The sequence below is a fragment of the Thunnus thynnus genome, chromosome 12 (genome assembly GCF_963924715.1).
Source record: "Thunnus thynnus chromosome 12, fThuThy2.1, whole genome shotgun sequence".
Lineage (NCBI taxonomy): Eukaryota > Metazoa > Chordata > Actinopteri > Scombriformes > Scombridae > Thunnus > Thunnus thynnus.
In genome coordinates, this window is record NC_089528.1 from 10016023 (window position 1) to 10159104 (window position 143082).

At 39.5% G+C, this 143082-nt stretch overlaps 9 protein-coding genes across 17 annotated transcripts; 3 read left to right on the forward strand and 6 right to left on the reverse strand.

Moving 5' to 3' along the window:
- The first annotated feature begins 8185 nt into the window (after positions 1-8185).
- On the forward strand, positions 8186-28903 carry sgip1b (SH3GL interacting endocytic adaptor 1b). 2 transcript variants are annotated; one of them, XM_067605270.1, is made up of 23 exons: positions 8186-8665; positions 14656-14719; positions 15229-15277; positions 15849-15905; positions 16263-16320; positions 16960-17135; positions 17290-17301; positions 17871-17882; positions 18929-18953; positions 19071-19134; positions 19323-19393; positions 19492-19566; positions 19659-19727; positions 19819-20580; positions 22064-22185; positions 22405-22555; positions 23045-23156; positions 23466-23621; positions 23807-23939; positions 24022-24224; positions 24540-24604; positions 24835-24999; positions 25157-28903. In XM_067605270.1, exons 1-23 carry the CDS (start codon positions 8656-8658, stop codon positions 25177-25179), a joined length of 2634 nt encoding a protein of 877 aa, XP_067461371.1. In that variant the 5' UTR covers positions 8186-8655; the 3' UTR covers positions 25180-28903. The 2 variants fall into 2 exon arrangements, with proteins under 2 accessions (XP_067461371.1, XP_067461370.1); XM_067605269.1 differs by lacking the exons at positions 8186-8665; positions 14656-14719; positions 15229-15277; positions 15849-15905; positions 16263-16320 and having other exon boundaries at positions 16966-17135; positions 17839-17882.
- A 584-nt stretch (positions 28904-29487) lies between these two features.
- On the forward strand, positions 29488-31312 carry dynlt5 (dynein light chain Tctex-type family member 5). 2 transcript variants are annotated; one of them, XM_067605285.1, is made up of 5 exons: positions 29488-29591; positions 29930-30086; positions 30291-30382; positions 30722-30846; positions 30947-31312. In XM_067605285.1, exons 2-5 carry the CDS (start codon positions 29974-29976, stop codon positions 31148-31150), a joined length of 534 nt encoding a protein of 177 aa, XP_067461386.1. In that variant the 5' UTR covers positions 29488-29591; positions 29930-29973; the 3' UTR covers positions 31151-31312. The 2 variants fall into 2 exon arrangements, with proteins under 2 accessions (XP_067461386.1, XP_067461387.1); XM_067605286.1 differs by having other exon boundaries at positions 29490-29591; positions 29953-30086.
- A 2923-nt stretch (positions 31313-34235) lies between these two features.
- On the forward strand, positions 34236-44349 carry mier1b (mesoderm induction early response 1b, transcriptional regulator). Of its 4 annotated transcripts, none has more exons than XM_067605273.1 (13): positions 34236-34315; positions 35100-35124; positions 36226-36374; positions 36465-36644; positions 36786-36915; positions 37063-37130; positions 38592-38664; positions 38793-38944; positions 40458-40539; positions 40687-40790; positions 41121-41248; positions 41752-41879; positions 42402-44349. In XM_067605273.1, the coding sequence occupies exons 1-13, from the start codon at positions 34307-34309 to the stop codon at positions 42716-42718; spliced, it is 1545 nt and encodes a 514-aa protein (XP_067461374.1). In that variant the 5' UTR covers positions 34236-34306; the 3' UTR covers positions 42719-44349. The 4 variants fall into 4 exon arrangements, with proteins under 4 accessions (XP_067461374.1, XP_067461376.1, XP_067461378.1 ...); XM_067605275.1 differs by having other exon boundaries at positions 40687-40781; XM_067605277.1 differs by having other exon boundaries at positions 40687-40781; positions 41202-41248.
- Positions 44350-44451: 102 nt separating this feature from the next.
- On the reverse strand, positions 44452-50023 carry LOC137193863 (nucleotide sugar transporter SLC35D2-like). The gene is made up of 13 exons (XM_067605282.1): positions 49665-50023; positions 47095-47128; positions 46907-46993; positions 46733-46800; positions 46556-46627; positions 46386-46454; positions 46196-46298; positions 46017-46109; positions 45846-45913; positions 45685-45763; positions 45515-45597; positions 44876-44928; positions 44452-44738 (listed from the first exon to the last, which is right to left on the reverse strand). Exons 1-13 carry the CDS (start codon positions 49859-49861, stop codon positions 44728-44730), a joined length of 1017 nt encoding a protein of 338 aa, XP_067461383.1. The 5' UTR covers positions 49862-50023; the 3' UTR covers positions 44452-44727.
- A 1026-nt stretch (positions 50024-51049) lies between these two features.
- serbp1b (SERPINE1 mRNA binding protein 1b) lies at positions 51050-59875 on the reverse strand. Of its 4 annotated transcripts, none has more exons than XM_067605281.1 (9): positions 59483-59875; positions 58507-58687; positions 58043-58183; positions 57421-57492; positions 56927-57001; positions 55251-55428; positions 54316-54378; positions 53867-54052; positions 51050-52880 (listed from the first exon to the last, which is right to left on the reverse strand). In XM_067605281.1, exons 1-9 carry the CDS (start codon positions 59736-59738, stop codon positions 52821-52823), a joined length of 1212 nt encoding a protein of 403 aa, XP_067461382.1. In that variant the 5' UTR covers positions 59739-59875; the 3' UTR covers positions 51050-52820. The 4 variants fall into 4 exon arrangements, with proteins under 4 accessions (XP_067461382.1, XP_067461379.1, XP_067461380.1 ...); XM_067605278.1 differs by having other exon boundaries at positions 53867-54055; positions 54295-54378; XM_067605279.1 differs by having other exon boundaries at positions 54295-54378; positions 59483-59874.
- A 4293-nt stretch (positions 59876-64168) lies between these two features.
- Positions 64169-69748, reverse strand: LOC137193864 (3-keto-steroid reductase/17-beta-hydroxysteroid dehydrogenase 7-like). The gene is made up of 9 exons (XM_067605284.1): positions 69563-69748; positions 68124-68327; positions 67948-68040; positions 67692-67806; positions 67139-67333; positions 66678-66782; positions 66501-66557; positions 66293-66391; positions 64169-66100 (listed from the first exon to the last, which is right to left on the reverse strand). The coding sequence occupies exons 1-9, from the start codon at positions 69595-69597 to the stop codon at positions 66014-66016; spliced, it is 990 nt and encodes a 329-aa protein (XP_067461385.1). The 5' UTR covers positions 69598-69748; the 3' UTR covers positions 64169-66013.
- Positions 69749-69945: 197 nt separating this feature from the next.
- LOC137193866 (discoidin domain-containing receptor 2-like) lies at positions 69946-79696 on the reverse strand. The gene is made up of 16 exons (XM_067605287.1): positions 79606-79696; positions 78275-78377; positions 77494-77731; positions 76639-76786; positions 76334-76436; positions 75994-76201; positions 75329-75569; positions 75096-75161; positions 74448-74584; positions 74042-74252; positions 73729-73952; positions 73295-73422; positions 72868-73086; positions 72540-72774; positions 70873-71022; positions 69946-70670 (listed from the first exon to the last, which is right to left on the reverse strand). The coding sequence occupies exons 1-16, from the start codon at positions 79679-79681 to the stop codon at positions 70536-70538; spliced, it is 2622 nt and encodes an 873-aa protein (XP_067461388.1). The 5' UTR covers positions 79682-79696; the 3' UTR covers positions 69946-70535.
- A 4051-nt stretch (positions 79697-83747) lies between these two features.
- LOC137193867 (carboxyl-terminal PDZ ligand of neuronal nitric oxide synthase protein-like) lies at positions 83748-103762 on the reverse strand. The gene is made up of 10 exons (XM_067605288.1): positions 103061-103762; positions 102431-102502; positions 100011-100103; positions 99840-99898; positions 99604-99712; positions 95760-95889; positions 95178-95305; positions 87564-87725; positions 86507-86675; positions 83748-86030 (listed from the first exon to the last, which is right to left on the reverse strand). The coding sequence occupies exons 1-10, from the start codon at positions 103163-103165 to the stop codon at positions 85498-85500; spliced, it is 1560 nt and encodes a 519-aa protein (XP_067461389.1). The 5' UTR covers positions 103166-103762; the 3' UTR covers positions 83748-85497.
- A 10108-nt stretch (positions 103763-113870) lies between these two features.
- On the reverse strand, positions 113871-115483 carry rgs5b (regulator of G protein signaling 5b). The gene is made up of 5 exons (XM_067605289.1): positions 115339-115483; positions 115134-115223; positions 114967-115028; positions 114700-114863; positions 113871-114590 (listed from the first exon to the last, which is right to left on the reverse strand). Exons 1-5 carry the CDS (start codon positions 115380-115382, stop codon positions 114414-114416), a joined length of 537 nt encoding a protein of 178 aa, XP_067461390.1. The 5' UTR covers positions 115383-115483; the 3' UTR covers positions 113871-114413.
- Positions 115484-143082: the final 27599 nt, after the last annotated feature.

Genomic DNA, 143082 nt, shown 5'->3' on the forward strand with positions numbered 1-143082 from the left:
CCGAGAAGCCCGGGGCAGCATTTGTGAAGCCACAATGTAACATTACCAGTTAGTGCAGCTGTATGATCAAGCTGCACAATGATTTTAAAAAAGTAAATGTGTCTTTTTGTAGAGTAAGCAAATAATCTCTTAAAGCCCTGTGACAGATGTTTAATTGTGTTTCACTTGGTGCCTGCTTGGTGCCTGTTAAATGGCCAACAAACGCCTAGCGGACTTTTTACAAGGGGAGGATAGCCTGCGTGAGTACGTCTCACTATAACAGACAGTAACATGAGATGGGGAACCACACAACCGCTAAATCAGTAAAATGGGAACCCAGAGTCACTGTAATTTGGGAGAGAGCTGGTTAACCACTCCTCATAATGGATGGTGTTTCTGTTTAGCCTAAGGCGTTGGAGCTGAGGTCATATGCAAACAAGGCAGATCCTGGGCCTCAGCTTTTATACAGTGCAAAATGTTTCGCTGCATGTATTTGATCAGGTTGATGAAATTGTAGAGACTTGAATTTTGAACACTTATCTTACATGTATTAAACACAGACCTCATAGTATATTTTCTTAACTGCCTACACAAGATTCTACAATTAAAATAATATTAATATATTAATAATATTTCACCTGTTTAAACTACTGTACTGCACCCCTAATCTACTTGATTCTTTTTTAGTGATTTGCATAATCTATTATAATACTCACTGTTTTGCCTAAGGTTCTCTTGTTTGACAACCAGTTTATATAAGCTGTGACACATACTAAACAACCCTACCTGTGTAACTACTGTTTATTCAAATTTGCCCACAGGTTCTGCTTAAAAGTCAAATATGTTTTGAAGTAAACTGCACCATAGAATTGAATGAAATTGTCTAAAATATAATCTTTACTCATGGACAAACTTTACTCTTTTATTTTATTGTCACTTTCAAGACTGGTGAAGTCCCTCATTAAACATTGCTTTTATATGCCAATAATGTTGCTTTGACGAAAATATTCATGCAAATTTTTTCAACCCTCACAGACCTTCCACAGTTGGCAGATTTGGTGGGCATTGATCCCTAGAAATACCAGAATGTGAATGAAAAATACTTTGTAAGCTTGTAAAGTTAATCCCTACCCCCCACCTCCAACTAAATATCCAGCAATATCCAGCAGTAACTGAATTTGAGACTGGATGTCTGATTGGATGATAATTCCATGACCATCTTTATTTTTCATTATATTAAGATGTTTATCAATAGCTTAAATCCTTGTCATTTCCTGCTTGCAGCTACATTTTCCTGATATTACAGATACATACATGAGCACATGTACACAATATTATAGAGCTGAAATGATTAGCCACTGACTAATTGAGTAATAATTTTAAGTCATTTATCAAGCAAAAAATCAGAATATTTTCTATATCTAGCCTTTTAAATGTGAGGATTTGCTGCTTTTCTCCATTTCACACCATTGCAGATTGAATATTTTTGTGTTTTGAACTGTTGGTCAAACAAAACATGCAATATGAAGATGTCACCTGGGGCTGTGGGGAACTGTGATGTGCACTGGTTGCACCCCTACATATGCATTTGTATGTGTTGTGATCATCTCAGCACTACTACAGCCTTCTCTCTATTGTAGCCCTATTTTATTTTTTTGTCAATGTCCCTTTAAAGGATTACATCATCCTCTTTGCTCCTTCTTTTCCCTCACCACATTTCTCTGTGTTCAGCCTTTTCTGCCCAGAGACAATTGGTTAATTCAGCGGTGTATAACACTGCCACCTCCTGATCCACAATACCATCGCCGTCTGTGAGGCCGACACACCTTTCAGCGGCATGTTTAGCTTGTTGCGATGTTTGATGGTGTCCATCACACACCACCACCGACCAGATCACAGTTGCACACACAGACAGAATGCATCAGTCTGACTGTAAGTTTCATTATCACATGACACTCTGCCAAATTTTCTTCGGTGGTAAGAAAATGTAGAACAGATGCAAGTGCTTTATGACCATCAGGAGCCTTCTCTGAGCTGTCGGAGGATACTGTTACCCTGTGCAGTCAGTGTGTTTTGTTAGTGTTGCTGTGCCATCTAGTGGCAGAATGCAAGAAAATATGTCATATTCTTACTGTCATATTTGTTACTCCATTATCTATACATATGTGACATTCTGCTCTGCCAAAATGTCAACATCTTTACTTGACTGCAAGCTTAAGCTTGTTGCAGCATATCAATTATATCACTCGGTTATTTTTATATAAGTCACAGGGGTTTTTTGGTGTTTCAGTAGTTCTTTGTGTTGCTGGTTCAGCTGACATCCACGAGTCTGTGACTTTAAGAGACGGTCATGACATCGCCGCGTACAGATTCCTCAAACACTTAATGTCTCTTTGTTATCTGCTCCATAAAACAGGTCCTCGGGGTGGGAAAATATTTCAGCACAGACAGATTTTGTTGAGCAAAATGATTTTCTTTTATAAAGACAACGAAGGAGCTGTTTGTCTGCTTTCTTTTTCCCTCACTTTCTTAATTTCTGCACATTTGTTTAGCAGTAGTTACTGAATATTTGGATCTCAAATTACCCTAAAATTTCATATACATCTATTTCACTTGATGTCTAGTCTCTTCAGGGCCAGTAAAGCAGTTAGATAGTAATAAGGGAAAGACCATTTTGTTGATATTCACAAGCAGACCTGGATCTGAGCAGCGGAAGGTGTTTCGCGACTCTGCAAACCACAATGTCCAATAATACTGACTTGTATTCCACTCAATATTTAATCCACAAAGTCTGTCACGGCGTACAAGATATTAGTGTAATAATATCCAATTCAATTCAATTCATTGAGGCTTTATTGGCATGACCATATTGAAGTACAGTATTGCCAAAGCACATTGTCCAAAGTAGTACAAACAGGGAGAAGTACAAGTTTTAGCATACCAACAGTAAAACATTATGTTAACCTTATATTTTGAAAATATATATCCATATATCCTATATGTATAACAGTTCCTCAATAACTTCAGAGGCAGAGCAGTATTAAGACAGCTTTTGTGCAATCAGTGTTTATGTCCCATATTAAAATTAATCTCCATCAGCACTTGGTGAAAAAGGGTTTCCCCTTTGGCCACCCGAAATTACTTGGAGAAGGTCAAAGAAGCAAATGTCTTTTGTAAAATTGTCCAGCAAAAAGAAAGCAACCACTGATATTAGAGGTCAATTTATATTAATGAAAATGATAATCAGACACACTTGGTCAGAAAATATCAAACTTTTCTTTCACATTTAGTGTTATCTTATTTTCAGATTCTTGGTCATTGAAAATCAATTCACAGTTAATTAAATGTCTTTATATTGAATGATACAATTGAAAGAAAGCCTTTTACCACTCAATGAAATGTCATTCAAATGGGTTTCGCTTTAGAATTGATTAATTTTCAGCTTGCATTTATCTTTTCAACATGGCCTTTTAACCTTCATGATGTAATTCACAAAGCAGCTGCTGCAGTAAATACTGACATCCTGAAACCTTACAGAAACCTCATACTCTTCCCTTTATTTGCAAAATGTTAAACATGAATACACATGACTTAGTGGCAGGATTTCCCACAGGGAAGGGCATTTCTTTTACTTTTCTACAAGATCTTAATAACATGCTGTACCATCTTGAAAGTCAGCATCTTAACCAGCCTCTTCTCAGAGTCACCAGTGTAGCTCTGGTAATTCAGACAGATGCGTCATACTCAACAAATCAAATTTCACCAGAGCTACATTTATGGCTTTCATTTCTAAATGGAACCTGTTAACTTATCACACACAATAATACAGAGTAATGTATTAGTATATTTGTCATGGTTGACCTTGCTGCTGGGTTTAAGTAGGTCAGCCAGAGTATAAGAGTATTAACGTTAGAGCTAAACGATGCTGACTTACTTTTTGCTGGTTCACCTACACAACACTACAGAGTAAAGTGAAAATATTGCACCGGATAAACTGGGTTGAGTCACATAGAAGAGTAACATAGCTAACATGATGATATTGATACTATTAATGTACGTTGTCATGGAAGTAACTGATATCTCAAACAGTGAAGTACCTTCACATACACATTATTTTACAGAGAGGTTCAATAAAGGGTCTTCAAACGTTAACATTGAGATGCAAGTAGATGAAAAGAGTTGTAGTTGTAGTTGAGTAGTTCACTATCGTGCATCAAGGCTCACTGGTCCTCCGGTGAAGAAGCTCGGGGCCGGAGACGGCGGTGGCAAGGTTATACCAGCTCACCATGGCTGACAGCACTAACATGACCTACAGTGATGCTGTCACCCTGCCGACCACAGAGGAATCATGTTGCCTTGTCACCCAGAGGATGGACAACAATGATCTCACATGGACAACAAGGACACAAACAGTCTCTGCCACGATGATACTAAACAGGCAGGGATTATCTATGAATGTGAAATCTTGTGTAATGTTGAAGTAAGATTTAGTGTGCATGCATTTGTGGTTAACTGTAATACCTTAACACTCTGACTCCAGTATCATCCTGTGCTGTAAAAAACTTTGTGAGGCTTTGTTGATTTTCTGCAGGTTGCAAAAATGTTGTCATGCTCTGAGACACAATGAGGAATTCTGCTAACATTTAAATATTTATAGTCAAAAATAATGAACACATTTAGCCTATGACCTGCATCCTGCTCACGATTAAGTTAAAATAATCAGTGCACAGTGCAAAGTTTGAATTCTGGCTATGGCATTGAGTTTCCTCCTTAATATGATAGCGATAATGATAATGAAGACAATGATTACGTCAGGATAACTTTGCTAAAAAAACCTCATGTAAACCTTTAGTAACTTCATTCAGTAGGTGGCGGTATTGAGCTACACAGCTGAAGATTTACAGTGCATCATGTCATACCATAGGTTTTATCATATTGGATTTAGTCTTTAATATAATACAACTTGATTTATATGCTAAAGAGAATCTATATAATTTAGTTCCTGTAGATACACAAACAACAAATTAGTGCTCAGACTAATTTTGCTTCACTTACTGTTTTATTTTACTCAGAGGTATTTGTTATGTTTTCACAGTTTTCATTTCTCCCTGTGTACCTGATGTACAGTGCCCAGTAGTAACAGTAATTTCTAAGTATCCCTCAGCTCACATCTCTCTCTCTCTCCTTGTGTTTTACTCTGTCCAGTTCTCCTTTGCTAATCCCAGCTGCCGTGACCTCTGACTCCTGGATGGCATCTTATGTAAGGATCCGGTTAAGAAAAGCACACGTTAGCAGCTCGTGGTCTGTTGCACTGAGTTAGGTAAGCTCATTAACAGTTACTCCAGGACGCTCAAGGTAGCAACAACAACTACAAATACACCTCCGTGGTGTAAGTAGTAAACCAAAGAAAGAAATCAAAAAACACCAGATAAAGATGCTGGGTTCTGTATCCAGTTTACTAAATATTCCTGTTTTTAGGGTTTGGTATATATTTAATCTGAAACTGATATTTAGTGTACATTAAACAAAGAGTATAAAGTTGTCCACAGGGTTTGTGTGTCTGCATCCGATTACACTCTCTTATGTTTCACCCACTTACTGATATACAACAGTCCCTCACATGGGAGTGTAGAAACAGCAGAGGAGAAGAGAAAACACACCATGTGGACGACTTATAGCCATATTTGAATCTGTGTATCTTTTTTGTTTTGTATGCTCCTTAATGACCTCCATGGCAGAAACTCTATCCCCAAACACACACACACACACACACACACACACACACATATCTGACCATGATCACTTTTGGGGACATAACAGACTAATAATCATTTCCTGGAGACTTACCATAACCCTAACCATCACCACTACTTGCCTGACCCTAACCCTAACCCTAACCACTGACCCAAAAATCTGCCTTTTCCCAATCGGGGGCATGGCTTTTGTAACCAATTGGACAAGCTGTCCTCAATTAACTGGTCCTAAGTCTGAAATTTGTCCCCAAAAGTAGCATATGACAGACCACACACACACACACACACACACACACACACACACACACACACACACACACACACACCATCCTCTAACTGCCTCTCCCCATCTGTTCTCTCCCTATCAGTGAGGATGAGTCACTCTGCTCCAATAAACGACCATTAAAGCGCCACATCTTTCACTAAAGCATCTCAGTTTTGCTGCTGAAGTGTAACACTCGCACAATAGTAGTGGGACTAGTCGTCCTTTTCTCTCTACCTTCCGGGCTCAAATGTGAGAGTTGGAGGCCCTGCCTTTCTCCCTCCTCCCATTGAGCCTGTGTTATGATTATAGCTGACAGTGTGTATTCTGCAGTGGTAGACACACAGTTGTCCTCCAGTGTGACACATTTTTAACAATAGAAACAATCTTGTAACTTGCAGCTGCGTGCAGTCAATATATATATCTTCTTTTATTTCCAGCATGCTAGAGAAAGTAGTTTTTGTCCAACTGCCTCTTGAAATAAATCTGTCTTCATAGTTTTTCCACAGAAGTAAATCCATCCTCCTAAATCTGGACAAATGATCTCGTCTTGGCCTCCTCCTGCTCTGAGGTCTAACTGCAGCCTTTGACAGTGCAGACCACATTTTTCTGATTCATTAAGGGCTAAAACACGAGTGTCTCTCCGATTCAGTTTTGGATTGAATTTCCTCATATTCATCCAATACAAACCTTCACAATTCCACTGGGAATTCGTGCTCATCCTCAGCTTCCATTTCCTGCAGGCTACCCTAGAGCTCGACTGTCAGTCCAACCCTCCCCTCCATCTATGTGCCCCAAAAACACACCATCTCTTTCCATTATTACTTTGTTTACAGTCAATTTAATCTCTCTTTAAAGCATAGTTCAAATCTCAAGTATTTCTCTTTAATGTCCCTAAATAAGATGAGGTTAATACTCAAAAACCCTGACTATGTCTAATCTATGTCGGTGTCGTTTCACCACATTTGATTGACAGTTTAAATGTTGCTAAACTGTGATTCGCCCATGGAGGTGCATGACATCACCTTTTTCCAGCTGAGTCCCACCCAATTCAAACTCCTTAGAAGATCACAGACAAAAAGACAAATACAGATGTCTCTCATGTGAAATAACTAAAATGATTTCTACCTTTGATAGAAAATGTTTTGTTCATGTAGAAAACCATAATAAGAAGCTGCCTGAGATGGTAGGTTTTCAGGACTTTTTTTGAGTCCAATAACGCAAATAGTTCATCAGATTTCAGTAACTGTCTTGAGGACATCAAATATTGCTTAGAACCTTCTCCAGCTGAATAAAACAATCAAAAGTTATTTCCTTTTAACTAAACTCAACCTCTTTTATCACTTGAAACTTGAGCACAATGTCCTGTTATTATATGTCAAACTATCTACCCAAAGAAAAGCATTTAAATTTGATGAACAAATAGATTCAGTTGTGAAAATGCAACTTTGTTGAGCTCCAAACCAGGAAGTGTTTGTCTCTTTTGACTTGTAGACTTTAACAAGATCAACAAAAGGAACCGTTTTACCCCCATTTTTTTCCTTACTCCACTCGTCCCCTTTTTAGTTGTAGAATTGCATTTAAAATCCTAATGTTTGTATACAAAGCACTGCGTGGTCTTGCTCTACCATATATAGCAGTGACTTCAGTCCCAAGGCCCTTTTATCGGCGCTTTTATCCGTCGCCCATTCAAGGACAAAATCATATGGTTCAGTAGATGCCTGAAAATGATGGTGTTCTCCTTCTCAGTCTATTAGATGTTTTTCAATCTATTCAACCAAGGACTTAAAACACGGTAACTATGCCTGACCTCTTATTTTCCTCCTATGTTTGTTCGTATGTCTGTAGGTGTGTGATGCGTGTGTCGCACGCTTTAGCTCAACAGCGTTATGTTTAGAGTACCCTAGAAAATAAGTATTTTTAAAAAGTGACATTTCTGTGGTTGTACATAAATCTCTACTAACAAATACAAATTTGAGGATTTTACAACTCATTTTTTTTAAAAAGTGAAAATTTAGGTGCACTCTATTCAAATGTAAGAAAATGTTTTGCCAAATAGTGCATTATATTATGTGAGACCTTGTATAATATGTATGCAGTTGGCTGTAGGGCAAGCCGAGAGGTGCTAAGGCATCAGGGGACAGCAGCCATGTGACCATGGTTGCAGGGATTGGTTTAGTGCAGATGTGACATCAGCGAGCCTCCCACTCCCTCCCTCCTCCCCTCTCTCTCCCAGTCTTTCTCTGCCTCACTCTGCCTCTCTCTCTCTGTACCGCTCTGTTTTTTTTTCCTCCTCTGCCTTTCCTCAGCATCCCCCCTCTCAGAGATGGCGTGTGTCGGTGCCGCTTGGGCGTCTGGGGCCTAACGCGCACAGAGAGGACCCCCTTCCCCCGATTTGCTCTGCATTTCTCGGGTCTCTCTCTCTCCCCCTTGCCTGTGTCCTCCACTGCCGCTGCCTCTCAGCTCTCCCCCGACCCCACCTCCCTGTGCGGGTGTCTGGGAGTTGGGCCCTTGGGTGGAGGGAATCAACATCGTGCTTTGCTGGGGAGCTGTGCAGAATTAGCTATGCCCTGCCCAGGCATCCTTTGACCGGCAGGATTTTTTTTTTCCATTTCTGTCCGCCTGCACACCAGGGGCAACATAGGATGAAAATCTGGAATCATGATGCAAGGTAAACCATCTGTGCTCTCCTTCTCCTCCCTTATTTCCCCTGTTTTTTCCCCCTTCGTCCTCCTCTTGCCCTCTTGTGTCCTGCTGGGCCGTTAGAGCTGGTGAATCCAGTGATGTGCTCTGTCGTGCCGTGAGGACTTCTGGGAAAACTGAGCTATATCCATGACCAGCGTGATGATGTGTCGGTTGTGTGTGTGTGTGTGTGTGTGTGTGTGTGTGTGTGTGTGTGTATGAGACGTTGTGTATGACAGATTTATAGGAAGATGTGTGAGATGAAAGCAAAGGCGTGTGAGGTGTGGATTTGTAATAGAAGAACTGGTGTAATTCTTCACTTGCTGACGTCCTGTCGTGTGTTGTGTGTTTACACATGTGCCTGTTTGCATGTGTGTGCGTGTGTGCATGTGCAGATTATACTTCTGTCCTCAGGTTTTTATACTGGTCTGTGTCCTATAAATGTGTATTAGAGGAGGAAGCTGCACTCTCTCATACCTCTGCTGCTGTTGTTACCAGTGCATCATATTATATCATGTCAATAGGACAAGTTATCCTTAAACCATACAGCAGCTGATGCCTCTGTTAAATAAATTGAAGCAAGGGTTCACAGTGTTGGAATGAGGTAAATAAAATACATTAAGCTATGGTAGTAGATCTAACCCAGCATGACAGATGCTGGGCCTTTACCATCCATTAATGCCAATGTGGTAATGGAAGGTGGCTATTATTAGCAAAAGGTCTGCAGTCAGCCTGCCATGATATTGTACTTAGTTCATGAGCTCGAGGAAATCCACACTCCACACAGATGTCACTGGTTTATCATAGCCTTTGTTAGCCACACGTGCATTGCTAATTACACCGAATAGGCTGTCAGGTGTAGTCAGTCACATTCAGAACATGTTATTTAGACTCAAATGTGGCTACAGTGCTTGTGCTGCAATAACAAGCTTCTTGTTGATGCAGCATGTATGTCTAGCAGCTCTATGATGACAAAAATAGGATACAGGGAACAGAGATTATAATCTGTGAATTCTTTCTCAGAATGAAATGAGCATGTTAATTTTTTTTTTTAAATGACATCAAACCACAGTGGTGGTTTTGTATGTTTCAACTACAAATCACATACGTTATACTTCACACTGATACTGACCATTTTCCAGAGCAGTGCATAAGATGTTAGTCTGATTTCCTTCCTTCCAGGCAGCCTCTGGTTGCAGTTCATGTCGACACTGTATGAAAAGCAACTTGCAGAAACTTGAAACTTGCTTGAGAAAGGTTATCAAAAGCAGGCAACATTTAAAAAGGTTTTACAATGCATGGTGTACAATGCATTATCCAAGAAGCTGGACATCACAGAAAAGGGTGAAATTACTGTACAAGCCAGAGTTATCAGTTATCAGAGAGATCAGTAGGTGGTGATAATGTGCTATTTGTTTGTTTACCAACTGTCAAAGAAGTTTAGTTAGCAGATGCTTTTGAGAAGCTACCATAGTCAAGTACTATCAAATAAAAAAATATAGTACAAAAGTCAAAAGATGAAGTTAAACAGGGAGTTGAAGTGTAGGGACTGCAGAGACTACTCAGTACTGACCTTGGTTGTACTGCTCTAATCTTTTTTTCTTTCAAACCGCCTCCCCATTAACCTTAACGCGTCAGATGGTTTGTTACACAGAACCATCTGAGAAGTTATCCTTGGAAACTGTTTGGAAAAGGACAGGCACTTTCAAAAAATATTTGGCAGATGATTGGATGAACCATCTGTCTATCACCGTCTTACCTTGCGAGGCAGCTGGATTCGCAAGATCACAAAATTACGCAAGAATCCTCATAGGACGCTGATTGGTCCGAAGCACCGGTGGTTCGGACACAAGCGCATAACGTGAAGCCTGACAAGATGGATTTTTGCGCGATCGCGTGATTGTGTGATCTCGTGATCTCGCAAATCCAACTGCAAGCTAACCTCTCCATCACTGGCTAAAGAGGCATGATGTTGTTAAGTAGGCTGTGTGAAAAATGAGGAGAGTAGAATTTTCACACCTATGCACAACCAACAGTTGACAACCAACACAGACAACTGACCGATTGTCTGTTGTAGGAATTTTGCAAAAATTGTGGGACACATTCATCCAATACAGAGAGAGAAGAGAGTGTTTGAAAGCTTTTCTTGCAGGTTCAGTCAGATAATTGTGGGAAGTCAAGAGGACCAAACCTGAAAGACTAACAGTAAGAAGGTTTAGAAATTGTAAAAAAAAAAGTATTTTGACAAAAACATTCTCAGCTCAAGGTCCATTTCCTAGATTTCTTTTGGAGCTTTCACTCCCGTGTGGTGGCCTTCAGGAGTGGATAGTTTTGTACTGAAAAAACTCTACAACTCTTACATTACTTGCTAGATTTCCTCTGGAAAGCCCTGACAGCTTTTCGTTCTTTGTCAAAGTAAAAAAATTGGATGTCATAATAAAGATTTCGCTATTTGGATTTATACTATTTGAAACATATATTCAATCACAGGTAGGTCCAGGTCAGGTGTGGATGTAACTCAATGAGGTCATTTTGATTTAGAAAGATGATGTTTGATGACTAGATCTCAGGTCTCAAATGTCTAAGATTCGAAATATTTGAACATTGATCAAAAAGTGAAAAAAATGCTAAAGAAAATGTTCACTTATTTACTACCTTAGTCAAGTTTAGAGTCTCAAGATGATTTTCCTACCACAATGACATGGATTGAGACTAAATGGCTACGTAGAAATTAAGGTAATACTCTCAAAATGTACACAGGAGTCAATTAAAACAACTATAACACCAACAGCTTTGCATTTTTCTAAAATAATGAGAATGTGCACTCAACACCATATGGACCCAGTGGATTAATGATGCTAAAGTTAGGTTATGCTATGCTTTGAAAAATGGCTAGCAGTCATGGTTTAAGATTTAGAGGAAACGTTCACGAGTTTCTGTAAATTAACCAAACTCAATTATATTCACAGCTAATATCATTAATTACAAAGATCTCTATGTTTAATGAGCGTCTTAGGGCTCTCCTCAGGCAAACTTTGTAAATGGGTTACAAAAACAACAGTCCTGCTCTGATGCACAATGTGATCGTGACCAAATAATACCCAACCGGACTGCTTGTGCTGCTTCAGTGTGTTTCATAGTTCAGCAGGTTGTTACATATCAATGTCAGGATTGATTCTTTACGTTTGCTCCTTATCACACAAGATGAATGCAGGTTAAGGGTGGACAGAAGGCTCACTGTACAGAGCTGTTGTCACTGATGAAGAACCACAATGCAGGAATAATCTTTGCTATTGAGCAACCCAGCTGGCTACTAATACATCACAGGCCCTGACATGCCCTTCAGTACCCAGGAGAGCTTTTTCCCAAGTGAATGGTACTGAGCACCCGTCCAGTGTGGTGATTCACCACGTCAAATGTCTCAGTATTTATTTTGATGTTGAGGAGAATTAGATTTTCAAGTAAGCTTTTTCAATTTTCTCCTACTGTCAACAGATTATCAAAACACCACAACATCAGTACAGGAGTCTATATTGAAAAGAAGTCTGTCAGGAAATAAGTGAGCTATCAACAATGCTAGATGTCTGTTTAGGGCATATGTCCCAGTTTAAAACATGCCCCGAGGAACAAAAAGAGACGGCAAACAAAGAAGAACACAAACTGAGCTGCCTCTGAGTAGTACAAAATGTTCATCCACCCAACTGTCCATCACATGTGTCCTTGTTGCTTTTCTGAGGATGTAAGAACCCACTGTGCTCACTCGTCCTCTAAAACATGGTTATGCAAACATGTCAGTTGTCTGTGGGGCTGTTTTCTTTCTAATTTTCATGACATCTGCCATTTTGCTAGTTTTACTTTAGAAGGAGTAAAGCGTTTGTGTTTTACAAACCTGGAAAACAATGTCTTTTATCAGTTATTATCATATACATTATACACATTGAGTAAAATCAAAATGCTGCCACACCTCTGACCTAAGAGAATTGTCAATGTTAATTCACTCATTAGGCCTCACTAACAACAACTCACCTGTTTGAGCCTTGACTTGTCCTTGTCTGCGTTGCATTTAGTGCATGTGTGGAGCAAGACAAACCAAAACTGAGTATCCATTCAACTCTAACAACTTGTGAGAGTTTGCTGTCTGGTCAACTTTCACAAACTCACACACACAGAGAAATCTATGATCATGTACCTATTTTCAGTAATCAAAATCATTTTCTGTTCATCAGTCATGCTCTGTTTTTAGAGGCTAGTGGCATGACTCTGTGGATGGCAAAGTCAGTCAGTTGATTGGTTGGTTGTTCCACCCCAACATTTTGGTCCACACTGAAATGTCTCAGCAACTGTTGGATGGATTTCTGTGAGATTTGGTTCAGACATTCATGTTCCCCTCAGGATGAACTGGAACAACTTCAGTGATACTCTGACTTTTCATCTAGTGACATCATCAAGTCAAAATTTTACACTACAGACATGTTTTAAGACATATGAAAATACTTCCGATCAATAATTTTTGTCTGATATGGTTTTTCAACATAAGACATCGACTCCTTCACCTCATTGAACAATGACACTTGTGTAAGTTGCATACTGGACTCATGATTGTCTTCCAAACTAGGTGTGATGTCACAAATCAGGCTCATACAAACACAACTTACACTTATATGAACATACCTCATCCAAGTGAAGTAACAACAAGCAAAACACATTTTTGAGTTGAAGGGGACCTTAAATACTTTGGTTTATGGCATTCCCATCAGACTCAGGTATGTTTAGTGCTAATTAGCAAAGGTTAGCATGCTAACACACCAAACTAAGATAGTTAACATAGTACACATTATACCTGCGAAACATCAATATGTTAGCATTGCCATTGTAAGCATGCTAATGTTAGCATTTATCTCAAATCATCACCGAGCCTTAGTACAGTCTCACAGAACTGCTAGTACGGCTGTTGTAAATAAACTTGAAATCATCACACTCATAAAGTCTATTGTGTGATTTAGCAAATGTTAAGTTTTCATGGCCAGGGCTGAAACTACCAGTTATTTTCATTATTAATTAAAGTATTTTCTATTTTTTTCAAAAAAATGATTTATCATTTAGTCTAATCCGTCTCGAATTTCTGGAGCCCCAAATTGTCTTCATACTGCATATTCTGTCTGATAATCAGTCCAAAACCCCTGATGATACCAGCTGTAACCAGTTTTGGGATTTTTACTTTAAAAATTACTGAAAAAATAATTATCAAAATAAACATTTATTTTCTGTGAGTCCATTAATACGTTAATCAACTGATTTCAGTAGTTTTCATGGGTGACGTGTTTTTAGTTTTTATTCATTGCACATTGTTTGTTTATTAGTCTTACAAACTGTCAGTGACACCACCATCCAGAAATAAAGTATTACATTAAAATTCCACCTATCAGTGCTCAGTTTTGTTGAAACCTTTAGGCTTTGAACACTTTTAATTGTGTCTTTTTGTTGGTTTTCCCAGTCGTCCTTATCCCAGCACTGAGTGGTGCCAACTGTCAGTGCTGCAGGGGTCTTGGCGTCCAGTTTGGCTGACAGGCTGCTGTAGTGGATCTCTCCCCCTCTCTCCCCCTGAATCTCACTAATGAAGTGAACACATTGATCAACCTTTGCTTGTGTTTCCATTTTATAAAGTCAGGGAGGGGACACTTAAGGGGATTGCGTCTGCACTGCTTCATTTTATGTGGCAGCTCCAGACAGCAGGATGTTTGTGTCCAGAATCGATACATTAATTTATATGAACTTATCATGGTTACTGTATTTCTTGTGTGTATTCACGAGGACATGTTCATCCCGAAGTTACTGCACATCAGCCTGTTACTCTTCTGTTATTTGCTTTTAAGTGCATTTTAATGACAAGACAGTTAACTTTATATTAGGCTCTATAACTTCAAATTAATTTTTCATGATCTTGTCCTCCCTCTCACTTTATCTTTCTCTCTGTGCTAGGACTGAAAAACCGAACCAGGAAAGCCCTGGGCTTACGAAAGAAAGACAAGGATACAGAAACAACGTGAGTTTGCTCAAACGCATACTTGTAACACAATAAACCTGCTTACTATACAGCTCTGACCACAACTGAAAAATGTATCAGTTTGTGTGCTTTGAATAGTATTTTTAATACTTTTTTCTTACTAACCAACATCTGTTGCATGTTGAATGTTTAACCGTTTTTTCTTTTTTACTTGTTTTGTGATCAGATAGTTCTTAATTTTTAACTTTAGACTTTTTTTAATTAGACAAAGTTGTTGTACAGCTGCTTCTGTTCAGGCATTTAACCATTAAGAACGTTGGCTTTCTTTTGTTAAATAAAAAAAGAGTTTTGTAGAAAAACACTTTCAAAGTAAGAATGGGTACCAAAACTCAGATATTGTATTGGCATTAAATTTCAAACGATATCCAGCCCTAGTTTTGAGAACCCCGATTGAATTAAGAAAATTATACTTAACACATACGTATATAGACTAGTGTAGACATACTGGTGATATAATCTTTTCCTTGTCCCTGTCACTTCAAACACAGGAGTTCACCTGACAAAGAAGGAACTGGAAGTGGTGGAAAGAAAGGAAGTGTACGTACATTTTATGTTTCTTCTGTTCTTCTCAGCATCTGACCACCAATCACTGGCCACCAGATCACCAAAGTATTTACTGAGATATGGGAACACTGTGACATTGTCAGACAACACAAGAAACAAGCAAACAATCATACAGGTTGTAAACAAGGCGACAGTTTAGCCAAATTATCTAAACCACTTTATTTAGAGGGTAAACTGAAAGTGAGCATATCAGAAATGTCCATTATAATCCCTCATTGTACAGAAAACTTGTGTGCACAAAACTACGGCAAGTATGGCAGGTCAACGTTGAACATGAGAGTCAGTCTGTTTGCCTTCATTAACTCTTCCGAATAAGTTTGTCTAACCCGGAAGTTTGATTAAAACCTGTTTGACTTATTTGTAGCGATTTCACCACATTCCCAGATCTAAACAATTAACCAGGCATGTACAATGTTACTATTAGTAGACTCTCCTTTAAGAAAATTCATAATTCTTCTTCTTTTCATCATTTGCTTTTGCAAATAAAGAATTTGCTCTTGCACATTCATGATGCTATTCTTTCTTGTCTCCATTTTTTTGATAGAAAAAGGCCAATGGAGCACCCAATGGTTTCTACGGGGAGATTGACTGGGACAGATATGTAAGTATCCACTGTCTACTCCTTGCTTTGCGTGTACTCTTTCTTTCTGATCAAGCAGAGACACTGCAGCTGTGGGCATAAAAGTGTACTCAGTGTGCTTTGCATATCTGTGCCATGTAACACTTGGTTTAAAATCACTGAGTAAACGGTGCGAATAGAGTGATGGCTGCATATTCTGTGAGTCAGCAGGAGCTTCAGCCAGGAAGCTGACCGTCGCAGGCAAGACATCTGTGAAATGTGATCCACATTTATATGCAGTGTGCTGCTCACAGTGATGCTAAGAGTTTAGCGGTGCCTCTGTTACAGTGTGTGATGAACTAGAAATGACATGTCAACTTTCTTCTCTCCCTTTGCCAGGCCTCTCCTGACGTGGATGAGGAGGGTTTCAGCCTCCGGCCCGGTGACGAGGGTGATGATATCCTTTTTTTTGTGGAGCAGCAACAGCAGTCTTGGGACTCTCGCCTGCAAAACTATTGACCTGTTTGGCTGAGTGACTCATTGGATGAGTGCTTCTCAGCATTAAATAGGCCAAATCGATAGTCCCTCCCTCTCCTGCCACATCACACGTGTGTGTCCCTGCAGCAGCAAAAAAAAAAAAAAGAAAGGAGCAGGAGGGCGGCTAGACAGAGCCACGTTACATTCGGACCGGCTTTCTAGTTGTCACTGAGCCACAGTTCTCATTAACCACTGACACACAGTTCACTGGTATTTTAGGTTTTTTGCTCCCGTAGGTGTCAGCAGCTATTTGTTTGAATTAGATTCATAGAGAGCTGGTACTATGGAGACTACCCTTGAGCAGGAGGATTTAGCTGAGACAGAGCAGGAGTGTCAGTTACAGCAGGTGTAATATTGTTAACTGGGACACAGCAGAGTCTCACTCTTCTGCTGCAGCATTGCTGTGCACATATATTGTGTGTGCATTTGAGAGAAAATGTACGTATTTTTAAGGACACATCTGGACCGTAGCTTTAAATACTGCAGAAGATTGAATTAGCCTCCGTGTTTTGTGTTATATATTGTACTTATTCTACTTTGTCCTTGACAAAGTGTTCACCGGCTTCCAGAGGAAAGCACTTTTTCTCCTCCAGCGATTCAGAGGATGATGAAGAGACCAAGAAAAAGTTCAAAATCAAGATCAAGCCGCTGGTGGCGGACAGCGGCAAATGTGTCCCTCCATCTATGGACGAGCTAAAAGCCTCAGTGGGAGGCCTGGCACTATCTCCGTCTCTGGTAAGCGCTGCTGATCAGCACTCTGGTTCCACTACATAACAGTGAAGAACAAACACAGAGATACTGCAGTTTTATGTATTGTAATAGCTGTTGTATTGTTTCTCACTCTCTTTGTGTTTGTTTCTTTTCTTACTTATCTGCTGTCATCTTGTAGAAGAGAAGTCCGGTAAGCCTTAAGTCATACATTTCATCACGGTGTCACCACCTACAGATATTGCATGGCATGAATTCACTTGGTAGAAATGCTTGATAAAGCATTCCTTCCTGTGATAGTTTACTTATAAATTGCCTTTATGGCTTCACTCTTTTTCTGCATGCAGTCTCTCTCTCACCTTCACTATTTGTGTCCTTCTTGGACCTTGAAAAACCTCACTTCTTTTTGTTATTTTCTGTTCAGCTACAGCTTTACTTGAACCTGTCTGGCAAAGCGTCTTTGTTACATAATGCACATAAACATAACACACATACTCTTGCTCCAAACCTATTGATTTGTGGAGCTTACATGCTGAGCAACCTGCTGCATTCAGTGCGCAGCCCTCTGTGCATGTTAGTCGTGCGTGATGCTCGTATTGTCCTCCTAATCTCAGGGGTGTTATGGCTCATGTTGCATTATTAAGGCTTTGTGGTGAAAGTAAAGAGGTGTGGTGTGTGCAGTTTTAGTTGGTGTCCATTTGACTGATTTGTCACTCACTCTCTGACCCAGGTCTGTTCTCTCTTCCTTTTTGCTGGTCTCAGAGACGCAGCCCGGTAAGTTTCTTACACCATCTGCTGGCTGTTTCAAAGCAGACAACCTGAAACACAACTTTCTAATCTCTGTTGCCTGACTTGTTTTACATTGTCTTTGGTCAGTCATTAAGCCAATCTCAAATTCTTATTTTTCTTAAAATAAGTGAAAAATGTGACAATGGGGTCACATTATTTCGAATATTTCCAATAGAAATTAATGGATAGGTTCACAATTTGTCAAGTCTGTCTTAAAACAATAGTGAGGTTTCCATGAACAGGTTTTGCTTGCTCATTCCCCCTGTTCATACTGGCCATTGAAAGATACCTTCTAAATGCACTTACATTGTAAGTGATGGGGGGACAAAATTCACATTCCTCGTTTTGTACAGAAATGTATTTAAAAGTTTATCTGAAGACAATATGAGGCTTCAGCAGACTGAGTTAGTCAAATAACGTGGATATGCCAAAGTCTTTTTAGTGAAAAATTGCTTTGTTTCCTCAGACAGTGTTTTCCTGTTGAGCTGCAGTGGAAAGATAGTTACAAAAAAGATAGAATTCGGTACTAAAAAGACAGTAAGTTTGAAAGATATTGACTTGACTAATTTGGACATGTGAATCTTCATATAAGCTTCAGATAAACGTTTTTGCGAAAAACAAGGACTGTGAATTTTGGCCCCCATCACCTACATTGTAAGTGCATTATGATGGGATCCTCTAATGGTCAGAATGAACAGTGGGAACCTGTTTCAGTGTTCATTTGGCTCCTGACTGTTGTTTTAAGACAGACTTGAAAATGTGTGAACCTCTCCTTTAACTTGTTTAATAAAATATGTTGAGTAAAGTTAAATTTTCTTGATATGAATGAAATAATCTGCCTTGTTTTAGAAAATTTACATTGAAAATGAGATGTAAACATCCACAATGTCTTAACATTGAGTAGAACAATAAATTAATTTAAGATAGACATGTCTGAGATGTATTGAAGGTCTGAGTCAAGTATACACATACTTTTATGCTGCTTATCTGTTCCCTCAATTGTTCTTTTGTTTGGGTTGTTTGTTTTTCAGGGACAGATGAAAAGGAACTTGTCCTGTAAGTATTTAGAAATTCCTTTTCATTTAATCTTAGTTTGCATTAAAGCTGTTTTTTTCTGGTATTTATCTGACATTTACTCAAATGACAGCTGACTTGTTGTTATGTTATTCCTAGATGAGGAGATCGCTCGACCCAGACGCTCCACTCCTACACCAAGTCCTGCCCCTGAGACGCCAAGGTCTGCGATTCGATTACTGGCCAATAACAAACCATATCTTCTTCATCAGTTTATATGTTGATGTCTGCAACTGTGCTACACTATGTTAGCCTTGAATAATGGTGGAGCAGGGATCAAAAATCAATCCCAACAGGCAGCACTTACTTAAAAAGTAAAAGTTTTTGATTGTTTTATGTCCCCCTCCGCAGTGACAGGCTACCACAGAGCATTCCTACCTTCTTCGGGCTGCCTTCTGAGACCAAATATGCCAGATATGATGGTACATACCTTATCAGTAGGACAGAACTTCACATAAATTTGGTAGACACAGTTTGCAGAGGTGACATTGATTGTTTCTTTGTCATGATCCAATCACAGTGGTCCCTACTGATGTGTGGGGAGAATCCAGACCAACGTCTGAATCACCTTTGAGCAGAAGTTTCCCAACAGGAGGTGAGTTGACATGAATGGACCTCACTTTATCTTTGTTGTACAAGGAATTACATTAGTGTATATATACTGACATGTTGTAATCTGTGTTGCAGCTCCTCCTCCGCTTCCTCCAAAAAACATTCCATCAAGAAGTCATCATGGCTACGCTTCAGAGTCCACTGGTAAATTTAGCTTTAATAAGTGCATTGTGTTCTATAGATAGTCAGATTCCATGAGAGATGTGATTTAAGTTCTCCATCAAATTCTTTGCAGCTGATCTACCCAATGGAAGGGCAGGTCGCAGTTCTGCCCCCATCTACCTGAACGTCCTGTCCCCCGCCTCCTACCGAGGCTCCCCGGCCCCTGACCTGGATGATGTGTTTGGCCCCATGGACAGCCCCCATGCCATTGAGGATGGAGTGTCTTCCAGATGGGTTACTTTCACAAATGACAGACCTCCACCGCCCGATGAACCTGCCCCGCCGCCGCCACCGGACTCTCCTGCTCCAGACACACCTTCATCCACGCCCTCCACCCCTTGCCTCTCACCCGGACCGCCGCCAAACGAGCCCCCGCCTTCGCCTCCACCGTTTTCTCCCGGGTCTCCTCCTCCTTTCACTCCACCAGACTCGCCCCCTTCCATCCTGCTCGGACCTCCACCTCCGGATGAACCAGCCCCTCCCCTGCCCCCTGACTTCTCTCCCTGTGTTTCGCCTCCGCTCTGCCTTGACGAGGAGGCAATTGATGAGGAGGTGCTGCAGTTTGCAGAGTACGCTTCGTCCCCTGCCCCTATCAGCCCTGTACCCCCTCTACCAGCAGAGCGGAGGTCCCCTCGAACAGGAGTCATTTCTCCCCTGGTCCTGGGTGGTACGGGGGGAAAGAGGACTCCAGAGGGTGCGTACCTGAGAGATGATATCCCAGACTTCGTGGGCTCGCCCAGAGAGCTGACACCGAGCTTTAGGGGCACGCCACCTCCTCTTCCTCCAACCACCTACAGGTCTATTATGTCTTCCCCAGGGCCATATTCAGGCAGCAGTGAGTACCGTGGTCTCTCTCTAAATGTTTACAATGTCCACATTAGAGTGTCTTGCAGTGTTTTTTTTTTCAAACTCTCCGGTGTTCTTTGGTTTGGTTTGTTTGGAAAAGTGAGAATGATGCTGCCATCAGTGCCACCTGAAAATCATGCAAATTCTTGAATTGTCTTCTTTGCAATCTGTTACATTGTAAGCTGCGCCAACAATGGGAGACAATGTTAGTTTTGATGTTTGCTGCTGGTCTTAACAGCAGTTGATCAGTAAATTATCTGCTAAAAAAAAAAATCGCATAGCAAGATAGCAAATAGCAGATAAGATAAAACAAAACAAAATATCTCTATGTGAATTAAAAGTGTTTTACATAATAGATAAGAATGGTGACACTTCTTTTGAAGTAAGAATTGCTGGTTCAAGTAACCATGCAATATAATTGGTTATATAAACAAAACAAATACAGGGAAAATTTCATTATTACCATTTTAGTTACTAGAAAGCTTTGACAGCTATACAGGGTGATAAAGGTGTTTCTTCTAAAATAAAATGTAACCTAGTAAAACTATTTTAGACATTGATCATAGCTGCATCTGTAATGTCAAAAAATGACAACAAAAGTCTTAATTATGAAGTTGTAAATTTATTTAGTCTAAAATACATGGAAAAATTTCTGTGGTCATCTTAGGAACAATTTAACAGTTCGCTGCCTGGACGTGTGGGCAGACACACAACCCAGGAAACCCCTACTTTAGTTTTGTATGTAGTCTCCTACACTTTAACTCACCTGATTCACAGACGCTGCGGCCTGGACAGTAACTCAAACTAACACAAATAGAAAAAAGTGGAAAGGTTGTAAATGTCTGTTAATTGTCTCATTTCTAGCCAGTTTTCAATAGATGGGGGGTTTACTGACATCTAGTGGTGTGATTGTGAAGTAACAGCCTCATTATTCAAAACCCTCAGCAATATTTCCTTGGTGTGTTACATGACATTTTATTGAAGGTTTACTTTTACATTATTTTCAGTGATTTTGAGTCCTTCTTGTACTGTACAGACCCAAAACATCTGAGTGTTTATGTTCAGAATCAAATAATATTCTGTTGAAGGCAGTTAATTGCAGTGCATATGGACAAGTTTACATTTTACTAAATGGTAAAGAACAAACTGCAGCTGTAGTGAAGAAGTTTGGTTGAATCAGACCCACAACACCACCAACACCAATCCTATTCTTTTTACTTACTGAGAGGTGACATTGTCTAGTTCATTGTGAAAGTGAAATATGGGAAAATATCACAGCTCTTCCAGCAGAGCATTGCTTCACTGATTGAAGTGCATGCAGATTTAACTTTGGTCAACAGTCCAAGTGATCTTGTCATCACAGTCGCTCAGTGAAAATGACATGAGTAGAAATGTTGGAGCTAATGTTATAAAAATCTCTCTCGCTGTGATCTGAAGGCAGTGCTAACCACAGACACTGGTATGTGCCGCAGGCCCCTCGTCTCCAGCTCGTCCTGCCACGCCACAGTCTCGAGGCAGCCCGGTCCCCCCTCCTCCTCCTCCTCGACCGTCCTCGCGACCAAAGCTGCCCCCAGGGAAACCAATCACAGACCTGGTACGTGTGTAGCGTCCTTTCATCTCTCTGACTCTGTCGCTCTTTCCCTTCTCTTCTTTGATGACTTTTTATTCTGATGTTTTAATAAAATATGTGTTAATTTATAATCAATTCTGCATGAAAGCATGAGTGTCCCTTTTTAAAAAAATTTTTACATTCATAACTCATTATGCTGTGTTGTGTTGTCGATATAATCAAAGTGTGTCTTTGTGTCTCTAGACTCGGCCGTTCAGTCCGCCAGTGTCTGGCAGCCCCCCGCCTTTTGCCCCACTGGCCCGGGCAGAGAGCTCTTCCTCCATCTCCTCCATTACCTCGCAGAGTGCAGCGTCCACTCCGACCTTAGGGAGGGATCTCAACTTGTCCAACACAGGTACACTATCTAGTCTCACATCTCAGTCTGTGTCCATGTTGTCTCCGGCTCATTGTTGCGTGCTCACCTCACAGCCTTGTCCCTCTCCATGATTCTCTCCTCCTCATGTCTCTGCTCACTCAGAGGCCTCACAGCCTCTGGTATGGTTTGACCACGGCAGGTTTTATTTAGCTTTTGAAGGTGAGTTGAGCCTCTGTAGTGCCCACCAGTGCATGGACTAAAAGCACCTGCCCTCTTTTTACCTGCAGTCTTTTCCATGCTTTTGTTCACTGAGTGAGAATATGGCTGCCCATCCCATCCCATGTCCTGCTCACTACAACCTCACCTGCAACCTGGATACTAGACTGTCGATTTTGATTTTGTCTGATTGCTTGTTTTTGTCTAAACTCCCTGATCCCCGGCTGAATATTTGAGCAAATAGGGAATGACCCAGGAGAACTTATTTTTTCATTTAAAGGTACCTTTTATGTGTGTGTGTGTTTAATTTAGGTTGCTCCAGAGGACCAAGCCCACTTACCATGGGACCCCAGGACACTCTGCCAGTGGCAGCTGCCTTCACAGAAACCATCAATGCCTATTTCAAAGGCGCTGACCCCAGCAAGTAGGCACATATTTTCTTCTCTGGACAGATGCCAACCAACCAATTTACACAATTTATAATTTTGTCATAAATAGAAAGTTGTATCCGGGAATAATGTTTACAGACAGTTACAGGAAAGATAACATTAAAAAAAAAGTTTAGGGGAGAGATCTATACAGTGAGTCTCTGTTTAAAGACTAATAAAGTGAACACATTCCTTTCAGCTTTGCAGAAACTTTGTACTACAAGTTTGGATACTAAAGAGATTCTGGGAGTGTATGTTTTTTTTCAGCAAGATCTCTGATTTCTTCTTCTGTCCCTCTGCCTCAGATGTGTTGTGAAGATCACAGGGGAGATGGTGCTGTCATTCCCTGCGGGCATAACCAGGCATTTTGCCAGCCACCCAACTCAACCCATCCTCACCTTTAGCATCAGCAACTACAACCGACTGGAGCAGGTCCTCCCCAATCCACAGCTGCTGTGCTGGTAGGAAAATACATACTGTATGTGAACATAAGTCTCTGAATATCTTCAAAAAGTGTCAGTTATAAAAGTCAGTTGATAAAGAATTGGAAGACCTACCGGTCTTTGTTTTTTAATATTTAATTGGACATAATATACAGTATGATTAGAGATTGTCTGAATGAAGTATTTACCTCTCATCACTTTAGTGATTCCACAACAGACAGTGTAGACACCAAGGAGTTCTGGGTAAATATGCCAAACCTGATGAGCCATCTAAGGAAAGTGGCTGAGCAGAAGCCTCAGGCGACGTACTACAATGTGGATATGATTAAATATCAGGTATCTGTCCTTCCATCCATCTATACATCCATCTATTCGTACAACCAACCATTGAACTAACCTCTATTTCTTTGTGTCTCAGGTGTCAGCAGAGGGAATCCAATCCACTCCCCTGAACCTGGCAGTGAGTTGGCGAGGTGACGCCAACAACACAGACCTTCGAATAGACTACAAATACAACACAGAGGCCATGGCCGCCCCCATGCCACTACACAACATCCACTTCCTGGTCCCTGTGAATGGAGGCATGGCCAGAGTCCAGGCCATGATCCCACCTGCCACCTGGTGAGGACTCCTTACATTCAGGCCCTCTTATAGAAGCGCTAAGACCAGTGTGGCACAATCTCCTGCGTCTTCCACCAAAATAGATGTTGAAATGCTATAAATTTGAAATTAAATCAGGAAATCTAACTGTGTGATCTCATGTTGTTGCACCAATTAGCAAAATATAGGCAAAATCTTGTAGACGCAATTGTGTAAAACTGTCCACTAGAAAAAGATAATAATTCATCTGCATTAGCGTGGACAGTTCCTTACCATCTTTTGCTTGACTTAATGCATGTCATGTCTTCTGTAATGTGGCATTGTTTTCTTATGAAGGAATCCAGAGCAGCAGACGATACTGTGGAAGATTTCCAGCCTCTCTCATAGGTCTGAAAACGGAGGCAAGTACTCATTCTTATCATGTTCATAATCTAACTGTCAAATTTACTATCATAGTCATTGCATTCTCCCTTTTTTCCACTTGACTTCAAAACTGAAACAGTGTGTTACAGTATGCAACTTTTTCCTTGAGGCCACAAGTGTGTTTTGTTAGTTTCTTTAAAAAAAAACCCATTTACATCTTATTAAACTAAGTAGCATGCTATAACAGACATGTATCTGTGTCATGCAGGAGTAGGGGCTCTCCTGGGCCGGTTCCAGATAACAGAAGGTCCCTGTAAACCTTCCCAGCTGGCAGTCCAGTTCACCAGTGAGGGGAGCACTCTGTCAGGGTGTGACATCCAGCTAGTAGGGACCGGCTACCGGCTATCGCTGGTCAAGAAGAGATTTGCTGCAGGTAAGTTTTAGTATCTGAAGTTTGTGACATCCAGGTGACTTACTTTTAAATTAAATCACTGTTTGAATTATTCCACTAAAGTAAAACACAGCCAGACACTAACCTGTTGAAAGGCTGAATGTCTCGACTCTCTGACTCGTCCTGTTTTGCTTCACAGGGAAATATTTGGCGGATAATTAGTGGACCTGTTTGTGAACGGAACCAAGAGAATCAATGGCTTTTGACTGTGAAGACTACGGATCCATCCCATGTTTAGTGCATTTGAAACTTGAGATATAACAGAATAATATAACATAACACACACAAACAAACAGATGATATTTGACTTTATAACATCATATTCAGTAGACTGACTGCTGCTGAGTTTATGCAAGTAAATACAAATCATTAGTTTTGTGCACTTGGAACACTTATGGGCTTACATGGAGTAAAATATAGGGAAACCCTGATTCTTTGTTCTTGTTTCAACATAATTGTGGATTCATACAGTGATCCAGCCTTATTCATTTCAGTTTCTTTTGTCTAACTGGTTGTCATTGCAAATGCACTGTAAAAGATAATGTGAATAGATTATATAATATTGAAACAATCTTAAACAAGGTGGAAAAGAATGGAAAATGTAAAAAAAAACAATATGTAATATAGGTTTGCTTTTCAGTTGTATTCCAATAAGTTATAGGTTACATGGTAATATCTGATTTACACTGCCACCTCAAATCAGATTTTTTTTTCAATCATGTGCGACTGATCTTTATCGTTGTCTAAGCAGAATTAATTGTTCTGTGTAGACAGCCTTGGAAATGGCAGAGCCCATTCTATCAGTCTTGTGATTAAAGGTGATTGGTCAGTTCACAGTTCAAAATGACCCGCAGCACCGGACTAACACTCTGAATCTGAAGGTGCTTTTATGTGGGATTATATTTGTGCCTCAATCCTAAATGCATGACAGAACATTTTGAGCAGAGGGAGGGATCTTTTGCAAGAACATGAGAAATTATTATCAAAAAAAATTTCTTTTGAGCAAACAAAAATCTACTCGGTGCTCAATAAATGTATTTGCGTGTTTACAATTTTCTTCATAATATCCTCTAGACCCAGTGTTGGTTTGTCCGTTCTGGGCTACTGTAGAAACATGGCAGGCTCAGTGGAAGAGGACCCATTCCCTATGTAGATATAAAGGGCTCATTCTAAGGTAACAAAAACACGATTCTTATTTTCAGGGCAAACAGACTAATTAAAACATATTTATGAATATTATGTTCCATTTCTGCCAAGTCCGTTCTGCTAGATGTCACTAAATTCTACACACTGCACCTAAATTAAAAACCTGAATTTAAATTTGAGAAAATGAGTAAACTGACTGAGAGAGGCCTGTTTGCGTTTTTCACAGCCCCTGTAGGTTCTCTTACACGCTTGGAAGGGGAGGGATTATCGGTTGGTTGCAATCTCCAACCTCACTGTTAGATGACATTAAATCCTACACATTGGTCCTTTAAGTTTAAAGCTTGTAGTGATGAACCCACAGAGAATTATCACCAGACTGCAGCTCCCTTCAAGTCTACAGGGCTTTATAGCGTCGTTTAGCTCATTGTTTCTGTTTTACAACCCGCAACTTCACTGTTTTGGCTAACTCTCACCCCTCTCATTGCTTCGATTCCAGCTGCAGCGGGCAGATATTTTTGGCAAAAAAGCTCTGATAAACTGGTTGTACACTACCTTACCAGCAACAAACAGCATAGTTAGTTAGCAACTAGCTGGTGAACATAATGAAGCATTTTGCAGCTAAAGAGCAAGAAATTTCCCTCAGGAGTTAGCAAAGACCAGAAACAGAGCTAAAAGGAGAGTAAATATTGCACTTCCATTCATCAGGTGGACAAAGACAGGACTCCAAATGAATACTAATGTTAATAACCAATAACAATAGTTAGCTTGTGCTTATCTGGCAGAAGTTAGGTAGCTACCTAGCTAAATGTAGACTAAATTACACAGAATAAAGAAAAACAATGTAATTATGTTAAAAAACTGTATTAATGTATTATTTATTATGCATGTGGCTGTGTTTCTTCCAGTGCCTCCCTATCTTTTATGTAACTGATAATTCTACTAACAATCAGATTGGAAACAAAACAGCGGATCAGAAATTACCCCAGTTTTCTGATTGGCTGAAATTGTAACAAAAAGAGCTTACTACTGTGCGCTTATATGGATAATAACAAACACACAACTAAATTTATTGAGCACAGAATAGATTTTTGTGTGCTCAAATTAAATAATTGTCTGTGTGATAATAATTTCTCTAGAAAATATAACGTATGTGCTTGTGCTCAAAATGTTCCATCCTGCAGTCAGGATTGAAGCTCACACATAATGCCATACTTTTATACATGCAGCCTTTACCACTACTTTGATGGCATTTTGCCATTAACGGGTCATGTGAACAAAAAGCTGATACTGGCAGTAAATCAGTTACAGCAGTTTGACCTGCTGGAGAACAAAACATTACCACTGTGGACACGTGCAATTCTGAGATACATCAAATTCCCCACAACCGTGGACTTTGGTGGTATTTTTGGTGGTGTGTGATTGGTCGTAAGCTGCTACTTTCAGTTGAACAATTTATTCTGTTGTGACTGAATTTATGTCTGAAAGAGCCTTAAGATGTTCGATGCATACAGAGCCAGATGTGAGTGCCATACGGTGGTGAAAAGGAGCTTTAACTTTAAGGAGGAATATTGAGGGACCAGAGCTGACGATTGTAGGAGTTGCCTTTAATGCTGCTTGGCCAATTCCTTTGACCATGATCTTTGATAGAGGTCTTGAAAACAATTATTGGGGGACATCACAGAGTGAAAAGAAATGTCTGTTAAGAAGGCAGCACTGTTCATGTCCCTGCTGTTATACTTTCTTCCTTTTCCACCATGTTGAATAAATGTTTTATCATTTTCTAATAGCAATATTTAAGTGTAAAAAGTGTACATAAAAAGCTATGTTTCAAATATTTCTCTGGGCATATGGATGTGTCTGTGATTGTCTCTTGGTTTATTGATGTCAGCACTCATAAGGCATTAGGTTATATGTGACGACACCATTTCATCAATTGTTTTACATGTGGGTTTCTTGTACAGTACAAAAAAAAAGTGTTACTGTTGATGAATAACTCCAAACGGTGCCGCATGAAATCTGCATTTGTCCATCACCAGTCTTATCAATGCAATACCACCAACTTATCCATTCCAATAAGGTCATGACGCGTGTGTTATTGTATAATCGTGCTATGAGAGGAGACTTTTTGCCTTCACTTAAACCTCCACTCTCTGTTTTGCTATTGTTGAAACCTTCAGAAACTCATTGTCAATAAATTTGGCATGTATTCATTAATATTCCCACTCCATGAATCTGCTGTAGGTGTTTCTATCTCCTGTGTTTGACTTGCACACAAAACAAACCTTAAATTTCATTCATAAAATATTTCATGGCTTCATGTCACAACATGTAAGGTTTGATATGTGTTTGAACATCACATTTTATAGAATGTTTTGATGTGTTGACTCACAGTTTGGGTGTAATATTTCATTTAGTTCTTGTTGGGCTTTAGGAATAAGAAAAAAAACACACACACATGGGTCTCTGAGTTAATTAAGAATAATACTTCGAACTTTCTGTTAACGCTTGTGTTTTTCTTTGCCTTATTTGTGAACATACACAAGTCCTCAATATCAGAGGGTTTCTGTAAGTTTATTTTTTCTACAACTTTTTGGCTGTATTTCTTTCACTGTATTAGACACAGAATATGCAAACATTTCATGTAAATTTCCCATCCAAAGATTTTGAAAGTAAATATATTAAAAAAAAATCAATATAATGTAATACCTGTTTTACTTGGTAATAAAGAAAATGAAATATGAGAAAAGTATCTCTCTCTCATTTGTTCAAAGATATTCAAGGATTCAAAGGTTTTATTTGTCACATACAGGATTGTGAAATGACATTCTGGACTGTGCAATATTAGATAATATAAGAAGAGAGAAGAAGAATTGGAAGGGAGGAGGGGGCTTAGGGGATTATAAAGAAATATAAAGAGGAAAGATTTAAAGACACATTAAACATGAAAAAACATATAAATAAGCATTAAGATATGGATAAAGAAATAATACTTACACTTAATGTATGGTATAGTTAGCAGCAAGTGAGCAAGTGAATGTGCAAAAAAGACAGCAGAATGTGCAAGAGCAGAAATACCAGTATATTTGCTACATTTAGACTATATACTATATACACTATACACCACATTTTCTACATTTATAAACAGTCCATTACTGCAGTGAGAGGAGTCTTTGTATATATAAAACTATATTTCTTACAGTTTATAGTGTGTACATATAAATCAGATTGTGAAATTGCATGTTAACTATGAATGTTTTTTTTAATTATTCATCAAGATTTATTCCAAAATTACGTCACACGCACTGACGTCACCTTTGCCCTGAAAACCCCGCCCACTGACTGATCATGGTTGTCATGACAACACCAAGCTCTCCGGGGCGAGCTAAGGTAGCAGTTTGTTCTGCTCGGTTCGAGAGGTCCTGAAATCGGTAAAAACACATGTTAAATTTCACCGACCAATATTTCCGTGTGTCTCATTTTGCCACGATATGTCCTGTAAACCTTTACTCTTATCCAGTGAGCGTTAACCCAAAGAATTATCAAATTACATCGCCAATACAACGAGGTTAACCTAAAAAGCTAAGTGAGCATAGCTTGGATCACTTAAACGTTACGGTCTAACGTTAACTCTATTCATGTATTTTCACTAAAAATGAATGTGTTCCTTTATCGAGAGTGTGTATTTGATATATCTCCAAGTGCTATTTGGAGTTAACTACCTTATGTTTTGATATTAATTGAGCTACTGACAATATATTTAATGCAGGTTTTTCATCCTGTAAACACAAGCTAAAGGAGGAGGAAGTTGTCATGTCTGATCAGGTTAAAGACAAATCCCAAAGAAGAGAGAAGAAGACAGGAAAGGCGCCCTCAGAGGGAAGCCATGGAGTCAGAGGCAAAGAAACAACTGGCAGGACCAAGGAGTGAGTTGTCCAAACATCCAGACAATATAAGCTGATATCCACCCTTTATCATTCTTTTTATTCTTTTTCAGTCATCTTTAATACCTTTAATAGCATCTTATCTTCCATTAGTTTGATATTGGAAGTCAACTCTGCAGTTATTACTTATTTGGAAATCAGACAACCTTTTCCTGTCAATTTCTTCATCCTGATCTTGTCTTTCAGTTCTATAAGCACTGTGTCATGCATAGATGAGCTAGCACACCATGACGATAATGCACGGATGGTCGTATCCATGGAAAACACCTACCAGATGGGTGAGATAATGTTCATGAGCACAACAAACACACCACAGTATCATCACCAACTACAAAACTGTGGTTTTGATCCTTTTAGGCCAGATTCAGTTCATTAAAGTATCATGAGGGATGGAGGCTAAACAAGACTAGAAACATGTCAAAGCAGCAGATATTTTGATGCAATATACATAGATTTTAATCCATCTCAGCTTTTCAAACAATGCACTTTGCTCTCCTAGTTCAAATTAATGCATCACAATGTTTTTACACCCCTGTTAAACACCAAAGCAGTCACGCAAGAAATCAAACTTATTCAGTCATGGTATTGTTGTTTTGTTTTTGTTTTTTTGACCACAGGACCTTACAAACGCTTCCCTGTTCCTGCTGTCACAGACATACTGAAAGATGTACTCACCAGTTACCTCCAAGAGGAGAAATATGAAGTAGAATGGTCTCGACAAATGACAAAAACAATATGTGAGGTAAATTAAAATTCTGTGAAAAGCTCGTTCAAGCAGCATCTTAGTAACACCTCGGGCTTTCTGCTGTATCAAGGCTGATTCTGTGGGTTGCCTCTCTTAGGTGATAAGAGCCCGTGTAAAGGACCTCATGATCCCCCGATATAAGATCGTCACCCTGGTTCACATCGGCCAGCTCACAGGACAGAGCATGCAGATGAGCAGCCGCTGTCTTTGGGATGCATCTAACGACACCTTCGCCTCTCACTCTTTCAAGAACAGCTCTCTGTTTGGTGTAGCAACTGTCTACGCCGTTTACTTTGAGTGAAGCACAGAAACTGGTGTGGATGTCAAGTACACAGGACTCATTTTAGTCATGCATTTCTCACTGTTATGAAAAGATTGCTGTTGTTGAACTTTTCTTTATCTATGTTGCACATTTTGCCACATACATAACAAGACAAGACAAAAATTTGTTACCAAAATTCAATGTTTTTTTAATTTTATTTTTCTAGCATGGAAATTGAAATCACATCACCTTAAACATGTTCTCATGGTTATATTTCAAACTAATGAATCACTGGTGACCTCCTTGGGATGTTGCCCTCTAGCAGAGCATGGAGAGATCACTTTTTTGACAGCCTAGTGTACAGCACACTGATATTAACGCCTGGTTTTGGTCCCGCCAATGACGGTCCATCGCTGGCACATCTGTTCTCTTTATGAGGTTTGGATCCCTGATGCCTGCCAAAAGATATCAGCCTTTGTTTAACAGGAGCCAAAGCTATTATTTTGATTAAAAAAGAAAAAGATGATATTAACATCAACAATTCAAGTGACTGTGTACTGACCGTATGGCAAAGCCTTCTCTTCTCCTGTCAGCCTTCTCCATCTGGATCCTCCACAAGTGAACACCACCGCCCGCAGGAGTGCCCGGCCACACAGCCGCATGGTGTTTGTGTTATTCTGTGTCTGAACATGTGCTACACACCACAGCAGCATCGCAAGCAGGAGTAGGGATCTCATGGTGCTGTCAGATAGGAGGCCAGATACTGCGCTGAGATACTTTACACACAAACACACTCTGTTGTCTTCGTAAAAACATCTGTCCTTATCGGCCCTTTTATGCAGAGTCTCCAGTGATGTCACACACTATCCGAAGTCTTCCTCAGGTAGGTCCTGAGGAAGTAGCGTGTCTTGCGTCATCATCATTTGCTTTTAACAACAGGTGTTAATCTGGCAATGCGGGACATGTGTGGGAATCTAGGCCATTAGAAGGATCACTGATTGACTACATTTTCGTAAATGTTAAAGAGAAGAAATTGCCCTTTTATGTCTAGTCTGCAGGGATTTTACTGCCGCAGATTTAGCAAAGTGTTGCCTAATGGATCGCTTGAGACGCTATGACAAACTGAGGTGATGGCTATCTACATAGCAACATAGTGGGGCGTGGGGCCACTATCACGGACATAAATCAGTGATTCCGAGAAGAGATAGCTGCATTTACCGATTTACCGGTACACTTGTTGTCAAATTGAACTGTGTCATGGAATAGAGCTGATCTCAAAATAGTCATTACCAGCCCATTTCTAAATATCAAAGATGGAGCCGGTAGGGCTAAACACAACCAAAATCCAAAATATAGTTCCTGTTATAAATTTCTTCGAGAGGAGTGTACATCGCTATACAGAACTGATGACAGTTATAATATGTTATTTTGAACTAGACTCAAGTCAGGTCCTTTGGCCTTAAAGCAGTTGATGATATGGTGTAAAATTAGCTTGTTTTTTATAGTATCTGGTAATATTTATTTCACATTGTACAGTCCTTTATCTCTTAGATTCTTGGGATTTACCCACACATTTTACATATGTGATATTCACCCCTGTGCCAAAGGACCTCTAACCACCAGGGGCTTTTCTTTTGGTCACAGCTGAGGCATTACAGTAAAGGGCCCTTGGGTATTGCTGCCACTGGCCAGGTCAGTAATCCACCTTTGAAGTAACTGTTTTCATGCAGCTGTTTTTTTTTTTTTTTTTTTAAATTAAAGCACAAATAGACCTTTTTTCAAATCATGATTTCGTCTTGTCATAAAAAATACAGGTGTTATTAATAACATTAATGATATTATGCATGACAAGTTACTGGTTGTACTTCAATGTAAGTGAGCCATCTTTAATGTCATTTGTTCCACCCGTGCTTCTCCTCTAAACACAAGTCACAATGTGTACTGTGAAAATAGTTTACCAAGGGTCCTGTTAATGTGAGACAGTTAACAGGATCTGTTTTGATCCAATACTGTAAGATATTCAGCAGTCATCACGTCAAAAATTTGTTAACCTACGACAGTAAGAAGGCAAAATGTTATTATTCTGAAAAAAACAAAACAAAACATGGCACTGTGGGAAAAGTCTGAAACTGTCAAAATACTCAAAGTGTGTATGAAATGCTAGAATTAAGTGCAAATGTACAGAGGATTTGAGTTACTACAAAACCGGAATATATTTTCCATTTCAGGCTAAGATAAGATAAGATAAGATTTTATTGATGCCCAGACGGGAAATTGGCATGTTACAGCAGTGCAGGAAACAAGGAAACAGATAAGAACTAGGAGTAATAAACACAACAAAAAAGGTCAAGTAAATGGAATTCAATCCATATACAATACATTATAAACATTACAATACTTAGGCTAAATGCATGACCTGACTTGCTGGCTTGTAAAAATAGAAAAGTTCTGTAAAATATGTGCAGAAGTAATGGGTCTGGTAGATGTAGTTATAGTTATATTTGTATATTTTATATAGGTGAAGTACCTACATACATATACTGTATATATCCACAATAGCCTACCAGTCAAAAGTCTGGACACCCCCCCAATCACTTGAATGAGAAAGTGTGTCCAAACCTGTGTCCAGAACCATACAGGGGTCAACCTTGTTTTGAAATACCATGTACATCATTTAAATCTACAGCATATATGTGTAAAGTTGGGTTTTTGTTATTTCTATAATATTATGGTGTATTCTACTCATAGTTACACATCTGTGTCTCGGCACTAGTATTAGGGCCATAATTTTTTTCAAGATCACGAGAATAAAGTCAGAATATTTCGAGGAAAAAGAAAAAAATCATAATATTAGGAGAAAAAAGTGTTAATATTAGATGTAACCACTTAGTTTATTCTCATAAAATTACTTTTTTTGTCGTAAAATCACTACTTTATTCTCGTACTATTACGACTTTATTGTTGAGATATTAAGACTTTATTCTTTAAATCTCATCATTTCTTCCTCTCAGTGTGGCCCTAATATTCTGCCCTAAGATCTACATGTATGTGTTAACTAATATTTTTGTTATTATTTGTTATATTCTAGTCATTCTAGTGAGTTTCGGGGGCATTACTCTCCATCCTGCAGGTGGGCGGGGCTCTACATCCGGGAACTGCAGCTGACCCCTGACGTGACCCTGCAGGATTGCAAACATGGCGGAGGTAAGAAAGTGAAATAAATATTCGAGAGAAAAAATATAATTTTATCATGCAAGATAGTAAGTCCAGTCGAATGTACACATTGTTTGTGTATCGTAGTTTTAATATACGACGTCTAGAATGAGACGTTTGGGTTGCTAGGTAACAGCTATTTCTTGAGACGAGCATGTTTTAGTAAACTTCGGGTTTAGCTAACGTTAGCTGTGCTAGCCCCGACGGTTAGCGGTATCACTTCGCGGTTTTGTTTAGGAACACTTGATTATACATATTCACGATTTTAATCAGAGTCAAAGCGGCAGCGTCACGGGTAGAGATGTTTTATGTGTTGTTTTCCCGTCATTATTCGCAGGCTGCTGATACCAAGCTTAGTTTAGACGCGTTAGCTAAATATATATTAATTGAATTAGCTTGTAACTTGTAATGTAAGTTAGCCAGTTGAGCAAATTAACTTAGTAAGCACTCGTCTTATGTAGGTAACAGTGGTTGAATCCAGGCGGTAAACACTGCTGTACTTATGGTTTTCACAGCACTGAAATGCTACTTAAATTTTCCCGCAGGAAGTGGTGTCAGTCTTTGTTTCTTTTCTTGTTGAACTGCTCAGTAAAGCTTTCAGGGCACAGGGTCAGGCGCGCTTTTTGTCAGCTCCCGTTTCTCTCCCCCAAGGAAGAATAACTGCAACATGTCAAGTTTATACAACGCAAAACATATGAAATTGTACATGTAATGTGATGTTTGATCTTAATGCTGTTCAGTAACTTCATTTGTGTTTGTCTTTTCCGTTTTGCAGTCCTCCCTCGGGAATTCGAGCCCAGGTACATACAGTTTGAGTCTTTCTGTTGATGTTTAGGTGCATAACATGGGTTTAAAAGTTAGTAACTCTTAACACTCAATTCAGTGTGATACTTAATATGAACAAAAATTAAATTAAAAAATGTAATTATAAAGAAATGGTTGCACCTCCACCAAAATTCAAAGCGTACGATGGGGACACGCCATTATTCCCAAATTGATTGATAGGTATTTGGATAGTTTTAACAATGGACAGCAATAAAATGTTTTGTTTTTTTAGTTCAATCATAAATAACAATAATATGAATAATTGTTGTCCAAAAGTTATGAATAGAGATTTGCTTACATCAGTCATGTTAACATGAGTAAAACATTTTTTCAATTATGATCACTTGAGAAACAAAACAAAAAAAATTCTAGGGACTACATAGTGATTGGACTAGGGCTGCAACAAGTCGTTGTTTCATTATCATTTAATCATTTTCTCGATTCATTGTTTTGTCTTGAAGGAGTCTGAAAATGCCTACTATTATTTCTCAGAGTCAAACATGACTTCTTCAGATATCTTGTTATGTCTGACCAACACTCCTAAACCCAAAGACATTCAATTTACTACCATGTATGACAGAGAAAAGCATTAATTCAACACATTTGAGCTGAAATCTGTGAATTTCTGGGGCATTTTTATTTAATGTAAAAAAAGTAAAGTAAAACTCTCTAGATTTGACCTTTTGGTTTGTTTTGTTCAAAATTTCCTCCAGGAAATTTTTCATCCAGTGCTGAAATGATCTGTAGATTTGTTGAATAGTTGATGGACAGAATCAAAGTGAATGAATTAAGTCTTTTTTTTAATTAAAAATGCAAAATGTTTGTCAGTTCCAACTTCTTAAATGTGAGTTTTTCTCAGTTTTATATCACTGTAAAATGTAAATTGAATATCTTTGGGTTTTTGACTGTTGGTTGGACAAAACAAACAATTTAAAGACTTTTTAAATTGTGATTGTGATTTGTAAACCAAGCTATCACTCAAAAAATAAACCAGATACCTAAGTATACTAAAGAATAACTCGGCTATATTTTTATTCACAAAGGCACCTAAAATGCTTGTGGTTTACTTTCTTTAGGAGGTTCAGCAGGTTCCGATGACCATGATTTCGACCCATCAGCAGACATGCTTGTCCATGACTTTGACGATGAACGCACCCTGGAGGAAGAGGAAATGTTGGAGGCAGCAGATGAGACCAACGCTAACGAGATTGAAGATCTTGCACGGGTGAGTTTCACGCTTTCACCACAATTTGGTTTTGTGGTCCCTGTGTAGCATAGCCTTAATTTAACAGCATTTTCACTTTTCTTTCATCAGGAAAGAGAGATGCCCATTCATGAGCTGCTGAGTCTGTACGGTTATGGGGGTGGTTCACCAGCAGATGAGGATGAAGAAGAGGAGGAAGAACCAGAGGAAGAAGATGAGGAAGAGGACGAGGAAGAAGACCTGGACAATGATGAAAGCAGCAGAGGCACTGGCGAGCTGAAAAGAAATGAGGTATGTTGGTGTTTCGTGAGTTTCTTTGGTTTCCAAAAACATTGAAATATTTTGTCATGTTGACTGTTCCGTGTAATTTTGGCAGCTTGTTTACGTAGTGTGTGTGTGTGTGTGTTTGTGTGTGTGTGTGTTTTTTTTCAGGGCGAGGGAGTTAAGAACGCATCAGCACAGGGGGATGAAGCCCAGGCAACATCTGAGGGCCGCACACGTTCAGTCAGGTCCCTTTGCACAGCAGAACTTATTCGTCCCCAGAAACTCAAGTACTTTGAAAGTGAGTGCCATCGTATCTCTCTGTCTTTTCTTTCTTTCTTGTTGCAACATAATTGTGTGTGGTGACGTCTGCATTTCAAAACAATGTAAATTATTTGGAATATTTGTGAGAATTGGCAGAGTAAATTGATGTTACATTGTGTCTCAGCTAATAACGATGCAGAGGAGGAGTCAGATGAAGATGAGGACTATGTTCCATCTGAAGACTGGAAAAAGGTATGTAATAGTTTTATTTGTCAGAGTGTCACACACACGTATTCAGAGTAGAGCTGGATTGATTCTACATTGCCAAAAACATTTGTCAGAACAAAAACAATATGGCTGAAAAGTAGTGCACCCGGGACAGAACCTTGTGGCACCCCATGTGGAATATCTGTTCTGTGGAGAAGCTTTAAACTGACACAAAGTTGCGATCTGATAAGTAGGACTTAAACCAACTTAGTTTTTCCAGCCTGTCAGTGAGAATGAACAACAATATTGAAGGCTGCACTGAGGCCCAGAATCACAAGAATGGAAAGTTTTTTCCTATCGCAGTTGATTCAGTTGATCATTTATAATTTTCATTAGAACAGTTTCCTTCCTCTGAAACCAGACTGGAGTTTATCAGATAAGAGTCAATTGCATGCTTGTTTTTTTTTTTTAGGATTTTGCAAAGGAACAGCTGGTTGGAAATATTGAGTGGGTACATGATTGTAGTTTTGAAAATGTTTGGGAAGTAACCAGTCTGCAAGGAATTGTTGAAAACAGAGAGCAGCCGATAGCAGCTGAAGACATTTTTAAAGAAGCTGGTTGGAATGGGTTCACCATGATTTCAGTTACTTTCTGGGCCATGACGGTGACTTTTACACTTGGCAGGCAGCACATTTTTACGTCTTTGCTCTTTACATCCCTTCTAATTTCATCTCCTACAATAAGGGTTTTTGGCTCCAGAGCCTGTTGGACTCAAATAGACATATTTCTTCTATTATGATGTTCTTGATTCTGAGTCAAAGTTCTTTTTGAGGAAGAAATAGTGATTATATAGCATTACCTTTGTTGCTGACCAGCACGTCAGAATTTTGTGATATCAACAGCGGCAGTAAAGAGCTGATGCTTGTTGTTTCCAGCTCTTTTTTTAGAGGAAATTGCAGGTGAAAGTCTTTGCTCCTCAGGTGAGCCGGTAGTACATGTATGAGTCAGTTGAAATGTCTGTGGCACCTTGTCATCCAGATCCTCAATGTTAGGTGCTGTGTGAGGTTCAGTTGGGATGCTGTTAACAAGTAATCATGCTTTTGTCATCCTCGTGTATCTGTTACATCAGACTAAGACTCTGCCCTCAGGTTCTGCTATAGAGGTGTTAAGTGTGTTTTAAAGCTGATAATTCTGTACCAAATGTCCGGGACAGAATATTTTTCCAGTTTTCCACAGTGAAAGAACCTCATTGAAAGATAAGTCAGCTGGTATAAATCCGCAGTTGAGCCCAGAAGCAGTCTGATTGTTGAAAGTATCCAGGGTGATACATATTAATCCATTATAAACACAGGAAACGCGGAAAAAGTTTTTAAAAATGATCAGTGTATGTTTGAGTGTAAAAGCTTAGTGTGTAGTGTACGTCTGCTCTCTGTCTGTTGATTCATATTTTTGATTTAGTTTGGAACAGTTACACCTCAGTCTTAACCGTGTGTTTATTTCCAACAGGAGATTATGGTGGGATCCATGTATCAGGCAGAAACACCTGTTGGCCTCTGTAAATATAAAGATAATGAAAAAGGTAAACCAGCCCCTGAGTATTTAGGCTTTTTAACTGTATATCCTGTCTGGATCCAAATAAACCAAAGTTGACATAGTGGACAAAGGCTTATAATCTTGTTGCCCTTTTCTTTTGGATTTGCTCTGTAGTTTATGAAAATGACGACCAGCTGTTGTGGAACCCCGAGTGTCTTCCTGAAGGCAAAGTGGTGGAATTCTTGACAGAAGCATCGAGGCGAACCGGAGAGGAGAAGGGAGTAGATGCTATCCCAGAGGGATCCCATATCAAAGACAATGAACAGGTAAGAGACTGGCCATATTTTTACTTTTTCACCCATGAAACCAACTATTTATCATACTAACAAGTACTGTCTGTGTAGCTTAAGCCTGATAAAACTTATTTCTCTGTGTCATAGATCTACATTGTTGTCTGAAAACTATTGAAAACAAATCAGTGAGCCACACTGCTGCACTGAAGTTTATGTTTTGAGTCAATCACACATAGACCATCCTGCTGCTGAAAGTACTCAATGAAGCACTCAAAGTGTATTAAGCTGCAACACTTTCTATACACCACTCCCTCCTGTTTTAGAAATGTTTAGGAAATTACTTTCAAAAATGAAAGTATGTATCTGTGAACCTTTGTAGCCAAGCCAGCGGGGCTCTACAGATAGCAATATTGGTCGCCCCAGCTTTGGTCCAGACTGAAATATCTCTACAACTATTGGATGGATTGCCATAAAATTTTGTACGGACATTTAGAGCTTAAAACAATTAATCAGTCAACAGAAAATTAATTTGCAACTATTTTCATAATTGATTAGTCATTTTAAGTAACTTTTTTTCTAGCAAAAAAGCCAAACATACATGTTTCCAGCTTCTTAATTATTATTATTATTTGCTGCTTCTATTTGTCATATATGATAGTAAATTGAATATCTTTGGGTTTTAGACTGTTGGTCAGTGATATGACAACATCACCTTGGGCTTTTGGACATCGAGATGGGCATTTTTCACAATTTTCTGACATAAAATAAACCAATTGATTAATTGACAAAATCATGGACAGATTAACAGTAATGGAGATGATTGTTAGTTGCAGCCCTGGTCCCCAGAGAATGAACCCTACTGACGTTTTCTCTAGCAATATCATGAGGTTGACAATTTAGTTTTTTAGTGTGTCTGTATCATTTCATTAATTGAGTTACTAATAGATTGCCAGGAAATTTGTCACACATATAAAATGTTGAGATATTCAGTGAAATATCTACTAGATGACACAAACATTCATGTTTCCCAGAGAGATTTCTTAATGACTACGGTGATCCCTGACTTTTCATCTACCACCACCAGCACATTGACGTTTGTGGTTCAGATTGAAGTGTCTCCACAACTGTTGGAGGGTTTACTGTGCAATTTGAACATTGATTTGTGAACTTGTGTGATCCCCTGACTTTTCATCTAGTGCCATAGTCAGGTCAAACTTTCAATTTGTCTAACACCTTAGTTTATCTAACAGTTTAGGATCAATACAGCCTCACAGAGGCCCTGGTGTAGCTGTCGACTTAATGTAGTCTTGTGAAAGATTTACATCTTCAGTAGGAGTAAATAAGCTTGGAGCTGAGTGACAGAGACAGGTCAGGGAGGTTGGAAAGTACTGAGTTTGTTTTGGTATTTTCATGGGAATCGTTGACTGTAATAAAAATATAACGCCAGCCTTATCCTTTTACATAAGCGAGACAAGATCATGTATTACATGTGTACAGCTTTTCACATGGCTAATGAAAACCTGTTTGATTTTTTTTCCCCCTGTAGGCATTGTATGAACTTGTGAAATGTGACTTTGACACAGAGGAAGCTTTAAGAAGACTTAGGTTTAATGTAAAAGCAGCCAGAGGTAAGCAGAGTCTCGCTAAAATGTTCTCCCCAGTTTTCTCAGATGCAAGATGCCTGCAATAGTCCAGTGTTCTCTGCTTGTGTCATCTGAGATTTATTTCAAAAAGATCTGAAGTTTAATGTTGCATCTGACTTATCTTCTCTGCAGAGGAGCTTTCTGTCTGGACTGAAGAGGAATGTAGAAATTTTGAACAAGGACTAAAAGCCTATGGGAAAGATTTTCACTTAATACAGGCCAACAAGGTGAGAGAAGTGCGTGAAAGCCTCATGATTTAACATTTGTGATAAAGATGTCAACAATACATTCATTGCATTGAAATAATTTGATAAGCATGACATTAATTTGACATTCATGTTGATGTGTTTGTTATGTGGCTGTTGGATGCTCAGGGTTGAAATCTGCTCGATTTCAACCGTGTTGCATTTTGAGACAAATCAAATTTCTTAGTGTTTTGAGTGTCAAGTGTCTGTAGACACCCAAACCATAATTTGATTTGTCTCCTTATTTGTTTTGTACTGAATCTATCTCTTCAGACAATGGTAATAATGGCTATTTCATGTCTGCTGAATTAAATCTTTCAGGTGAGAACTAGGTCTGTAGGAGAATGTGTGGCCTTTTATTACATGTGGAAGAAGTCTGAGCGTTATGATTTCTTTGCACAGCAAACCAGACTTGGGAAAAGGAAATACAACCTTCACCCTGGTGTCACGTAAGTCTTTTTGTTAATACAGTATCAGAGTACGGACAATGTAAATGATTAAAATGAAATGCTTTGTTATCTATGTAAATTACCGTCAGTGCAGTGCTCATTAATGTTACAACTCAAATTGTTTTATTTCAGATTGATGTTGTGGTTTTTTGTTTTGATAAATTGTGATTCAAATCTCTGAAACACCTAGCCATAATAATAGCAAATACTTTGTGTTAGCTTTATTATACACACGCAAATGTTGCATCCGGTCTTATTGTGTTAATAATCATTTCTGAATATGTTTAAATACACTGGAAAGCCAATAAAATGTATTTTTTGAGTGCAAACACAAAAGCCACAAAAGTTGGTGATCTTGGTGTAGCTGCAGTTTCGTCGTTTTTTTTAAAGAAAATGAAAACTTGAGATATCGACTCAGCAACAACAGGACCGCACTTCCACAAAAACAGTTGGGAATTGTTCGCTTGTGTGTAAACGGGCTGTGTTCTGCTGTGTTTCATCAGAGACTACATGGACAGGTTGCTGGATGAGACGGAGAGCGCGACATCTAGCAGAGCAGCGTCGCCTCCTCCCACCACCTCCAGCAGCAGCGCCAGCCACTCCGAGAGGGAAGACAGCAGCAGTCAGAACGGTGAGCCGATGAATGCAACGTTCATATATACGTATACACACACAAAGGACGTGGGCGGCTGTGGTTCAGGAGGTTGAGCGGGTCGTCCACTAATAGCAGGGATGGTGGTTCCATCTCCACCTCCTACTGTCTATATGTTGAAGTGTTCTTGAGACACTGTACCTAAAGTTGCAGCTGCGTCGCCATTTGTGTGTGTGTGTGTGTCTGAGAATAGATGGATGAGGCAAAAAAACTGTAAAATGCTTTGTCCATTAAGGTAGAAAGCACTATATAAGTGCAGTCCATTTACCATTTATGTGCTGGAAGCAGTTGCCAGGCAACCAATGGAGAAGTTACTGCTCCCAGTCAAGAATTAAGCTAACCAGCTGCTGGATGTAGCTTCTACCTGATGGACAGAAAAGAGTGGTATCGATCTTGTTGTGTAACTCGACAAGAAAGTGAATAAGTGTATTTCTCGGAATGTCAAGCTATTTGTTGAAATTCTTTGTCACAAACAACTCACTTTTTCTCTTTCTTTGTCAGGTGTCACAGGCCACAATTCCAGCCACCCAGCAGAAGGCGTTCAGTTACCTCCAGCAAACCAAGTCAAACCTGAGCCAGTTCAGTCCAACGGCCCCTCTCACCCGTCAGTGGAAGCTCCTCCTCCCATTTCAGACAACAACTCCAACGGCTGCAGCCAGCCCAGTGCGCCTAACCACGACCGAAATGGTTCTCTGGAGCCTCCTATGGACCACACAGACACAGCGGTGGCACATGACAGGCCGGCCAAGAGGTGCAGGATGGAGGCAGAGCCGGTGGCTCAAAGTGAGGTGGAACCCTCCAGAACACAGGAGAACTAAAAGCCTCCTGAGCTCAGCGAAGTTGACTAATAGACACTGATTTGGGGTAGAAAACAAAAAGTTGCTTCTTCCCCGCTTATGGGTAAGGAGAGCAGGGGATGAGGAAGATGAGCCCCTCTCAGTCCTCAAGTGTAGTATCTCCTGAGAGCAAGGACTCAATGACTCACTCTCTGATAAGGTCAAAGGTCACTGAAAATCACACCTTGAAGAACACAGCCAACCAAACTGCAGCTGATCCTCCGGGGGGGGAGGGGCAGTGGCTGCCCCACACCCCCCCGTCCCTCCAACCCATCCATGTAGTGACTGCCTGCAAAGCTCATCCCAAAGTACCACAGCTCCATCATGTCCTACTAAACACCTTCTACCATCATCTTTATTCCCTTTTTGGAGACTGACAAATTTTTTGCCAAGAATCTCTTTTTTTCTATTTGTACTCAAAGAAAATAAATTCCCTGTAATATTTTTTTACACAAGAGATATTTATATTTTTTAACAAAAAAAGAAAAGTCTATGATGGGTGTTTGCTGTTCAAGCCATTTGAACATTTGCTGAAACTGGGGACATGTTTTTAACGATTATGTGCTTAAGTTGTCAAAAAGAGGCAAAGTAGGCAAACACGAGATAAGCCGGTGCTGTCGCTGGCTCACTGTAGTTGCACTTTGATTGTATGTTTCTCATCGTTATTGATAAGGAGTGGTGATGAAACCCAGCAGAATTACATTTTCACTCCTTCACCTCTGAACCCGCTCTGGCCTCTGTCACGGCTGTCTGTTTGATTCTGATAAATAAACCAATGGGTTTCTCCCCCCGCAGGTTTGTTTGTGTAAAGCAGCTGACATCAGTGATGTCCTGTATTATAACTCATCACGTAGAAGATCGCTGTATTTTTGGATTTTCATAGTCAGTGCTTTGCTCAACGCTTTGTTTTTACTAGACAGAACGTCCGTGATTTTTAATGTAAAGTTTGTATAGATTTCTTACCTTGAACAGTTGGTACATTTTTTTATAACCGTCTGTTCATCTCTGTACTTTCTGGTCTTCCTTGTAGACTGTGCTTTTTGTTGAGAAACTTTTTTCGCCTATGTTGCTCTGACATGTATGTAAAAAGTAGCCATTCCTTTTTTTTTCTCCCTCAGTTCGGCAGCACTTCCCATTCCTAATATGATCCTGCTATTTCTGAAATGTTTGTTGCAGAGAAACATCTTTTTGTGCATCATGGTTTAGTGTGCTGCTCGCCTTTGGTTGAAAAACTCTGCTTCCTCAAAGCACTTAGTTTCAACCAATATGTACTGTCTGTTCTCTAAGTGGCTTCAGAGCAGTGGATTTCCAGCAGGTAAACAGGTCAGGTTGACATGAGCGTGTGACCTGAAGACCTAAACCATTTTGGTACAGTAGCTGTTCAGCTTAAGTGTTTTACTTTGTACTCCAGCTTTGAACTTACATTCACAAATTAAGATAAGTTTGTCTCAAAAGACGTTGATCCATTTAGTCTTTTTTTTTCCCTTATTGACAATGATGTCTTGTTTTTTTTTTTCTCTGTAAATGACAACATGAATAAAAATGAAGTGTATTCCAAGACTGGCTATGGATGGAATAACATTGGCTATATTTAATAAATGTATTAATGAATATCAGTTGTCGTGTTTTGAGCTTCCAGACTGTGCAGACATGAATACAGCAGAAAACAAGGCTTTACAAAGTAATTAATTTAATAGATTTCTGTTATAAAAATGCTCATGACTTTAAATTTAGTCAGTGAAATATAATTATAAAAAATTAAGGCACTTTGTCTTGATTACAAATATAAAAGTTGACAATTGTGTCATCAGAAGAGAACTTTCTATGATTGCACTGAAAACTATGGTACGACGACAAAACAAAAATAAATGTAAAACATGTTAACTGGCTTAAACACATCCAACCATACATCCTGCATGCGTGTCCACATAAAATCAATATAAAATCTATTCTGGATATATTTCTTCAGTGTTAGGGTGGGTCTCTGTGGTTTACGCCTTTTCTGTAAAATGAAAAAATGTCAGAAACTTTTAGCACGTTGGTTCATGGATACATTACAGATTATTCCACAATAATAAAGAAAGTGGTGTTAAAATTAAAGTGAAGGTTAGGATTGACGTTACTTTTTAATTCTCTTACTTGTTTGCTCCTGTGTGAAGGTGATATAAGAGTATACCAGACTCCCAGCGATGCTGCGGGAAACAAATATGAAAAAATCTGGTCCCAAATTGGAAATAAGAGCTCATCAAATGCTCATAAAAAAGGGTCAACACAAATCGTATGTCTGTACGTCTGTAAGCTTAGCATAGCGGGAAACAGCTAGCACCTGTAAAACTCACTAACCCTAACCCTATTTTGAGTATTTAATCCATACAAAAACCAAGTGTAAAAACAACAATTTGCGGTTTTATGTGGGTTTACATGCTGGACTATTTCTTGGCAGGAGCAGTGTCTCAGCTGGTTGTTTGGAAAATGCCCAGAACCAAGAAACAGTCCTGGACATAACCTCACGTAAAACCACAACATGCTGTTTTTACACTTTGATCTTTGTAAGAATTAAATAAAGGAGATGGAACATGTTAATAATTGAGCTTTATAGATGCATTTTGTTACCTCCAGACAGAGCCAGGCTAGCTGTTTCCCCCATTTCCAGTCTTTATGCTAAGCTAGGCTAACCTACTTCATTTTGATCGAACAGACATGAGAATGGTATCAATCTTCTCTTTTAACTCTCAGCATGGAAGCAAATAAGCATATTTCCTAAAATGTCTGTCTTACCTTATGTTTAGACCTATAAAGTTAGTCCAGGTGAATATGTAGTCTCCACCAAACACCATCCCAATGTAGGTCACGAGAATATTCTGCAGGAATCACACGGGAGGTCACTGCACACATCTGCATTCATGAAAACAGCAAATAAAGGGCAGGACCAACTTTAAATGACCTACCTTGATGCAGCCCACGATGGAGGTGGTGAGTGCTGAGTTGTACTGCGTGCACAGCATGATGGAGTACATTAAAATGAAGCTGTGAGAAAGTTTGAGGAAGAATTAGACGAGAGCAGCAGATATTATCTATTAACAAATGATGGGAATAGCAGTTAGTTTACCCCATGACACAGGAGAGGACAAACTGCACAATGAACAGCTGATCAGACCATCCGTCATACTCCAAACCCTACACTCAAACACACACAGGCAATAGAGAGTCTCAGCACTAACTCCGATTGTCAAACACTAAATTATAAATTCATATTTGTCTTAAAAAAAAACTCCCTTACCATTTGCAAGTCTCCTGTGTAGTAAGCATACGCCACAGTAGGGAAAATCATGATCAAAGCATTGTAGTAGAGAAGCCCATATTTACCCAGATCCTATGAGAACAGCAGCACACAACGCTTCAAGACATCATATGCAAAAGAAGCATCACACTGAGGTCGTGATTAGCAGCTCTGCTCACCTTAGAGTCCAGTTTTTGCTTCATATAGACCCCGCTGGCCGCTGTTAGGACATTGTTCAGCATTATGAATATGTATCCTTCAAGGTCGAAAGCTAAATCAGCGCTGCAAAACACAGATCATGCCAATGAGTGAAATACATGCTTACACACACTGCCTGGGAACTGTGTAATGTGTGTGTGTCCATCTCACCTTGCAGCAATAAAGGCACCAAAGATCATGGTAAACACTGTGAACTTAATTGACGTAGAGAAAGTCTTTCTGCAGAGAAGAAATTTGATGCCAGTGATTAAAATGACTCCTTTTCAGATGCGAGCACATTCTCATTAAATAGTGCAGAGGAAATGTAAAGCTGAACCTACTTTAGCAAGAGTCCCTCAAACACCATGGTGAGAAAAATACTGAACCTCCTCAGAACTGTAAACATGGGTAAACTAGGAGAGGAGAAAGCACCGTGTAATATTCTGCTGCTTCATATTAAGGAAATTATGTTTTATATGATATAACGATATAGCAGTTAATAGATAACAAGCTCTAACTTGAGTCGTTGTGTCCCAAACAGTCCTGATATCTGATTGCCAACATAGAGGAGAGGCAGTGGGAACATCTGGAAACATAAATACAAGACATGTAGTTTTGATCTTTAATATGATGTTCTCCTCTGAATATTATCATCTATTTGAGTCCACTTCATAATCTATCTTGTAGCTCACCTTCCGTGGTATACTCAGATCCATATCCGGGAATGAGATAACACCCATCATCTTTCCGATCCTCAGAACGACAATGGTAGCCAACATCTGTAGAGTTATTGAAGCAGGGAGACACGGTACATCATGGCCTGTTTGAGTCAACAGGAAGTTATTGATGAATAAGCTTCAGACTCTTTAGAGAAACTTACTTGGCCGATTCCAACACATGTTGATGACGGAAATCTGCAATACACGTAGACGATGTTATGAATGAGGAAAATTACGGACAAAGCAAAGACTCAACTGATATTTCATTAAAACAGTAGAATACTGATGGCCTAAAATAAATCTCTACTTCATCATCATGCAAGACAGCTGCTTCTCTACTGCAGGTCAACCTCTGGTTCACTGCCCATCCAGGGCAGCAGATACCATCAAGGACAACGGTGTCGTCTGTGATATTTCTGGGAAATATCATCACATGAGGAGAAGGAGTTTACATTCTGCAATTACATACATATTACACAGCTAATTTGTATATTTTTAGACTAAATTTGATTTAAAAAAGTTAAATATGTTTAAATAATATGGATTTGGTTTTCTCCCCAGGAATTGCAAAGCTAGGAAAAGAACATTATGTAGAGACAGTGACATAAAGTCACTTAGTAAATAAATTATTGCACTTACATACAATTTTGAGGTACTTGCACTTTGCTTGAGTACTTTCATAGATACATAGATACTTTCATAGAGGGTAAATCCTGTACTCTACTGCATAACATTTAAGGTTACTAGTTACAAATTATGATCCTAGGAAACCTATAGTGAACATATATTATATAATGCAGTTATACATAAATATGCAACACTATATAAATAGTAGAATTATCTCCACTTTGACCACATATCACATTAAAATGCTGCTTACACATTAATACATCTGTAATAATAATCAAATGTATTTTTTTTTCTGACAGGGGTCTCTCTTATGTATAACAAATACATTTTTACTTTTGAAATTTCTTAAATTTTTACATTTTGGTAATAATATGTTATTTTGTAATTGACAAATTTTACATTCTACTATTGTGACTTTTACTTAAAGACATACTATGCAGGATTTGTCGGTTTTTGTTTGTAAACACAACATTCAAAGTTGGCCCCTCCTCCCAGGCTCACACCAGACAGAGAGAACAGCGGTGGTTGAGCGAGGTAGAGAGTGAATGAAGAGTGAGCGGTGTTGGTGAGGACAAAGCTGTGAATCAGAGAAATAAAACATTATTTTCTGATTGTTTCACGGCGGTTATGTTCTAAAACACAAATAAACATGCGCACACCTCTGCACCACACTGCAGGAAGGTGCTGCATTGCTGGATTTTGTGGGAATGCAGAGCTTCATCCTGTCCGCTGTGGCCTCTTTGCTCTGCATGTGTGTCGCTCAGCCCCGCCCCCAGTCTAGCAGACACACAGACCTGCAGCTCTTTATACATCCATGACACAGAGACAGAGAGCAGAGTGGCTCAGAGGAGAGACAGACACAGCGACGTAACCTTGTTGCTATGCTACGAATCTCGACCTCACACCTGCACGCAGTTATTGGCTGGAGGCTACACACCCACTGCCCAAAGGTTGACGCCTTTTGTATGAGTCAACACATGTTTTTAGGAAAATCCTGCATAGTACACCTTTAAAAGCTGCTATAATCAATATATTTGCATTAACAATGGATCAAATGACTGTGTGTACATGAAAGGAGTCGATTGTAGTGATGAACCAACAGAGAATTATCCCCCGACTCTGCAGTCACCTTCGGCACTATGAAGCGTTTTAGCATCTTTTAGCTCATTGTTTTGGTTTTACAGCCCACAAGTTTTCTGTTTTGTTTTCAAAGTTGGTGAACATAGTTTAGCAGTAATTTAGCAGCTAAAGACCCAGATATTTTTGTGTCTGCTGGGTGTGTAAATAGCTAACTGCCTGTTAGCCATATCAACTCAAAATATGATAATATGTCAATGTGTTTACAGCTGCCCCAAACCCATGGAGTTGGTCACTTTTGACCCAGCTCAAATATCCCTTTATAATTAGTCCCTGTACCAAATTTTGAACCAAAAATATTTAGCATCCCTATATATCTTATCAGTCATTAATAAATGGGTGATTAATCATTCATTAATATTTCAGAGAACAGAGAGAGTATTTTCTTTTGGTTTGACACTATTCGTTTACAGACAAAATACATTCACAATCATACTATATCATGATCCCATGTTATCTAAAACAGGAGAACATGTCAGCCAGAATTATTCTGTGATTGTGTTCTATGAATCTTTCTGAAAGTGAAGGATGCGAAAACATTTTTGAATGGTAGGTTTCATTATAACCATTAAAACCATCAATCAGATTTGGGTAATAATATGAATACTTCTTCCACCACTGTGCAGAGAACTTTTCTGTCATGCAAAAAGACATGACTGTAGAGTTAAATGAATAAATGTGACATTTTGTGATTCTTAAGGTGGGTTGGGTATACAGGGGGTCTTTGTATGTATGACGGTACATCTAAAATCCTGTATACAGCCCTGTCCTGAATGAACAAACTGCTGAAGTGTACACACTCTCTGCCTGCCCCAGACAGGCTGAGAAAAGACGATTTCCCTTTCTAAGAATGAACAGAATCTACCTAAAAGTATCAGAGTATCCTTCACACTTCATTAAACCTGTCACCACCCGTCCTTCACAGAGCAGCCTGTTAACTCCAGCTTGCACTTTGCACCTTTACCTGTAGCTGGTCAGGACACTTTTGTTGACGACAACGATGAGAAATGAACTGACTCCATAAAAACCCGCAGCCAGCAGCTTCAGAAGCACAGTGGAGCTGTCACCGGATGTGTCTCTCTTGACTCCGGGAGATGCTCCTCCAGACGACAAGTTTCTGTCGCTGAACTCACGTCGACGTTTATGGAGCTCTGCCATCATTTAGGCAAACACTGGCGTTCAAACGGAAGCGTACGAGAGCTTTTGCACATGCGTACAACAATTTCACTCAAGCGGTATGAGAACGTTTGCCGGCGAAAACGGAAACGGGAAGAAGGGAACCATCTTGATTCAATTATATGCTTTCAACTTTCGAGGAATAGTTTGCACTTTGTTAGCAAAAATTCTTAATTACCTTAATGTAACCTCATAAACTGTGACTGACCCCCGCTACTTTAAATTATTTGACATAAAAAGCAGTAAATACCTTTGAGATATTTTTGTTGTTTCTGAAAATGTTCCTCGGGGAAGCCGTATTCATCTCTGACCTAAAACGTCAACGGTAACCGTTACATCTTTGATAGAATGGTCGTGTCTGAATGGTAACCCTATATTTGTGAACCTCTCGCGAGATTTACACGCGTTTCAAGCGATCATAACCCAAATTCCAGCCCTTGTCTCAGTATTGTCCATACAGTTTCTGATATTGTCACATAATAGAACGCATGAATGCTTTTGTAATACATCCATGACAGGACATCATTAATTTCTGACAGTGATTAATTACCTTTCTGGAAAGCACGGCCTCGCGAGAGTTTCGCAAATATAGGTTTACCATCTAGACACGACCAACAAGAGTTTGGCCTAAAATCTCACCATATAACTGACGAAATATAATTTTAAGACTTGTAAAACTGAAGATAAAAATTAAATCTCTAAACATACACACAATATACATGAATGACTGAATTAATTAAACGGTGTCAGTCAATTTATGTCTCAAGGTTGCTACTTTATTAGGTACAGCTGGCTAAAACTAACGTTTAGCTATTAATAAGTTACATCAGCCCTGCAGTAAATCTTACATTCATGAAGTTTATGCCGTTTTTGTTTAAATTGTAAGTGTTGACTCAACTTCACTGCTATTTTGGAGGCTGCAGTTTGTGGTGTTTTTGTTATACTGTCCAATATATTTATTTAAATGAGGGGTAGACTAAATAATAGCAACAATTGTCAGTATCAAGCAGTACAATTTAGGTACATTAGTTTTAGCTAATTGTACCTAATAAACTGGCAACTGACTGTAACTTCATATAACACTCTGGGCTGTTTACATCCCACTCAAATCTATAGCGTAGCACTAAAATACACCACAACCTCCTTGACATTTCAATGAAGAGTCCACAGCACGTTTGTTTACACCTTTAAAATCACAGCATTGATTTTAAACAACCCAACAACCATTGGCAGAATACATGTAACACCTCTAAAGCAAATTTATTAGAACAGGGATGTTTGCAGAGAACGTTTTACCGTCATGTGGCTCAAACAGTCCTACAAGAAAACTGCTCCAGCCGTCTGTATCAGTGCATCACCAGCAAGTCTTTGCAGAGCACAGCATGTAAAGCTTTAAAATCACTCCATCATGTCTACAATACAACCCCCCCCCACCCACCCACCCGCCCCAACCCAACCCAATGTGAAATATACCCGCTTCATTAAAATAAAATGCTTACTGGAAATGCTGACACAGGTGGCTAAAAGCACCATTAGTTTACATTACATTCTGTAGCTCTTGATTGTTCCACAATGACAGCAGACATTTCTTTCAGACAAATTATGCATTGGTGCTGCTGCACTGACAAAGTAAAAATAAAAAACAGCAATTATGGTTTACAGAAGGGAAGGGAAGGGGAGGGAAGGGGAGGGGGGGTGTTCAGAGGACTGGTGCTGATAAAACCAAGTGCTTTGAGATCTGAAAGACAATACAGATACTCTAAGAGCAAGATATGTCAACGGTCTATCTATCATTCTCACCTAGATTTCAACAATCACTTCTCAAAAGACATTATGAACTACTTCAGGCGAGAACTTACAGTCTACCATTTGAGACTGGCAAGTTCATAGCAGAGGAATACTTAAATTCTAAGTAACTAGCTGTCAAAAATCACACATTCAGCTTCACACTTTGCTGCATTCATACCCTCACACGCACACACACACACTCTCTCACACACACACTTAACAAAAAAAAAAAAATACAATATTTGCTTAGTGGTCCTGAAGATACAAGTAGTACAGTCTGTATGACCTAAGAGGACCAGCCTAAAGATATACATTGGGCCCTGGGACACCCTGAAAACACAGGAAGCACATCTGGATCAGGGGATACAAAGCATTACTAACCACTGGTCCACCAAAAAAAAAAAAAGGCAAGCTATCAAAAAAGGAAAAAGAGGCATTTACTTTCACTGCACAACAAGCAGAAAAATACCAAGCTTTAGTAGGAAGTCACTTCGCCTGGTTACCCATCCTGAATTTGTGCCTCCCAAACGGGATGGGTAGTCAGGATCAGAGTAATTACACTTTAAATGCATGTTAAGCCATACTTCAGATATCTATTACAAGTTTCCTATGTAGTGTAGTGCTACCACATCAGTGTGTATTACTGGGAGGGGTGGGGGCGGGGGGGGACACTCCAGTAGAAAGTCTTTTCTAAGATGATCCCATAATACTGAGCTAAAGTCATGAGGAACGAGCACAAAAGCTTCAGGGGAAGAGATACACACACTTCAACCTAATCGCAGAAATGCATAAATTCTAGCAGCACAAAACAAAAAATAAAAATAAAAAAAGTCAATGAAGTATGCATAATCTCTGAAAAAAAGAAGAAAGTATGAAAACATCCCTGCTTTCATGTTCCTAAATACAAAACTTCAGTGTAACAAGAGGTCCTTTTTTCGCCTTTTTTTTTGTCTTTTGTTCTCCTTTAAAACAGGTAAAATTTTAGTCCTCTGGTGGTGTGAGTGGTATGGGATGACAGTCTTTTTTTTGTCATTAAAATCTTTTTTTTTTTTTCTCTGTTTTCTTATATACTTGAAGATGTGGTAAGCATGCAAGCCTCGTAGAGGGGGGGGCCCCGGAAGGGCTGATGGGTGGGCTGGTGGTGGAAAAGGAGCCTTTAGGCCAGAGCTGGGAAGGCCTCAGGATCATCCACATTGGGGACTGACACTCCACTAGCCTGGTGGGAAAAAAAAAAAAAACACACGAGAAAAAGGACATGGTTAAACAGCAGAAATTTTTGAGAAAATAAATGTCAGTTTAACTGATAATGATTAGTTTCAGCCCCTTGTTGTCTAAACATGAGCAGCTGTAAAATAACTTTGTCTACATCAAATACACAATTGTCATTTAAAATCAGTAAATGTCTAAGTAAAGAATAAGTAAATTAGGGGACAGTGACAGTTTGCAAGTCAGTTAATTGATCAACATAAAATCAATCAGTAAGTCATTTTTCAAGCATCAACCCTTGCTGCAAATATGATGATTTGCTGCATTTTTTTGTTTCATATCACTGTTAATTGAATAGTTTTTGGACAAAATAAGCAGTGTGAGGACATCAAGTTGGGTTTTAGGAAACTGTGACAGATTCACTTGGAATGGGTAATGAGGACTGGTCTGAAATTGGTACCGGCTCCCGACTGGTTAGAAACTAATACCTGTAAGCTCCAGCAACATTTGGTATGGCTATCAGTAGCTGAACTTCATTCATTCATTCATTTAATGTTCTGTATTTTTACTTTGCCTGCAGGCTTGTTTTTTTTCTGTAACAAACCACATGCAAACTACACAGCCTGTCACTGGTTTACATCTCTCTCTCTGCATTGAGCACTGGTGCACCTATTTATAAATTTTAATCCCATTAAAATGAGAAACTATCAAATCCTAACAATACCCATTCCTGTTCTCCAATATTTCACAGATAGACTTCACAGAACTAAGCACCATCACTGCAGAAAGCCTCCCCGCTGACATGAGATCAGTCTGTTGTGTTTTGCATCGTGGAGCATGTGGTTATTAGTCTGTTGTGACAGCGTCTGTGTTCCGCAGCACGTTTTCCAAGTCAGTGCTTTTAGGCTTAGGCCTTGTTCACGGTCAGTGAACTCGATCTTTTGTGAGGACACTAAAACCTTTGTTGCTAGCAGTGACAACAGCTTTTATTGTTACCTTTTCGGAACGTCCTCCCCCGCGTGCTGTCCTGCTGCCTCCCCCGCCACGGCCTCCCCTGCCTCCGCGAGCGCCCCCACGCCCGCGGCCAGGGCGGCCAAGGTCTCCAAAGTTGATCTCCAGCTGAGATGTGATGTCGTTGGCTGGTTTGCGGAAGTGGTGGTCACTGGACTCGTCAGCGGTGGCCTGCTGAAAAGAGATGATGATAACAAGTAGGTTAGAGTTTGACTGCACTCTGTATTCGTTTTTCAAAGAATACTGAAATGAGTGTTCTTTTATATTCTTTTAGTGTGTACTGCTTAGCACCGACATCAACCACCACAATTAAACATGATTATATTATTCTCCATATTTGTAGGTGCATTACATAAATCACTATACAGATTGTTAGAAGTGAAATGTTTTTATGGAGTGTGTGAATGACAGACCAAAGCGGGAACTGCAGGCACCTTGTACAGAGTTGGTGGTTCTGCTTCCGTCTCTGAGGCATCAATCAAAGCACCGACAGGCCTCTGAAACACACAGATGAGAAGGTCACAAAGACCTCCACAACAACCTACAGGCAAGCATGTGTATGCAACACCAAGTTCACACAGAAATTGCAATAAAGACACTAAAAAACACAAATGATCATTTTCTATTTACACTACATTAATTAAAAAGAAAAGCAAACAGAGTGAGGTCAGTTTTTAAAATGGTTTAAAAAGGCAACAGCACAATAACCAAAAGTCTACACAGGTAAACATTTTTAAGCAAAAATGCCAAACATTTGATGCCTCAAAGTTCTCAAACGTGAGAATTACACATTATAGTAGGTCACACAGAAACACCAACCAGGCCATTTACATTACAGTAAATGTCATATTTTTGGGTTTTAGACTGTTAGTCGGACAGAAAAAGACATGTCACCTCATGCTCTGGGGTAATGTGGTGGACATGTTGATGTTTTATAGAGCAAATGATTAATCAATAATGGAAATCATTGTCAGTTGCAGTCCTAGTGTCCACATTGGTTCCGTTTCTGTCTCACACTGATAAAATTCAAGCTGTGTACACAGAATTCAAACACACAAAGCATCAGTTATGGTATCAGTCCATAAGTCTGCATGTTTCCTGTCTACATGCTTCATGTTATCTGGGCTTTTCACTTTGTGCTAGAAAACTAAAACTCAGAAAAGGCAACACCTTGAGAGTATGTGGTTCATTATATTTGTCTGGTTAAACTGTTATTTTTTAAATTGTTGAAAATACATGTCAGTGATGTGTATGTGGACAAAGCTGGAACATGAGCCTGCACAGAGCCGGTGTTGTGTCGGTTCAAAAGGGAAAACATGTCTGTTCTGTTCAGTCGCACCACACAACAAGTCAGTCCTCCCGTACTTACATCTTCACTCTTGGACTTGTGCAGAACGTATCCTTTCTTCCACTGGCTGTCGGCTCCTTCGTTGGGCTTACGGATGTTAAACTCCACCTTGGTGCGTTCCTTGTCCTGCATGGCCTTCCACTCGTCCAGGGTCATCTCTTTGGGGCCTTCGTTTTTAACTTCTTCCACCTCATTCTCCCTGGAAAGCCAGCATACAACAATGTATGTAGGAACTTAAACCTGAAAACCGCCAATCCTCTTAGCTCTATACATGCTCTGTAATCCAGAGGCCAAGCAGGTCAGTGACAATGTTTATCCCATCCTCACTAAAGCTTTGTGACAAGGGATGAAAATTGTAAGCAATTTGTTCAAGCAATAGTCGGCTGCCTTAACAATTGATTATCAGTTAATTATTATGAAACACACTGGTCATTGACCTGGTCATCCACTGTTTGAACTACTGATGGGACCGATGCTGGACGCCAAATCAGAGACATGTGTTGGACAAATCTAACAATTAATCAAAATTGCAGCAGCCTTAAATAGTAAATAACCTGTAACGTTATCCTATAAATATAAAACTTGTTACCCCAATCTCCCCACAACAGACTTCAGTCTGACTGGTTTTATATAAAACAATACACAGATCTGATCTACATGATGGAGTGATATGTGTTCACTGTAGCTAACGTTAGTCCAGCTGTTGGAAACAGCTGCTCAGCTGCAACAGATGTACAAATACTGTCGCTCCAACCTTATCTGTCCATTTACTGTCACCGCTAAAATGCATTTATACCCAGAGCAGGGAGTGTCACTTATACAGTTCATCACTTTTGTTTTGATTCTGTTGGAAGCATGTTGCTGTCTGACACTCAGCTCTCAGCCTGCATTAACTGAGCAGCTGTTTCTGTTCAACATGCTAGTTTAACGTTAGCATGAGCCTCAGAAAGCTAAACTGGTCATCCGCCAAAAACAACTCCGTGAATTTTCACAACTTTATGCTTCAGAGTTCATCAACATGACAGTGAGCAGATCTTATTATACAACCATGGAGCAGATCGAGGCGCGCTGCAACTTTTTTCTTTCATGGATGGCAGAGAGGTGTGTTTGTTTTACAATTAGTGCAGCCCTTAAGGGTGGTCACTGAACACACCTGTAACCCAACCTTATTAAAGTCTAAGAAGCTCCACCTGGTGGTGCAACCACATACTACAACAAATCTACAGAACAGTTACACTGCACGTCCCTCGTCTTCTGCATTATTGATCGATTAATCATTGACATCCCTATTTGTGATGGAAATGCTTGTGTGTGACACAGACCAACTTGTCATTATCCAGACATTTTGCCAGTCGTCCTTTGTGTTTCAGTGCTGCTGAGTACCAGCAAAAAGGACATGTTGGTCTCTCAGAAGTCCTGTTTCAGTGACTGCAGAGTAAATGAACATGAGTGTGAAAGACGAGAAGCAGCCTCTGGTGTCTGTATACAGACTGAATCAAGGCGGAAGAGATCCTCAAATGTCTTACACAAATATGTGCCAAATGTTTTGCATTATAACCAAAAGAAAACATCACAGTGAGCTGTAATATGTAGCTGCAAACAACAGTTTACTAGAACTCTTAAACAGGTGAAATTTCTTTATGGAGCATCCAAACATCACCTGAAACCTGAGCTTTTGACAGGAAATGAATACTCACTTGTTCTCAGAACCGGCAGGTGCATGTTCCTCTCCCTCTGTGGTCGTCTCAGGAGCTGGAGCCTGTTCAGCCTCACTGGAAACACAAGACACATAGCAGCCTTGTCAACCCATTGCTTGGCTTTACACATAAACTTGAATTTTCAGACTATTTAGCATGTGCATTGTACACTTTTAATGTAAAGCTGTCATTAATCTGGTGATTTAACATAGAAAAACCAAGGAAAACTGTCACATTAAATGTAGTTTACTGGATACACATATCATGTTACCATTAGCTGTAAAATTATCTGACTACAGAGGGCAGAGCCTTTGCCAGAGTAACCAAATCTGCATTTTTCTCTTGTTGCATGTACTGTTTGAGTGTCCTGTTCCATTCAAACTGGTGCACCACTCACTGTAAGAAAAGTCTGTACAAAGATCAGATGTGTATTATTATCTCACAGACAGTATCGCTCAGATAAACAGGTTGTGTGTCTACTCTTGAACACTCACCTCACTTCATCCTTCACATTGCCCCAGTTGTGTGAGCCGCTGCCGCTGCGCTTCTCCTCACTTTTCTGATTGCTGGAACAAACAGAAAGGAAAACACACACACACACACACACACTGATGTAAGAAGTCTAAAAATAGTTACTGCCCACAATGAAGAGGAATTCTCCACCACCAACAACCCTTGACACCAAGTCTGTAGTCAACAGTAGATTAGTAATGTGGAGGGAAAAAACAGGGATCTGCTGATCCTAATCTGAGAATTGAGAAAGATTTTTTTCTTGTGATGCCATTTGGGCTGAACGTGTTTCTGGGAATTCAGGCTGTTGTTCAATGCAGCATGAAAAAGAAAAGTGAAATAAAGCTTGTTTATGTGAAACAAAAGGGGAAATTACTGCAAATTCAAATAAATAAGCAAAACCTGTGTCTAAGTTACTCAACATCCCCCTTTTATGCCAAACACAAGTGATGTTTACAGTCCAAACTGTTCCGGGCAATGTTGGATAATTTACATAGTACCAGAAAATATCTTTCAATGGTAAATAACAAAGACTGAACAAGTAAGAAGTCTTTTCTATTTATGGATTCACTGGTCTATTGAGGTCCCAGTTCAGATCTGACTCACGATTTGTCATTGCCGCTGTGTCTGTCGAAGTCGCGTTTCCCACGGGAGTCAAAGCCGTCTCCTCGGCCCATACCCCGACCTCTTCCACCACGCACACCCCGGCCGCCACCACGCCCTCTTGGGGGCCTGTCTCCAGAAGGCCTGATGGACAGAAACAGATGAACTCATTAAAAAAAAAAAAAAAAAAAATCATCAATCCAAACTCATGCGACACATGCGTATGCAATCTTAATATCAGAGGTTATAATAAAAATGTCAAAGAGAGCAGCCCAGCTCCAAAAACTAGCAGTTTACAGATGGCTGGGCTTTGACATTGAGGTTAAGTGGGCTACGATTACATCAATAGCTGCACACACTTAATCCCTGCACACACCCCCCACACTGATCGTGTGATCGCACCAGACTGCCTTGGGCTTGTTGACTATGTTTAAATACGCTCTCCATCGTTCCTCACAGCCACTCACTTGTCTGCAGAGAACTCTCCACCTCCTTCAGGCTTGTCCTCAGTGGGCTTCTCAAAGCGGCGCTCACGAGGAGGTCTCCGGTCCGGCCTCTTGTCTCCGGGTCGCCCCTCACCCTGCCCACCCTGATGCTGGGAACCAGGCTGACCCTGCTGGTCTGGCCGCCGACCCACCCGCCTGATGCCTGTCAATCAAAAGTGCATGTGTAAGATCAGTCAAAGTTTCCATAGCTCTGTTGGTGTTTGAACTATGTACTTTAATGAGTGCGTTTACATGTCAACATAACTTTTCACCACATACACGTGCAGTAAACATGTCAACAGTCATGTGAGGTGATATATTTCCACTCTTGAGGGAATGTGTCACCTCTCCTGTCTGCAGCTTTAAAAGCACAAACCACTTTCCATTACTGCAATTATTAACACTGCTGGCTAACCGCGGGCCTGTCTTTTCATTAACTCAACCCTGTTGTTATTGAATTCATTAAGGACGACTTAACACGGGGAAAAAAAATACAGCCTTTCACTCAGAGGAGTCATGATAAATTCAAATAATGAGCCGTCTGTCTAGTTTTACCAGTCCGCAGGTAAATATGTTGCGCATTTGCTTTGCACAGCCTGCAGCTGCTAACAGAGCTGCGCAGCCAGTGCACGAAGCATCAGCCAGTAACCAGTAACCAACACTGCGCCGTCCACACGGATGCTGCTAGGAACCATTTCTGCGACACAAGCTCGCCACACAAGCTTGCATTAAACCTGAGAGTCACAGTTATCCTCTGGAGCAGAGAGCTCTTCTCGACTGACCTCAGCCTGAGAGGAATTATGAGTCTGTCCTCTAATAATAACAACAACAGGACAGGGTCCATGTTGACCTCAGACCCAGCAGCAGCTAGCAGGAGCTGCACATGACAGCTGACACAAAAACACGAAAAAGAAAACATGCAGTGCACATGAGCGGGAGCGCAGGTGGAAATGTTTACCTTCTTTCTTCAGGGGGACTGGAGCCTGGCTCTCCTCCTTCTTGTCGAGCAGCGGGTTCTTCCTGTCCTTCTGTGACTCCTTCTTCGGCTGCTTGGCAGCTTGAGCCGCGGTCTTGGTGGCCCCAGCGGCGGCCCCCTCCTTCTTCTTGTTTTCTGCAGCTTTCAGGATCTCAAACGGGTCGGACTCATCGTCCAATAACTGGTCGAACCGGTTGGTCACGACGCAGCCGAAGCCTTCTTGCAGGTGTCCGGGCATGATGGCGCCCCTTCAGCGGGATTCACCTCCGATTCTACGAGGCTTGATGCGAACAATTCGCGGGATGCTGCCACAAGATGGCTGGGAGAGCTGCCCCTTCTCTTCCGGTGCGAGCATCATCCGGGACATCGTGTAGCGCGCACCAATGTGAACACGCGCTGCCTGCAATGTTTTTATTTACATTATGTAATGATGTGCTCTCATGTCCTCTTACAATAATCCGGGTTTTGATCTCTGAGAGGACGTCACATGCAAATGGAAGCGTCCAGTGTCTCTCAATAGATTTATGTGACTCCTATTGGAATAACAGCTTTTCCTACATGATGCTGTAACAAAGTCAACTACTTCACAACAATTGACAGGGAATAATGGGCATGCATGTCATTATATAAATATCCAATGTTTTGTTTACAGGAGTTCGTGACTCATTTCTAAAATTAAACACCAATATAATAAATAAGACAGATACAATTGTTGCTAAAAATTCACTGGCACTCTGTAAATGCAGCTGCTGATGCTAAGATTAAGTGGGATTTGTCAGTTTATAAAAAGCAGCAAATGGTGTGGCTTAAGGCCAATGGGGGCATGCTGAGTAACAGCTGGTGGTAACATATCTGACAAGTCGGCCCTCTGCAGAGTCAGCTCCTCAGCACAGTGAGAAAAGCTGTCACACAAACACTTCTTCAGGTAAGCTGAGGCTCGTATTGGAGTCTTGCCTTTGATTTAAAAACAAGCGCACAACTTGTCCAGAACGCATGAATGAATCATTTTCAGCTCAGTGCTTTTAGAGAAGGTCACTGCAATGCAATCACATAGTAAAGTGCAATACAAGCATCTAATAAAGTGAGCCAAGCTTGGACATTTGCCCTAATTAAGGTTTGATTACTTGGCTTTATGTTTGTGCATTTTCTCTGAGCAGTAATTTAGATGCTTTGATATCCGCTGACGAGAGAAATGGTTTTCTCATTAAATATAATAGGAAATTTCACCGTTTTATAAAATATGTACAGATAAAATACAATTTCAGACTCCACTGAGCTGAATGAGCACAGTAAGACATGATTGTATGAAATCAGATTCTGGCTAAAATTAATGTTTGTGTGGCACTGCACAAGCTCTCTGGTGTTTCAGATAGTGTGTGGCTGCACATATAGTTCTGATGTACCTTCATCTTTTGACTTTTGTTTTCTTCCTCTATCTTCATTTTACAGTGCATGGATTTATAGGTTATCTTGCGTGTAACTGACAAGAAGAAATATGTCTTTTCATACTGAAAGAGAAACTGAGGCAAATGTAATTTTACTAAAGGAAGAACTTTAATCAGATTAATACGGGATAAAAAGTTAATAAACAAACTTTAACAGAGACAAAAGACGAGCTAGGTTAAAAGTTTGATATTATTACTCAAAAATCAATTAAAAGTCTGTAATGATTCTTTATGGTCGGATGAATTGATTAAGTCCAGTTAAGTCAATAAGTCAAGTTTATGTGTAAAGCCAAAATCACAAATCTTCATGTGACTCAAAAATACAAATTTTTCTGAGAAGATCTTTTCAACATACAGCACCCTCTATCCTAAGACTCTCAATTTGGACAAAGAAGAACCCCACAAAAACCCTTTAACAGGAAGGGTTCCCTCTGCTAGGATGGACAGACATGTAGTAGGTGCCATATATAGCATAGAAGTTTCAGTAGTAGAAATACACTATTGAGGAGAAAGAATTAAATGAATAACACATAAAATTAAGTAAATATTAAGTGTAATACATCAAAGAGATGAAGACTGTGGATCAGATAAAGAAGAAGTTAAGTAACAAGTAAAATGGTTCCTGTAGTGAAAAACAGCTAAATAAAAAACCGTCCTCTGTACCATAGAAGAGGAAAGACTGTATACACACAAGAGGCAAAACTCAAGTCATCCAGTGCAGCACTGACACATTTTTAATAGTTTCTGCCACAACAGAGGTCTATGGCACAGAGGAATATGATATATCAGACTTTGGATACCCACACAATACTTGTAATGTGGATGAGTTCATTGTTGGTTTTGGCTCTGCACATGACATTTGTACAAAATAAGAAAAATATAGAAAATCACAGCTATATCCTTTAAATGGAACCTGCACAAGTTAATATGAGGCAGTGTGAGTTGGTCAAATCAAGTCTGACAGTCTTTTTAGTATAAAATTCCCTCTTTGTGTTTCTCTGTTGAGCCTCGGTGAAAGTATAGTAACAAAAAGAGGAACTTTTGCACTAAAAAGTCTTAGAAGAAGATATCCACTTGATTCAACTAATTTGGACTAATTAGCTGATTTCTACAACAACTCAACTCTCGTGGAAGAACGAGACTTCTCCTTGAGCGAGACTTGGTTAGACACAGTGACAAACAGATCGGATCGAGCGAAAGGTAAAGAAATACGTTATATTTCTCTGTATGGTCCTTACCATGATGTTGTCAGACACTTATAATAACAATCTGAGCCTGTCAGTGGCAAAAACAAGCACGTTTAGTGGACGTACATTGACGGGCACTATTGCCCCGTCGGATTACAATTCAGCCTGTTTTCTGGCTGCTGGCTGAGGTGATTTCACTCAATACTGGACCAGTTTCAAAAATTGTCCCCATTATTCACTTAGAAAAACGTTAGGAAAATAGGGTCCAAGTTGAAAAATACTGAACTTTCCCTTTAATACTGAGAATACAGTAATAAACCTCAAACTGAGGTGGCAAAAAGGCAAATAACTTGCAAATCAGTGTGGCAGCTGTTGCATGTATGTCAAGTTTAGCAAGCAAAACACTTTGCTGATGCTGTGCTGAAACAGTGTTTCCTAAGAGGATATCAGTACGATAAAGCTTGTGAATAAAGGGATTGTGAAAGAAGGAGATACTATTTTGAACATCACCTATTTAAAAACAGCATACAGACCTCAGCACATGTTTCATTTATTTAAACCAGCCAGATAACTGTGCAACATAATGTATGATTTGTAGTGAAAGCAGCCACAGATGACAGCTGGCGGTCTGTTGATGGCTGCAGAACACCAGACCATAAACAAACAGCTACTTAAAACTTGTAAGGTAAGAAGCCTGCTGTAGAGGAAACATGATACAGCTATTGGGTGAAGACAAGGCCGGCAGTGGTGTCTATATCGCAACAAGAAAGCAGCAACAGAGGAGACTGCTTCTGTTACTGAGCTCACGTGCATTTGATGACTCCAACATTATGGTTTGTAAAAATGTGAAAAATGTAGTTGTGATTCAATAATAACCATAATAAAAAGCATGAGAGAAAATTTTAAGGTAGATTTGTGAATTATTACATTAAATTATTCAATTATAGTTTTTATTTATGGCTGGCCTGGGAACTCCACTTTCTCCAGGGAATGCCAGAAAGGCAGCCCTCGCTGCAGCTGTCCTGGTTTGTTCCCTGAAGGAACAGTGTCCTTCCTCCTTTACTCATTTGACCCATTTTTTTTGGCTAATACCCCCCTTTAAAGTCTAGTTCACAATAAAACAGCAAATAATGATAAAAAGCCAGAATTTGTTGCAGAAATATGTATTTTTTTATTTTTCTTGTATTCTATCTAGCATTGTCTCATGACCCCTCAGATATATCTTGTGACCCTTGAAGGGAAGCTAAATTGAGGAGAACAGAGTTTCAGTACAAGTGAAACACGGTGCAATGCCACTCAACTCTGCCGTCTACTTCCAGACAAGAGTATTTAAACCCTTCAACAAATCCTTACTCTTACTACCTCCAAATAAGGTTATTCTTTATTCATCTATGCCTCTATTGGGTATTGAACTATAAACAAGACACTGTGCTGATTAAAGTTAACTGAAGTCACGTAGTCTGTACACAGGTCACATGCTATCCATTCTATGAGGAAACCAGTCTGACCGTCTGTACAAAACACAACATATCTCCACCCAGCCTTGGTTGCCATAGGATACACCCAGCCTTATCAAGACAGCTGCTTATCCCAGCCCGCCTCAGTAGACACAGAAATGAACCGCTCTGAAACAGACAGGTTGTGACTTACTGCTCCCAGTATAGAAAATGACCAGAGAATGACCCAGGGAACATGAATATTTCCCCTACAGAAACCATTGCTCTAAGTGCTTGTTAACATACATTTTTCCAACAACAAGAAATTTAATAATTATTTTTAAAATGCTGAAATAGAGTGAACTCGTTAATTATAATACAATCTTAATGTACTACAGATTTATACAATATGCATAGACTTTTTAGCCTAGAGACAGATGTGAAATAATATTACATAAATGTAGTAATTTGTTTCACTATCACTGAGGTTAATTAATTAATTAGGTAATCTATTTCTCATTGGGCGACCCTGCTGTTGGTGGGATCATGTCTCCCAGAATGCTGTGCAGCCAGTGTGTTGCAGAAAATGTGAGAGTGAGCCACTGTTTACTTTCTATTTATTCCACACAAATAAATGAAATCAGATTTTTTTTGATCAACTTACTTCAATCCAAAATTTCATATTTTCATATGCAACAAATGTGGGAATGTTGTACATATGGCCACACTGCACAAGTATGTCACATTTCATACAATTCTACCCACAGGGGGCGCTTTAGTAATAATATAATATGATATTTCTACAATTCTGTCCTCTATTATAAAAAGAAAGTCAGCACACAATTTCTCTATGAGAACGTGCACAACATATTGAAGCATGTCACCAATAGCCCCACCATGTGGCTATTAATAAAACACCACTATGCTACTTATTAACTGCCACAGTATCTCTTTAATGTTTTATTCCATGGTAACCAAATTAAGCAAAATTGTGCAGATGGGGATGCTGACTAAGTCTGTAGCATTTGATACAGTTTCACCTGTAGGTGGCGCTAAAAGATTTAGAAATGTGCTGCCGGAGCATCAGCTTGCAGCAGCAGCACTCTACAACAGCAGAGAGTTGGCACATGACTGCCTGGACAGTGGAGTATGATGTTTCACCAGAAAATCAATAGGTTCCTTTTTGTTTTGATTGGTAGCATAGATCAAATATTTTACATTTCCAATCCATTTGAATTGTGCTATATGTCCTTCCTTCTGTCATGATAATGATTATTCTTTGAGATCCTTTCTGACTTATTAAAGTAGAAAACAATGTCCATGAGTGATGTGAGTCGTTAGAAAAGAGGCTTTTTCTGAGATTAAAATGTTGACTTGAGATGTAGGTGGTGCGTTTAGAGCTCAAAACCAAAGCCACTGGACGTCACATTGTTCCCTTTTCAAAAAAAGGTTAATAACATGTTTTCTGCACATTAGTGCCATGCTAGGAACAAAGAAAAGCATTTATTACAAAAGTACTTAATTACAAAAAATTGCAACAATTCAACTTACAAATTCAAATCATTATCCCTTTTTCACAGCAGACATTTGACTTGACATAACAGGAAAAGCACACGTTACAGACATACATTTTATTATTTATCTGTGCTTTTCCTACTGTGACATATAAAAAATGTCTTCCATGAAAAACAGGACCCCACTTGAAAGTACCAATTAAGTTGTACGACCCAAATAAAAGAATCAGAGAGTTGTAAGCCACATAGTGCAGAGAAGAAGTTTTTATCAGCAAATTACCTAAAAACATCTGTTTGTGTTTAACAGGGGTTTGTAAGGAACTTACAAAACAAAGAGTTTTGTAGAGTTTTGTAGTAGTGTGAATATCGCAGCTCATGTATGAAGGTTGATATTCATGATACGTCTTGGATTTATTAAGAAGACAATTTGAGAATAGTGTCTCATCAATAAATGACTATGAGATTCACAAACATAAAAGTCACATAAAAAGTTCAATAGCAGCGCAATTATAATCAATTTACATATAAATACGTCTTTGAAATTAGACATGAAAAATATAAGAAGGGAATATCATATTAACATCAGTGATCACACGTGTCAATGCTGAATCTGAGGAAAATCAAAACCTCATCCCTTTTCTATTGTCCTGAAAATGTTTCATCTAGTGTTTCTCTGTAATTTGTTGCTGATTTTATTATGATTGTAGTTACCAAGTGGCTTTGTGACCAGACATGGCTGCGCAGCTCCTACAGCTAACAAGATCACTGATGACATGAAACAGATCAAAGCTGAGGTAGAAGTATGGTCGTGCAAACCCATATTTCAATAGTATAAATTGGCAAGCATGAAATAACGAAGAGCACCGTTGATGTTTCTCATTACAAATTACACATGGTCCATTTCCAAAGAGTAAACTATCTACTCTATATTTCATTCAGTCAGTTTCCTTCTGACCTCTTTCTCAAGTTCAAGAAGTTTCTCATAAAGCACCTCTGACATGCCATCATCAATGTCCATCTGAAACAAGAATATAAACACAGAAAATAGTCTTTAGCTACAGATCACACATTAATAACATTTTTCCATTTCTTCCTGCTTGGCACTCTTATGTTTTAATTACTGCAATACTAACATTTGGGCTATGAGGTTCACATAAGCACACCATGAGCAGTAAAACGCCAGCGTAAGTGATGTACTCAAGTTACTCACCTGTCGAGGCTGAGTGTAGTTAGTTCCAAGTCCTGATGTTAAACTGTGATACTTTGCCCTCGGATCCAAAGACTCTGACTTTTGAAGAAACAGCCAGTGCTGTGAAAGAAAGGCCAGAGCAGGATTTCATGTTTATGATTCATTCACAGTAGAGATACAAATCCTTAAAGACTTTTTCTTTCAGTATCAGCATGGTCTGATGACATACCAGTGCCTCTGCTCCATTGTACGGTGTGAGTGTGAATGTGTTGGTGAAGATTCTAATCTGTTCAGCACAAGAAAACAAACAAACAAACAAAAAAAACACATGAGACTGTTAATAGTTCTAGTCAAATGAAACATAGAATATGTGCATTTCACACAGATAAGTAGAACAGACACTCACCAGCCACATGATGGGCATGAGGAGAGTCCAGAAGAAGGAGGGGAGGATACCATAGGTCAGATTGGTCATCACCAGCCCAGGGCAGATCACAGAGGAGAAAAGCCCCTGATAAAAAGAAATGAGAAAGATGTATTCAATGAAGTCAATTTGTCAAGCGGCCAGAAACATGACTCCAGATGAATGCTAATGTTGCTCATGTCTGCTGGATGAATAAGTGGCAGTCAATGCCAACATGTTCATCTAAACCACTTTAGATGATGTTAAAATGTTAATGTTGTGTTTACAGCTTGTTTTTCGTTGCCCCCAAGAAAAATGTAGAAAACATTTAAGTGCATGACTGATATCATATTTCCAACTTCCACTCCTCACTGACTGGTTTGGAATAACAATTCCATCAGTTGAGTGCTTGCAGTGATAGTCATTACTGTACCAGCAGTCTGCAGAGTGTGTGACACACCAACCTGGCTGTTCTTGTGTCTGTTGAGCGCCAGGCTGAGCATGTCTGAGGCGTACTTGGAGGAGCTGTAAGGCTCCGTCCCATCTCTGTGCTGTATGTCCTCGATGCTGAAGGCAGAGCGGCGGGCGTTACTCGAGGAGGTCCACACTACCCTTGATGTGTGACTTGGTTGACACAGCAGAGGCTCCAACTCCCTAATCTAGACCAGAGAGACATGAACATCAGGCCCACAGACAGAGAACACTGTCACAGGTGAAGTTCATGAGTACCAGTGACTTGATTACAATTACAATGCAACATCAAAGCTGTGAAAAGAATATTTAATCTACACTACTGCATGTAGTTACCCAACCAGTAAAGGCATCTTACATCATAATAGCTGCCTTATTATATTCTACATACAATATACTGCTACAAGTGTTTTATAACAATTATAACCATATACTACCACAATATGTTGCTACAACATATAACAAAAAGGACTATATTATGTCAGATTATGGCATTTGTCATAATCTTTTAGATTTAAATTCATGTAGGTGTGCAGTCTGGTGTACCAGGAGAAAATGACCAAAGAGGTTGGTGGCAAAAACTTCCTGCAGGCCATCTGAGTTGAGGCGATCCTGTTGAGTTAAGAGACCCTCTGCTGTCGCAAACATGTTGATGACATTCCTGCAGAGGGGAAGGTACAATATTACATAACAGTATAGACAATCAGAAACAAGTTGCACTGATGACAGCCACAGCTTTATGCCAATATGAAAAAAATCTAATCAAAACAAAGTAAGTGATGAGCTGGCTTTGGAGGTTTACCTGGAAAACAGGCCTTTGAATAAGGCTTTGATATCCACTTGTGGATTGGGCATAATTCCCGCATTTAGATATAGAAAGTCAATTCTGCCGTATCTGTGGAAAAACATTTTAGGTGTTGAAACCACAGAGTGAAGAGAACAAGGAGCTATAGAAGCTGTGTATCTATGGTGTCTTACCTGGCCTTGACTTCCTGTGCAGCAGTGAGCACTGACTGCACAGAGCCCACATCAAGGTGCACTATGTCGACATGGGCGTCGGTGTGAGAGGTCAGGAGGGCGGAGCGGGCAGCCTGAGCTCGCTGCATGTTTCTGCAGGCCAGACAAAGCCGAAGCTGGCTGTCCACAGTGAGCAGCCTGTCACACAAGGCCAGGCCGATGCCACTGCAAACATGACAATGCACACATGTAAACAAACTTTCTCTGAGGAACCGGGTGATCATAACCCAGATTGAGTAAATCCACTGGTAAACATAGAGGACTCTCTTGGAGTAAAGGTATTGTAATAATAGATTGGAAACATTTGTTTGCAGTCTCAAGGTCTAACTGGGGATAATAGCTTTAAATTTGTATTATCTAAGTGGATCATGAGGATTTACGGTATATTACTCTTGTAAATCACATAATTTTGATCCATAGAGCCCAGATCAGTGCATTGAATAGAGGTTAGAGGGATGCAACATGATTGCTCATGGTTCATGTCCTGTTATTAAAGACTTTTGAAAGTAGTATTTTTTTTCTATTTTAAATTATTGCTAAAATAAGAAGTCAAAGTAGGTGATAGTATTTTATGTTTATCATTTATTCATTTATCAGTTGGGCTTTAGAGTTTAGAAATGTAAGGACAGAACTGTGCATCACTGTTATTTGTTACATATATACTGTATGTATTATTTATTTTACTTTTAATATTTCTGCATTTTTCTGTAGGCTATTTTTTAAACATAACATTATTTATATAGGTATTTTTTCTGAATATCAGAATCAGAATCATCTTTATTTGCCAGGTATGTTTACACATACAAACAATGTGACTCCAGTAATGACTATATACAGATGAAACTGTTTGTGTGAACTGTGAAGATATCTTGTTGCTCGCTATTTATAATATGTATCAACATGCCACAACCTGAGGGACAGTATACTGTGTGTATATAATTAATATATATCAATCTTAATGTGTTAGTATTCATATTATTGTTATTTTGTATTATCCAAATATTTGGACAAATTGTATTTTGATGCTTTGGCAACACTATTCTCGAAACTTTCATGCCAATAAAGCCCAATGAATTAAACTGAATGGAAGTGGAGAGTGCATAGAGTGCTGAGAAAAATATTAAATGGTAAAAAAGACACGTTACATTGTATATACTTTATATGTCTGACTGACGCAGATACAAAAAACATAGTGAATTGAATCAACTGGCAAACGTTACTAACTTACATCGCAGGCAGTTTATCACAGATTTACAAGCAGTTAATGTGTCAAGAGGAGGTAACTTACAGCCTGCTCTCCCACAGGACACATTCAGTCACATTTCAGAGTTTCTAAGAGAGCAAGAGGCGCCACTTCGTGACAAACTGAGTGTCTATTTATCTCTTCAGTAATACCTTACCTGTTGGCGCCAGTTACCAGGACAACTCTCTCCATGTCTGCCCGGAGTTCACAGCAGCTCTCTGTCAAAAGAAAGAAGTTTTAAGTGCCGACCAACCGGGAACAGACCGGGATAGACAGCCACATCGTCCGATTCCGGTAGAAAAAGCACCAGCCTATGCACAAGCAGGTACGTGGTGTGATTGGATGACAGCAAACAGCTGGCCAATCAGCTTCTACTACGGAGAGGTAGGAGGTCCAAAAGAGCACAACGCTTGAAAATGTCGCTACAATAATTTTTTTTAGCTTGTGTCTAAAAGGCAACTGGACAAAAAATCCAAACCAATACAAAACAAAACAAAAATAAATGTGAACAACAAACTCCAGTCAAAAACAACAAACAGAAGTGCTTATTCATTTTTCTTTATTTACAAGAATCTTTGGTTTGACAGCTATTAAATATCTTGGTTCTTTGCTACTCTTCAACAATATACAGTTCATTCATTTCTGCAAAAGGACATAAAATGTTTATAAAACATGTCAGTGAGCTGCTGCAGAGTAAAAACACATCATCACCCAGAAAACAGTTATTAACATGTCACAAGAAACGCTGAACAAAAAAGGTCACACAACTGTACTGACATTCTCTAATAAATGTGCAATAGAGTTAGATATATGTATGGAAAACATACATTACAATATTCACAATTATGTTTCAAAACCTAGACTTACCATGGAGTAGCCTACTCTATAAATAGACATAGCATAGGAAATAAAAAGAAATTAATAAATACTCAGAGCTCATTTGCATATCTACAAAGTAAGACCATGTTCAGTTGCACACCCTCTCATCATATCTTATTATTTACAGCACCATTGTGGTAAGCAAGCATAAAACAAATGGAAAACATTTGACAGGTTGATTCAGAGTAAATCCTGACCGAAGGGACCAAAGGTGACAGTGCAAGACAGAGAGAAATGATACGTTCCATCTGCTACGCCAGGCTCTCCATCAGCCGACTGTGTATTTCCTGAAAGCTTGGCCTCTGCTTGGCGTTTCTCCTCCAGCAGCTCAGCATCAGATCATTGTACACTCTATCAGGACAACAGGGAGGCTTTGGCAGGTAGACCTGCAAGTGTAAGGCAAAATAATCTCAATGTAGGGTTAGTATTAAAAGTGCAATGAGTTGCATTTTTTAAAATTAAAAATGAACAGATTTTTTAGACATTTCCTGTAAATCTGGCTCTGTGATAGCCAGTAATAGTTTATGTGATCACTATAAAGAGACTGTACTCATGAGGATTGGTTGTCTAAACCTGCTGGATGCTCACCTGCTTGCCCTGGTCCCTGAAGAACTCGCCTGTGTTTTCAATGACCTGCTCGTCAGAGAGCTGGGAGTAGGGCTGCTTCTTGCACAGAGTCAGAATCTCCCACAGAGTCACCCCAAATGCCCACACGTCACTGGCCATGGTGAACTTACCCTGGAAATGAGAAAGGAGACAAGTCAGGTGGAGCTATGGGGCTGCCTGTCTTAATGTACCAAAAGTAGTTTGCCCGACCGTAATAGGCTTTTTTCACAGGAGACATTTTGACATGTCACAGTAGGAAAAGCACAGGTGTGAATAATAAAATGAATGGAGGATGAATTCCAGTTTCAGGGTCCTGATATTGTGCATGTTGGCTCACTGTCACAATGTCTCATGACTTACTAGGACGGTAAGTCCCTCTTAAAAGCAGTATGGGAAATCTACAGCCCTTTTCTCAGTTTTCTCTGGTCATAGGGCACCAATTTCAAAAATAATTGCACATTTCTACTAAATAGGTGACCTAGTTTTAAGAAATAATCATATTCACAGTGGGGAATTTTCCCTTGAAATGGAAAAGTTAATGTTAAAATAATAAAAAAGTTTTTTATTGAACATCATGAACATACAGACTTTCAGCAGTTAAATAGAAAATATGCATTCTTGTGCAATTCAAAATGTCATTGTGCAAAACATAATTATATGTGAAGTACATGAAAATATAAGAATATAAGAAAAATAATATCAAAAAATATCAAGTAAACAGTAATGACAATGAAAAACAACATAATTAGTTAATTGAGGGACACGGAAAATAATTCTTCATAAAACAACAATGTATGTACACTTTTTTTGTTTGTCATAAGTCTTAAAGTAGCCAAAAAAACAGAAAAACATTTATGTTTAGGAAAGACTAAGAGACTCTTGCCTTGTGTATGTGGAATTTAACAATTACAAGTATAAGATTCATTGTGTAACACAGACGTTTGTTATTACATTCAGATTTAGTAACACTGTCACTATAGCCACAATTGTAAGAGTGCCCAGTCAGTTTTATTAAAGGTGTTATATATGACTATAACAAGTCAAAATGTCTGATGTGAAAAAAGATAGGAGCAATAGGAGCAAGAGGGAGAATTCAATTAATCTTTATCCATGGCTGACATTATGACTTGTCATAGCAGGAGAAGCACTGGTGAGAATGATAACATTAACGATGGCTCTCTTCTATTCAAGTGTCCAAGGAAGCCATACTGGTGAACCATAATTCACTCTACCAGGGTCATGAATTTGGAAAACCTAAATGGGATTCAGCCATCATTAATGTGATTAATTGCACCTGTGCCCTTCCTGCTTTGACATGTCAAAATGTCTGCTGTGAAAAAGGTCTGTCAGGCAGAATCTGTACACTTCCCCTCAGTCCTGAGAGGAGGTCTAATTAGGTAAGATAAGTGAAAACACCTGTGGGGGTGCACCATGGGAGTGTGGGGGCTTTAATGACTGATTATTGTGCTCTTCCTGACTTATTGACCTTAACTGAATAAAGTCTAATGTGACATTTAAACAGTAAACAGCCACTTCCTCAACATGAGCATGATTGGAACATGCTTTATGTCTTAACAAAACAAAGCTAGACTAATGTGTTATTTAAGTTTTCCTCAACAGACGTCACACATGTTCCTCAGATTACTCACCAGTAGGATGCTCTCCCACGACATCCAGCGAATGGGCAGGACGGCTCGGCCCTGGATCCGGTAGTAGTCCCCGCGGTACAGGTTGCGACTCATGCCAAAATCTGCAATCTTTATGGTGTAGTTCTTACCCACCAAGCAGTTGCGGGTGGCCAGATCACGGTGGACAAAGTTGAGAGAGGACAAGTACTTCATACCAGATGCAATCTGCACGGCCATGCCTATCAATTTACTGTAGCTAAAGAACAAAAGAAACAGAATATATATTATGTATTAATATGTATTGTATGTATTATACCCCTCATAATCATTACAATTTAGCTGATCCTACCTGACCATACTCTTCTCCTGTTTCTCCTCTTGTCCCGTCTTGTCTTCATCAGCAGCCTCTTTTAGCCTGAGATTACAGAGGAACTGGTTGAGGTCTCCGTTTTCCATGTATTCAGTGATCATACACAGAGGGTCTGTGTCCACACACACTGCCAGCAAGCGGACAATGTTGGGGTCCCTCAGACGAGACATGATTCGAATCTCCTTCAGGAAGTCGTTCCTGTGGCAGAGTGGGGACGAATAATTGTAATTCACTAACTGATTGACGACTTAATGAATAATTAGAACCATGCAGCTGGAGACAAATGTGTAGATTTTCTGCCTGTTTGATGGTAAATTATCAGGAAAATATTATATTATACACACAGTAAGAGATTATAATTTGTCTTAAAAGTGACAAACAAAAAGAAGTTACCAGTTTCTTATACCTTGCGTTCTTGTTGGCGTCTTCTCGCAGTGTTTTAACAGCAACCAGCAGAGGTGACTCATTATTTCCCTCTATAGACAAATCCTCATCCAAAAAGTCCTGCATGCCCTCTGCCTCACACAAGTGCACCTGTTTAAAAAACACTTTGTCAGTCCATCATCCACTTGGCACCACTTAAACCAATCTGTTTAGCTGTGTTTAATACCACTAAGTGTTGCCTCTTTGTCAGCATCTACTGTATAGTCACTGCATTTCACACTTCACCGCACAGCAACATCTATCACTCAGTTCATTTCAAACAAGAGCTATAAAGTTACATCAACATAATGTTGGCGTAGAGTGATCAGTCAAAATAATCTAATAATCATTTCCAAGAGTACTTCTATTATCCCAAAGCAATGCTAACAAACATCAGAGATACAAAACTGAATGTACTTCTCCAAACTGGCCCTCTCCCAGTTTCTCCTTGAAGGTGAGCTTGTGTCTGGGGAACTCTCTCATGGATGAATCGGTGCCAGCGAAGAGATTCATGTTGACAGCCGTGATGGAGTAGGTGCTGCTGTCCGAGGACTCCTGCAGGCTGATGATGTCTGCCTCTGCATAGTGGGGGGCACTGTCTGAGCCACCGGCTGCAAGGGCTCTACAGGAGGTGCTTGGTCCTGATGTGGAAGAGACACACAAAAGCTCACATGCAGGAGCTGCAGCCGCAGCCAACCTCCACTGCTTTATTATGCTTTTGTCATCTTACCCAGGTGTTCTGTGGATTGAGCAAACTCGGGCAGTTTCCTGATAAGGCGTGAGGGCTCCTGGTAGTCGGAGCAGAGGGGGAAGATTCTCTCGTAGGTGGAGTTGGTGGTGGAGCCACTTTCGCTGGACAGAGAAGAGTGGTGGAAGGAGAAGGCCTGAGTCTGGACTGCAAGACGAGCTGTGAGTTCATCATCCAGGATGCGACGGGATGCCTAAGAAGGTGAGTAGTTAAAGTCTGCTGTTAATTATTGAATTAGATGTCAGTTTTGTTGAAGGGTGGTTGGATTAGAACCATAAGTCTGAATGATAACCAAAAATACTTTTCTCAGTGATTATCAAAAATAAAGACATCAAATAATCGTACATTTTTATGAGACATCGAATACAAAAGGAAAATCTCTTCACACCTTCTCAAGCATCTTCTGCCAGACTTGCCGCCACAGGATGATGACTATGATAGCTGAGAGGATGGCAATAATAGCCACCAAGCAGCCAATCAAGATCCTGGTATTGCTGTCATCCACTTTATGAGTAGGATCATCCCCTAATTAAGATGAGATGAGAGTTGGGAGTTGAGATGGATTTAATTTAATCCATCACAACTCAAGTTCTTATCATAGCCCAAATTAATTACATTCTTATTGCCTAATCCCCTCATGTGTCATTGCAAGCACAGTAAGAGAAGCGTGACTTTTTAATGATCAGTCATTTTGAAGTGTATCAGCAGGGGGCACTGTTTAATCAGAGAACATTCGAGCTAACCCACCTTTTTGAAGTGATACTACCTGCATTTTTAGACTGAAATAAATCATCACACATACTAGATCTAAGATGTATAACACAAATTCAAGCCAGATTAAGATAAATAATAAATGAATGTTTTTAAATGTATAATTATATTTATGGTTGACTGAAGATTATATTCACCCCATGTTTTATTCAAGTGAGCGTACACTCTCCTGCCAGTCTTTTTTTGCAGTGCCTGAATTCTTTGAAATTACTGCCAATATTTAAATAAACACACACACACACACATAAGGTGCTCAGCTGCTGACCTGGTAGTATGTTTGTTGGGTGTCCATGTTTGCGAGGAGTCAGAGATGTATTGTACACTGCTGAGCCTGTGAGTGGGAGAAAGAAAGGAGGAAAGACAAAGATGAAAGATATACTGTACAGTCAGACAGGAGAGCAGCTATCCAGCATTTTCTGGAAAATAAAATGGAGAAACATTCGGTTTCTAATGAGGCAGCGACTGGGAGATGACACCCACACAAGGATCCCATTTTACCTGACTGGAAGGCCACCTCACTGAACAGCATCCAAAGGTCACTGAAGTGGAAACGGCACTTGATGGCGCTGGCTGTGCGGTCCCCGAGGGGCACGGTGACAAAACGGGCGCTTTGGCTCACACGATCGACAGTAGGCCTGAAGGACACAGGGTCTGCCTCCCATTCTGATCCTGACCGGAAGTAACAGGTGGCCTGTCTGAACATCCTCACCCCTCGACTAAACATGTTATTACAGTGAACCTGTGGGGGTGGATGCAGAATATGTAAATATATGCATGCATGATCAAAGAACTAAAAAGAAATCTTGCAATTAGTCAGAGGAGTCAGAATTAAGAGGGGAAGATTATGCAGAAGTTGGTCTAGTAAAGACTAATTTGTCTCGCTGTTGTAGCTTAAAAACATTATCTTCCATCTCTGGTCTCTGGCTGCAGCATTTACCTATGACAAATAGACTGATTATACAGAGAAAGTCATTTTCACACTGCAATGACACTTTGCACCATTTAAAAATGTTTATGCCTCAATAAAATTTGCAGCAGCTATAGAGGACGGCTGCTTGCCCAGCATGGCACAGTTCAGTATAGTGTTGGTTCAGCAATTTTAACGTTATTCCACTTTGTCACCATAAAGCTGTTCACTACTACTCCCTTCGCTGACTTCTTACCTTCATGGAAGTGAAGTTTCGGACGTGGTCAAACTCAAAGGTCATCTCTACGTAACCTTTGGGGATGCTCTTGTTGCTCCAGCCCACATAGTCGTATCCTGGCCACATACTGTACATGTGGCTGTGAAGGAAATCATCCAGACCCCAGGTACCATCTGTCAGCTGGCCGAGCCCCTTTGTGAGTCTAGTAAAGGGCTGGATGGAAGAACTGAAAATAGAAAACAACAGCATGTCAAATTTAAAGTTATGACTGATATTTCAATGCGAAGAAAAAAAAATCTCCCACTCCAGTCATAGGAAACAAGGAAATTCTTTCTATAAGTAGCAGTAAAATACAAACCTTTCAGCTGATGCACCATCATACACAGAGTCATTAAAGTAGACATCTAGGCCTCTGTAGATCATTTGGTGCCCGTCTGGGATGCTGTAAGACACCAGGCCATCTAAAAGGGACAGGTCAAAGGTTAGACATTATTGTTGATGTGCAGATTATGACAATTAAAACATTTTTTAACATGTCAAATCATAAAAAAATGACCAAGATAGAAAAAACAAATACATATATTTTGGTAATTGTTTTAAAATATGCTTCATGTTGGTAGTTTGACTAAATGAAGACATTTGTTATGGAAACGTATGACTAACCCAGCCATTCACAGCCGTAGAGCTCCACTCTCATACACACAATCATGGAGTGGTCTGTCACTGGCATAAAGCGCACAAAACGAGCTATGATGGGAGGCTCCAGATCCTTCAGCACCACATCATACGCATTCCTGTTCCCCTCGATGACCTGGCAGAGGAGATGCACATGACAAAATTCGGACTGTCTGAATGACACGTGTCAGGGATAGAAATCAAACTACATATCCTGTACATATTGATGATGGCATAAAATTAGGGGACTGACAAGAAACTGATTAAAAAAAAGTCATAATCAATACAGCAGAGGCTGAGACACGCTGCCCTCTTGTCTCTTGTTTGGGTCAAGCTTAAAAAAAACTGTATCTTACGCAACACAACTGCATAAACAGTCATCAACTGAACAATACTGTACCGCTGCTGAGAATCAAGGTTGCTTTGTGACAAAAATTTTTGCATTTTTAACATCAGTGTGAGTTTTTCAGGTTAACTATTTTGGTATTTCTGTATACAAACTGGTACTCTATATATCATGCCAGTGCTAGTGTTTCTCTATTTAAAACCATTTCCTGAACTATGCTGCTATCAGTTGCAATGAAGATGTCTTTTCCATCTAAACACCTTTGACTTTGTTACACTGATTGTGACAAATTCCTGTCATAATGACTAATTGAAGTTAAAGTGGTATATCTGGCACCTTCATACTGTTGTCAGGGTTAATTAAAGAAACAAAATGAGTCAATGACATACGTATGGTCCACTTGTCTAACTGAAATACAGATTCAATGTGGCAGTGTTTACTCTGCACACACCTGGTCATGATAACGTTTAGGCCTAAACAGAATCATATGCACTCACCTGTCTTCCCTTCCTATCGTGCCAGCCCACCCAGTTGTTGCCGTCACGGCTGTACTTGATCCTGTATCTCTGGGCGAACTCGTTACCCATGCCGTCGGCATGGCGACCTTGTGTGCCCACCAGCGTGATGAAGTGCAGTGACCGCAGATCCACCTGGAGATACTCTTTGAGGCCGTCGGGCTCTGACATGATGTCAGGGCACCAGGCACCATCCCCGTCTCCGTTGTCAAAGTCAAGTCTGAGGAGGAGAGAGAAGAATAAGAGATGAGACAGTGAAAGAAGGGAAGGGTGAAGAGTTCAGGAAGAGGGAAAGGGACAGAAAATCTTTGAGCAAGAATAAGAAGAATGTTGTGAGACATAAATGAAGAGGAAGGAGGTAGAGAAGACAAGAATACTGAGGGGAGAGGAAAAGTTAACTTATCTACTATGCGTTATCTTTTCTATGTTAATGAATTCATATTTGCATGGCAGCATCTTCGACTACTCTGTACTCCATCTGGAAATATTGTAAAACAATACTGTAATTATTCAACTTCTAGCCAGTTCCTGAAAACCTCAACATATTCTGCTTGCACCACTCTGTTTCCGGCATCTTTGTGTTAGAAACATCCTGTGTGCTTTCAAGAAGTGACAAGGTCAAAGCATATTTCCTGATTATTGAACTTAAGTATTGTTACAACCCTGCATGCTTTCTAAGGACATATTAGAGTATGTGGCCCAAAGTAAATGAAAAGAACTGAAATGAAAGAAAAAAAATATTAATAATCATGCCATGACATGCCTGCCAAATTTTGCAGCAGTTGACTCAGACCACTGACTGGAAGCAGAGATGTCCTCGTCCTGAATCTGCCCACCGGTCATACCGAGAGGATAGCGACACATTTCTACAAACACATGAAGCATCACTTATACACACGCTGCTCACGTTATGAATATGTCTTTTAGGTGTTTGTACATGTGAGTGTGAGATCTTTGACATGCCATATGAGTTTTTATCCTTTTTATATCCCTGCAGGACGTGAGGAGCTGAGTGTTAAGTGGTCAGGGTGTGTCCCTTCCCCCCAGTCCCCTTCCAGCAGCCCTGCAAGGCCTCTAAAGCCAAACAGAGGCATCACTGTGTAGGTGCCAGTCTAAGCAAAATGAGACACGAGCGGCCTCTAAGCTGCCCGGTCTTCAGCTTTCATTCCTTTTCATAATTTCTACAGCAGCCACGTGAGAGAAACTTTTGAGTTTTGAAGGATCGGCATCTGCTGGGCATTAACTGTTGTGTGGGTGCTAAAAAATACCTTTGACAACAACAGAAGCAAGATTATAGTATTAATATGATTCAGTGGCCATACGGCAGCTCACTGCATCTACCAGAGTGTCACTGTTTATTCGTACCATCTCTACCTGGCAATTAAGGGACATCTGTGTTTTATTCACCTTCCCACTGAAAAGCTTGACATGTGCTTGAGAGAGAAGCAGAACAAATAAGCCTTTTACTGCAAAAATATTCGAAGTGGGAAAGTCAAATGACTGTATGTGTGTGTGTGTATGCATGTGTGTGTATGTGTGTATTACCTACAACTACGCCTTCAAATTTTCAAACTTTTTTTTTCCCCCAAATGCCCCCCGCTTGTGAAAGGTCTGCCTGTTCTGAGGATATTTGCCGTCTGACCATTAGGTAAACCACATAGACACACATGCATGCGCGCGCGCGCGCGCACACACACACACACACACACACACACACACACACACACACACACACACACACACACACTACATTCTTGCATTTTAAGCCCACCCACCTAAAATTGCTTTCCTTCTCCATCTTGTCAACATACCTATCCCTCAGGAATATGAAAACGTTATTTTAAGCGAACATATGACAGATCCACATTGGCTGGTTCATACATTTATGCTTTAATCACACACTGTAAACTAAACTGGACTCATTCTATCATTCATTGTTCAACTGCATGTGCAGCGAGCAGGGCGGACTAGCGGTTTGAAAATGTTTGAAGTTTAATGCCCACCAAAGAGTTCAAGAAGTAAGAAACTGAACCTCTCCCTGTTCTGAGAAACAGTATCAGCTAAATGGCAGATATATAAAAGATAAATGTGTACCTGGGTTGACTTGAGATCTTACTGTAGCAGCCAGCAGGATAAAGACGAGGTGGTGCGTGATCTGCTGAACCTCCATGACCTTTGTCGCTTCTCAAGGAGCTGCACACCAATATATTTCAAGAAGGTTGTAGATCAGTGCGTGAGGTTAGTTGTAAGGCTTGTCATAATCAGCAAAGTAATCCAAAGTATGACTTTTTTTTAAGTTTCAATAATCCATGTCAACAAATTTACCACAACAATCATGGGTAAATTTAGGATGAGCATGAATATGTGGTTACATTTCAGTGATAGTAGGATGTAACAAACTGTTAAACAGAGTTAAACATCCTACAACCCTGGTGGTAAATGCACACACAGTCCTCCTTGTAATCCAGTCCTGCTCTCTCCTGCCACACTACCTGCGGTATGAGCTCTCATTTTATTCGCCTTATAAAAAGCCTTGTGAAGGTTACAGTGACTTATACCTTAAACACACACTGGCATACACTAGATCCTCAGTGTTATTCATGTGGTGCATTCACCAAAAAACGTGGGGGGACAAAGTTGTTCTGTGGCAGTGTGACGTGTAGAATGTAGTCGTATTAATAGTGCAAAATGAGCTTCTGTCTGACATGCACATAATATGAAATAAAATATACACTGAATTTAATGATGAAAACTCACATCTTTTACTAGAATTTCCATTTCTGAAGAGCTGACATGATGGTCATTGACCTTTCTGGTATAATAACTACTTTACTGCAAATTCGCTGGTACCTGATTAAAATAATAAGAAAAAAGAAATGCAAATAAAGCTACGACTCTCTGATCTGATCTGACTCTCTTGTGTATAGGCTTATTTTTAACTTGTGTCATGTATTTTCCTGCATGATGTTGCTCTCTATACTGAAGCAAGCCCGACACACACACATTAAACGTCAACGTGGACATTGGGGTTAATAGTCTCATATGAGGAAAATATGAATTAGACTTACTTTCGCAAGTTTTTCTCTCCTTATTATGAAACCATCTGTCTCAGCGAATATTCCTCATTTAGTTTGAGTTGATGCATTCAGCACTGCAAGTCGCTGACCTCTTCCTCGGAAGAACTTTCTGGGAATGGAAAAGGGAGAGAGAGAGAGAGAGAGAGAGAGAGAGAGAGAGAGAGAGAGAGAGAGAGAGAGAGAGAGAGAGCGAGAGAGAGACAGAGAGAGGGGAAATGAAGGCTGATGTAAGAGTCTTTCTGGTCTTTCTGGCTGGAGTAAAGAAACAGAGAAAATAACACGCTTTGGGATTTTGAGGGGAGGCCAAAATCCCAGAATTCCACCTGATCCACAAATGGTTTCAATTATGGCCCACAGAGGCAGCTGAGAGCAGCAGTATCTGGCAGCTTCCACCAAGAGCTACTGACAAAAACAGAGCAGAGTTCATTTTCCTGCAGAGGACAACCTGCTAATTACTGGAGGAGATGTGATGCTTTACAGAAAAACAAAAAACTATCACAGAATGCAAACAAAATGAGTCACAGCAAGGATTAAAAGTAAAATAGCCACAGTAGCTAAAGCAGAAGGAGGCAGAAGAAGTTTTGATTATCATAAATCAATATATGAATCAGAATGGTTTAGGAGCATGGACAACCACAAAATATCCTGCAATTTATGCTTATAAGTCTTCTGACTTCTCCACTTCTTTTATCAAATGTTAAATTGAGAAAAAAACGCAATACAAAGTTTCTACAACAATACCGTTATGTATTTTTTACTAAATGAAACTGGCATGAATTCATGACATGGCACTGGTCAGAATGAAAGAAGTTTTATTCTATACTCACTGCTGCTGCAGCAACACACATATCCATGAAAAGCTTCCTTAAGGATGTTATGTGCGAAACCAAAGCCTGATGTAATTTTCTAGAGGGAAGAAAATAAAAAGAGAAAGAAAAATATGGGGAAATTCTGAGGAATGTGTCGTGTTAAAACTTCAGTTGAACTGTTTATTTTATAAGTCCATGCATTTCTTTTCAACCACATTACCTCTTATTCTTTTCTTCAGTTGCAACACTTAAAAGGGTTTTCAAGACCTCTGTTATACTTCATTACAGAGCCATTTTGGAAAATATGCTTGCTTGCCTTCTTGCCAGGAGTTGAGAAAATGAATACCACTCTCAGTTAAAATGGCACCACAGCCAGGTTGCCTACAGTTGCTTAGCATAAACGCTGGAAAGAGGGGGAAACACCTAGTCCGGCACTGTCAAAGGTCAAAAATATGCCAACCAGCATCTCTAAGGCATGTTAGTGAGATTTAGTGAGATTTCAGTGAGATTTAGGTGCTGATAACAGGATTCTGGTACATTCGGACAGAGCAGGCTAGTTTTTTCCCTTTGAATCCAATCTTTATGCTAAGCTAAGCTAACTGGCCTGCTGGCTGTAGCTTCATTTAGTGTACAAACATGAGTGTTATGAATCTTCTCATCAACTCTTGGCAGGAAAAGTAATGAGCATCTTCTTCCAAATATCAATCTATTCCTTTAAAGGGTGATTTCTAAGAAATGATCATAATGTGTGACTGTCTCTCTTTAATAAAACTGATCACGATTGGTTACCAGAATATCAACTATTTTTCAGGAGGAGATTTAGAGAGAGATTCATGACTCATCATAAATGGTGCAGGTTCTCATGGATACATGACGTACGGACATACAGAGACAGCTAAGTGGTGGCTCACAGGCTGACAGGTCTACTCACATCTGTTGGAGTGCATGAATATCATCTGCACAAGTGGTAAATTTAACTGGGATAATGAGTAATAAAAACAGATGTAATGGATGTGTCATGCTAGCAACTGTACAGTGAGGCTAATGTTGACGTCAGCATGTTAATATGCTCATAATGAAACTGTTGATAACTATGGCGCCTTTGCACCATGGCGGATGGATGGGAACGATGACCATGTTAAGGCCTTGCGAGAGTTCACGGCAATAGCCCACTAATTATTAAATTCTGAGTCAGATATATCAGAGCTTTCAAAAAAATCCCATTTTCTCAGTCATAATTATGACTTGGAGGTTGATGTCAACACTGTTTACAAGTGGGAAACTGGTAATTTAGGAGGGTCATTAGTTTTGCAGGTAGCTATTTGGTCACAATTGTTGAACAAATAAAAAAAAATACTCATCAAATTTAATAGCAATCCATCCAATAGCTGTCAAGACATTTAACTCAAAACCCCAAACATCAATCTTATGGTGGTGGCAGTGGAAAAGTCAGTGAATCAGCAACATCAGGAGGATTGGGAACCATATAATAACCATAACCATACCATATAATATCTGTACAAAATGTTTTGCCAATTCATCATGCAGATGTTCAGATATTTCAATGGATAAGTAAACATTTTGACAAGCTGACTACACTTGAGGAAAAGTCAGGGGATCATTAGGATTCATCCTCTAGGCAATATGGACATCTTTACTACAGTTCTAAGGAATCCATCTAATAGTTATTGACATAGTTCACTAAAAATCAAAAACATCCAACTATGGTGCTAGAGTTAAAGTCAGGGGATCAGCAGAGTCATTAGGCTAAAAATACCAAACCAAAGGATAACACAGCATGTACACTGAAACAATGTTTTCTCAGATAATTTGACTTGATTACAATTAAAAATACTAAGATAGCTTCATGAGGGGGTGAGCAGAGTGACACTATTATAATCATGCAAAGTAAAAGCCAGCTACTGGAGGCCGCCCACTATCTGTGTCAGCAGCTGCACTAGCAGAGCTGCAGGGTGTCGTGGCTGGAGGTGGGTGAGTAATGGCTGATATTCTTCATATTTTCCAGCTTGTCTGCAGCGTTACATCAAGCGGCTGCTGTCTGCACACACAGTGAGCTTGACGGATGCTGAACATGTGCAACAACCACAGCTGGTGTATCTGTAATGATGATAGAGAGCCTCACAAAAGACCTTCTGCATGTGCATATCCCATTTTCTCAACCAGTAATAAATACTAACAAGGAAAATGCTTTGAAAGGTCAACCCAGGGAATGGTGCTGCTTATTATTAGGATATTTTTTCAGTTTGAACGGATACATCTCAGTAATTATTAACTCACACAAAATGCACTGGATATACCATGACACCAGACAGCATTTGAGAAAGGGCATTTTATTCCACGAGGAGATACATCGATGTAAGTGCACTTTCATTTTTAGTACACTTCATGTGAACAGACATAACCTTGACAGAGAAATATTGATAGATGGATACAGCAGACAGATTGTGAGTGCAAGAGAGTGAGAAAGAGGTAACGAGCTTCAGGGAACAGAGGGGAGGAAGGTGAGGGAGGGGAGAGGAAGAGGGAGAGAGGAGGGCCGGGAAGAGATTAATCGATTTTGGAAAGAGCTCAAAGACACGTCCCCAATTCAGTGATTCAAAGAGTTGGCTCGCAGTCAGCACAGTAGAACTGGTGCGACAGCTGGCCAGGAGAATATGAAGGCGTGCAGAAGTCTCAGACGCTTCCATCTATCCACGACTAGGTACTTGAGGACTTTCTTAACAGTTCCTCGTAAGGTTGGAGCAACAGTGACGCAGCAGTTTATCGCTGCTGCAGTACTGCATTAATAAATAATACTTACATTATGTGGTGGCTACATTTTTAAGCAGCACAAATAAGCTTGTAGCAGCACCTGCACACAGTGTGATGATCCCCTCTGAGACACAGCATTGCTTGACTAATCAGAAAATGTACTTCATAATAAACAGGATAAAGAACAGTATGAATAAAATCATGCCAAGTATTTTATGCCTTGCATCAAAGTTGATCAAATTATATACAATGTATTGAAAAGGGACAAAATCTATTAGGCATACATGCTCATTGTGTGTAATTACAGATCAAGTGTCAAAGCAAGCACAGCCAAGGTTTTACTTTTCACACTCCAAAAAATGTGTCAGCATATCCAGACAGACTTGGCGAGGGAGTCTTTTTCTTCATATTAGAAAAGAACAAACATGACAATGTCCATGCCAGATGTGTCACAAATCCATTAACACAGACACAACCACAGCGAAACAAGCCCAGCAGGTGGCGATGGCACCAAGGCAGGGAACCAAACGTTTGTAAGGTACATCAATTATCAACATACACATGTACGTTATTTAACACATACCAGACACAGAGAGACAGAGCCTGACAGTGTTTAAACTATCTGACTGTCTGTGACAGTCTCAATGTTTGAAAACCTTGCCAAAGTTGTATTGCGCACGTTTTTTTTTCAGCCTACATCACAAACTGGAACTGCAATAGAGCTGTGAAACAAAAATGGTGATGCTGAAGGTATGTTTTCCTAGTTACAGTATAGTACATACACTGTATGTGGTGTAGAACTCATGAAACTTCACTCACAAAAAATTTGGACTGATAACTGTGCTCTTTATATAAACTTATATGATAAAGACATGAATGATTTAATAAAAATAAGCTTGAACATCTTTATGGTTATTCAGAACTCTGTAAGCTATTATTATTACTTATATTATTTGGTGTGTGCATTTATCTTTGAACTTGCACATGTGTTAATCATGTGATGTCTAGTTTCAAGCTTGTTTTTATGAACATTTATCATTCATGTTTTATGATACAATTTTGTAAGTCACATCTTTTCAGTGCACAGGAAGTGAAAAATCTAAACCCAACTCAAAATCAAAACTTTCTTCAGAAATGTGTCAAGCGAGCACTCTTTCCAGCTGGACTCACTCTCAGCCACCTTAATTTATATCTGCAGGCAATGCAGTTTACTGTCACAATGCATGATTTCTGGGTCATGAAGTCCTTCAGATTCTGAATTTCACCTTTTTCTTATTGGGGTTTATGTGTTAAGTGTAAAATTGGCTACTGCAGATTTAAGAGCACCACTACACAGCCATCTCATCTCCTAAGCAGTCCGGTAGACCCTCTGCATTCAACACGTTCAATAGTCGAGCGGCACCCTCGCCCCCCGTTCCCTCCCCATGCCCCCAGCTGTCCCGGTCGTCGCTCTCATCTGTGTTCGATTCGTACTCTGATCCGATCCCTGATTCCCTGAACCGGAGCAGCTCCAGGGCTCCCAAGACCTGATCCCTCAGCAGCGAACTGTCATCTGGGGCTCCGTCGCTGGGAGTCTCCCCTGTTTCCTGGCCTTGCTCCTGGTTGTCCGGCGTCCGGAACGAGAAACGGAAGCACTCAAGCCGAACTCCGCTGCCGCTGAGCCCCAGAAGACTGGCGTCAGTGCCCATGGTGCCTGGAGAGCAGGGCCCAGGGAGGGGGGAGACCCAGGCACTGTCACTAATCTGGTGCTGGGACTGAGATGCTAAGGGGCCCGTAGATGAAGAGGGGGTGAGGGGTTCACGGGGCGTGCTGGGGGGCTTGGCACGGAAAGTGATTTCCAGAAGACTGTCCTGGGAGCCCACTAAGGATAAATGAAAAAAGAGATTAGAATAAAGATCAAAGTACAGAGAGAAAAAGTAGTTATCACATGTAAACAGAGAAGCAAGACATTTAAAGAGAGGTCTGAGCAAAGCAGATGAGATTATACAGAGTGGGATGACGTCTGTGCTAACAGGATTTGATAATTCATAGCTATACAGCAGAATATCCCGACTAGCTACATTCAAGGAGGCGAGAGCAGAGAGCAGCACTGAATCCACAGAGAAGGGTGCCATGGGGATAATTAATTGTCTGCCAGAAGTGGATGAGAAAAGGAGCCATGAAGACAGGAAGGAGAGGGGAGAGGCAAAAATGTGCAGAGAAAACAGGATGATTTTTGGATGGCATATAATACGGGGAGGAAATGTGATGAAAATAAAGAAACAAAATAGAAATATATACTGTATATGAAAAAGAAAGTTGAGTAGTAAGTGGAGATTAAAGCAGATTTCCACTCACTAGATGTTAAACGCCCTGCAGCTTTGAGCTCCAGTTCCTGGATCTGTTTGACCAGCAGGGAAATGTGTTGCAGCAGGTCCGTGTTCTGCTGCAGCAGCCTCTGAACTCTCGTCTGGGCTTCGGTTCGAGCACACACCTCCACCGACAACTGCTCCTGGAGCACGTGCACCTGAATACACCAACAGACAGTTAAAAAACTAACTCAGACAATATTGCACACATGACACAAAGAGAAAAGGATCAGTCTGTATAAAAAACTAAAGAGACATAGCCCAATTAGCTTTCATTATTATTTCCTAAGATTTTCTTTTAAAAATGCGATTTTATCCAAATTAGAAACATTCATTTATTACTGTTGTTAAGAGGCAATCTGCTAATGAAATTCCACACTTACTCTTCAGTTTGGGTTTTTGTTAGGTCTACAGATTCCCTCTTTGGCGCATTAATGACTTTGAGGGAATGCTTTGCTTTCATCAGAAACCGCATTAGAAGAGACAGACTGAAAGCAACACATCAGCCTTATGGATCAACTTGTGATTCAAAGTGATTCAAAAAGTCTACAGCTCAAAAACAGTTTGCTTCAAATCTTCAAGGGCCTTCAAAAGCATATTTAATTTGATGTTAGACTGTATAAAAGTTTAGAGGTATCAAAGAGATGAAAATGCAATAATAAAAACTCCTCACAACACCCTAAATAACACATCACTGATTGAAAAGGGAAATAGTGCATCATTATCGTCATCGTTCTCCACATAAGATGAGAAAGTGTGACTCCTGCGGTTTTTCACTAACTTTCCAGATTTTCGTTTTATTAATGTGGTCACTGTTACAGAAAGTTTTGTGTTACGCCAGATTAAGTTTTACTATGATTTTAATTCAAGAATTTGAATGTACATATTACTGAGGGCAAAGCTATAATTGTGCCTTTGTTAGTCAGGAAATCATCAACAAACATGCTCTTAAAATTCAGTTCATCCTCAACAAAAAAAGAGAAGTGTATATCATGGAAACTGTTCCTCTTAAAGCAAGGAAAAAAACTGTCCAGTGTTATCAGTACCTGTGCAGAAGCTGCCAGTGCCTGCTGTTCCTGCTGCTGCAGTTGTTTCTGAAGGAGGTGGACCTGGTGGTCTGCAGAGCAGGGAGCCTCTGTTGCCGACTGACCTGACACAGAGGCTCCGAGGATGGGGGAGCTCAGCAGAAGAGAGGGGTCATCGGATTCCTAAAGCAGAGATGACAGTAAATTTGGCACTGATACTTTTAATAGCATGAAAAATGTTGAAGTAAAGTCAAAGTCTTGATATTGTGATATTAAATAGTGTGATATTTTCAGTAAATGTCCAATTGATGAACGACTTCACCCGTGACAAGCTCATGAAAGACGTACATTTGATGTTCTAAACACTGAGTGTCTGAAAGGAGTTCCAGGAAAATCCTCTGCAACACCGAAGATTGATTGATACCAAATACCACAAATGTGGTTGGTTTGGAATCAACAGAAGAAGGCCTGGGTAGTTACAGTGATCATAGCCTCCATGAACAAATAGAAACAGGAGCACCACCCACAGACATTCAAGTTTCAATAAAATAAATACAGGGAAAAAGCTGCTGGAGCCCTGAAGTTGATTGCTACATCATTCCTGGACAGTGCAGTGGAAAACTTTCTTAGCAGCGGGCGCTTGGCAGCAAAGATGCTGCCATAATCTTGCATATTACCACTTTAAAACAAAGTAAACAAAGAGACAATACATCACAGCAAGAGGAATATGGCTGTGGATGAGCTGTACAGTAGATATAAGTGAAAGTACTGTAATCGGTGATGTAGTATAACCAACAAACCTAAATAATGGAGTAAAAGTGGAATGAACAAACATATGAGAGCTCGTGTGTAGAAACACATCTGAAGAAGTTGTTAAAAAACTGACAGTCAGCCCGTCAGTCTGAGGCCCTCAGGGAGAGAACAGCCAAGAGACACTGCACTGGCAGCATCGAGTCTGTCTGTTTTCATCTTGAAGGAAAAATCCATGAGTGCTTAAACTACTAGATAACATCATTAGGTGATTTTCAAGGTGTTGTGATGACACGTTAAACTGAACTGTATGTATTTTGTGTACCCCCTCTGCCTGAATTTGCACCTTTCAATTCACACTTTGGTTGGTGATTTCCATCTTTCCCCAAAATGACATAACAGCACAGAAAATAGGTTTCTTTGTGTTGCATGTGTGTGCAGGTGGACTGAGTGAGGTTTAGTGAGTTTTTATAGTTGATGAATCATGAGGGTAGAGAGAGAAAGATCTATACTTTATCTACCATGTCAAGTTGTTTAAACATTTCACACCAGAGGCAGATCAATCCAGAGTTTGCAGTTGCATTCTGCTCTATTGAGGCAGACGTTGATGGAGGATTTTGTATTGCGGTTTGATTCTGTGATAGATTTCTGCTTGAATTATAGGCAATGCAATGATGCACCGTTGAAAGAAGAATTGCTTTAAATGCTTGGTCCTGACACTAAAGCAGAAAATTTACTAAAACCTTAGAGCCTTAAATCTGTTTCTTCTGCCATTTTACAAGCTGAAGATGGAAATATCTTAAAGTTACTTCACAGCAGTCAGACACCCACAATACTTGTTTTAACAGTGTTTTAAATTTTTAATTAAATTAAGTTGAAACTGCTTTTTTGGCCATGTTGGGCAGTGGAAACAAGCTGTAAACACAAAAGTGACACATCACCCCCTTTTAATCATCCCTTAAATGATGTCTGTTCAGCCCAAGCCCTTTAACTCATAGTGTTGGTTCCAGTTCACACAGCCAAAGAGTCTGGGCTATGTTCTTGAGGCTCCACTCCCCCTACGAATGCCAGTATATCAGTACGAATAATAGGTAGAAATACTACCAGGTTATATTGTCAGCAGTACAGCCACACTACTGTTTCCAACACATGCAATCTGATCCGTATTTCATCCAATCACATGGAAACCATTTTGCATACCCCCCAGGTGGCACCTCTTGCAAAAATGGTGCTTTTAAATGTCAGATCACGTTCCAACAAGTCCTTCATTTTAAATGATTTTATTTTAACCCATAAATTTGAATTTTATTTCTCACTGAAACCTGGTAAAGACATGGTGAAATCAGCTCTTTTTCTGAGTTGTGTCCTCCAAAATATATTTTTTTAAACTCACTGTGGCTTACTGGCTGTGGTGGGGGTCTAGCTATGATTTTTAATAAACCCATGTCAACTGATGAATATACAAGTTTTGAATGACTGCTGTGTAAGATCTAACAGTCAATTCCAATACTTTGTGCATGTATATATAGATCCCCTAATTCAACAAGGTTTTTATTGATTAATTCTCTGACTTTTTGTCTTTTGTGATAACCTTTTAATTAGTGATGATTTTAACATTCCCTTTTGCTGTCCATCTAACCCACTTGTTCAGGGTTTTCTACATTTAATTGACTCTTTCAATCTTACCCAGTTAGTCATGGGTCCTACTCACGTACATGGTCATATTCTTGACCTTATCTTAATTTCTGGCATGCCAGTGCCCAATGTCCAGATAAACAAGGTCAGCTAATCTGATCATTGGCCCATTATATTTTCCACCTCACTCCTCCCCCTCCCAGACTCCTAAACACAGTATGGGAGGAAACTATTCCAGGTCTATTACCCTTCTCACTGCCAGGCAGTTCTCAGATGCCTTCTCCTCTGCTCTCATTAAAGCTCCCCCTGCTGGTCTGGGCACAGAAGAACTGGTCACACTATTCAATTGCACTTGCACCAATATTCTCGACTCAACTGCACCTTATAAAGTTAGAAAAGCAAAAATCAAAGTGGTTAGGCAGGAGGGCAGAGAGAGCGGAGCATAAATAGAAAAAAAATAAACTCCAAGTGTCTTACCAGCATCTGAGATACTGTCTTGCTAAATATCAACAGTGTATCAAAGCAGAGAGAACCAAATATTTTTCTGACATCATCTTCAAACATGTCCATAGACCCAAAGTTTTATTTAATACAATAAATGCAACCCTGCAGTCACAAACTGTCATGAAGCAACATCGGATACCTGTGAATATTTCCAAAGATTCTTTACTAGTAAACTTGACACTATACAATCTCAGATCTCACCACCGGCCTATGATCTGTCAGATTTAAGCTCATGCTCCTCAGTTCTCACCAACTTTGAACCATTTTCTCTCTCCTCTTTGACACATATTATCTCACATATGAAACCTTGTACATGTCCCTTAGACATTATTCCCCCACACCTACTTAAGGAAGTGCTGGACATTGTTGGGCCTAGCATTTTATCAATAATTAATAGCTCTCTTTGTCTATGGCTATGTCCCAGCTTGCTTTAAAGTCACCCTCTAATCAAAAAACCTAACTTAGATCGGTCTGTTCCTGATAATTATCAACCAATCTTAAAGCTCTTGTTTTTATCCAAAATTCTTAGTAGTTTTCAATCAACTCATCTCCCTCTTGGACAAACACAGCATACTGGACAAATTTCAATCAGGTTTTAGAACGCTACATAGCACAGAATCCTCTCTCCTGAGGGTGACAAATGATTTGTTCTTGTCTTTAGATTCAGGATATTACACTATTTTAATTATTTTAGATCTCTTGGCTGCCTTTGATACGGTCGATCACTCCATCCTCTTGGACTGCCTGAAGCATGTTGTTGGCATTCAGGGACAGGCCCTTCAGTGGTTTGCCTCCTTCCTCCAAGACTGATCAGCCTCTGATAGAATTGATAATGTAATAATGCACCCATCTCCTGTGGAGTACCACAAGGATCCGTATTAGGCCCCATTTTGCTTTCCCTGTATATGCTTCTTTTGGGGTGCATTTTCAGAAAATATAATATCCCCTTCCATTGTTATGCCGACAACACCCAGCTGTACTGAAACCTAATACTGAAACCTTGTGATCCATGCAGTGTTAACTCCCTCCTAAATTGCATTAAGGATGTAAATCCTGGATGGCAAAAAGCTTCCTTCAGCTAAACCAGAATAAAACCGAGGTCCTAATCTTTGGCCCTGCAGACAACTCCACAACCACATTCAATGCCCTTGGGCCTCTGCCACTGAATGTAAAGTCCCACGCAAGAAATCTTGGTGTTATTTTGATTCTGGTTTAAAATTTTGATAAACAAACCAACTCAGTCATCATCACTGGCTTCTTCCATCTTAGATCACTTGCAAAGTTAAAATCCTTCCTGTCCATTAAAGATCTGGAGACTTTAGTTCACACTTTTATTTCCTCTTGCCTCGACTACTGCAATTCTCTCTATGTAGGGATTAGTAAGTCAGCCCTATCTCGCCTGCAGCTGGTTCAAAATGCAGCAGTGAGACTCCTAACTGGTATCAAGAAGAGAGGCCATCTCTCACCTGTACTGGCCTCTCTTCACTGGCTACCAGTGAAGTACAGAATTGATTTTCTCTGAACTGCTCATCCCCTATTCCACCTCCAGACCCCTCAGATCTGCTGACCAATCACTGCTCTCCATTCCACAGACCCACTTAAAAACCAAAGGTGATAGAGCATTCTCAGTTGTTGGCCCTAAATTGTGGAATAGTTTGCCCTTCATTGATGGCTTTAAAAACCCGCCTAAAGACCCATCTCTTCTCTTTAGCCTCTCAATTGTCATCTTGAAGACATGCCTGACGACACTCTGGCTTATATTTTTTTGTACTTTATTTGTCACCTGTGCAATGCTGTTTGTGTTGTGATTTTATTTGATTTTCTGTCTTATTTATGTCTGTGTTATTATTTTGATCCTGTGTTTTTGTTTGATTGTGATCATCAAACAAATAATCCCATAATTTAATCTCTCTGTAAAGCACTTTGGTCAACTTCTGTTGTTTTTAAACGTGTCCTATGAATAAATTGACTTGACTTGACTTATGTAGCAACACTAGAATTCATTTGGAGTTGTGTTTCTGGCCCCTTGATGAATTTACAGTTAGTCCAATATTTTCTCTCCTTTTAGCTCTGTTTTGGTCTCCACAAACTCCTGAGGGAAATATCTAGTTGTTGAGTTGCTAAATGCTCCACTATATTCACCAGCTAGTTGCTGACTTTGTCTGTCTGCTGTTTGGTGCATGTACAGGTAGTATATAGCGAGTTTTTAGAGAAAGCAGCTACCTGCTGTTGATGCTAATGAGAACAGTGAGTGTGAACCAAAACACTAAGTTGCTGTAAAACCAAAACAATGGGCTAAAATATGCTAAAACGCTCTGTAATGCTGAGAGGAACTGCAGAGTCTAGTAACAATGATTTGTAGGTTCATCACTATGAGTGATCCCTTTCACATTACACGTCATGTGATCCAATGTTAATATCAAAATACTGGTTATTGCTGCTTTATATCTGCTGTAAGTGAATAAAGGTATACTGTGGAGTTTCAGACCTCTAGTAACACTATGGAGCATTTTTTCATGACTGTGTCCCTGTTTTGTTTGTCTCATGCAGGCACGAGGATGGCACAGTCCTGCCAATGGTTTCACACTACTGCCAATGATCTACAGGTGTCTGTAATGTGCCAAGACTTGCAGCAATGTGTCAGCAAGGGCAGGGAAGTGGAAGACTGCATGCTAGTAAACATGCAGGATTTAAAATACTTACAATTGGCTTTGCAATTTGAGAAATTGCAAAGCCAATTGTATAGGGCATGTATAGGCATTTTCTTTCTCAAGAAAGAAAATGCATTCAACACTTTTGTTAGGTCTCAAGTATACACATAATGTGTTTCGGAGAGTAACGCTCAATGTAAACTTAACTTTTGTTTGTTTACAAGAAAACTCCACAGGACACCTTTAAAATTTACATTTCAAACTGTTATTTTGTAATTTAAAGAGGTGGGCACTTTATCCACAAACACAAACATTATAAATGAGTCATTCTGTACATTTCATGAGCAAATGCTGGTTATAGCAAAGAGACATCTCGCCTGTATTACAAAATATAGAGTAGCATCACTCAATCTAATTGTGAAGAGAGTGTCCTAATGGGGATTTGATCAGCGGCATCTATAAATAGATCTATAGATTGACTGGACCGGCTGCCATTGGATAGTTGGACTATACAGGAATTATGACACAATTATGTTAGAGTGCTGCAGTGGGAAGAGAGACCATGAAGGACACAGCCTATCTGTCCTATCTGAGACAGGAGATCAATATGGTGGACTCTCCTGTCATTAATATTGGACTGTGAAGGACACTTGACCTTCAAATTACACATTGAAGAGGGAGAAACTGCACATGAGATCTGGACATATGAAATATTGTGGCAGAATTAAATAACGAAAATATAAAACTGATTTCCTTCTTCTCAGATGACCATGTAATTAGATCTAATATCCATTCAATTCAAACCAATTAACCAGTCGCCAGCAAAACATTAGTTTTCTCTCTCAGGTAATAAACCAACAGTTCCACAGAGACTGAGATGGAAAATAAGCTGACAAATATCAGACAGCAGATATCTGCTTGTCTGACATTGCAGGATTAGTGAAGCAGTGTGAGAAAATCTTGCTGCGTTTTCATCAATAAATCATATGATCTCATCAATATTGAGGAGCCTTGTGTAGCATTTCATCACAAACAACCCTTAGAGACACGGTTGCTCCCTATACATCCTTCAGCTGTGTTTTCTTCATACTACCCCTTATGAGACCAAACTTTCATCATACCCCTGTGTGAGCTGTGAACCTCCCAGAATGATTTATTTACAGGACATTTCTGATATTTTAAATGAAAATTTTTCAAAAATATTGGAAAAAATATGTTCTGCTAAACCACATCTTGTTTATTCTCAGATGTTTCTTGAACATGCAACTGCAAATGGGACAAAGTGAATGATCTAATAATAAAGTTTTGTGTCATGACTGGGTGGAAGAAGGAGAATAAATCAGTCCAGTTTCAGGAATTATAGGCATTAAAAGTTTTTAGGATGCTGCGTTTTAGTTGAGCTGAAACAATTGGCTGATTAATTAAGCAAAGTCAAGCAAAAGAAATAACTAATTGCAACTATTTTGATAATTGATTAATTGTTTTAAAGGGTACTTCAGCTATTTAGTTTTACATTAACATAATGTTGACTGACTAAGAAGAAACAGATTAAAGGAAGTGGTCAAGTTCCTGGTCTATATTTCCTATGATGCAACATATAGCATCTTAGCATTAGACTCTCCCTGCCTGGTAAACACCCACTTCTTTTAAACGCCACATCCCCAGTTTGTATAGCTGGCCTTCTGTTATACTGTAGAGTTATCCAAATCGAGATTTGGGCCCAAAAGAAATGCTTCTTCCAGAGCCAGAGGACATTACTGTTTTCACAAGGTGAGTAGCACTCCTCAAGATGAGTAATCTGAGGAAGTGCCCCTTTAAGTAATTTTTTAAAAACAAAAATGCTATAATGTTATTTTGGGGTTTTGGCATTTTTCACTAACACTTCAATCCAAACAATTAAACCAATGAAAAAATAATCTACAGATTCATTGATAATGATAATATTTGTTAGCTGCAGAGTGGTGCCATGAGGTGTCCATAAACTACACTCTGCAGGACACAATCTGTGCTTTAGTGTTTATATAACCTTCTATGTTTCTAAAGGAGTGAGAAAATAGTGGGACTGAAACGATCAAGGACAACTTATATCTTCTACCTTCCCGTCGTTACCGAGGGCCTCGTCCTTTTTGCTCTTCTCCAGGTCTGATGAAGAGACACACTCAATGCTCTCCTCTGTTGTGGCTTCAAGGTCGGTCTCCTCTGACAATGCAAATCTCTTCTTAGCTGTGGAGAGACCAGATAGGTATAGGAGGGGGATTTTTTAATGCTGTCTTTTTACTTTGAGCTTTATAGTGTGCAACATATCTGGAGGCAGTGACAGCAGCAGCGGGCAAAGAGCTGGCAGAGCCCCACATGAGCAAGGTCTTTGATCAATGGCCCGCACGACTCACCAAAACCAATCTGTGGCTGCAGCATGGAAAGCTGCTAAAAAACACTATTGGCAGAGGATAATGACATCTTTTCTCTGGGAGGTGTGTTTGTTTCTGCAGGCTCTCAGGTGTTTTCATTTGTGTGAGAGAGAAAGCAAGAGGGAGAGAGGAAGAGAGGTCCTGGGGAGTTTGTGTGTGTTGTTGTGTGAGGAGAAAAAAAGGAGATTGAGTTTGTTGCAGAAGGAGAACGGGGAAGGGACTGGATTTGTGGATATAATTTTGTGTGTTTGTGTGTAGGTGTGAATCACCTGGCGCTGCCTCAGACTCGTCCGCCTTCCCCTCCTCATCCTCCTGGTCGTCAGATTTCTGCTGCAGGGTCAGCTGATGACACACATCGAATGCCTGACCCACCGTCCGCACAATCCTCATGGCCTGGGACTGGGAGGGAGGACAGAGATAAAACGAGCGAGAGTGTGTATGTGTGGCAGCGTGTGTGTTGGGGTTTTGAGAGCAGGGGAGGGAGAAAGTAGCAGCAAGAGCACAGTAAGGCAGGATGCAAAAAATGAAGGAACCCAGCAGGGGAGAAAGTGAGGTGCCAGAGGAATTGTGCAGGAAGAAAGTGGATAGGTACATACATTTGTGTGCAGGTAACGAGAAAGCAGATGAAAAATACACACAGCGAATAAGGGAGAAAATGGGGAATGTTGGAGCAGAGAGGGAGATGAAAAACGAAGACAGAGGGGGGATGGAGGGAGCAAACAGGAGCAGAGATAGAGACCAAATTAAAGTTATGAACACAGAGCTTCAGCTGCTTGTCCTTGTCTATCTGCTCTGCATATATTCTGCTGTCATAGTGATGGATTGGTCCATTTCAGAGGCAAGTAGCTTTGATGGCAGAGGGAGTGAAGATAAGTTTGTTGTTATTGCAGGAGGCTCAGTAGGTGTACCTGCATCGCCAGGTCATCCATCAGAGATGGTTTCATTTGCAAAAACTGAAAAAATTAGCTTCTGGATTCTAAAGTTCTGTTACAGATGATTTACAGTATATGCAGCCTGTTCACTCAGGAGTAACATTTTCAATTTTACTTTAATCCTGTTTATATCCAAGTTATTTTTATGATGAGTCACATAAAGCCCTGATACACAACATTTGTGATGAAAAATGAGAAACTGACTTATTTACATTATGTGAAAAAGACCTAAACAAAAATACTTTAGTGATAATAAAGGAATAGTTTGACATTCCTGAAATCTGCAATATAAGAAGATTAATATCACTTCTCTATGTGTCTAGAGAAGTGATATTAACTGTCCGCTGGCTACAGCCAGCTTAGCTTAGCATACAGACTGTAAACAGGGGGACAACATCTAGTCTGGCTCTGTGTAAAAGTCCACAAGCACTACTAGAGCTAATTCAGAAGATTGAATCTTGTTTGCTTAGTCTGAACAAAGTGAAAAAACATCAAGGATTAACCTGTTATTTGTTTCCCGCCGTTTCCAGCTTTGATGTGAAGCTAAGATAAGGCACAGATATGAGAGTGGTATTGATTGAAAAAAAAACAAAACGAAACGGTAAGTGTTGTTCCCGAAATTTCCAAATATTCCTTTAAATGACATTAAAGCTATTTCTCAACACATTTCCAAAAAATATGTACTGGTTTTTGCTCACTTGAGTGTATTTTCATTATGATCTTAAATCAAGGTTTTGGCATTATTTAACTTGTGAATTGATTAGTTGATGGATCTGCAACTATTTTTATAATTGATTAATTGTTTAAGTCATTTTTCAAGCTTTTCTAAACATTACCTCGCTTCTGCTTTTCATTTGAGAGGATTCACAGTTTTCTTTGTCTTATATAAATACCTTTAGGTTGTGTTGACTGACCAAACAATCAATTTGAAGTGGTTTTGAGGAAGTGTGAGAGGTATTTTTCATTATTTTATAGACTAGCAGCAAGATGAATCAAGAAAATAATTTGATTGTTCTATTGTCTTTAAGGGCTTTTTAAAAAATCTGTAAAATATTAATACTAAATAGATTAAATATTCACTGTTGTTCTGGCTTAAATATGGGTATTGATGTGTCTTAAGCTGCACTCACAGGAAAGAAAAGTCAACATGGCCTGTGAGACGCCAGCACTTCCCTGATCTCCTGACTGATTTCAAGGTTTCTTTTTTTCCTAAAGCCCTTATATGCAGTCCAGTGGCAGCATACTAAATCCACTGGAATTAAACTTAATCCACCATATCCTTCCTCAATCTCACTAGAGGTGAGGTTTTGTGTTCTTTTTAAATTGAACAGTGGCAAAAGCAGCATCAAAATGAATTTATTATTGTCTGCCTCTGAAGGATCATCCTGCCCTAAGGCATTCAGTCAATATCTCAACTCAAGCTTGAAAGTAGTTCAAACAAGTTCAATGTGAAATAGCATAAAGAAATAACACACAGAGTAAAAAAAAAGTTATTTTGCCCCGTCAATACAAAATTTAATTTTGGTTTAAAACTGTCAAGTAAAACAGCCAGCCCTCCCAGGGCTAAACACAAAGCTCTATGCTCTATGGATGTACTGAGCTGACATGTAAGCCCTGCTGGGCCGCAGCATGCAGTGATGAAAATAAATCAAATCTCCTCTTATCAGCAGGTCCATCTCCTCCTACTCAGCCACATGCTTGGTCTGCAACACCCAGATAAAGCTCTGCAGCCCTGGGGAGGCAGTGCGGCACCGCTGGCCGTGTCCCTGACAATGAGGTGGGTGTTCGTTCAGCAGTGTTGAAAATGTCTTTAACTGAAGAATGAAAAACCCCCTCCTCTTTTCTCTTCCCACCAGGATGATTAGTATTCAGCTTCAGCTAAGTCACTGTCTGTCTGGTATCCATGGTGAAGTGATGGGAGTCAACCTCGCTGATGCTCTGTCTTTGTCATTGAGGAAAAAACTGGCTCTGCTTGATATGCAGATATGTGTATAAGAACATGCCTTTCATTTTCATGAGCATTTCACCACAACGCAGAATAACTGGCCATACATGTGAGACAACGGGCAATAAAATCATCATTTGAATAATATACAGAGCTTTCAGCTGAAAACAAAATTCAATGACAGACTGGCTGCAGTTCACATTTGTTTGCAGTCCACTTCAAGAATGAAGCTGGATATATTCTATACTTTTATTATTGTCAACAAATTTAATGAAAAGACCAAAACCAACGATGTGTTAGTCCGTCTCTCAGTACTTTGCAAATCCCCATGTCTGTCCTGTTGCTCTCAGGCCCAAGCACATTCATTCCTACCAACTACATTAAAAAAGGAAGTTTGGCATTTTGGAAAATTTTAATTCTTGGCGAGGGTTAGATGGGAACATCGATTGATACAACTCTCATGTCTTAATGTTAAATATAAAGCTACTGCCAGCAGCTGGTTAGCTAAGCTTAGCACAGCTAGAAGCAGGGGTAAACAGGTAGCCCATACAAAAACCAAAGTGTAACCTAATGGTGACAACCTAACCCCACATAATACAACAATAATGGTTAATTAGTGAACTTTAGAGGTGCTTGTAAGTGAATTTTGTTGTCTTTGGACAGAGCCAGGCTAGTTGTTTCCCTCTGTTTCTAGTCTTTATGCTAAGCTAAGCTAACCCGCTGCTGGATGTAGCTTCATATTTAGTGTACAGACATGAGAGTGGTATCAATCTATTCATCTATTCTCTAAAAGAAAGCTTAAAAAAAACGTATTTACCAAGATGTTGGACTATTCCTTTCTGAAAATGTCAACAATATATACAGTACTTTCACTAAAAAAAGGCAAAATAGTTTCCAAAAACAAACGCTGCTGACTGTGGAGTAGGGCTAATTTCAGCTGTAAATTTGGTTCTTTGGTGAGTATTTACAGACGCATGATGCCGCACATGAGATGACTCAAAATAAACAGTGCCATCCAGTGCAAAAATGTGGCTAATTGATTTTGAGTAGTTTTTTGACAACAATTTGGCTTTATGGCACAGAGGAATATGTCAGCTACACAGACAATGCTTGTTAATAGGATTAATTCATTGTTGGATTCAGCTTTTATTTATATATATTGACAATAAGAAAAATATAGAATATCACCAGACTTATCCTTTCATCATTTTCAGTTTATCAGGGAATTCAACTTACCTTCCTCTTAGATTTGAAGACATTGCAGCGGAAAATGTTGCTCTGTCCATCTCTTGCTATATAGCTGAAGATCTTTAAGTCTTGAGCATCATGTGAGACATAGAAGATCCTGTTGAGACAAGGCATTACATGGGATCAGGTTGGTTGTTTTTTTGATTAGGTTTCGTATTGAGTTGGTTAGAGCTCCCTGGTTATCGTCTCCTTGTTTTTCATTTAATATCATCAAGAGGGCCTACCTGTAGATGGGATCCTGTGTCACCAAGATTGTATTCTCGTCCCATGTCCACCCTTTTCTCTGTCACAACATTGAAAAACACAAGAATTGACAGCAAGAAATGTGTTTTTACAAGACATCAGATACAGTTCAAGGTATGTGATTAAATAAAATGGTATTTTACAGGACTGACCTTCTTCTTTTTGCGTAAAATCACTTTGACAAAATCAGTTGATACAACAATGTTGACCTTCTTTTTCTTTATTTTCTTCAGTTTGAATTCATACTGTGGAGGAAGAATGATATTCAAATTAACATTCATGGTCGGCAAAAAAGTAAGTCAAAAGTGGCGTGGCTTGTACTAAATATTACATGGTCCCACTGACAAAAGGCTCTTTACACAAGATAAATGATACATTGGAAAAGAGAGAAGGGATCATACCAACAGAAGGATACTATGTACGACTATCTTCTTCTCAGGGGAAATCTGAGATTGAGTAAACACTGAGACACTGTCAGTTTCTTTTTCTGAGAGCTGTTTAAGCTTTCAAAGGCCGACTTCCCACAGGGAGGTAGACATGTTTGGGACACTTTCATCCCTCTTCATGATTAATGCTCGAGTCTGTACCCTCTGCCTCCACTGAAGGCTCATACTCCAAATATCAGGGCCCGGAGATCTAAGAACAACCAGGATTTATGTGGAATAACACCCCTTGCTTTGAAAACAACATCAGATGATTAATTGATCACATGAAGTTCTGTGAAATCACCCATCCCTTCCTCAGTGAATGAACCGCCACCGCTCTCTGCATGATGACAGTCTTGGATATTCTCTGTCATCTTTTCTTTTTGTTTGTATAAAAATAACAACCCTACGCTGACTTTCATTTTCAGCTGGATTGGACCCGTCATCCCACTCTTTTTTTTTATTCTAAGATGTCAATCTTAGAATAAAAGAAATCTCACGGATTTATATTACAGGCATGGCAAGTAATATATGGGGACTTCAGCCCTAATGAATCTGGAGCACTTTGTCTATTAGCCTGTGACCTGTGCAGAAGAAAAGCCCCTCGCAGGAAGGTTCACTGAGCTCTTATTTCTTGTCATACGCTCTTATCCAGATCATCCATCTTATTGTTGTGTGGGAGTTTTTCTCCCCATGCAGCCAGGAATGTAGATGCTCAGGTGAAGGACACAACTCCCATAGTGTCTCATCTAGGCTAATGCTATCCATGCAGTCCCTACCTAAACTGGGGCAACAGTGTCATCCATCTCCACACACACATGTCGCTGTCAGAGGGCAATGAAGTGGAACACAGGAAGTGTTCACACCACATTTTCATGCACATTCACCTGAAACTAACTCAAGCTAACGCTGCCCACAAGCAAACAAATACTCTACAGGTTAGGTCAACTCACTGTTAGTTGTATCTCTAAAGCCACTCCAAGTACTTCAGGCTCTTTTAAGGGCATGTTAGCTTTTGAATATTCATTGTGTGTGTGTCTGCCCAGAAGCAGAGACTCCTAATTATTGTGCCATTACAGAACTCACTAACAGCCATGCTTTTTCTGACTGACTTTTATGTTATCAATTTAAATCTCGCCCACATTTAATATCATGCTGTTTATTGTATTTTCATTTACATACCTATTTGTTTCTTAATGTGTTTTCTTTTTTTCATGTTTATCCAATTTATTATTTTTGTGTTGCAACCTTGCAGAAAAGCCCATTGCAAAGTCTGCTTTTACATACATGATACACATATTCAGTTTAAAGTTTGTCTTTTTGAGAGATGAAAAATGCACAATACACACACTTTGCCAATAACGGCTTCAATCATTGTGTGGGTACATTTTTTTTCTGTTGAGCTGCTGTACAGGAGAAAATCCCTTTTATAAGAAAAATGCATTGTAAAAACAGAAAAACAAAAGGTTTATAGAGACAGATAATTGAGATTCTTGCACAATATACCAATGAGGACATTCGAACAGGCAGCATCATTAAAATCTCGGCCACTACAGGGCAAATGGCCATTATATCGCGCTGTGCAAGGGATCAGGATTAAGTCCCTCTTGGCTGTCACTGTGGATGCAGCCGACCTCCGAATGACACAATAACTTGGTTGTTAGATTAGATCTAACAGCTGACAAGCAGCTAAATCCTCTCCTCTCTGTGCTTCTGTAACACTGCAGTGATATGCAATGACAAGGCATTGCAGTGTTGTCAGTGGCCTTGTCTGGTCTGAAAGGAGGAGGCTCGAGAGATGTTGTTTTTTCCAGTATTTTAACAGTATCGCATATAAACCTGCACGCTGTATCTCTCGTCAGCTGTAACATCAGAGCTGCCCTATGAATCCTGCTGTGATTTAAAAGGCTCCTGACAGCCCACTGAATCTGCCGAGTGTGTGGTTTTACGCAGGCCGGTGATTTAAGTGTAAAGAGGATGCTGAGGAGATGTTTCTCAGCACTGTGCACATGATGAGACACAGAACACAAGAGACAGAAAAGATTAATGTGCATGCACTCCATCAACTGTTGGGTCATGACTGCTGAAGTCACATGGGTGAAGTTCATCTGCATGGTTCAGGGAAGTTACATATTTACATGTCTTACTCTGATTCTCCTCATCGCAGCGACTATCTCCATCCGGCTGCCGGGGCGACCCACCTCCAAACTGCCAATGTACTGCAAAATGTAAGAGAAAGATTGAAAGATTTGCAATTGGAGGGATTGACTGGCACTGATTGATCGGTGAGCTCTGTGCTGGCAGATTTTTTATTTCAGTTGTACTGGTTTTGAAAGCCTCCACATCATTTTTTGGAAATATTCCCATCTGCGAGATGATAAATCACTTGGCCTGTTGACTTTGCGGATATGCCAGTATTCAAAGACTCAAACTTTCATTGACAATGTGGAAACTGTCAGAGAATTGATCTACGCTCATGACAGGGTTGTCCAAAATTTTACAAGAGAAATAAATTATGTGAGTTGTCAGTTAAAGCAACAATTCATCATGCGGATAAGATCAGAAATGAATAAATCACAAAAAAAATCAAAGTAATGCAAAGCAAATTAAAGATGAAGTATAACAAGATTAATAAACACCAACAACAACATTGCAAAAACATTGATTTTTAGTAGCAGTTACATGAATACAGCCCTCAGGATTTGACACATTATGATCCTCATGCCTGAAATCTCTCCTGCCACCTAGAAAGTATCTGTTGCAAAGAGGGTCCTTACCTTTGCCTCGAAGCAGACCCCATGCTGAAACACCTCCTCGTTGTGCATGGGGATCCTCAAATCATGCACGTCATCCACTAAATTATACTTGGTTACCCCTGGCATCGCTTAAATGATAGCTGACTTGTACCCGACACTTGTTTTACGACAGCGCTAGAGACCTGCAGATATGCGCATCTCCTCCGGGCGCTGCTGCCTCCGCACTCTCCTCACTCTCTGGAGGTCATCCGGGTTGAGTCGCGCCGGTCGCAACGGATTGATTGGTTGATGGATTCAGTTAACGCGCTGATCGGTGATCGATGTGTGCACTCTCCGGTCTGAGGAGGCACGACGGAGTAGCAGTACGCGCCGCCGCCGGGGTCCAGATGACGCACGGATGTCAACACATGATTGCTTTTTTTCCCCTCGAAGCACCGCGGCATCAATCTAGGCACTAATTTATCAAAGTGAGTGATCAATATTCAGAAGCAGCGGGCGTTTATTAGCCATTAAACTGGTTAAGATCTAATAAATGAAGACAGACTCTCCTTGTACACTGTATTAGCAGCTACAGCTGGTGTTTGGTTGTATGACATCTAGTGGCATCGCAGGGAACAAACAATTCCCCAAATCACGGTCTCCCAGTGGATTCCAGGAGCCCCAGGGGTCCTTGTACGGCACTTGGTTTCCTCCGAGGATTAATGTAGCCTATAATCTCAGAGAAAGCATGCACATATACAGTAGAGGTAGAATATAAAAACAAAGAGAGACAATAAAAATTTCTCCGACAAAACAATTCATTAAATGAACATCAATGGTCTTGTAGCCTAATTAACTGACACCATAACATGCTCTTAACTCGGTGAAGCTCCTCTACATAAAGGCCAGGAGGTGTTAGTGGATTTTTCTCACAGCGCTGACACACTGACAGATTTGACCTTTACTCTGATGCTCAGCTTCATTATAAGGGGGCGAGATGATCAAGAAGCAGAGCTTGAACAATGCAGCAACTCATTTTATGTCAAATATGAAAACAGCCCTCAGGTAATTAGGAATATAGATAAAGTTAAGGTATAACTTGCTGAATGTGCACAGATTTTTTTTTAACCTATAGTGCTCCTGTACTGTATTTTTTACTTTGCAGTTTTAGGAGCAGATATAGGTTTTGACAAAGCAATTTTGTGACTGGCATTTATCACAAGAAAAAAAAGTCCTTCCTCTATTGGAATTCTTTATGCTGGTGACAGATAAGACCGTCGTGTTTCATATTCTAATTAATGTTTGTCCTGCAGATTTGAATTTAAGCCTGCGGTAACCAATTTTTTGGCCACTTGGGGACAGCAGAAACAAGCTGTGAACACAACCTTTTGAGTTGATACAAATGAATACTTACTGTTGTGTTGTATCTGATCACAGAATATTGTGGGAAAATAAAATTATAACAACAAAGAGAAGAAGTTAGCGATGGTTACTTTATTAGGAGGCAGGTAAACATATGTCTGCTACCTCAGCAGCTCCTTCTATACACTGAGCACCCCAATTCACCTTAGCATCACCCTCAGGCGATAACAGATAACAGTGCATTCTTCTCATTGCTAATCGTTTTTACTTACTTTTCTTTTATACATCACACTTACATCCAGGAAGCTACATTAGCATTCAAACTAAATATTCACTCTTCTTTTCACTCTCCACCAAATCCATATCTGGCTCTTGAGCAGTTAAATGCTCCACTGTGTTCATCAGGGAGTTGCTAATTGTGTTGTCAGCTATCTGGTGCTGAGCAGGTAGTGTGCAGTGGGTTTGTCAGAGCTTTTTAGCTGAAAATTGATGAGAGTGATGACAATGCAACAAAACTGTAAAGTTGCAGGCTGGAAAACCAAAACAATGAACCGAAAGAAACTAAATGGTTCATAGAGCTGAGGGTAACTGCAGAGTCGGGTGATAATTCTTGGATGGTTCATCACTATGACAAACCCTTACATATGCTTGTAGTGATTTGATCCAATAGTAACATGAAAATATTGATTATAGCAGCTTTAAAGGTGCAGTGTGTAGGATTTAGTGGCATCTAGTGGTGAGGTTGCAGATTGCAACCAACTGAATATCCCTCTCCTCCCCTTTTAACCGTGTAGGAGAACCTACGGTGCCTGTGAAAAAAATGAAAGGCCCTCTCTAGAGCCAGTGTTTGGTTTGTCCATGTCCTTATTTTCATGTGATTATACACTGATTAAAACATACTTATGAATATTAATAATATAATAATTGATATAAATATTCCATTTCTGCCAAGTCCGTTCTGCTAGATGCTACTAAATTCTACACACTGCACCTTTAAGTTCAACAAAATCTGACCTTATTTCTCATTGACCAGTATTCTCTGAAACATCACATACCAGTAAACTTGAAATGGAAATTTCATTTTAGTGTTATAGTTGAGGTACATGAAAATAGTTAATTGCCGTGCTTACTTTGGTCGCCCACCTGTCCACAGTATTCCACCCACAGACTGCAGAAAATCTGGAGTGAAACCTGCAGCTTTGCTTTTCTCTCACCAGTCAGCAACACATTTGTTGTATTTCCTGCTCCATCTTGAATCACGTTTTCTTTCCAGCAGGTGGCAACAAAGCTCTTTGCATTTTACAGGACACAGACAAAGCAGAAGAGACAAAGTGAAACATCCACTTTATATATTAAGCAAGCTCCTTTTATTCTCCATGTCCCTCTTTACTTCTACCTCTGCCTCTTGTCTTTTGCTGACCTGTGTCAAGAAGCACTCAGTGTGATTGTTGTAGTCCCTGTCTCAGTAAGGCACAGAGAGACTCCATTAAGGTCCAAATGAACAGAGTGCTGTGTCACCTCTCAAAATCACTTTTTATTTTTGGGATACAAGTGTCCAGCCACACTTTTCTAGGGACAAAGTATACCCTGAGATCACGCTTCAACAGAACAGAAATAATATCGGGTGCTTGTGGAGGCCTTCTTCTGAAGATTGCCTCGTTTCAAGTAGTTTGATGTCTTGGTCAGTGCATCCAGTTCCTGCAGCATGAATGACCATTTTCTGCATGTGCCATCTTGTCCAGCACATCATAACGGCTGGTTGTCATGTTTTTACACTTTATTTGGTTCATATGTGATGTAGCACTTCTACAGACAAGAACCAAAGCTCATTGTGTCCAAATGAGTCTTCTTAAGAAATCTAAATTAGATGAGTAGGAATGGATGCATCTGCGTCAGATGCTGAAGTCATTTTAACACTCACCATCGGGTAAGTCACACATCTGGTGTTTAGTTGGGTGTTTAAGTGCGTAATATGGGTCAAGTGTGGCTTCAGGGCATCTTCTTATCTGTCTCTCAGTTCTCCACTCGCCACGTGAAAGAGTGGTGTGGTCCTAATGTGTGATACAGTGTATTAGTACAATAGATTTACAAGACACACACACACACACACACACACACACACACACACACACACACACACACACTATTTTTCTGTCCATGTTTCATTAGTCTTTTTAAATTAACAAACTGAAGTTTAGGCTGATTTGCTTTCTGTTTTCCTTTTACTTTATTCACGTGCCGCATTAACATCTGTTTATTTAATAACTTTAGTTAAAATCACATTTGTTGCCCACTTTTATTTTTCACAATAATTCCTCTGATGTTTTGAAGAAAAAGAAGTAAGACCAAAAATATACAGTCATGCTTTTCGCTCTGTAAGGTAAAGGCTGGTCGCTAAATGCTAACATCAGCATGCTAACATGCTCACAGTGACAGTGCTAGCATGATGACGTTTAGCAGTTTAGTTTAGAGCGTTAGCATGCCAACATTTGTTTTGCAAGTATTAAATCATAATCCAGAGTTTTGGACAAACTGAAATTTTGACCTGACGATTTGCTAGATGAAATGTCAGGGGGACATGAATGTGCATACTAGAGGGGTTCAGAACATGTACGAATTGCTTTTAGCAGTGGAGCTCCACTTAGTGGTGACTGAGTGCACCGTTGTCAGCTCAGGTGTGATACACAGTGCGTTACTTCCTTGTTAAAAGCTTATTAATAGACTGCGAAAGCCATAGAAATACCTCTTGCAAATAGTTGGTTGCTGAGCTGTTAACGTTATTAACATTGTTCATAAAAAAGTATAAGTATCAAGTAGTAGTATAAAGTATACATACCTTCTCAGCTGAATGAAACAGCTTGAACCAGCAACAGACTGAACATACCACTGAACTGTAGACTGTCAGAATCAGTGCTGAATACTGCAATGGTATGAACAGCGACGCGATCACCTAGCTTAGTGAACAAACTACTGTACATAGCCAGCGACTATGAATCTTTGAACTGAGCTGAACTACGCGATTCGAGTTGGCAATGTGGTGTTTGCCAAATTTCATGCAATACAGCCAATATTTCATTCAAAACCACAAATGTGAACATCATGGTGGCACTAGAGAAAAGTCAAGGGATCACCAGTCATAAATATTTATCCTCTGGTCACCATGAATGTCTCTAAATTTTATGGAAAATCTAGACCAACAATCCTATCCTATAACCTATCGACCAACAAACTGACATGGCAACAAATCTACGTCATGTATCCATGCACGCCAGAACAATGTTAGCGTTTTCTGAACAGACACCCCATATCAACAGTTGTTGGCATGACAACATAATTGGTCTGTGCTTCCAAATAAATGTTTTTTATTATGTGACACTGCAAAGGTTTAGGCACAAAAAAAACTTATTTAAGGTTAGGGAAACATCGTTTGGGTTAAAATAAGTGTTTTTTTAAGGTTAAGGGACCTCTGTATTCAGGGCTTTGTCACTTGACCGGAAAAATATGGCATTTTGGGACACTGAAAATAATAAAAAGTAATAAAAAGCACATGCTTTAGACTGGCTCCTGAATCAATATCACTTAGCTGATTGTCATAAACATACAGTATTTATTTTTCTCTGTGCTGTATCACAAAATTCGACATTAATTCTGTTTGTATTAGCTGACATGATGGCAAATAGGAATCATGTGTTGTGTTGATATTCATGAACTGGCACGTGAGCGATTGAAATGAGATCAGCTGCTCTTCATAGGTCAATAAACTAACAGCCTGCTGTGTTTGACAGAGTGGCCGAGTACAAAGCTGACCTTACCCAAAACCCAATTACCTTGTCACTGTTGAAGCCACACAGTTATTACCACACACACTTCTCATTATTTCTCACTTAGTCATGTGGATATGGAAGACATACGTCACACTGTTTCCTGTGTCTTCTTTTTTCCAGCAGGAAAGAGGCTTGAAGCACTGCTCCATGCATTACTTAACCTCATATTTCCCAGCTGAATCCTCAAAAAGCTACAGTAAACAATGTTTTCTTGGAATAAAGAAACTGCTGGTGGAGTCAGGGTTCCTTCACACCACTTATTCATCTTCCTAGACAGCTGTTTTGGCTCGTCACAGCTCTTTCTTCTCATTGAACTCAGACCTCAGACATTTCCTAAAAAGTATAACACCACCTATGCCTGACGGGAGAGAAGTCAGCATTTGTAAAGAAAGGGATCTGTGTCTGGGGAGTCTGGTGGCAGGGGGTGGACGGGAGGTGAGATGGGAGATATTTTCCATCCTATACTGACAACTGTTAACTCCGTCTGCCGGTCATGACATCCTCAAGGCTGCTTTCCACTTTGTTACTAGTGAAAAACATAGTTTAAATATTGAGAATGTGCGAAAAAGGGTGCAAAGAATGTGACATTGTGCACAGAATAAAAAGTGAGGGGTGAGGGGGTAAGGGGGTGAGGGGACAAGACTCTAAGATTATCAAACAAACGGGAAACAAGATGAGCATATTTAACCGAAATGTCAAACTATTTCTCTACATGTTGGCCTCCGTTTGGCATTGTTTGCACATGTTCTACTTTGTCACTGTCCTCAACTCTTCAGGACTTTGTGTTCCAACTTAAATAATCTGCTTAAGTGGGGAACTTGGTGAACTTTGATCCTATTAGCTGCACTCAAATAGTGTCAACATGATATAAAATGACTTTAAAGCTTTTAAGGATTCATAGTTTTCATAATATCGTCTCAGGTCAAAACCCATCAGGGTAATGCATCAAACTAACATAGAGTAAGTAAAGCATTAATTAACAAAGCAGACAAACACATGGTGGGAAGTGTTCTTTTGCATTAAACCGTCATGTTAATGTAAGATTTACTCAGCTACGACTGTACAAGTTTGAAGTTAATTCCTTCCCTGTCAGAATAATTGTGGGAAAGGGGTTCTCAAAACTTTCTTGCAAATGTTTCTTGAAATGTGTTGTAAGCAGAGAGGCAGATAATTGGCTGATTTCCCTGGGAGGACGGTGCTTTAACTTAGTATGAGTTCATATTCGGGAATTCCAGCTGAATACTCTCTCGCTTTACAAATAAAGTGGAAAGACAGATCATCTGGTAGGATCACAGACAAAGTCTCCTATGGGAAAGGCTCTCAGACACTTTGATGCATATTTTGGAAACTCTTAATGTGTTTTGTTTTTGAAAAAGTGTAATTTCCAATTAAAAGTGTCTCACTCTGGTGTTACGTCTTTTGTATTAGCTAATGTTAAATGAATCAGTCTTTTTGTCTACATACTGAAAACCCACACTGGGTATAAGAGAGGGAAACACCCTGTACAGGCCTAAACATACACCACACACATTCATAGCTTTGGGCAATTTAGAATCTCCTCTTCATCTGATTTGCATGTCTTCAGACTGAAGGAAGAAACCATAATGTCCAAGGGAAAACACACAAACACCATATAAACTCAAAATGTCTTTTCAATCTTTACATATTTTTTTACTGGAAATTCACACTAATAGGACACATATGTTGCTTTACTTCACTGAGGTGAGTCATTATTATTCACTGTATATGACTTGACTCCCTGCTGTCTTCATATGGCATCATGAAATGAAGAACTGCACTACAATAATGTAGACCAGATGTTGAAATAAAAGGACCAGTGAGGTATATTCTTATATCTCACATCACACAAATTTTAATATCACCTATAATCAGACTGTTAAGTGTTTATTGTTACCGATGAGAGGCTATTTTCAACCAGTGCACAAGGATTTTATTTGTGGTAACAGCATATTTTTTCATTTTGTAAACCAAATGAAATGAAAATGAGGTTAAGCTCTTGTAGTGTAATTGAGTATTATGGGACTGCTCAGCTGTGCTGGGTTTGTTCCCTTGGTAACCTGGTATCCATGACTGCAGCTCTTTGTTTTTACAATGCTCTCCTGAGTTCAAGCACCGTTGGCGACACTATTAATCACCACTCACACTGCAAATATGTTTTAAAATGAATATGCTGACTCATTTCTACCAGTGGAGTTGGTGCCCAGATGAGACGGATCCATGGTTTAACAGAGCACCACCTCTTTTGTTCCAAATTATGTTTAAACCTTCTTGACATTTAAAGCCATTCACTTAAACTGATCCATGTGTTAGAAGCACTCCAGCAGGTTCGGCCTCTCCCCCCTTATCAGCTCATCCATGTGTCGGACACACAGAGAAAACTATGTAGAAGACAATGTGCTGGAATAAACTCAATTCATTTGTTTTTGCTAATCATGTAAACACATTATGTTTTATTTCTGACTAGCCAGCATGTGATAACTATTTCAAATCTGCAAATGAAGAACTTGTGATTATAGCTAAATCTGAAGACATTACAGTGAACTGAAGATCCAGTCTGGAACAGAAATTGATTTGGCTACAAAAAGTCTATTGTTTAATTTATCTTTATGCTGTCAAAAATGTGTCTGGTGAAGGTGATGAGATCTAATTTTAAAGCTGTCATTTTTTGTGCCAGGGTTAAAAGAATTATTAAGATCATTCTTTGTTTTATGAGTTGGATGGAAACTTCATTTAAAGTTAAAAAGCAACTATTTCATGGCTTCAATAAGGCCCTTTTTTTACTGTAGTTATGGGAAGGAAGGATTTAGATTTCCTGTATTATAAAGAAAAGCATACAGGCATATTTCTGTACTCATAAACTGACATCAGTATTGAAGAAATCCTCCTCCTCCTCCTCCGTACGCGGCTTGTCAGTAGACTTCCTCATTATTTTCTTTGTGTTATTTTAAGGGGTTACCATAGGTCTACAGTTGCGTATCAGTGTTGTGGTTTGGTTTGGCTGGGGATTTTTTTTTTCTCCCTTTTTGCACTTTTGCCAGTAGAAAGTCCAGCAGTTAAAAATAGTGAAGTTGAACTGCTCACAGAAAAAGTCCAGGATTTTATTTTTAACCTTTACATACTGATTCTTTTTGTCTTTGTTAAATTTTCTAATTTATTTTTAGTTAACAACAGAAAACACTGAAGAGAAGTTTGTTTGTGAAGTGGAGAAGTAGACACATGAAGTTACAGCACACACTTGAAATCCGTTTGGTCACACAGACCTTCCACTCTGCATACATTCACTACATCAGTCCAGCTCACTACATACTGTAGGTATAACAAATATGTCCCCTGAAAATGTCAGACTGTTATCAGACTGTTTTCCCAGATAGTGTTACTAGGCTTATATTTGATAACTTAAATGGTTTTGTGGATATTGTTTGGACAGATTCCAAGCTGTTAGAATAACATGAACATGAAATCTGAACTGCTTTATTTCTTGTAAATGTTGCCACAAAACCCCTAAATATCGCTTGACTCTTGTATTCACTGTGTTCTGAATTACTGAAAACAATAATCGAGACTTTAGTATTCATTATTTTTTTGAGTAATGCTGTAGTAGTTTTCCAATTTAAACAACATATGGTTATCAAATAAATTAATTTGAGTCAATGTCAACTGTTAACTTCAAGACAAAAAAATAAATAGTTTGAGAAATTGTTGTTTAAGACCATGAAAATCAATTAACTACTAATTAACAACTAAACAGCTCTTACAGTGTCTCATCATGTAGTCCTAATTAGGCCTATAGTTTAAGTTTTTTTTTATCATGTGATAGTTGCTTCTTTTGTTCAGCCAGCTGTATGCAGTTACACACACATCACACAAAAATGAATAGCTTGGCGTCACAACAGACTCATTTCCTTCTCTTTTAGAGTACAGGAACCTTACAGTCAGGCTTTTAGTGTGATGGAAAAATTGTTCCTTTAATCTTTAACAATTCTTGAATTGATCTTATTTTTATGTTGACCCAAATGGTTGTTTCCGCAGTGAAGCCATTAACCTCCAAGTAGCAAAAAACATTATCTCAGTTTTGTCAGTCCATGTGATTATTTGTGTATGAATTTATCTCAGAAGTTCAAAACTTTCCTGACTTCGTTCTCATGACAACAAAATATCAAGTTACACCAAAAACAAAAACAACAAGTTCTGCCCACACACATGTAGCCGCACCTGATCAGGTCTCTACATGCCTCTTTCATTTTCCAAAGCGAACAGATATTTCACATCTAAAATTAAATATGAATCATGAACATCTGACAAAGCGGAATGCTCTACCCAAAGTGAATTTCATGTTTGTACATCACAATTAGTAACACTGTTGTGTAGCTAGGTAACATCAGCTGGTGCCGCAAAGAAGAAGTGACACTTAAAAGTCAATTCCATCTGTTCTCTGAGGTAAACACATTAGAGCCAAAAAAACAAGTCAGTGTTTCTTCACTTAATCTCATTTACTGTACATCCAGGTCTAGAACATCACTTCAATGTGTGTGAAGCACGGGGAAGAGAAGTAGCCTCTGTCATTTTCCATCAGTGTGAGAGCGGTGTTAATGACTGCGCCCTCACCAATTCAGTGGGCTGAGTGTTTGAACAGGAGTCTGCTGTTCCAGTATGAGAGTGTAGGAGGAGAGCGGTGAGGAGAGTGGTGAAGAGGTGGTGATGATGGACGGCAAAGAGAATGGAGGGAAGGCAGGGGTTAAATTAAGCCTACAGAGGGGAGGGGAGGCTGCTGTGACTCATGGGCTGTGAGTGGTTGCTTAGGTAGTATACAAACCTGTAGTAGTAGATTTGCATTTGTTAGCTTAGCTTAGCATAAAGACTGGAAGCAGGGGGAAACTGCTAGGCTGACTCCATCCAAAGGTAACAGAATACCAGCTCCTCTAAAGCTCACCATTCGACCAGGCTAGCTGTTTCCCCCTGCTTCCAGTCTTTAAGCTAAGCTAACTGTCTCCAGACTGTAGCTTCATATTCATAAACTCTCTACAAAAAAGCAAATAAGTATGTTTCCCAAAATGTCCAACTATTTCTTTCAGGATTTCAGATCCAAGTTGGTTTAAAAAAATTAAAGTTGTATTTATATTGTTTCATTTTTAGAATTTAGTGGCTAGGTAAGCTCCTGAGCTACACTAATGTCCTCTTGAAATGTGTGTTAGTGTTAGTATTGTAGTTGTAGTGTGTCTTATGTTGTCTGTTGTGACCTGTCGGCCTTGTGTCTTTAAAGAAGTAGTCTTTCTATCTACATTCAAGACCTACTGTATTCCTGTAGACCTGAACACTGACCAAAATGACCCCACCCTTGATCTCTCTCCAAGGGTCAGAAATAGAGTTCTTCTATTTATAATATTCTATTTATAATATCCTATTTATTCCTCTGTTACAGGAGCACACACTTGCTTCAAATCTTCCATTGACTGCAACTCCAGAGGAAAGGAGTCATCTTGTCACCTACATGTGAACTGGAACCACTGAGGCCACAGATTGTTTGGAAACTATAAGAGTGCACATGAGCAAGTTCTTGTTCCTTTGCCTCCTACATTTTTGATGACTTCAGTAACCACTTCCATTTTCCCTACAACAGCATTTTCCATGGAATAAAACAGTAAGTCTTTTTGTCTCTGTAAATTAATCATCTTTTATTCAATGCTTTCACTTTTTACATGCATTCCTTCAGATAAAAACATAGAAAATACACATTCTTTACCAACTGGTTGTACAGTAAACATTCACATCATAAAAATTACTTTAAATAAATAGAAAATAAATAAACATTTATGCTAGGGAGATCATCTCTCCCAGTGGTAGTTTTGTTGTGTGAAAGCAACTCTTTTCTGTCTGTATATTTTATAATTCATGCCCCTTGCGGCTGCCCTTCATGCAGCTCTATGTATGTACAGTACAGGTGTCTCTTTCAGAGGCAGACTGCTTTTCAGTCTGTGTCAATCTCTTCTCACAGCTTCATGTGTCCTTCAGCTCCCAGCTCAGACCCCGATCTGTGGAACCTCCGGTCTCCGGAATAACTCCACAACCCTGCCTGAAACTCCTTCACTTGAGGTATTTGTTCCACCTGGACCCTTTCCAGTCTCCGCTGTGCGTCAGTAAGCTTATGTCCCTTTGAGGAGTGATCACATCTCGTTTTTTAATAAAGTCTTTTAGCCTGTCTTGGCCTTTCTGTTAAGCTCCAAGTATGTGGAGGACTTGAGGAAGCGAGGGTAGCAGTCCTTCTCCATCAGGTTGTAGATTTTGGCTTGGGCCAGGTTGAAACAGGACTGGCTGGGCTGCTCCAGGTTCTCCTTGGTGATCGCTTTGGTCACATGGTCAAGATTTACCTGTAGGGGAACAGAGGAGGTAAAGATGAATATCAAGCTTTTACAGAACATCATATTCATTCATCAACACATAACTAATGTGTCCACTTTTTGGTTATTTGACAATCACCTCTCGTGGCGCATCAGAGCCGATGAACTCGTCATAGATTTTCTTGGCCTTGGTGGCCAGTTTTGAAGGTTTAGTTGTCCTGTAGTCCTCACACGCTAAGTAGAAGGCGATGTTTTCCTCACTGAACTCTGAGACGAGGAAGGCTCTGAATAAACACAGTCCATCTGGGAACAGAAAAGAGGAGAGAGTGGCGGTTAACATCTGTTATTCTTCAGCATCTGGAAAGAGCGAAACATTGGCATCAGGTGTGATCTGGAATCTACTTACTTTGGCTGGACAGCAGTTTCTCAAATGACTCCTTCCATTTCAGAGGCTCATCCACATTAAATCTGCAATAAAAAAAATATAATTACTAAAAACTCTAAAAATCACCTTAATGCACTGTAAACTCAGATACTGTATGCTTCAAAAGAAAAGTTGAATGTGTGTCTTACCTCAGTTTCTCACTTTTCTTTGACTGTCCATTGATGCTGTGATCTGACTTCTGCAGTAAACTTCCAAACAAAGCTTTCAGCTCCTTTGCCCTGCAATAATAAAGAATTAAAATGTTACACAAACAATCTGGTTACACATAAAAACTGAGAGAAATTAAACCTACTTTTTTTATTTTGAAAGTTCACAACATAAATGTCAGCTTACCTCTCCAGGCAGGTGATAGGCAGTGATTCGAGTGCTCTGCACATGATGAGATGTTATCCTGCTCGTTGGTGGATATTTCCAAAGGTTTTGACAGTTGCTTGTAAGGTATGTAGTATCTTACAGAGCGTCTTGTTACAAGTGAGTTAGCTCTGAGCTGGTCTGTCGCTTGTGTGCGAGAGTGACTTTTTATAGGGTAGTGCACTCTGTGACATCACGCCTCTCAGCCAATCAAACGAGACCTGTGGGAGGATGAGGAGACTCCTGATTTTCGTCCAGACTACTTCCTCATTACTGAGGAAAATGTGTGATACTTACCGTGACTGAATTACTTCACAGCTCTTAAACATGTCTGTGCTCCCTCAGAGAGAGAGTGTATGTGTGTGTGTGTGTGTGTGTGTGTGTGTCTGTGTGTATGTATGGTCTTGTATTTCAATACTTGTGAAGAAGACCATACATTCTCAGAAGGACAGAAAATCCCCTAAATTGGGGACATTTTGTCAGTTCTTATCATTCACTGAAGCTAAAGTTAGTCTCACGACTATTGTCGACATGTTCTCATGTCAGAATGACTTAATGTTTATTGCTTAACGTTTGTCAGGGATTTCCAAAATGACTGGATGGTAATCAGGCCCTTTATTTAAGTAAAAGTAGTAATAACACAATGTAAAAATACTCTTTTACTCTTAAATACTATGCAAAGGTGAAAGTAGTAAAGTATTAAAGTATTATCTACTGTATTGTATTATCTTAGTACAAGTATTATCAGCAAAATACAGTTAATATGTCAAAAGCAAAAAAGAATAGCCCATTTCAGGGTGATATATTAGTATTTATTACTGGATTATTATTATTGATGTGTTAACAAGTAACAAGTCATTTATTCCATGCATTGTATTTCAAAAGCTGATTATACTGAATGTTTTGTGTGTGAATATCTTATAATATATAATATAATATATAATGTTTCCCTCTGAAATGTAGTGGAGTAGCAGTATAAAATAGCATAAAATTAAATACTAAAGTACTAGTACACGTACCTCAAAAATATACCTAAGAACTGAACTTGAGTAAATGTATTTTATTTTCCAACACTGCACACCAACATTTATTTAAAACAACACAGAAAATTAAAACTACTTGGTTTAGTCTGTAGAAAACATGTTTTATCAGTCAGCTTTTTACTATTATGTCCCTACATGAACACAACATTTTCTGCCAGAGTTAGAACAGTTTTGTTATACCACATTATAGATTTCTGTCTGTGCTGTTTCCTCAGTGCTCTTCTCTCTTGTCGGAAGTGGGTGGAAAAACATAAGTTTTCATATTTCCGTGCACTAATAAGGATTTTGCAATATTTAAATCAAAGTTTGATGACAGCTGTGGGTTTGTTACATTATGGTGTCAATGAAATCTGATTTAACTGCACCCACACATTCCTGATCGGGTAGATTAGCTGAGTTTTAAACTCTTGAAAAATAATTCTACAAGCAGTTTATTTTCTGAACTTCTTGCTTATTTATTCATTAATATTATCTGTTATACAGAAAAGATTTTATTACAAGCATATGTTATCTTGCATTACAAGACATCATATAAAACAGAGTAGAAAATCACAGCACTACATTATAAAGATGAAAATACTACAAAACAAACACACAATTAAGAATGGAAAAAAGCCATAGTCAAGCACAGTAGAAGACGATTAAACAGTAATACAAAATACAAAAGAGCATAAAGAGCATAAAATGTTTATTTGTTTATTATCACTTAACTCTCCCTCTACACACACAGATACAAATGCAGGAGACGACGGACAGACTCTCACAAGCTGCGACAAAACGTAGTCTTACACCCAATACAGCAAAGACACAGATGATGAAGATCCACTCCAATACCAGCAACCCCTATCCTCATACACAGCACTGCCCTAGTGGAGGTAGAAGCATTCATATACGTAGGCAGTGTTGTCGGACAGATGCCGACACAAAAAGAGGGATCAGTATGGCTAGGGTGGTGTTTAACACATCTCAATCAATACCAAAATATGCATCTTTAACTCCAATGTGAAGCAGGTGATGCTGTATGGATCAGAGACATGAAAAACAACAAAACATACAAGAAACAGGCTGCAAACATTCATTAACACCTGCCTCAGGAGAATACTAAACATCTGGTGGAGAGACAAAGTAAGCAATGTCGACCTGTGGAGAAGAGCAAGCCAGGATAAAGTTGACTTTTAAATTCGAAGGAGAAACTGGAGTTAGACACAACCTCAGTAAACCTGCCACAAAAATCACCTGACAAGCCCTGTATTGGAACCCCAAAGGAACAGCTCGAACAGCAAGAGGTGTCCAGGGAGAAATGTCTGGGAGTGGGCTCAACTGAGTGAAGTGGAGGAGCAAAGGGCTTAAGTAAGTAAGTAAGTAAGTAAGTAAATAATTAAGTAAGTATGTAAGTAAGTAAGTAATAAAATGTTTATTAGATGTCCCCAAACAGCTCACCCAACATAATTTTACTGTTTTATAGCCAAACAATTATCCTGTGGGTCCAAAAGTCAATTCATTTCTTTATTTAGTTCTTTATTATTATTTTATCATTCAAAATATATCTATCTAATATTTTCCTCAATGGAGGAATAACTTTTGCTACAGTCAATGAAGGTCCGCAGAGTAACAATAATGTGTGTGTTCATATTGTATGTGTCATAAGGAAGAACTACACATTCCCTGTCTGGCCAATCATTTCTGTCTGTCTTTTCTATGACCAAGAATAAATAATTGTGCCCATAAATATCCTCAAAGTCGAGAAAACTATTGTTCGTTGAATCCAAAAAAACCTATATTTAGACTTCCAGACAGCCAGCTAACACTAAAATCTGCTAATGGGTTACTTCTCAGTGAGTTTACAGGAAAATGGACGGGAAGGGAGAATTAAAGGTGCCGGATGAAAAGGAAAAGAGCTCATTGAAAGTGTCTGAGCCAGCTTCCGCCGGCAGCCCTGAACAATACTTGCCCTCTAACTGGCTGTTTTGTCTAATACACGACTCTGGATGTCTGCACCAGGTCACTTCAGCCTAAAAATAATGAGCTGCTCTCCTGCCTCTTCTACTGAAACACTGTCTTATAGGCCTAATAGGAAGAAAGGAACTTCCCATAAGAAAATGCCCACAAATGGGACATCCAACAGTATGACGTGGATTCTGTGAAGATGCAGGATCACTCATTTATTCAGGGAGTGGCATTTATTTGGCTTCAAGTGAAAAAGTGAAAATCAATTCAAATCTTTACATCCTTGATCTATGATGTGTGTTGATTTAAGGAAATGTAAGGAAAAGATACAACCTAAATAACGCTGTCAGTATAAAGGGGAAAGCAACTATATGGGGGCAGCTGGGGCGACTGTGGCTCAGGAGGTAGAGCGGGTCGTCCACTTCGATTCCCGGCTCCTCCAGTCCACATGTCAAAGTGTCCTTGGACAAGATACTGAACCCCAAATTGCTCCCGATGGCTGCACCAGCAGTGTGTAAGTGTGTGTGTAAATGTGCATTAAATTAGATCCTGATGAACAGGTCGGCACCTTGCATGGCAGCGCCTGCCATCAGTCTATGAATGTAAAAACAAGATTGTAGAAGAGAAACAGAATATGATGGATACAATGAGAGAGAAGACTGGAGTTACAGTATTTTACAATTTATTTTGCTCAGTTTTAACAACAGAACTCTTAACATAAAAAGTCTTATTTTTGGCCTTAAAATCTCACATAACACACAAAATAAACACATGTGTATCAAATTAGGTATTGTACATCACTCAGCAAATATGTCAGATCAACACAACATTGTATTACAACATTAAGTTGCCCACTGAATTTTGATCATTGTTGCATTTTAAAATAAAAAATGCAAAAATGGTCATTACCTGTCAAGTCTAATCAATATGTGGTTATTTCCTCACATATATATACAAATAGAAATGAGTATATAGAGTAAATAGAAATTGTATAGAGTTATAAAATTTATTTGGGTGGATTTCTCAGCACCCAAACAAAGCTTTTTTTTTTTTTTTTTACATTGTTTTGTCCTATGGTTGAAGTACTGCAAAGTTTCTTTCAGAATGATGCAGTCCTGCACTGTTGTGTTGAAAAAATATGTTCCTGACAATGGCTTTTACCTCCAGAAATTATATTTCGCCCAGTAGAAAACTGGATAATGATTTTTAACTTTTGTTAATTTCACAAACATCGTTTTGTCTTTCTGGTAAAAACAGATTTTATGTAATAAACTAAAAGTTAAAGGGAACTGACTAAGCATATGACCTCTTTATTTTTGTATATGGCCAAAGGAGTTGATCTACCCCAATGAACTGAAGATAACCTTTGGCCACCCTGTGCTTTGTCAGATGCATAACATCATGAGTCTCAACACCACAAGTAGGGTGAAGTTTAAGAGAAGAACAAACAGTCTATTTTCTCTCTTGGGTCAATGTTTTTCAGGACATTGTGGCTCAAACATGTTCCAGTCCTGAAATACTTAAGATAATTAAGGGCATAGGTTTGATTTTAACTTTGGTACAGACATTTTCTGTCAGACCACTGATATATACACTTGTTTATGTGTAATTTTTCCCTCTCTTACACACACACACACACACACACACACACACACACACACACACACACAAACACACACACACACACACACACAAAGCTTGACACAAAACCTTTACTTTAACAATATGCATTTTGCTATATAACTTGCCTAAAACAAGACTTATATCATGACATTTCTGATTGTTGTTATTCTCCTTTAGATATGCTTTCTATTTACGGGTGCAGTGCTTGATCATTTCTGTTATTTGGACAACATTGAGATTTAACACTTCACCCCAGTATTGTTATACATGTATTTTTCACAATGAGATATGAGGAAATTTCCATTTAATTCGCCATACTGCTGAATGAAAAATAACTGTCTCATTGTCATTGTTTGTAATTGCTGCTTTAATGTTCACATTTCATTCAGCTGCAAAGGTTTATGGCTGACATACTTTCTTGTAAAACCACCTGTGACGCCTGAAGATTACAGACTCTATTAGCACTATTTGTTACAGCCTTTATATAAAGACACAACTTCTGCCTGTGTATGAGTTTTCTTCGGTGATATAAGTAATGATATAATTGATGTTATATCACAAGAAATGCTGTTATCTAAGAGCAGAATAGGATCCTGTTATTATCTTTGTGCCACTACTCCTACCCTATTGTGTCCAATGACACAGATAAACTGCCCTACAACTTTTTACTGTGTGTATTTCGTATGTGTGTTATTGATTGGCTTGCAATCTAGGTTAGTCAACCACAACTGCTCACTCACACACACACATATTCAGATAATAAAAGAGAATATTCTTATAGGAGACAGCACAAAGAAGTCATAACAACCCACAATGAGATAATACTGTTATTAACATTACATACATTATTAACATTTAGGTCATAAACTGTCCAAAACTGGGTCAATTAAACAACATGAAGCTGGCATTAATTTTCTGGCCCTGACTTGCTTAATATTATATAACCATTCATCTTTTATATTCACTAATGTTGGCCTAGAAATGTCAATTACTTTATGAAAAAAAGAAATCACTAATACATACAGTACATTTTAGAGCTTCATGACAAAGCTCCAAGGACCTCCTGTTTGCAGCAAACAGAATAATGCAGGATATTCTAGTTAGGTCGAGATGAAGCAAATAGTCTCTCAGCAGGACATACTGTAGTTTAGAGGCAGAAAACAGAACAGGCCACAGTACTTGCTTGTTGATGTTTTCAAATGGTATTCTAAATTTATTACAGTTTACATTTCAGTTTCACAGATAAATATATTTTAATCATGCAAAATGGAGAATTATCACCTGACTCTGCAGTTACCTTCAGCTCTAAGGAGCTTTATAGTGTCTTTCAGCTCATTGTTTTGGTTTGCTAGTCCGCAACTTCAGCTCTCATCAGCGTTGTTTCCAGATGCAGCAGCGGGCAACTGGTTTTGGCAAAAATGTCCTTAAAAACCCACTGAAAAAGTTAAAAGCTAGATGGTGAACATAGTGGAGCATTTAACAGCTAAAGAGCTAGATATTTCCCTCAGGAGTTGGTGGAGACCAAAACAGAGCTAAAAGGAGAGTGAATATTGGACTTAAGTTCCTCAGGTGGACACAATATTATTAGAGGTCAATCATACTGTTGCAGGTCCAGAGATCTGTTTTGTAATGTTACTGAACTGTAGGAGACTTTCTGACCGTATATGCTGCACAAGTAGAAAATTAAACACTTTTGCTTTTGCAGAGATTCAGAACAGATCTCCTCTAGTGTCCTGTTTGAGACTTCAGCACAAAGAGAATAACATTTAAAGTAAAGACATTTTCCCCTTTACTGAACTTTGTTCAGGGAAACACCAGCTGGGAGGTTTTGGAGATTCCACCAGGCAAATTTAGCTTCATCATTAAGGAGTGCTTGACCCAGACTAAGTACATCAAATCTGTCTTGATTCATTCAGTTTAAGAACTGGGTTCACATTTACAAAACCTTTATCAAATCAAAATGTTTACTGTGTTGATTTTCTTTTCTTGGCAGACCTACGTTGATTAATTCTTTACAATTAGATCTGTGCTGTGATAGTTACCATCTAGAGACACTGGGGACTGACACCGCTTCCTGTCCTGCTCTGGCAGTGATGATTTTCATCAAAAGTCAAGCCTCGTTTCTGGAAGGGTGTTTCAAAATCCGGAAGTACGCAGCGGCATGGAATTCCCAGATAGCCGGCCCATTTCCCAGCTGATGTGACCCTAGCCTCTATCTGGAAGATGGCCAAAAACAATGCTGTTTCCTCCACTGTTCCACCACCTCCCCCCACCCTCTCTGTCTCCTCTGAGGCTCACATGTTTAGATTTTATGTTTAGCATGGAGGCAGCATAATTCAAAGTCAAAACAGAAAACAGCAAAAGCATTGGCTATTTATTTATTGGATCACCTCTAGCTTTGGACAGCATCTTTTTGCACAGTGCAGTATTCAGGCTGCAGCTACATTTCGAGTGGCACCATCTGGCAGTGGACAGAGAATCCACAATCTGCATATTCAGTCAGCTATCTATCTGGCAGAGCAGGTGGAGGCTTGCCTAATGCATCCCAACTAGGAAGCCCAGCCAATGTCAATCCGTGGTCCATATGATACTATCAATGTATTATCAAATGTCAACTGGCCATCGAACATCTGGAGATACAGCAGCAAGGATGACAAATCAATGTTAACTAGCTTCAGCTGCAGTGGAATATCAATGAAAGAAGAGATCCAGTGTACGCCCATCTGTCTCAGTAACTTTCTGTACCTGCCAGCTGCCAATGCTGAATGTATTTTTAATTGTGACACTCTGGCTTTTATAAATGCGTGCACAAGTTGTTTTTTAACCCATCTGGTATCAAGCTGTAAAAGTTAGCTCTTGTAATCTGAGTGGGAAAAATCATAGCATATTGACAGATTCAAACTAAAAATCAACTAGCCTAGCTCTGCATCTTCATCCACGCTCACACGCAGTGCCTATTAGCACACCCTGGACACGTTTGGTAAGACACTTCTCGTTCTTCTTGGAATAATAGGAACCAGAAAACAGTGGTTTAATTTTTCCAAGGAATACTCTGCAGGAGGGTAATAAGTTTGCACTCACTGGCACTGAAACAAATATGCCTGCAGTAAGGCTAGCAATGCACCAGCAGGACGATGGTAGACACACGGCTAATTGGGTACATTGCCAGAAATCCAGCAGCAGGCAAGAGAAAGCTGTTTTATAGGAAATGATCAGCAACACTGTATACCACTAATGTGCCTACTCTCATTCTGAAATATGGCTGCTTGGTAGACAATAGGGTGAGTGGGAACAGAGGGTTAATGAGGTGCCAGTAAACAAGGCAGAAATGTCACATCAGTGTGATGAGGGCACCAAAGTCTTTTCCATATTTATTATATCATTTATTAAATTCAGTCGCACAAACCAACAGGTTTGGCAACATGTCAACATGTTCTTTTGAGAGAACAAAGCACAGTAACAAATAAAAAATAAGCATTAAAAAACTGAGGAAATAATAATTAAATAGCAATATCATAGTTTTTATTATTAAGTAGTAAATCTAAAGTAATGACACTGCTGAAAAAATAAGCCTATTGCTGAGGAACATGGCATGAATAATGCATTAAGATGCATTACTTCAAAAGAGGATAGGTGAAATACATGTGAAACATATCAGATTATGAAAAAAACAGACCTCAGTAACAACATCATCGTGTCAGTTTCAACCAACCACACACTGTACTTTTTTTTTCTCTTTCCATTACAACAAAGTAAGTAATGTAAGTAATGTCCATCTGCTTTTAAGCACAGGGGCATTTTGGGGGAAAGGTGAAGCATATTCTGGGACAGGCTTGTTGAAGGTATCTAGGCAAGCACATGTGTTGAGAGCTGTGCCTGCTTGGCAACACTCAAGTAGGGAAATCTTGGATGAACTCTTCCCAGAAATGAATCATGCCTGTTGGTCATTAGAACAAGAGTCTACAGCCAAGCTACAGCTCTGTGAGGCTACACTGAGACTCAGCAGACCTTTGTGCCAAATGCCCATGTCAGCATGCTAACATGCTCATAATGACAATGCTAACACGCTTATTTAAGCGGCAAACTCATCATCACATTATATAATCATAGGAATCAGGATTATCTCTATGTTTTCCCCTCTAAGACAGTGTTCTAAGGGGTACCATATTTCCTCAAATACATCTTATTTTGCAATCTGTATGTAATTTTTTCCAACGCCATAGATGATGCCATCTCTTTAATCCATTTATTGACAGTTTATTTCTACTTTTCCAGTTAAGAGCTGTGAGCCTCTTGGCTTGCAAAGCACACGTATTAATAAGGATACAATGGCTTCATTTTATATTCAGTTCCTTAAGATTTAGACTCACCAGGCTCTTTATTAGGAACACATGTGCAATCTCAATCTGTCAGAAAGGTGATTCTACTTCATGTTTATTATTGAGGTCGTGGTGGGTGATGGTGGTGTACTGGAGTGCATTATATTGAAAAGTGTTCCTAATATTTTGCCCCTCTCATGTATGTTAAGGGGATGGACAAAATATAAAGAATTTAAAGAAAGGAGGACCTGTGCTGTGGGTTTCATCCTTCTTGTGGTCATATTACTTCCTTTTCAGCATAGATATAAGGTTATAACTCCAAACACCACTGGAGTCAATGTGCTGCAGTTGTTAAAGAATACAGAAAAACTGTGGATAAACATTGAATTTGCTGGTCAATCTGCATTACTCATGTTCACTCACTGGTGCACTAGTATTAATATTGAAAAAAGTTAATAAACTGCAAGAGTTCTACATGCATTGGTCTATTTTAAATTCTATGTAATCACAGGGCATATGCTGATAATCCTGATGGGATCCATAACTTAGCCCCCTCTCTCCATGAGACATGCTGTGCTCTGCAAGTGATCCCTGCATGCATTGCACAGGGAGTAGCTCACTTCTCATGGAAACTGAATTGAAGCGGAATTGGCTGTTTGGCAGATTGTGTATGTTGGAGCATCTCAGTCAGAATGCATCTACAGAAGTCTGCTTCTGGCCTGCAGGGAGTCCAGAAGAAGTTCAGAGAGAATTAATGTGCAGGATGATTGTTTCTTCAGCTCCATCACAAAGCTGAGCTGTGAGCGCTGCTGGCAGCACAGACAAGAGCTCAAAGGGTGCGAGGAATGTTCTCATACTTTGCAAAACAGAGTTGGGCAACAACAAACTGGTGTCTCATTAGCATTACGGCTAACCTGAAGTGACAAAAAGGATGGATATGTTTTTTTATGATCGCTGACACAGCTTAAGTTGAGATGTATTATGACTACTTTCATAAGGTGCTCTTAACATGGGTTGTAAAGTTCGAGTAAAGAGATGCACCCTGAAAATGAATCAATTAATGGTGTTGACACATCCAACTGTATGTGATCAGAGCTTAATCAGTATTTGGCTGGAGAGGAATAAAATTGGACCTTTAGATGCACATTAAAGTTGAAGTCAAAACATTTAACTGTCTGCTTGGCTGACCTTTGGGTTTCCATGAGACTTCAGTGGCTCTGTTGAGTATAATCAGTTTTGTCAAAGCCACAGGCAAAGAAATAAAAGAAGCATGTACAAAAAAGTTAGAGTAGTAGTAATGAGCATTTTGTATGTTCACCACTGTCTTGTAATGTTAGTAAGGCAAGGCAAGGCAAGTGTATTTGTATGTAATTCTATAATATTTCTATAATATTTTTTAAAAATCCAGGCTGAAGTTTTGGAGACAGTTTGAATCTTAATGTACTAATAGTTACTTACTTTATATCTCAGTGGCTGGTAAGAATTAGCTGTACAGTAGAGCAGTGGTTCTTCTTGCTTATCGACCAGCATATATTCTCAGTGATGCTATGTTTTCATCCTGCACCACTTCTCCTTCAGAGCCAAAGTGAATGACATTACATCATATGATGTACTGTATAATGTAATACAGCTAATGCACAGTGGGGAATCAAATAAGCAATAAACAATTCAATTCACAGTGAGGATGGCCAAGCATCTAACATGGAGAGTAGAGACATTTTATTTAATTCAGAAACTAGAATAAGTTATTCCACTGGAGCAGTCTATAGTTTATATATACAGAAGGAAGTGATGTAATCTCCAATCCAACGAGAACTAAAAACTGTTGATAATAGTTAAGAAATAAAACAAGCTGACATATAAAGGCTTTTTATGAAACATCTTTGTTTTATAATAAAACAAAGATGTTTCAGGTATTATAATTATAATATTTCTAAATCATCATTTTTAGCCATGATGATTCTAGGGATGGCAATGTTGCCGTCACACTATGATGGTCTGTCAGTCCACCACTTTGGTCCAGACTGAAATATCTTAACAAATATTGGAGAAATTGAGCTGTATTTGTGTTTACAGCTAATTAGCAAGTGTTGGCATGCTAAGTTGATGAACATGGTAATCATAATACCTGCTAAACATGTTAGCATTGTCATTGTTAGCATGTTGACAGTTGCAGTTAGCTCAAAGCACAACAGTGCCAAAATACAGCCTTAGATAGCACATAGTTTTCATTATCTAGTATTTGTGCATGTATATTATCAGACCTACAAATCCCTCTATAGAAACTCATGAGGCTAAGTAAAAATAGCTTGTATAATATGACACATCCTCCACTAATGAGCCACAATAGAATTTTGACCAATGGCATAATTTATCACTTACTTTTCAGTGACAATTAGTTACAGAGAATATCTTCAAATAAAGTATATTTATATTTTATATTTATATTTATTTATTTATCACAAATAAGTGATGCTAATAGCCTGGTACTGTGTATTGTTTCACATGGACACAGTTTTGGAGGACGTGAAGTGCTCACCAACAAGAGTTTAAGTCTCTACCTGTACACATTTTCAGATGCTCCATGGTGGAGTGTCTGAAGCTATAAAACCAGTGACAAAGCAGTGATGGTATTACAGTATAATCTTTCTGGCTCTCCACTCAAGCTTTCTGTTAGATCTCCACTCTGATCAGCCGTCTTACTTGTCTTGACAGAGACAGTGTACAGTAGGGTGTAGGAGCAGAGGAGGCTGTGCCAGGGGCTTGTGAGACATTTACAAAGATTGATAAAGGTCATGGATCACTTAATGCTCCTTTAATTATCATGAATTAATTAATCACAATTAACATAGTCTAATGCAGGTAATTAAAATGATACATATTCCCTATTCTCTTCCATCTTTTTGGATAGTGTCTGAAGTACTCCCACTGGTGTTGGAAGGTTTAACCTAATGTAATCCTTTCATGGCTGCGCTCACAAAAACCTTTCCAAATCTTTGAAACAAGACAAAGTGTTATACATTAACAGTGGAGGTGGTGGAAAATGAAGCTTACTAAGTGAGCATAATGACAGTTTCACAGCATGCCATCTTTGATTTGAGCTTTAGCAAGCCACAGCACATACTGTACAACAATCATTTTGAATGCTTGAAAACCCGCTCAAGGCCATTGAATGGCAGCATGAAACATCCTCCCACATAGCAACCAATGCTCTGCCTCAGCACTGCCGACTGTCTGAAGCTGTTTCCCGGTGACTCATTACAACAGGTAGAGAGGTGAAGGTTCTGTGGATGAGAAAAAAACACCTGTCAGTGATCAAACACTGAAATAATGGAAAACAAAGACCAATTACAGAAAACAAAAAAGACAAAGAGAGCAATGAAAGAATGCCAGCTAAATGATGTTGTGGTTAAATGATGCATTAAAATAACATTAGTAACACATACTATACCCATCAATTTGATACTAAAATATTGCAAAAATGTAGCTCTTAATTTGACCTTGAATTTCCCAAAACACTAATGATGGGATTTATCCAGTTTTTTACATTATGGCTTTTATGATAGTTATAAATTTCTTATTAAATGTATTAAAGCTTTTAGAGTCTGACAGTGCTGCTGTTTAGGTGCTGTACATCTTTTCTTTGAGAGTGAATGTGACAGCAATGATCAACAAACTTCCTATCTTGCCACATTCCCGACTTGGTGGTTTCCCTCGGTGTCTGAGTGCATGTATGGGACACAAAGTCATGCATGGGAATTTTTGCATTCCTCATGGGAGGAATATTATGTATCACTGCATGAGGCACAATATTTGTCACATGAGTGGCAATATTGTTTTCTCTAAAAGATTAAGCATTGTGGAAATCATATCCGGCTTATCAACAGTGACCTCTGACCTTTGCTTTCCCCTCTGAGGGATGAGAATTCTTGGTGAAATTCCTCTTGGAAATACTGTGGGTTTGTTTTCATCTATAAATATACATTTTGTAAGACTCTAAGCTCTGTTAGCAAATAATATACTGGAAATGAACCAGAAGTCAAAGATGCACCTGACACATCAACTTTAATGACAAAGTGAAGATGCAACAAGGACAACTGTCCTCCTCCCACCGACTACGATAAGGCAGGTTTTACCCAATGTACCCGAATGCCATTCAGACACTCCTCTGTCCTCGGCAAGTGACATATCAAAACATAAAAAGCCGATTAAAAAGTGGTTGTCCTTTCAGTATCTTTTCGTCTAAAGCATCAAAGATGGGCTGGGCTGACAAACACGAGACTGCTTCTTGCTGTTAATTCAATAATACCCTCCTAGATGATTTCTAGGTCTGTAAAGTCAAGCAGTTGTCTCTGTCCTGGTCTCACCTTATTTTCTTTGGGATTCTTATTCCAACGTTTTGTTCATGCACTGCAAAAAGTAGTGAGAGGGAAGCATTGGATATCATATACCATGTCACTTCTCACGCTGACATGGTCCCTGGATGACATTATTGCAGCAGTGATGACAAAGGGCCAAGTAATGAAAATCCGTCTGTGGTCTCACTGCTCACTCTCGTGTTCACCCTGGAGACCGCTGACAAACCAACATGTGACTCACAGTGGCTTACATAAGAACACTTTTGCCTCATTCTAGAGGTTTTTATTCCTCCATCCAGGCCTGTATTTATCAAACTTCTAAAAATTACACTCATACTCTCTACAGAGCGACAAAGTTCTCTAAAAGTAAGGAATAAGACACATTTGCCAAGTGAATTACTCCTAGTGTAAGAGTAACCTTACAGGACCAGCCAGTCAGAGACAAGGATTTACCCCACATCGACCCCACTGCTCATTCTTAAAAAAAAAAAGATAAAAAAAAAATTAAATGTGTAAACTCCGTATAATCTCCAGTAGCAATTAACATGTAACATTGACAACTATAAGTATAATTTCCAATTATATAAATAGGGATGAAATAATAGGTCATTGCCTGAAATAGAAACAAAAAATAAACCAAACTGGTGAATAATGCACACAACTGACAAGTGCAGCCACTAGAGATGCATGGAAAGTGATTAAAAGAAAGAAAAGAAAAGAAAAAGTGGTTTAACATCTTATCAAATGTTCAACAGTCCCCTACATGTCTCAGCGGTTACATCTTCACATCAACACATTGTCTCTGTCCTTCTTCTGTCTCCATGTCCACCTCTCTGTCTGATCAACACATACAGTCTGCTATTAGATCCCTGCTTCTGTATTAGATGCATGTTGTAGGCAGTTTCCTCTATTTTGACCACAGAGGCTTACGCAATGCATCATTGAATCATTGGAAGAAATTTTTACTTATACACTTGAATTCCAAGCGAAAGCAACAAAAAGAAACAGATTTACTGCTGTGAGAAAAAGAACTATATATGATTTTCATTTGAGATTTTGAGTAAAAGTGAAGTCCTAAAGTTCACTTTTGGCATGCCAAACCGTCTGGAGCAAGTGTGTGTTTCAGTGTTCAGCCAGCAGATGACAGCAGAGTCACATCTCTGCTGTGTCAGTGCTGCAGCGCCTCTCATTAACGCACCACTCCTCATTTCCCATTTACATAACAACAATCTGTCGGCTGCACTGAGTCTCTCAAGGTTTAGGGAAGGAATGAAAACTGACTGCTAAAGAAAAACAGTTGCAGCTCTAATTTTCTGTTGAGTCTAATGCCTGTCATTGATATGTGAAGACTTAATAGGCAAACAGCAGTCAATCCTAACAAAGGACTGCTTTGAACTATACTTATTAAAGAGACATTGGGCACCCAAGCACAAACGAACCATTAAATACCCAGGCCTTAGACACATTTAGCACGCTTTGTGTCATATAATAGGATTGTGTGAGTATGTATGCCTGCAAGCTACTGAATGTGTCTTAAACACTGTGAATGGAAGTTGTGCATTATTTTAATACACAAACCGTTTTCTTCAGATATGAGAAATGAATAGGAACAGGCGAGAGAATGCTGTTTTTGTTTCCCCGATCAATTTTCTTACCCTGCAGAAACCCCTGGATACTTTGTGTTGCGTTTGTCTTGCATCTCTCCCCCAAAGGGCCACATTATCTTACATATTTCCATAGCAGACAAAAGTGAAAATGTTTATAATGCTTTCATGTGTTATCCACTGGGTACACATGTGCATGTGTAAGCATATTTAACATGTATGCCTGTGTTAAGCTTGAAATAAATCCAGTCATTTCAGCCGTGTCTCTGCCGTTTCTTTTCTCTCTCAATGCACTCAAACAAAAAGCCAAGGTGGATACTGCAGTACACTACCATGTGTAATTTTCTTGTATGAATACATTGTAGTGAAGTAAGTTTAATACATACTTACTGAAGGGCTGCCTTCTTCTAGACCTATTTTGACTACTGGGATCAGTGGGTGTGATTGAAGCCTAATGGGAATGGATGATGGTTATAAGAGCACCTGTCTGAAGATGATAGCTTAAATCAGTATTCTCTCTTGCAATGAGAAGTGGAAATAGGGGCTGCAGTTAAGGCAATAGTGATGTCTATCCCCTGGTCTGTGAAATGGCTCAATCTCCCAGCCGATCCACTGTTTGATTGTTATAAATCTTTTGGAATCACATTATCTTGGCACACCCATTACCGATGATTGTGAGCCTAAGGCAGTGAGAAATATAAAGAAAGAGGGGTATATTTCAAAACTTCTGAGGTAATGAGGTACATTTACAGTTTTTCCTGTAAAAAGATCAATATGGCTTTTTTTGCAAGTCCTTTATAAACCTTTATATAGTTGGCTTAGTTCAAACTGTGAGGTATATTAGCAAGATATTAAGTCTATGGCAATGCTAGCAGCTCAGCTACAGTAACATGCTCACAATGCTGATGCTAACATGCTGATGTTTATCAGGTATATTTACCACGTTAACCATCTTAATTTAGCATGTTAGCATAGCCCAGGCTGATGAGAATGTCAGCTGTTGTGCAGGTATTTGGTCATATATCAAAGACAAATTTTTGAACTGGTCACGGCGTTTGATGAAAAGTAAGATAACCAAAGTTCCACTTTAGCCCGAGGGCAATTTGAATGTGTTTACCAAATGTCATGGAAATCTGTCCAATAGTTGCAGAGACATTTCACTAAAATCCAGAAATATCAACCACATGGTGGCACTCGAGGAAAAGTCAGGGGATCACCAAAGTCAGTAGGATTTATCGTCTGGGGACCATGTATATAAAAGAATTGTGGCGATCAATTCAATGGTCGAGATTTTTCAGTCTGAACTATAGTGTTGGACTGACTGACTGACACTGGGGCTAAAAAGGTAATTCACAATGATAAACTGCAAGAAATGTCTACGCTTGTACTAATGTAGAGTAGACTACTTCTTTGTTTTATGAATGAAGTTGTACACAAGTTTAAGCAGTTCCAGTGTCTGTGTTTGACGGTCAGCCCTGCAAAAAACACTGCCAAAAAGTTCCTGAACCTTTGGAAACTCCCCTGGAGCAGGAACTTTTTTAGCACCTGGAACTATTGTACAGGAACTAAATGTAGTCCCTGGTTCCTCTGGACAAAACACAGGTTCAGTTCCTGAGTTCTTCTAAAGGTTCTTGACCCACTGGGAAAGTTCCCGCAGTGGAAAATACAATATTACTAATTCAATACTGTTACAGTAATAATACTGTAATAATAATGTTTACTGACAAATTTCCTGCCCAGATGTGACAATAAATTCTATTCTATTCTATTCTATTCTATTCTAATAATGGCACTTTTTATACTGTACATAAATTGCAACCCAAAGCAGTCATTCTGCAGAGAATGACTGTTTGACCGCCAAGTCAACAATAAGGTCACAGTGCTACACGTGTATCTATTAAATGTTAACAATTTAAAACCGTTTAAGGCAGAAATCCAAATAATTTTCTGGACATGTTAAAAGAGAATTACAGTTACACGGGAAGGAAGGAAAGGGAAAAATACCTTTTTCGTAAATACAGCTTTGAACATATTCATCAGAGCACTTAAACTAAAAGGGTAATTTCATAAATGGAGATGAAATCCATTAAAGTGATTTGTCTACCTTCCAAAGAGATTTTGATAGTCTTTTCAGTAAGAGGGAGCTATTTGGAGCACTATGCTCTTATAACACCATTAGCTATAACAAAGAAATCTTTTTCAACAGGATACACTGAGAATGTCACTAATCGTATCATATTTACATTGCAGCAATAAATTAATTTATGCTTAAAGTGTGGCACTAAGAATACAGATCACAATATTTTCATGAAAGATATAGCCTCTGTTTTTTTTTTAAAGAAATCCAACATGGCAAAAAAAGCCTTTTATCTTTCATTGCTCAGATGAAAGTAATGCAAGCAAGCAGCAGTAATGTGGAAGTAGGTACAATATTCACGGCCATGCTATTGTTCTGGGAGCTCTGTATGTTGTCAGCATACATAATGGAGCATTTTAATTAGATACATTGAATATTTTAAGAAACATGGAAACAGCTTTCAATATTAAAACATTCCCACTGTCTCTGGCTGTCAGTCAGGAACACTGACAGGAATTTCAGGCCACAGTGGAACATGTGACACTAGGGCTCTTGTAGCCTACATGATTTTGTCTTCATGATGTATTTAAAATGTTTCTGAGCTCTACAAAGACAGAGGGCTGTTAAATTATTTGTCCCCTTCCACCCATCTTGCAGGAACCCTGCCTGGAGTTTTTAGAGTTTGATCATTATAAAATATTTTATCATTGTTGAGGGTCATTAACCATCTGCCATAGCAGTAATAAAACTTACATATAGTTCACCCCCTTAAGTAATTCACCAAGATTTCAGCTGCCAAATTAGCATATGGTCCTCTTGGAGGCCCAACCCAAATATGAGCCAGTTAATTGCAACGCAGCTTAAAATGTCAGTTTCAGACTCTGAAGTGAGATGAAAACTCTGGAGAGCTTTAACAACCACATCGGTGATATAAAAATGCGTGTTCCCTCGACTCACTTGGGTGTCTCAGCCTGCTACGGACAGACTGCTGAGGACGAACAAGGGCAGCAGGAAGGAAGCAGCGCTTAAAGCTAATCGTAATCCCCCACACTGCACGTTAGCCCTCACTTTACCCAGGAGAGCTCGTATGGCTTATCAAGACAGAAATGAGGACTTAGCCTACGCTGATCATGTTTAATTAAGAATCACTAGTGAATGCCTTCTGTGGATGTAACGTCTCACTAATAGAGGATAACATGTCTTAAGAGACTGGGGTCATTTTAGAAATAACCTCTATGACCATGATACATAGATAAGGGCCATTCCCTGATATGGTGTGTAGGTGCAGGTTAATCATAATAGTCACTGCCTTTAATTAAAGGAGTATGCATTAGTGAACATTTATTTCAATTCCCTGCAGTCAGAAGTGGTCGTCCCAATTCCTATATATGAGGATAATGAACTAAAAAAGCCAGAAAAGTTGACTATCTGCTGAATTGTGATGATTTTTCCATGCCAGCGACATGTTATCAGCTACTTAGGCACGGCAGTGCTTTAACTTAATCAATGTTTTTTTATAATAATGTATCAAATGACTATGTGTAATTTCAAAGGCATTGCTCATAGTTTTGTTTTCGACTGCTGCAGGCAGCTGTTTTAAGAGAAAAGCTTTAAAAACCCACCGCACGCTACCTGTTCAGCAAACAGACACAGTTACAGTACCTTCTGGCTGGAGAACATAGTGGAGCATTTAGCGGCTAAAGAGACAGACATTTCCCTCAGGGGTTGGTAGAGACCAAAAACAGTGTATGTTATTCTAATTTGATCTTTCACCTGAATATTTTGTGACTTGTCTTGTGTTTATGTAAAGTACCTTGTAACCATTTTGAAAAGTGCTATAAAGTATTACAAATTATATGCTTGTATTATTTGTAATGTAATCATAATAATAACACAATCCCACTCTGAATTATAGGTTTTGCTTCTGCCAATATTATTCAAGTTTTACAAGACTGAATATTGGGCTTATATTCACCAGGTGGACAGAAATACAACTTCAAGTGAATGATAATATTGCTCTGACACTGATGTGTAAATAATCAGCTGTTTGCTAACAAATGCAACATATCAACTTAAAAGGTGATGATATGACAGTGTTGTGTTAACAGCTTATCTATACTGCCCAATGGGTGATGTCATACTTCGCTACATCCATGTTTATATGCAATCAATTATTGCACCTAGAAAGGTGATCAGGTATTTACATAACAATCGATCAACATCTAGCATTCAAACAGTGAAGACGGTGGAAATTAGTTCACTAAAAAAATATGAGCATTGTGTTCTAGACTTGCTAATCCATAAAATATCTTCACAAGTGAAAATCAGTCAGAGATAGATGAATGAATGGACAGAGGATTTTTTTCTATACATGAAAAGGAAATATTACAAAGAAGAAATTGCAAGTCAGAACACTAGCACTAAACAAAGGATTGTCTCTCTCTAAACTCACGTAGCTTGTGTCTTTGTTCAGCTCTCAGTCATGGTTTGAAGGGAAAAGACTGATAGACCCAAAGGAATAATGCTTAGCATAAGCTCAGACCATTCTCAAACTATATTCTCACTGCTGTTGATATGATTTTTTACAAATTCTTTAAGGTGACAAAACTTATTTTTCTGTAATTTTGCATATTCAATGTAAAACTGTAAAATTGCCCAAATATGTATTCGGTTGTTGCTGAGTTTTTGGTGACATGAAATTCAGTCTTGGTTTTGTTAAGTGTAATGTAACAATAGTCTTTTTTTATAATGCATATATGTGGTACAAAAACATGAGAATTGCTGCTTTTAGCATGGATTGCTGCCCCCATTTCCATTTGAAAGGAATCAAAAGGGCAATTCAGTCACCAGTAAGACTGTGGTTGAACAGCTGCAAATGCATCTAAGTATATTGTATAAATTTGAATCAGATAGTGTCTGAAAGGGAGCAAACACCTTCAAAATAAGGGAAAAATGCGAAATACAGACTAATCAATGAAAGATGTTCCCTTTTAACAGTTCTGTGGGGCTCATTCTCAACATCCACACAGTCCATCACTCCACAAAACACATTATTCCCCTGACTTTATCCATCTAATTCATAACTTAAAGTGGGATACTCAGGCCACAGAATTTAGGATATCATTCTCAAATCACTCTATCAGCTCCTGAAGGATTTATGAGGATGATGTCTCTGGCCAGACCTGTCGTAGTAACCGTGCATGTCTTTGATGCTTTACAATCTGTGAAATAGACCTGGCAGACATTGGTGTTTCGAGAACTGGCGCTGCCTTCTTTCTCCTTCTTTCCTCTTCTCTTCTCCAGCTCCGACCCACCCATCAGATGCTGCTGTGGTCCTGCTTTTACCCCTTCCAAGTCCTCCTCCTCCTCTTGCTGCAGATTGCTGAAAGAGGCCGTGATCAGGAGAAGCTCTGGAGGTCTCATTCATCCGGAGACAACAGGGAACCCCTCTGCTAAGAAGGATGTCGCCCCCTCGCAGCAGCAGTCCCTGGCTACGACCATCCATCCACAGATGCTGAAGGTGCTCTGTTTGTTTGACAATCAGTGTTGCCCCCTCAACACTGATTGTCGGTGATTCCATAACTATGAATGTGTGTTTGTTTAATGCAATCACAGAGCCACTGCCTCTGACATTCTAAAAAAGCTCCTCGCTTTACTGCCATCACTCCTGTCCTCCATTAAGAGAATAATAGCCCATGTGAGAACAAATTACATAATTCTTCAACAGTCCGAGTTGACCAAATCTGACCAAACCATCTTTTTAATTTCCTAAAGTATTGTGGAAAGTCTGTTTTTATCTCAGGTTCCAATCTCACAGTAGGCCGCAGTACTGGTCGTTTTAGCAGACTCCTTTGCCTTCACAAATGGCTTCAGTACACTTGTTGGGCTCACAATGTGGGTTTTATTGACATTTTAATCTGGTTGGGACTGATTGTCTCTCTTTAAGAGAGACAGAATTCACCCAAACTAACTGACAAATTGGGCTCACGAATGCTAGCTGCTAACATACAGCATATGGTGCAGTCCTCCTCATGTGACTAACTATTTACACTCCAATTTACACACAATTTATTCATCTCTAAAGGCTTGGATTTCCTGTTTCTGACCAAGACTTGGCAGAGGAGCATGGAATACAAGCCCCCTAATTGAACTGTAATGTTACTTCTTTTATTAGCACTCCCAGGACCTTGGGCTGGGGTGGATGACTCACCGTGGTTTTCAGGAACTGCTTTCCAAGTTGGACAGTGAGCACTGGTTCCTTGTGTCTCCTCGTTTGAACTGCATTGATGACCAAAGTTGGTCGTTCAAATACATTTTATTGTATTTTAATTTACAGAGTCCCTGGTTATAATAGTTCTTTTATGTCTGAATTCAGTGATTTTTTCATCCTCTACCATTAGGTTGGACAGAGTTATTATGGTTATTGATTTTAATTTTCTCGTAGATGACATTCCTTGTAGGTTTGCAGCTGATTTTCTTAATGTCACTGAGTCTTTAAATTTTATTCAACACGTGTCTGGTCCGACACACATTAGGGGTCATACCCTGGACCTAGTTTTTATGCTTGGTTTAAATATTGATTCTATATGCGCTCAGGAGCTGCATGTTACTGACCATGAATGTGTTTTGTTCAACCTGTCTTTTAATTATGATTCTCTGCCCAGTAAACGTGCAAATTGCTCTTGCGTCTTAAATCACCTCTCAGCTGAGGAATTTTCTGCAGCTTTTGACCCAAGTGTAGTGTTGTCTTCTCACTCTGATGTTGCTTGCTCCTTTAATACATGTTGCTCTGCCGTTTTGGATAAATGACACTATTTGTTGTTTCCGGTGTAAATGTTGGAGGGTAGAGTGACTGTGGAAATCCACCAAGCTCCATGTACACCATCTCCATTACAAAGACCTTTTAATTGAGTTTAACAAGATGGTTAAGGATGTGAGGACTTCTTACTTTTCTAACCTAATTTCTTCCAGTAAACACAACCCTAAAGTCCTGTTTGACACCATCAACAACATTGTCACTCTTGCACCTCCTGATGTGCCTGTCTTTTCAAATAAGGATTGCAGTAACTTTCTGTCTGTCTTTGTGAATAAGATTAGAGATGTCAGGGCTAGAATCATCCCCTCTTCTACTCCCTTTTCTGCTTATGCAACTTTGCCGTCAATTTTGTACTGCCTCTCTCCTATTTCACTGCAAAACCTCATTTATCTGGTAGGCCGTATGAAATCTTCCTCAAGCCCTGTAGATATTTTACCAGCTCCCATGCTTAAAATGTACTTGGGTGTAATGGTCCATGCCTGGTCTCTATTATAAATAGCTCTCTGCAATCTGGTTGTGTCCCAGCTTATTTACATGCAGTTGTTCAGCTTATTATGAAAAAACTAACCTTCCATCCCTTCCCAAAAACTACAGGCCTATATCTAAGCTGCCCTTTATTTAAAAAGTCTTAGCAAAAGTTGTTGACATACAGCTCAATGCTGTCTTGACTGCTCACAACATTTTAGATAAATTCCAATCTGGTTTCCATCAGAAGCATTCCACTGAAACAGCTCTTCTCAGAGTCTCCAATTACATAATGATGTGTTCTGATGTGGGTGAATGATCTCTTTTGGTGCTTCTGGATCTTAGTGCCGCTTTTGATACAGTAGATCACAGCATCCTGACTGAAAGGCTTAGGCAGTGGGCGGGTGTCTGTGGAAGCGCCTTGGACTGGTTCTCCTCCTATCTCTCGGATAGGAGTTTTTCTGTGTCGCTCGGTTCCTACATGTCTGAAACTGCTGTTCTTTCCTGTGGTGTGCCTCACGGTTCTGTCTTAGGTCCTATATTATTTGCTTTGTATATGCTTCCCTTAGGTCATATTATTAGCAAATTTAGAGGTATCTCATATCACTGTTATGCTAATGATATCCAGCTGTATGTCTCATTTAAGTCTGATGTGACTGATAAAATGACTGCTTTACACAATGGTCTGACTGCCATTAAGGACTGGATGGCTTACATCTTTTTACAGCTAGACGCAGATAAGACTGAGGTCCTAATCATTGCTTCAATTTGCATAGCCTCAAAGGTTGCTCTGTGTATTGGGTCCCTCTCTTCAGCTGTACAGTCTAATCTTGGAAATCTACTGCAAATCTAGACTACTGCAATTCCCTTTTGACCTACGTCAGCAAGTCATCCCTGGTCCATCTACAAATGGTCCAGAACGCTACTTCAGGGCTGTTAACCAGGTCCAGCAGAACAACTCATATCACACCCATCTTATCTTCTTTACATTGGCTTCCCATCAAGTTCAGGATTAATTTTAAGGTTCTTGATTTCACATATAGAGCCCTGCATGGTCAGGTATCTGTGTACATTTCTGACCCGCTCCATCCTTATATCAACAGTAGATCACTTAGGTCTTCTGACCAGGGCTTACTGGTTGTCCCCCGCCCTTGACTGAAAACAAAAGGTGATCCTGCCTTATACGATCTGTGGTCTCTGTTGACGCCTTTAAAAAGTAGCTGAAATACTAATTTATTCAAACTGGCCTTTGTCTCTCCTTGTTCTGTTTAATGTTTCTAATTTTGTGTGTTTTTAAGGTCTGTTGTTGCTTATGTTTTATTGTTTGTTTCTTTTGACGTTTTTATGTTCTTATTTTTAACAATTTTACTCTTGTGAAGCACTTTGCGACCTTGCTCTGTGAAAGGTGCTATATTAAATTAACTGTACTTACTTTTTCTTCTCTTCTCTTCTCTTCTCTTCTCTTCTCTTCTCTTCTCTTCTCTTCTCTTCTCTTCTCTTCTCTTCTCTTCTCTTCTCTTTTCTCCTCTCCTCTCTTTCCCCGCCAGGAGATGAGTGGGCCACATGAGGAGGATGGCCAGTGACAGATAGAGAAGAGACGAGGTTATCAACTCTGTCAGACAGTCAATCAGGATGACTAACGGTGTAACGTCAGGTTAGACCATCAGGTAGACTCTCATTCCTGAGCCTTGTTCCCTGTAATTTGTTTTTCGCTATCTGTCGTATTGTCACAATTGCAACACCATGCGCAGCAGTCAGAAAATGAAGTAAATACTTCATACTTTCATTGTCTATTATTTTCAAAGGTATTCCATCCATTGTGCATTTTCCTTCAATACCTGCCTTGAAAACTTGCTCTTTTTAAAGGTATTTCCTCTGCACAAGGTAATCATGATGTGCCACATTAAATGTTGTATATTTGACACAATAAAAAAATGTATTAGCTGCAAACCAGGCATTCAACTAATTTTGATGATTTCTGGAAGTCAGATTTATTTATACAGTTTAGTCCTATAGTCTTATAGTCACAAAAGCCTGTCTGAAAGGAGTCTGCAGAGACAAAGCAACCTAGATCTGAGGAAGAGTCAGTCAGAAAATATAATGATGGAATTCAGCGGAAAAACAAAATAAAACACAAGAAAACAAAAACAACGCACAAAGAAAAATAGCACTACATGCAGTCATCTAACCTTGTCCAATTTACCCAGCAAGAGCATCTTTACAATATCAGCAGTGGCAAGAGGAAAACATAAGTATGACAAACCTGTTTCCTGTATCCTGCAGGTATGAAATAAACCAAAAAATGTGAGCATTCAAACAGACGTGACCGTCAGTTTATTAGAGTGTTTGAGTGTGGAAATGCGTTTTGCAAAGCATTCATTTGTCTGCTAACCCCTGAATGTTAAGAATGAGATTTGCCACAAGGAAATCAGTTAGTGCAGTGTGGCAAACTACAACAACCACTGTGAAATTTAGAAGATTTGTCTCAATTTTCCCATCAAAGTCCTTTGAGCCTCATTGTGATCCTATTAGTGGACGTCTCTGGGTGAAGATGACTTCACTGAGCCATGCAGAGGGATCTGACAGCTGAGTGGAGGTTTGAATAGCGATGTGAGGGTGAGGACAGGAAGGTGGAAGGAAGGTAGCGGAGGAGAGGAGTGTGCAAAAGACACCTGAATTGAGAGTAATGAATCCAGAGAGGAGCACAGACATCTCTTTCATCTTCAGGCAGACTTGAACCGCTCTTTCATCATCATCATCTGAAAAATGTGCATGCTCATAGCTCAGATGCATTCACCTGAAGGGAGGAAAGACACATTTCACTTTCAAAGAATATACTCTCTCACTTTCCCTCTTGTTATATTGCTTTGCCGGTTGTGCAGTATTTGGATGCAGAGTGAGGAAGCACTGAGGACACAACACACCCCCACTGAGAGGAACACCGGCAGGTGACAATTATTTACCCTGAAATTATCCTCCTTATTGCGCCTGATGAATGTATGTGGAAATTAAGAGTGAAAGCCCAGATTGGCAGACTTACAATGCAGCAGAACAAGGGCATGGGAGTGTTTGAAGAGTCACTCATCAGGGTGACAGAAAGCAAGGTGAGGAGCTACAGTGTCTTGTACGTTCTGAAAGCTGAATATATTTGACGGGAAGTGAGTTTCATTGCTTTTCGTCTGTTGTTTGAGTTCAAGTCACATCAAGTGAGCTGTATTTTTATTAGCCATACTAGTACCATGGCTCTGGCAATGTCTATCTGACGATACTGTACGTCCACAATTTTGCTTGAGACTGAAATATCTCAACAACCATTGGATGACATGGTGGTCAATCATGGTCCCCAGAGGATGAATCTTACTGACTTTGGTGATCCCCTGGGCAAATATGCATTTGTTTGCGCCAAATCACATCCTCGCATTGACTTTATACAACTGCACCACATCTAAAATTTGCCTCACATTCTCTCTGAACACACTTTAAGATGGTGCTTTCAGCTCACAGCATTCAGTTCAAAGAAAGTAGCCTTACAGAGCTGCTAGCAAGGCTGTAGGCAGCTGTAGACCCTTAAGGTGCTTTTAGACAGGGTGGTTACCACCACAGCCTTCATTATTTTCAATGTTAACACTGCCATCAAGGTTGGCAGCAGCTGCGGCAAGGAGAGAGAGAGGGAGGCAGGCTGGCCCTCTTGTGAACACTCCCGGCTATTTGCCAGGAACAAACTTTTTCAACTTGCCACCGTCGTTTGCTGTGTGACCATGGCAACCACAGAAAGTTCTCAGAGTCATCGCCTACACCTCTTTATAAGCAGTCATGTTAATGAAGAGAAAGGTCTTGGAGCAACATCAGCTTCGAAGTTTGATTTTCTGGTCTGGGCCAATAAACAACATAATGATGTTAGTTAAAACTTCTATATTAATTGTGTCATATTGCTAACAATTTCCTGTTCTTTTTAGCTATGCAATGAGATTATAGTAGGTTGAGAGCAGCAGCCTGTGGTTTATGGTACAGGTATTAGGATCGGAGGTAGTCGCAGGAGCTGATTCAAAATACAGAACACTGATGTTGATGGTGCTGTCTTAAAGCACCTTTCTTGTTTTTGTATATTTTAAGTAAGTTAAAGAGCAAGATGTTAATATAATAAAATAATAAAAGTTAATGCTGTCATCTCTCTGCCTTTCCTCAGGTGATCCGAACCTGGTTTGTCACTGTGTTAAGTGTGTGTGAGTCAGTGCGTGCTGCTGAACTAAAGCTCAGTGGCCTTACTCGGTCCACAAGCAAAAGACGTGCTGGACCATCTGACTGGATTTAGTGTGACCCAGTTAAGCTGAATCCTCGACTGCTGCTGCTGCTGCACAGACAACTTGCCTTTGCTTTATTAAATTCCTTCTTAACTGAAGAGACAGCTTAGCGAGGGAAGACACACCAACTTTCAAAGGGCATTTAGGTAGGCAGTTCATTTTCACTTGAGGTGAGCTTAGTCACCGGCTTAGTCATCAGTAACGTGACTTCACCCTGTTCCCCTCTGCTCTAAGAACACAGAGTCTCTGACTGGAATTAATACAACAGTCATTACTGTGATGGCATACATACAAATCTAATCTAAGCAATCAACAGTCTAAACCTAGATCTGCTTATGTATTCTGCTGGTGAATAGCATTCGGAGAGATGAATGACTTTTGATTTTGAGACATAATTACTACATCCAGCTGAGGTTTTTCAGAGCTGTCCTTGGATATGCCTTTTTCCTCAATAATTGGCCACAAGATTCCCGGCTGTGAGATTGCTGTTTGTCCAGTTATGGCAGCTTCTGCTTTCCGGCAGTCCCCACAGGCCGAAAGTGCTGATTCCAAGTGCTTTTATAAGAGAACTTATTCCCTCTTAATCGCAAAGCGGTCTCCAGATGCCTTTTTTTTGTGAGTAAGCCCCAGTTTGATTAATGTGATCGGGAAGTGCTGAAAGTGCTGCCAAGCTCGGAGGTGTGACCCAACATTGCTGAATAAATGAACAGAACTAATTGTTTGTTTATGATCTGAAATATTAATAACAGTGAATATATGAGGCCATCAGATGAAATCACCATTTGGGACAAATTTGCGCTATATAACTGTTAACAGTAACAATATCGGCCACCCTGGCACTGGGACACTCCTCCTTTCATAAATGTTGAAGCTACATTAGTTGGAATTTGGTTTGATGTAATTATATTATTCCCTTAAGAAAGAAAAACTGTGTCTATTTATAATTAAAGTAGCTTACATAATGTTTTTTTGGAAGTTTTGGGGGGTAAACATTTGAAGGGGAAACTGCTAGAGATGGCAGTGAAGATAGTGGCTTCTGTTAATGAGATGATGAAATATTCTCCAACAGTTTACTGCACATTGCACATCTGCTTCACATTACTGTATGTCATTCACACAGAAAAACAAAGAGCAATGCTATCACAGTTACAGCTACATGGGATGTTGCATGCG

Coding starts and splice junctions, on each gene's coding strand:
- sgip1b (XM_067605270.1), top strand. Junction 18,954..19,070: donor GATGAAAAGGAACTTGTCCT/GTAAGTATTTAG, acceptor TGTTATTCCTAG/ATGAGGAGATCGCTCGACCC. Junction 24,225..24,539: donor ATGATCCCACCTGCCACCTG/GTGAGGACTCCT, acceptor TTTCTTATGAAG/GAATCCAGAGCAGCAGACGA.
- dynlt5 (XM_067605285.1), top strand. CDS start 29,974: ATGTCTGATCAGGTTAAAGACAAATCCCAAAGAAGAGAGAAGAAGACA. Junction 30,383..30,721: donor GGAAAACACCTACCAGATGG/GTGAGATAATGT, acceptor TTTTGACCACAG/GACCTTACAAACGCTTCCCT. Junction 30,847..30,946: donor TGACAAAAACAATATGTGAG/GTAAATTAAAAT, acceptor TGCCTCTCTTAG/GTGATAAGAGCCCGTGTAAA.
- mier1b (XM_067605273.1), top strand. Junction 35,125..36,225: donor CCTCGGGAATTCGAGCCCAG/GTACATACAGTT, acceptor TACTTTCTTTAG/GAGGTTCAGCAGGTTCCGAT. Junction 40,540..40,686: donor TAATGTAAAAGCAGCCAGAG/GTAAGCAGAGTC, acceptor TCTTCTCTGCAG/AGGAGCTTTCTGTCTGGACT.
- LOC137193863 (XM_067605282.1), bottom strand. CDS start 49,861: ATGATGGCAGAGCTCCATAAACGTCGACGTGAGTTCAGCGACAGAAAC. Junction 46,994..47,094: donor CATGTGTTGGAATCGGCCAA/GTAAGTTTCTCT, acceptor ATAACTCTACAG/ATGTTGGCTACCATTGTCGT. Junction 46,628..46,732: donor TTTGGGACACAACGACTCAA/GTTAGAGCTTGT, acceptor CTCCTCTCCTAG/TTTACCCATGTTTACAGTTC.
- serbp1b (XM_067605278.1), bottom strand. CDS start 59,738: ATGCCCGGACACCTGCAAGAAGGCTTCGGCTGCGTCGTGACCAACCGG. Junction 58,184..58,506: donor GGAGAGTTCTCTGCAGACAA/GTGAGTGGCTGT, acceptor TCTGTCCATCAG/GCCTTCTGGAGACAGGCCCC. Junction 54,379..55,250: donor ACAAGTCCAAGAGTGAAGAT/GTAAGTACGGGA, acceptor TGTGTGTTTCAG/AGGCCTGTCGGTGCTTTGAT.
- LOC137193864 (XM_067605284.1), bottom strand. CDS start 69,597: ATGGAGAGAGTTGTCCTGGTAACTGGCGCCAACAG. Junction 68,328..69,562: donor CTGGTAACTGGCGCCAACAG/GTAAGGTATTAC, acceptor TCATGTTTGCAG/TGGCATCGGCCTGGCCTTGT. Junction 67,334..67,691: donor TCTTTGGTCATTTTCTCCTG/GTACACCAGACT, acceptor TCTCTGGTCTAG/ATTAGGGAGTTGGAGCCTCT.
- LOC137193866 (XM_067605287.1), bottom strand. CDS start 79,681: ATGGAGGTTCAGCAGATCACGCACCACCTCGTCTTTATCCTGCTGGCT. Junction 76,437..76,638: donor CTACGGCTGTGAATGGCTGG/GTTAGTCATACG, acceptor TGTCCCTTTTAG/ATGGCCTGGTGTCTTACAGC. Junction 73,423..73,728: donor GAGAGGGCCAGTTTGGAGAA/GTACATTCAGTT, acceptor TTTTTTAAACAG/GTGCACTTGTGTGAGGCAGA.
- LOC137193867 (XM_067605288.1), bottom strand. CDS start 103,165: ATGCCAGGGGTAACCAAGTATAATTTAGTGGATGACGTGCATGATTTG. Junction 95,306..95,759: donor CGAGTCTGAGGCAGCGCCAG/GTGATTCACACC, acceptor GTCTCTCCACAG/CTAAGAAGAGATTTGCATTG. Junction 86,031..86,506: donor TGCAGGGCGTTTAACATCTA/GTGAGTGGAAAT, acceptor ATTTATCCTTAG/TGGGCTCCCAGGACAGTCTT.
- rgs5b (XM_067605289.1), bottom strand. CDS start 115,382: ATGTGCAGAGCACTCGAATCACTGCCTATCACCTGCCTGGAGAG. Junction 115,029..115,133: donor AAGAAAAGTGAGAAACTGAG/GTAAGACACACA, acceptor TTTTTATTGCAG/ATTTAATGTGGATGAGCCTC. Junction 114,864..114,966: donor GAAACTGCTGTCCAGCCAAA/GTAAGTAGATTC, acceptor TTCTGTTCCCAG/ATGGACTGTGTTTATTCAGA.